The sequence below is a fragment of the Bidens hawaiensis genome, unplaced genomic scaffold (genome assembly GCF_021521415.1).
Source record: "Bidens hawaiensis isolate Kalapana, Puna unplaced genomic scaffold, B.hawaiensis_p1.1 tig00006607_1, whole genome shotgun sequence".
In the NCBI taxonomy this organism is placed as follows: domain Eukaryota; kingdom Viridiplantae; phylum Streptophyta; class Magnoliopsida; order Asterales; family Asteraceae; genus Bidens; species Bidens hawaiensis.
In genome coordinates, this window is record NW_027491446.1 from 139,573 (window position 1) to 283,751 (window position 144,179).

Genomic DNA, 144,179 nt, shown 5'->3' on the forward strand with positions numbered 1-144,179 from the left:
ACTCGATTTTATGTGGAAACTCCTTAAGAGTTGTGCATGTCTTCATACATATCTTTCCAAATGATAGGCAGAAAAGCGATTACCCAGTCATACACGAGCCCGTGAGTGTTCTGAGTCCCGTGAAGATAGCGTGTCAAGACACTGCAGTGATCCAGATTCGGGACTTGCAGTTATTTTCTACTTGAAGTTGTGTATATATATGTTAGATTAAAAAAAATGTGTGTATTCTAGAGTTCATAAGGTTAATGATTCTCAATCAAGACGCAAGAAGGTGAACGGGAAACAGAGTCTAAGATCGAAGTGTAATCACTACTTAATCAGACACTACGGGTCAAGGTCAATTCGGGGTGACTTGGGGAAAGCCAAATACGCTTTGAGAATAGATAGGAGGCATCATAATCTCTGAGTTGTTGCCCACTTAAGTTTTGAGCTTAATTGAACCTAACTCGTATCACAGAAACGATGAAAACCATTCTAAGAAGATTACCTGCTTACAACCTGTTTCTTTATGTCATAATACAGCTGAACACGGATCTGTGTGACAGTCACGAAATTAGTATGATTCCTGTTCGGATCTTTTCTAAAACATGGTAGTCCCTGTCGAGACTGAAATTTGATCCCGTGTACCTTTATTTTAAAAGTTTTTTTATTTTTGGAGTTGTATGATTTTATACCTGGTTACTTGGTCTTGATCGTTTCATTTAACGCTTTAAAGGATGTTTTCTAACTTAGTTGCAAATTGTTCAAATTATGGGGTTTATTTTGAAAAATTTTTAATTTCAGCGAAGTTCTGCATAACTTCGCCTGATAGGCGAAGTTATCCACAACTTCGCCGATACATCTGTGACCCTATATAAAGGACTTTAAAGGTCAAACTGTTCATTTATTTCAAAACCCAGCGAACTTATACTCACAGAAACCTCGGCGAACTTATCGATTCTATTATCATCAATCATTCTGTGTTTCTTTCTCGATTTCATTGTCGATTAAAGGTGTGTAGGGTTCCATATTCGTATAATCATTGTCGTTAATGATTATCACAGGTCGATACGACCCGTTTCGTGACCTCGATTATTTGAAACCTAAAAACCCGATTTTCAAACTTGTTTTTACGTGATAGTAAACCACTTGAACGTATAAAACTTCATAAAATCATGTATTTCGGAGTCCTTGATCTCCGAAATCATCATCTACACGTCGTTCAAAATCCTAACTGTTGCCGATTCAAATTCGGCGAAGTTACAGTTTAGGCGAAGTTATCCGTAACTTCGCCTGAGGTTTAACTTCGCCTGATTATTGATTTTGAAACAGTTTATGAGGCGATGTTGTGATTAGGCGAAGTTATCCGTAACTTCGCCTGGACCATTTTACTTAACTATTTTCAGACGAAGTTTAAGTTGAAGCGAAGTTGTTTTCCAACTTCGCCTCACCTTTAACTTCGCCTATACAGAATTGATCACAACTTCGCTCATGGTAACAGGCGAACTTGTGATTCGCTTTGACGTTTATCTAACTTAACATGTTTGTTGCAGATATGGCTGCTATTGCTGGAGCAGGTGGTGCAGGCGGTGATGACGGAGGTGATCAACAAAGACAGCTCTTCCCGGGTCACAACATGTATATCACCTTAGACCCGGAAGCGAGCGGAGTTGATGATTTCCGCGAAATCATCACATTCCTTTTACGCTCGAGGATATTCCACGCCATTACAACAACTCTGCCGATATCCTTACCCAACATTGAGGATTTCTGGCAGACCGTGGAATTACTACTGTAGAGTCGAACCCCCGGTGATGCGCGCAACAGTCAACGGTCAGATGGTTCAGTTCTCTTTTGAACATATCCGGGCGGCTCTGCGGTTTGGAAACGAGACAAGGGATGACCCGACAGAGTTTGTAGCTCCTTTTCGCGATGGAGCATTTTTGAGGATGGGTTATTCAGGTCCCTTGGGGGATTCGCATAGAAGGAAGGGTTTTCTACTTGACCAGTGGCGCTTTCTCATGCATGTTATGATAGTATGCATGTCAGGGAGAAAGGCGGGCACTGATGGCATGGGCGCGACCATGCAGTCAGCGATGACTGCTCTGACATACAACAAGCGATTCAGCTTTAGTCAGATGGTCTTTTATGAGATTGATCGTCAACGAAGAGCGATGGCGCGTGAGCGATTCATCATGTATCCAAGATTCCTACAAATGATCTTGAATCATGTTGCTCCAACACTTCCTCAGCGCCGTCCGATCCGATATGTTGAGAGTGTGAATAGACGGATCTTCGCCCAGTGTCGATCCTCCAGTGCGAGGAGCAAACCTGAGCTTCGTCCTCGCCATACTCCACTCTTTGGGTACTTAATCAACCCGGAGTATGTGCCTGCTCGTGGGGATGAGTTTAGGGACCCGGCACCACAACAGGCAGGAGCACCTCAAGCTATACCTGCTGCTCCTGTTGTGTCACCGGAGGAGGAAGTGGACCTTGATGCAGAATTTGGTGGTCAATGCTTCTTTGATATGGATCGGGTGGATCCAGAGGAGAACATTCAGGTCCAGGTTGAACGTGCTTCGACTGTGCATGTTACTAGGGCAGCTACAACGGTGGCTGGCTCAGATTCTGATGATGAAGTGGCAAAGGCCAGAAGGATTATGGTGACTCGAGAAAGACTACATGGGAAAAGAAAGAGAACAGATGATGATGACGAGTCTGATTATGAGGAAGAGGTACAACAACTGATAAGAAGGTCAAGAAGGGAACGGATAGGTGCAGGATCAGGAGCCGGTGAGAGCTCTAGGGTGATACGTTTCACTCCACCAGCACTATCCGGTATGACAATGGTTCCCTCGTCACTACAGGTTACAAGGCCAAGCGCTACGGGTGTTCCCGTGGTGGCTACCTCGTCTACATTTGGCCTCCCATCCAGTATTTTCCAACTTTCGACTCCCGTGATCGTTTCGTTGCCGCCTCCGACCGTTACTCCATCGGAGGTCGTGGCACAATTTATCGAGTCGACTGTTGTGGCCACTGCAGGGTTATCGGTGACGATACCACCTGCGGTTACGTCTATTTCTACTTCTGAGGTCCCGGTGACATCGGAAATCCCTCCTCAGTATACTCAAGATTCATCACATATGAGGTTCGATTTCGATGCAACCCTATCAGACTCAGAACGAATAGCAGCACTGGAACGGGTCGTGGCAGAGCAGTCAAAGGTGAATCTTATCCAGACCCAGGCTATTCAACGCCTAGTTGCAGAGAATCAGATGCAGTCGTCCCTGCTGGTAGAACATGGAAAAATCATAGATGCTTTCAAGGAGTTCTTGGCATCTCAGGGGGAGACGAGCTGTAAAGGCGACGAGTTGAGGACGAAGAGAAGAAATGATAGAGACGATGATCCCAATACGTCGAAAGATGCAGGTGGTGAGCTACCAAGAACTACTCAAGCTCTTGGAACTTCCACAACTCAGGGGGAGTCGACATCTGCAGCTGGTGATAATGTGGTGGTGGTGGACGTAGAGAAGATGGATGATGTTTTGGTTGGTGATGATGATGTAGTACCAAGTGATGTGATAGAGAAGATTGGAGAAGATATTATGATTGATACAGAGATAGAAGAGGGAGAGATAGTAGAAGAGAATGTGGAGCATGAGATACCAGATGTTGAGAAAGCAGGTTTGAGTGAACAGATTGGAAGCGATGAGTCTGACTGGGAAGAGCAGCCTAGATGGAAGGAAGGCTATGCTCAGTGGTTCGTCAAAACGAAGAAACCGGCGGTCCCTACAATGTTTAAGAAGAGTTACAACATTAAAGGCTATGCTGAAGCGAAGAAAGGGATTATTTGCTGGATCTATGATGAGCAGTTGAGGCTCTTCGTGATTAAAAGGTATGACGGTGTTCAGTATTTTAAAAAGACTGTTAAGATCGTTTAATACACTGCCGGAATGTGAAGTGAAAGACTTAGCCAGATTGGGGTTAATCAATCGAAGTGATGATAATATGGCTAGAGTTATTGGGAAAATTGTATGGAAAGAAAGTATAAAAGAGAAGAAATTTGAGCTGTTAAAACCATAGAAGGGAAAACTTGTTGAAGACAAGGATAGAGGTTTGAGAGCTGAGGGAAAGCCTTGGATGGTCATGAAGTATAAACCGATCCGGTGTTTGAAAGAAGTACCGATGAAGCTTATGCCCAAGGATGTGCTTAAAGACCTAAAGTGGTGGTTTGTAGATTGTGAGATAGCTGAGGCGGTGATGGAAGACGAGGATGAGCAAGAGGTACTAAGAGTTTACGATCCTATGCATTTGGTAAACTTATCGCAAGCTGATCTGCAGGTGCTCAATGAGAAGAAAATCTTTTATATTCCTGCTTGGAAAGACGAAGCGAGGAAATATCAAAGAGTTGTGTCGGTTTGTGTTCGAGAAGGAGTGCATGCGTGAAGATAAAAGGTTGAAGATTACAAGACACGTGATTGAAGCTAAAGAGATGAAGCTACTGCCAAGGGGGAGTCTGTTGGTGCATAATGTCAGTAGTTCAGTGTCTAGTGTCTGTAATTGCGTTTGTAATATTTTATGTTTTGTATAAGCGAAGTTGCTAACAAGTTCGCTGATATGGGCGAACTTGTTAGACAAGCGAAGTTAGTGACAACTTCGCCTGAACATGCCAGGCGAAGTTGTCGTGATTATATAAGCCATCTGTTACGGCTTATTAATCAATTAATTCAGTTTTACAGTTTTCGTGTATTTGAGTCAGAGAGAGTCTGTAATCAAGTGATCTTCGTATCACGTGTTTAAGGTTGGTATACAACGTGTTTGATTATCGTGTGTTAATCATATTGTTTTCTATACTTGTAACGTCTTACGTAGGGATTCCGCACCTGCGTAGTACGTGATATCTCGTGTAGATCCGGCTGGGAACCTACACAAAGAATGGGGCTAGAAACTCACCTGAACGCGATTACGTTCACCGTTTATGGTTATCCCCTTCTTGAGTTGTGCACGACTAACTGTATAATCACTACATATATTAAATAAGGCTCTAGCTCTTCTTGTCGTTTACTTAATTAATCTTAAGTGTTTAGGCCGGTTTTACTTCATTGAACCTTTACCGGTTAGTTAATCGTTACTCGTTAACCTTTAAAGGTATCTTTCATAAATCATCGAAGCCCAAGGGTTATTACGTAACTACATCATTCTTTTTCTAAGTCCAGGGAGTGTTCTGCCATTTATCAAACTTCTAGTTCGTTACTTGGTTCTTAACGAATTGGGTTCATAACGAATGACCCATTCATTACTTTATAACGAGCTGGTCCTTGTAACGAACTGGACCTTGTAACAAAATGGCCCTTTGACAAATGACCCTCCTGTAATGAATTGAACCTTCTAATTCGTTATCTCTTGTTAATGAATGGTAATAACGAATTGGGGTTAATTCGTTATATTTTCCTTAACGAACTTGGACACGAACTAAGGCTAGTTCGTTAAGTTTCCTTTAACGAATCATCTGACGAATTGCCTCTAGTTCGTTAACTCTCCATTAACGAATTAGGGTTAGGTCAGAGAATGTCAGAAACATTCTCTGACATATCAACCTCGTACCCGCCGCCTTTCCAGCGCCGTCGTCGCCTGAAAACCGCGGCTTCATCGGAAAAACGAGATCTGACTAGTTTTCCACCGTTTTTCGTCCCGTTTGATCCAGATCTGAGCTAGGGTGACCCCTAGGCTCATCTTATGCTCGGTTCATACCCGATTCCCCCCCGGATCTCGCGACTTTAACGGTTTAAAGGTGTCGGCTCGTCGTTTCATGACTAAATCTAACGGGTTTGAGTTCAAACAACATCATACTATCATTACCTTGGATCGGGATCGATTTTCTATCTTGGTTCAGCTAGAGAAAGGAGAGAAATTAGAGAGATAGCTTAAGTGTGTGTTTTGGTGGTGTATGGAATATGTGTAAATGAATGAATTAAATGGGTGATTAAGGTTTATATAATTATGGATCATGGGCTTAAGCCCATGGTCTTTCCTTCTTTCCTTCTTAATCCAACTCCATAACCCATATCTATTTAACCTAACACTAACCCGACTCATAATAACTCCACTTTATTTTATTATTTATCCACTAACCTGAGTAAACTTTCCCACCAATATTAAATAATATAATTAATATTATTTTTTAGAAATTTAGGGATGTTACATTTTGCAAAAACACAATTGGTTAATTAAAAAATTTTATTTAATATATTTGGTATTAGGTTGGTGGTTTATAATCTATTATAATAAAGCAAGCAACCACAATAGCAAACAAGAATATGTAAATATTAAATGACCAATAAAGGTGATTGGTCTTGCTAGAGCCTATTAGCAAGACCAATCGGATCAATGGGTCACAACACAAAACAACCACAAGGATGGACTCTTGGTGCATCCCGTCATCTTTGTAAACTCCCACTGACTTCAAGAACTCCGTGAGCTAGTCCTTGGTTTTCCTTCGGGTCTTCTTCATTACAATATTTAAAAATACATATAATGAAAAACCAAACCCTATCTATTACAATTTTGAACCATCAAAGTAGCCAAAAACCATAAAATCAATCAATCAATCATACCCAGTGAAGTCCCACCAACAGCAAAGATATAAATAGGATCTGGGGAGGGTGAGATGTAGGCACACTGTACCTCTATCCAAAGGGATAAATATGTGGCTTCCAGAGAGACCCTCAGCTCTAATCTAAAAAAAAAAACCAATCACACAAGGTCGGGCAAGATTTACATATTCAATAAAAAATAAAATTGAACAGTATTTTGGTCAAATAAAATAAATAAAAATTTACCAAACCAAGATTGCTCAAAAAAATTATCTAGATCAAAAACTTTAACTAACTTGAAGTTTATGATGCAGATCCGATGAAAAGACCGGATTCGACTCGTATGTTGTAATCAAGCTCATATACCACTGTGGGGTTCCAGTGGTGATCAGTCAACGGTTTAACTTTTAAACCCGGTTTAGTAAAATTGGTTTCATATTTATTAATCACATTAATAATAGAATACGCAGCGGAATACAAAAACTAGTAATCACCAATTTTAGGAACCATACAGGATCCGGTTACAAACAATACGATTACGAGTCTAAACAACCAAAGTAAATAATAATATTCACGACATTATTTAATTTTACCTCGGTTAATGAATAACCGGTTAAGACACCGAGAGTTAATGAGCGAAGCTAAGTGATGATATGAAATAACCCGGTTGCGGCGGTGGTATTCAAAAATAGCAGCGGCTGATCGGGATGACGACGACTAGTGGCCGGCTTTGGTTCCTTTGGCGGCTGAGTTCATAAGCCGTAAACAATAATAATAATTATGTTTACAGCAGTCATGAGATAATATATATATGCTGACTTTTGGGGAGGCTCCAATTAAGTTGGAGTGTGCTCCAAGTTTTCTTTGGATTAATATTATTATTTAGGTTAATATATAATAAGATTGTATAACAATCTTATAATTATATTTACTAAACATTAACCAGGCCCAAAGTCCAACTCGTTTCAACTCATGTTTAAAGCCTGAACCAGTTTATTTATCTAATAAATAAACTTAAAGATATTATTTATATATAGTATAATAATAATCAGTTTAGTCATTCGTCAATACCGGTTAACTAATTAAGCGGATTTTATGCTCGTTACACAAGGTGTAACTCTCATGGGTCATAACCCGGTCGGCCACGTTGACTTCCCCGAACCGGTCCATAATTCCAACAAACACATCTTGAGAAGATTGAGTGAGGAAAGCATTTATTGGAGTTGTAATGATGCTCAAAGGTAAAGATCCTCCATATAATGTCGGATCTTGAGTTTCTTTTGAAGACTTTTGACACTTCATGTCACTCCCTATCTTCTATATTTTGCATAAACTCCATAGCAGTAAGAACTTCATTTTTGAAGAAATTGATTTCTTTCAGGACCATCAGAAACGTTGAATAAGAATTCGATAGAGCATTCTTGACAGTATTAATCTTATCTGATTCATTTGGTTCCATTTTCAGTTTATTCATCTCAGCAATCAGATGATTAAACCTAGTCAGCATTTCCTCGACAGTCTCACCCTTCAATAAATTAAAATTTATGAATTGGAACTTCAACATAACTTTCTTGCTCTATTCTGTATTTCCCATACTTCTCATCTTAATATGTTGAAACAAAGATGCACATATCTTAATACTTCCCACTTGATGAAAAATATTGTAGGGTAATGCCATAGTTAAAGTGGAATATGCTTTTGTTTCAATTTCTAATGCATTCTTCTCTTCTTGAGTATAAGAGATAAAAGCCTTTGGTTCAAAACCAGAAGTTGCATCACCAATCATAGGAGTTGTATACACATCATCAAGACATCTCGAACAATCAGGGTGTTCGGACCCTAGATGTGCTCGAAATCTTGGTTCCCACTTTGCAAAGTCGATGAACTTCATCAATTTGGGACATTTGGCATGTGACCCAATTTCAGCATCTAAATGAAGCATATGTTGCATCAACATATTTTGAGATGCCAGAGCGTAAAAGCAAGCCATTTCAAAAATATGAATTAAATGATCAACAAATTCAAATTTTAGGTTAAAATTGTCCAAACTTAAAACTTAAGGGTGCAAATTGTAACTATTGGTAACGAAAGAGTAAAACTATGTAACGAATGAATGGGAAATGGTAACGGATGATGAACAGTAACAAGAGTGGGTTATAATAACAATGATATCACAAATCAAGTAAGGAATGATATCACAGTCTTTACGAATGACTATAACGAATGAATATCACGAATGAATATTAAATGATAACGAATTAACACACGAATGATCAAACGAATAGGGTAACGGATAGGGTAACAGAAAGGTTAACGAATGGGATAATATTTCTGTAGCGAATGAGATTATCACGAATGTGTTTTTGTAACGAATGAGTGATCACGAATCAGGAACTAGATAACGAATGGATGAGCACGATTGTGTTTCTGTAGCGAATGATTGACCACGAAGAGACTGTAGTGACGAATGAACGGTTATTCTATTGCAACAACCTGGCCACGTGTTAAAATACAGTTACAAATTGATAGCGAATGACCAGCTACGGTATAACGAATGGCTCGTTATACCGTAATGAATGGGTCCTTTGAATCTTTAAATCTTCAAAGACCAATTTCCAGATCTACAAACTCAATTCCAAAAACCAATCCAAACGAACACTAAAAACTAAATTGCTCGTTCGAAACTTAACCAAAACCAACAACCTATTGTAAGGCCCCGTTACCAGTAGCCCTACTTTCGTGTTGGATTTACTCATAAACGCAATTCTAAATATCAGAGTTAATTAAAGCATTCGCGGAACATTAAAAACTTTCATAAAACATTTCGTAACAATCCAAAACCTGTCTTAAACAAACAACTTGTCTTTCAAAAACAAAGTAATTAAAACATATCACGTCTTGAGCCTTCTGATGCCAGCCTCTTATTCAATGCCACGTGTCTCCTCAAGCGAGCTGCATCATCCTACTCACCTGCGTGCATACTAAAAGTCAGCTACGCTGAGTGAGTTCTAGTTAATCATGCATTATACAATACACACAAACTTATATTCTTTCATTCATACTTTCATACTAACTTACTTTCATATCTTACGTTATTAAGATCATTACGCCCTACATTCCTCGAGTATTATTAGGGCTCGGTACCCTCCTTCCTCGAGTATTATTAGGGCTCGGTACCCTCATTCCTCGAGTATTATTAGGGCTCGGTACCCTCTTTCCTCGAATATTAGTAGGGTTCGGTTCCCTAGTTCTCGAATATTAGTAGGGTTCGATTCCCTCTTCGTTACCATACAACCATACATCATACCTCGATTATTCTTCGGGCTCGGTACCCTTTTCGTAACCATACAACCATCCTTTCCTTCTTTTATTAACTTTATCACGTTCATACACATAAGCATACATATCATACTTACCTTATACATAGCGTTACAACCTGACAGTACGTGCAATATCCGAAGATCGTTCACGTATCATCAAGCAATCATTCATACATTTCACATTATTCACATAAGGCATACACTTATCTCTTAGGATAAGCGTATTAACAAACATATTGAGTATGCACACAGCCCCGAAAACATAACACATAAATGGGGCTAGAAACTCACCTGAACACGGTTACGTTCACCGTTAATTGTTATTCCCTTCTTGAGCTGTGCACGGCTAACTGTATAACAATACACGTATCAATCATCTATCGCTATCTATATTGTGTTTCTAGTTCAATTATAACCCACAACGAACGGGGGTCCGGGGGCAGCGCCCCTGGCAGCGGGGTTCTAGGGGCGGCAGCCCCTAGCAGGGTCCAAGGGGCAGAGCCCCTGGCTGGGGTCGAGCGAACTTGACTTTAGGCGAAGTTAACTTGGCGAAGTTAAACCTTAAGCGAACTTAGCTTTGGGCAAAGTTATATAGCAGCGTACTTATATAACCAGCGAACTTATGTATCCAGCGAAGTTAACTAGGAAGCGAACATATAGGGCGAACTTAGCTGATGGCGAACTTTAAGCCAGGCGAAGTTAGGCTTGGCGAACTTGGCCTTAGGCGAAGTTAACCTTGACAGCGAACTTGGCCTTAGGCGAAGTTATCCAGCTGCGGCCTACTGTTCGTCCCCAAACCCCATAATCATCATCGTTTCATCATGAAAGCCTTGAATGCGAGTTTAACCATACCAGTAAACATTCTTATGTTCATTTTCAGATAAAACTTAACACATAACAGCATAAAGCATGAATCTTTAAGGCTTAAACGTTTACTACTAGATCTAGGGTTCATTTTACACGAGCCGCACATGTTTGCAGGTCTAACGAGTTCGTTTTAGCATCAAGTTCGCAACTTTACGTTTCATTTGTATCCGATCTATACCCGTTCTAAGTTTCAAGGTTAAACATTACTAAAAACATAAACTTTAAAGTAAAATGGCTTACCCTTTCGGTCTCGGTTAGCTTGCTTATGGACTCTAGATCTTCGTGTATGGCTCGTATAGCAAAGATCTACCACAAACGGATGTTCGCTCGATCTCGTTTTCCCTCTTCCCTCTCGGTCGTAAGGTTTATGGTGGTGTAGGGGGTGTGTGTGTTTTGAGTGTGTAGAGAATAAGATGGAAATGAAGGAGGGTTTAGGGTTTTAGGTTGGTTTAGGGGATATTTATATCCCTTAAAGCCCATGGACCTAAGGCCCATTCCCATTTGACCCACCTTAATTAATCTAAGTCCATGATCCGTTCTTTACTCGATATTAATTAATTAATAACGCGAAATCACTAAACGTAACTTTCTTTATTTAACATTATAATATTTAGGATGTTACACCTATAGCTCAAAACACACATCTAATTCCCGCGAACAATCCCAAACCCGTCCAAACCTACAATTCCAATCTAAACCACGTCCGAAATCCAAATTACTTTTAAACAGAAACCTCTGCTTCTAGCAACCTCAAATCCAACTCAATCCATTCCATAACCAAACATTAACACAATTAACTCAACACAAATTACACAAATCTGATTACGAACCAATTATCGATCAATCGGCTTCAAGTAGACATCTCAACATGTCAATTGAACCAAAATCGAATTAATCAGTTTCAAATTCAAACTAAAAAAATTAACTAACGAATTCTCAATCAATTCACCATTATAATGCCTTAAATCACGTACACAATCGAACGCTTAGCTCTGACGCCACTTGAGAGAGCTTGATTGAGCTTACACTTAATCAATTCATATCGATATTGATCTAGGATCTAGTTACTGATATGTGTAGGTGATCAATAGGTTAGATTGAACGAAGTGTTTAGTGTGAGAGGATAATTTGGCAGTGTAACGGCTCACAGATTGATAATTAGAACACTTGTTAAATTATGAAGACTTAACAGCCTATATAAAGAAGATGAAGTCCATTCGTTACACATCCCATAGCGAATGGATTCATTCGTCTTCGTACTTTACATAAGTTAATGAGTATAGCGAATGACTCATCCACCATACCTCATTCGTCAACATTCCATGACGAATGGATATAAAATAATAACGATTAGGTCCATTCTTTAAACATCCTTAACGAATGGACAGTAATAATAACGTATAGCATCATTCGTTAAACATCCTTAACGAATGAGCTGATAAACATAACGAATGGGACTAGGTAATTACCAAAATGCCTTTTACATTAATATACATAAAACATAATTATTACAAAGACTGAGACGACCAAAACGGTGTACTAACATTAATGGTGAGCAAATCATATTTCATGTGAGTCTCGCATCCACCTTCTGTTGCTTGACCAAGACTTATGATATTTCATTGTAAGCTCATGATGCAATAGACATCGGTCAATAGACGATACTCCCCTGTCTTTCCTTCAATTAATACCGACCCTTTTCCTCAAATATCAATACAAGATCCGTCTTTAAACGTCACCTTTTATGTGACTTGTTTTATGATATGACAATGTAAGATCGGGAAGTAGTATACATTGTTTAACAGGCGCTGCAATCGTGTCTTTCCTCCAAGACAATTTTCCCCGAATATCAATAAAAGATTCGCCTCCGAACTTCACCTTTCCCTTGACCTGTTCATTTATTTCATAAAAATGTGTTTTATTACTCGTAATGTGATTCGATGCTCCATTGTCAAGATACCAAACATCTTTCTCCGTCGGCTGGGTTTCAAATTGTTTTGGAATCACCCCATCTTCATTTAGAAAAATCGTTTTTATCACCTTTTATCATAAACAAAGCTGAATGCAAATTCTCGGTTATGTTCAAATTTGCCTCTTCCTTTTTTCCTTCTTTCTTAATACGTTCCGGGCACATAGACGCAAAGTGACCGAATTCATCACAACCGTAACATTGAACCAGTGATATATCCTTTCTACCCTTTTGACGATCATTCGTTCTTCTTTGACCTGTCTGCCTTGACCCACGATGTTGACCGTCTAGGTTGTCACAACCATCTTGATCCTCATCCCCCCCCCCCCAATTAGCCTATGGTATCACGAACTCTTCTACGTACCTGTGAACTCGACCAACCTCTACTCGGCTACCGAATTAATCATACGATTTGCCTTTATAATTACTTTCTGATCAATTGTAATCTAACTGACTTTGGGAATCTGAACTATGTTCTCTCCCTCGTAGACGTTCTTTAAACACCTTAAGTCTTCCAACAACATCTACAAACATCATACTGTCGAGATTAACACTTTGCTCGATTGAGGCAACGTGTTAAAAGTATTTATTTGGAACCACATCCAGTAACTTCTTCACCAAGACATCTTGCTCGAAAACATAATCCAGACTCGTTGCCTTTGAAACCATATGATGTGGTATAAATTATACATATTATAATATAACTAATTCCGATACTTTTAAGCAATTTGAGCTATGTTTTTATTGGATATTACTCTTATTTGGCTCATATTTGGAGTTTAAGGGTTTCAAGTGACGACGAGCTAAAATGACATATTTTATCATACTTAAGACCAACGAGTGAAGAGGCTAACGTATTTTATACATTACAAGACGTTATATATTATATCTTATATATTGTATATTATTAGTATTAGAATTAGCATTTTTTATCTGGTTGTAATAGAATAATGATCTAATTTATACGTTATCTAAATTGAAAAGATTCCTACTCTAAGTTGAAAGTCAATTTAATTTTTAAGACTAAAACGTTTAATTATTATTGTTTGGCAGTGAGATTTTATTATTCATTAGCTTTGTGAACTGGGCCGTGATTGAAAAGAACATATATGTACAAGACTGAGAGAGCCACAACTAAAGTCAAGAACCCAAGCGAGTTAACCGACCTGTATAAAATATAAAAACATAGTTTAACCTACTTCAGGGGGGGACTACGGTGGATGGGAGGCTGCCATAAATTATTACCTAAGGTCACAAAGATAAGGAGTACACAGCCGCCACTTCTGAGAGGAGACAAGGAGAATAATTTCAATTGTGTTGGCAGCTTTGTTACTAATAGTTTTTGGGAACCATTGGTTGTTTTGGAACAAAGACGCAAGTGGAAGAAACAGAGAAGGACAAGCACTAGGGTATTATTATTCTTTGTGTTTTTGTTATTTCAAAGCTTATGAACATGTTGAATACTCTTAATTTTGCTTTGTTTTTATTTATTATTATGAGTAGCTAAATATTTGAACTACCTAGGTTGAGATGATTATTGACATTGTTTGACGGTTTAATTGGTTTTGATTGATCACATGACATATTATTATTGAAAAGCTTTATTTAATTTAATCTTTGATGTGTTAAAATATCGTTTTTATATAATTACTGCTTTTGATTCTATGTATTACTTTGATTGAGTGATTGTGTGTCGTTCGGTTAGGGTTCTACGTTTAGGTCTTAGACGTGGTGTTTTTGATCTATTTGTGGTTAGTGCGGCCATATGAATCTCGAGTACAATTAATTATTAAAATTCAATAGGTTCACCTTCCTTGCGACCGAGAGGTAATAGGGAGTCGGTTTGTCTCGCGTCTTTATTTGGCTAGGTTAGAATTGCGCGAGAGCGAGCTTTGGTCTCGTCTGGTTTAGTTTTGCATGCAAATAAGTGTCTTAGATCGGGTTAGATATTGTTTTCCCTTTATCCCTAGAATTGCTAGTACCAATTTTAAGCGGGTTTTGTGTCGTTGAGTCCGAGAGGAGATGCGTCATTAGGGTACCTTAGTAATCTTTTTCCCAGTGCATTTATTCAATCTTCTTAGATTTGTGAGGGTTAGTTGGTGAGACCGAGATGTGATCTAGCGAACTTTAATGAGCCTTAGTTGATTATTTTAAGATCCCGGTGTCGTGTGATTAGTTAGTTCCATTAATCGTTGAACTGTCAATAGGATTCTAGCCTAGGTAGTCGTTTCACCATATTCGTTAAAACCTCGTTAAGTCCCGTTAAGTTTTCTCGTTGGTTTCGTTAAGTTAAGCAAGTTAGTTAAACTAATAAAATAAAATAAAAATAATAATAATAATAAAATTCATTAGAAATATTTCAAGGTAGGACTTGGATTAGGGTTTATAATCTGAGCCGTTCTCACGTGTCTTCGAGTTCGATATCCTGACTTTCCTTTTCTTTACTATACGCAACCGGTACACTTACCGTTTGTGTGAGCTAGGATAGGTTGTTTGGTTTTTTTAAAGCTTAGTTTTGATTTGTGTTTTATATATATATATATATATATATTCGCACATCACAATACATGTTATTTTTCCCACAATCTAGTCAATAGTCTTGTCTTCCTTTATCTTGAGTTTGTCAATTTCATTTTTCAACGTTAGCAGTCGAGACTTTTGAACTCGCTCGACCCGAACATACCGTACCTTCAAAGTCGTCCATATTTCTCCGGTGTTCTTGTATTGAGAAATCCAAAGAAGAATATCACCTTCCACAACTTGAAACAAAAACGATCTTGTCGTTTTATTCCTTTTCGCATCAATAATCACACCCCGCATCTGGTTGAGCAACTTCCCACGACCTTTGATAATCTAAGATCGCTTCCACCATAATCGCCCAAGTGATGTAATTAGTTCCAGTCAACTTTGGAACCTGCATCGATATCCCCCCGGTCGCTTTAGGCTGGATTATCGGATCTTCTTTGTCACCTTCTATTGACGGTGTCAAACCCCTTGCTCCACTTCGCCTGAACAACTTTTCAAAACCGAACCTGTTTGTTCACGAAACCCGGTTACAAATACCTCTTGGAAAACAAATTTTTATTGCAATAAAAATTGCTCAACTAAAATATTTTTAGCTTTTTTTTCTTTTCGAACCAGGGCAAAGTGGTAAACCCCACCTTTTACTTGTGAACTTTTGATTTTGTTTTTTTAATTATTAAAGCACAAAATAATTCACCACAAAGTCTGAAAGACAATCTACTCATTTTGTCGTCTTCTACCAAAGAGAAAACAGATACCTAAACTAACCTTGTTCTTGTTCCAATAGTATTACAAGGTACAGATCTGATTCCAAACACCTAAAGAACGGAACTATGTTGCCATTGCCAGAACTTATGATGTAAGGATGAAATAACGTGCTTTAAGTGTTTTATATTGTGTGTTTTACTTGTTTATATGTATCGAACACAAGTACTTTGATTGGTTTTATGTTTACAGGTGATCGGAGCTTAAAAGTGCTTAAAGGAGCGAATTTGTAGCATTAATGATGGATTGGAAATGAAAGTAATGATATATAATATGATAGAGAATTGAAATACGAAGACGTGGCAGCAAACGGGGAGCAAAACGGAGTTGAAATGAAGATTTTATGAAGAAAACAGTGTTTTGGTGCTGTAGCGACCGTAAGGTAGTGACCAGAGGCCGTAGGCTACGCCCAGACCGTAGGCTACGCTGGCCGGGCCGTAGGCTACGGCCGGGTCTGACAAGAACTCGTTTTTTCTTGTTTTTGTTCCATATTAAAGCCCAATTAAACGCTAGCTCGAGAAGGCTTCATACCTTAACATCTTTGGGCGATTTTGGGGCCATTCTCCACCATCTTAACACCTACCACTCACCAAAATCATCCATGTTCTCATCATCTCAACCAAGAATCAAGATTTCCAAGATGCTTATGCTAGGCTAAAGCTTCTGTGACCATCTCAAGGTGCAGGGTTATGATTGTGGTTAGAGTTTTTGGTATTTTGAACATAATATTGGATTTGGATTTGGTTAATCATTCGGTTAGTCGAATCTTTACGTTTGTTTGTGTGCTTAAACAGTTTTTCGTAATTGAATGCTTAAGATTGTGTCAGTTAATTGGTTTTAGGTCATAAACATTTAGGATTGAGTTCTTATCGTCATTGACCTGTTTATCATTAACCATAGCATTGATTTCATTCATCAATACTTAAAACCGGTAATCAGTTAGATTATTATTCAGCTATGCCAAATGTTCGAATTAAGTTTTGATAATTAACAGAGCCAAATATTTAGTCTTTTGCTAATTAATTCAAACAAAGAGATTTCCAAATAGGTTTAATTACTTGTCCAACTTGTTTCACAACCTGAAACCTAGAGATTGGTTATTTTCTCATAATTGTTTACAAATCAAAGTAACGTTGTTTTCGCTTAACAAATCTTTCAAACCGCTTGACATCTTCTGTCCCCGTAGTTTAATATTTTATAAATTATGAATTTGATTAGCACTTTCCACTGATTCCCTATAGTGATGACATTACTTACCCGTACTAGTTATAGGTATTTAAGCTTATAAATACTTGTTTTTTATTAGAGCACGACATCTACATCAACTTACAAAGTAACATGTTAGTGTTGTTGTCTCATATAACCGAACTACTGCTAATTCGCCGCTAGTTCTTCCAATTCCCGCCTCTGAACAACAACAAACCGCCACCACAGGTCTAATTTGGAAACCTAACTTGGTTTCGATATGCGCCGGTGATAGCTATTCCTCAAGCTACTGCTCATTGCTGACCGATTATTGATTTCTTGAACTTGGCTCTGATACCAATTCAAGTCCTAATCGATAATCAAACACGAATTAAATGACTAACTTTTGTTTATATTAATCAGAAAATATAACTCAAAAACTTATTACAACTTTTAAACCGTAACTTGGTTTGACTTTTGATGAACTCTAACTTGGTTGCATCTCATCTTGCCAATCTCTTGCTTGATTGCCCCTATTTATAATGTTAACTCTAATTTAATTAACAAGAAAACCTAATAAGCCTAACTTGGTCATTAAACAACCCATTAATAACCTCTTTTAATTTTTGGGTTGAACCAATTTTCGGGCCAAACAACAGTTGAGCCAACATAAACCTGATATGCTTCACGGACCTGAATAGATTGTTTTCTTTAAACAACTACACAGGGACGGAACACGGGAGGGTCAAGGGGGTCCGTTGACCCCCCGGTGGCCAATATTTGGTTAACCTATATATTCAGCGTAGAAACACTTTTATAGTTTGACCATTCGAAATGCATCACGATTTGCAGATAGTGTGAGGAAAAAGGAGTAAAAATGGCATTTACGGAAAACTCTAGTGACCGGCGGTGTGGCTTTGCGAGCGGGAGATAAAAATGAAGAAGAGAGAGGATTGGCTTTTGTTTAATAAATAAATATAAACTAATATTTAATATATGTCACCGTGTGACTGTTAACCTATCTCTATCCATTTTTTATTTTTGACAGCTCCATTTTTATTTTATTTGTTTTGCCTTTATTTTTTTTCCTTTTGACATATTTCATTTTTCTTCTTTAATTGTTTATTAAAACAGGATAGGAAGTTGAGCTCTTCTTCAATTTGTGAGTTTACATTAGTTTGTTTTAGGATTTCCATTTTATATATTTTTTTTATCATAACTTAACCGTTTTTATTGTTTTAAATATACTAGATAATATATGATATCCTTTTTAGGTAAACAACTAGATAAAAAAAACTCAAACCAAAAACAAGCTAGAGGTAGTTAGATCGGTTTAATAACAACAGTAGTAATAACAAAAATAATTTGAAAATAAGTTGAAATATTAACACTAACTAGTGTAGAAAAAGTTTATTACGACCCTCAAATTAAAATATTCTGGTTCTGTCACTGCAAGTGCACGCACCTATCAATCTTTGGGCTACTCCAAAATTACTCCTAAGAAATAAGACTGTATTTTCACTCCCAAAGACAAAAGGGTTACAGAAGGTGAGTCGATTTATTGATGAGTGTGGAATATATGATCACATGTCCTGGACCGGAATGTCTAGGGACCTGAATAGTCATAGTTAAATTTTAGGACGTAAGTAACACTGGTTGAAATTGAATAGCTTACTATTTGGAGTTATCCTCTGTTCCACGCGTTTATTCAATTCCCTTTGAATCGGTCTAACATCTGCCACGTCATTCTACATTATTATTGGAGTATAATTTATAATCTAGCAAACATAACTGCCCACTTGATTACAATATTAACTGGTTCTTTACTTCCTCTCATACACTTTGACAATTAGATTAAACTGTTGTTGCAGTTGAATTGGTCAAGTCTAAAAGTCTACAATCTAATTACACATCATTTCTTTTTCTTCCGTAATATTATCTAAATTATATAACCTCATTATGATCAATTCAGAGTTACTCAATTTCATTTGTTAGTTACTTCATTCATTTCGAAATTAGACTTCAACTGAGAGAGAGCATGATTTTCAAAACTATATTACCCATCCGTCCTTCGAAAAAGGATGACTACAATGTCGAGTGCTCCTTCGCCACCGAGTACTCCGGTTACTTACGATATCCCCAAGGCACTTCCACTTGATGTTGCCTGCATTCCAACAGCTTCTGTTGTGTCCACACCTGCTAATTCCGGTAATCTGTCATTACCGGTTGTGTATCCGGTCATTAAGAGGCGATCGCTCTTAGTTTCGTCCAATGTTAAGGAAGATAGTTTCCGCTCGAATGGTTCAATAGAGTTTTCGGATAGTCAAGAGAATAATAATTCACATGAGTTTTCGATGAGTTCGGATGGTTTGGATAATGATTGTCATGAAATCGAAGAGCTTAGTGTTAGCGAAGATTGTCAAATGACACACCAAGAGATTTCGGATTATGATAAGAGAACTCAAATGGTGACGTTTGTTGAACCCGAGTCTAGTGAGATGGATCAAGACGAAAGCAGTTATGGCGAGTCGGAAATGATGAGTCAAGAAAGACCGCGTGCTAATCCTAATATCCCAAAAGGGGTGTGTCACCGTTGCCTTAAGGGAAACCGGTTCACCATGAAGGAGTCTTGCATTGTATGTGACGCGAAATACTGCACTAATTGTGTGTTGAGAGTGATGGGGGCAATGCCGGAAGGTAGAAAGTGCGTTACTTGTATCGGTTATCAGATCGACGAGTCGAAGCGTGCGCAGTTAGGGAAATGTTCGAAAGTTCTTAAGCAAGTGCTCACAGATTTTCAAGTTAAACAAGTAATGCTTGATGAAAAAATATGTCAAGTAAACCAAGTGCCACATCGGCTCGTTTTTGTTAATGGCAAAGCTCTTTCATTAGAAGACGTGTTACTGTTGCAAAATTGTTCGCACCCGCCAAAAGGACTTGTTCCAGGAAGCTATTGGTATGATAAATTGTCTGGTTTTTGGGGAAAGGTAATAATAATAATAATCATACATAGATTTGATTGTTTTTTTGCATAATCAAGATTGATAAGTAGTGATAACAATGTGAAATTTTGAGCAGGACGGGCGAAAGCCTAGCCAGATTATTACTCCCAGGCTGCCTATTGGTGGGTCGATACCGGAAAATGCTAGCAATGGAAAAACAAATGTGAAGTTCAACAATCGAGTCATCACTAAACGAGAGCTCTTAATGTTGAAGGTTCGGTGTCTTTTTTTATTTATATATGTGACTATTGATTATAAGATTCATTGGCCAATGTTTGACTTTTATGCAAATTACGCAGCTTGCGCGAATCAATCACAAAGGTAGCCCTCATTATTGGGTAAGCCACAACGGATCGTATCAAGAAGAGGGACAGAAACAAAAGAAAGGCAAAATATGGGAGACGGTATGTGGTTGATTCATATTTTTGACTTAATTCCCGAACGCTGACTAGGACAACATAACTTAGCTTGTCTTGACACCTTTGGTTTCAGCCTGGAATAAAGGCGGCTTGTATTATCTTGCGCTTGCCAATGCCGCCAAAATCTTTTATCACGTCTGAGGAAGAAATTGCTAACAATGGCAGTCAACTGGAGCAGAAAAAGACTGATATTAAGCCGTTAACTAAAATACTTCTAGTTGGTCAAGATCAATCTGGTATAAGTACCATTTATAAACAGGTAGATCATTGTAGAAACAACTCGGTTATTATGCAAAACAATAATGGTACCATATTCCTGATGATCTGTTTTGTTTCAGGCCAAGATTCTTTACAAAGTTCCTTTTACAGAAGACGAACGCCAAAAAGTCAAATCATTGATCCAAAGAAATTTATATTTTTATATCAGTATTCTGCTCGAGGGTCTTAAACGATTCGAAGAAGAATATAATTCAATTCAGATTAGAAGAAAACCAGTTGATCAACCCGGTACTTCTAGTTTTTATACAATTTCAAGAATTTGATATCCACTATAAGTTATTGTAATATGAAACTTTTCTATTCAACTGCAGGGAGTTCGGTTGAAAGCCTCGAGACAAATATCTATTCTTTAACAGAAAAATTAAATAAGTTCTCTGAATGGCTTATTGAACTTGTGGAGTCAGGCAAACTGGAAGCCTATTTTCCAGCCGCAACTCGTGAGTATTCACCACTAGTCGAGGAATTGTGGAAGGATAAAGCTTTTCAAGAAACTTATGCTAAACGAGATGAACTTCCTGCACTTCCGATAGTTGCTGATTATTTCTTACCTCGGGTATGTGCTGCCATATCATGTTATTGCAGTTAAAGTTGGAAGTTAACCGCTACTACTATATATTACAAAGTATTGAAATTGGTTATGTGGATGTTGTGTAGGCTGTTGAAATATCGAGTGAGACTTATGAGCCATCTAATGAGGACATTCTGTATGCTGATGGTATTGCATCTTCAAATGGGCTTACTTCAATGGAGTTCTCTGTTTCCTCTACAACACCACAAATTAGCTACATGGACGCCACTGAGCAGAGTGACACTCCATTGCAAAGGTTAGTGTTATATCACAAAGGAAATGAGTGGTCTTTCAGGCACACACAGTCACACACACACACACAACACATACACATAGGAGGGTGCAATAAGGAACCATATGTAGTATGAGAACCAATGTGAAACGATCATTTATGTATATGTGTATATATCTAAGATCATCCACAATAAAGAGGTACAAAAACATCAAAAAACACACCTAGTCAGCTGCCACGTATAAAAATACCAAAAAACATGGTCACATCATCACCACCTTTTACACCCAAACCCCCCACCCGGCCCCACTACCTGCAAAAAGGCCCACCTCCATATCATTTTTTCTAGTTCTTACCCAAAAACAACTTCTAAAAATGAGTCCCAAAAGTCATGTCCACAATAAGTAAAAACACCCAAAAACAACCCTCAAACACACCTTATTGTGAATGCTCTAAGATTCTAATACAACTATAAAAACATTATGGTTACATGATGTACTTGAATTTACATATGCATATGTGGAGATAACTTCATGTGTATTCGTATATTATAAACGTCTACTCACATGTAAATTGACTATATTTTTCTTATGTGGAAACTTGTTAAAGGGAAGAGAAATGAAAGAAAATAGGAATATTAGCTAATTAGAGATGCAAATAATTTAATCTTTTACAATTATACCATTTTCATATAATCTTAAATGTGAACCATATATTTGCAGGTACGAACTGATTCGAGTGAATTCAAGCAACCTAGGATACAATTGTAAATGGCTAGGCATGTTTGAAGACGTTGACCTCGTCCTCTACTGCGTCGACTTAACTTCTTACAATGAGTTTTTCACCGACAACAGCTTAAACCTCAAGAACAAGATGTTGGAAAGCAAGAACATCTTTGAAAACATAGTCACGCATCCAAGGTTCAAAAACAAAGCATTCCTTTTAATCCTCAACAAGTTTGATCTTCTTGAAAAGAAGATCAAAACAAGCCCTCTTACGCAATGTGAATGGTTTCATGATTTCAATCCGTTCATAACCAACCACACGTATGATGATCGAAGCTCAAACAGTAACAGCAATGCATCTGTAGCACAATATGGTTTTCAGTACATTGCTGCTAAGTTTAAGAAACTGTTTAGTGAGCTGACAGGGAGGAAACTTTATGTTTCACCGGTGACAGGGTTGGAAGCGGGCAGTGTTGATGCGGCTCTTAAGTATGGGAAAGAGGTATTGATGTGGGTAAATGAAGAAAATAAACCTATTGCTAGTACCATCGAGTGGTCTTCGCAAAGCACAGAGACTACTATACAAGGTGGTTAAAAAAAAATTTATCCAACACTGGTATTTTTTTCATTGTTGTCTTGTTTCTAATTAACCCATGTAATATGTACTAGGAGTAAATATATGCATATACCAAGTAAAAGGCATAAAATATTACGTTGTTTGACCAATACGAGTTATGCTCATGGCATGACGTGTTAGCTTTTAAGAATGAATTTTGGTTCGATCACAAGCGACTCGGGTGAACAGACCAATTTTGAGGCCTCAAACGAAATTTTAGTTTCAGATTAAAGCAAAATTCAGATGAAATTGATTATTATAGCATTATGTGATACACTTTGTAATAACAATAACAATAACAATAACAATAACAATAATAATAATAATAATAATAATAATAAAACCCTTAGGTTTTTCAAGTGTAGTGTACCTAAATCATTGTTTAACTTGATTGCACTTCATATGTGTATCAAGTCCTAATTCTAAACCATTGTGCACTTGATAAGTTCACTTATGGAGTTTGGGATTACAATGAGTCATATAGGAGGCAATTTTAGTAATATCAATCTCATAACCGATTATAATAGTATTCCATATTTATTAGGTACCCGTAACTCGTTACCGTTAGGTTTATACATAGACGGATAACGGGTTACTTTCTCCAGAGTTTTTGAGTGGGGTTAAAGCCCGCTAATTTAAAAGTCCCCGGAAGAACAAGAGGATGATATGAACTTTTGGCAGGTGATGTTTGATGATCTTGGTCTTCTTGTTTTTTTTTTTTTTTCTTTTGAGTAGTGCACCTAGCTAAATCATCGTTTGATGATCTTTGTCTTCATATATAACTTTGTTTGTTCTTTAGAAATCCATAGGCGTGAACCAGAGATTTTGGGTGCTCCAAACGAATATTAAGTGGTTGCCGAGGCCTGCCATGTGAATTTGCCACCTGTTGTGTCCCACTTTAATCACAATATCATGAGAAATCAATCTGAACCTTTAATTTGTTAATCGGTGTGTCCTTTTTAAGCCCCCCCCCCCTATGGGGCGCGAAGGGGTACTGAAACTTTTGGGCGCCGTGGGGCGCGGTCCAACCCCGGGCGCGGCTGCTTCGGGCGTTCCAACGGCCGGCGCGGTGGGTGAAAATAGGGCCCCCCTCCCCTTCAAACGGCTCTTTTGACCGTATACATATATATATATATATATATATATATATATATATATCACCCAAACTAAACCATTTTCAATCTTTACAAATTTTTTACAAATTCTCTCAAAAAAATGTCTTCCGATTCATCTTCGACACCCGACTTCTACCACGATCCCGACGTTATTTCAGACTCGGATTCAGGGGATGAGGTAATATGTAGTGCTATTCTAGATGCTGCCCGAGTCTTAGTCGAGCATAGCGAAAGCTCACAACCGCAAACAAGACGTCCTCATCGACAACGGGATCGTGTCGGTGCTCATGAACGGTTAATGCAAGATTTTTTTTCGCCGGACGCGACTTTTGATTCGGAACAATTCCGGCGGCGTTTTCGGATGAGTCGCCAACTTTTGTTACGAATTGTTGGTGATTTAGAACGCGATTATGCTTTTTTCCAACAACGTGGTGACGCGAGAGGTAAGTCGGGTTATTCTCCATTGCAAAAATGCACGGCGGCGATTCGTCAACTCGCGTATGAGACCGCGAGCAACGCCATGGAAGAGTATTTACAAATGTCGGAGACGTGGCTCATGAAGCCCTTCACACGTTCTGCGAATGTAAGTATTATCATTTTTAATATGTATTTATAAATCCTCTCATTTTAAATGCAAAATTAATAAACTGACCTTAAAAAATTAATATTGGGTATTCCTCAACTATATCATAAAAAATATTTGAGGAAGCCGACTCAAACCGACATACAAAAAATATACGTAGGTGCATGAGCAGAGGCACGGTTTTCCTAGGATGCATGGTAGTCTTGATTGCACACATTGGGCTTGGGAAGCCTGCCCAGTTGCTTGGCAAGGTCAATATCATCGGGGTGATCATGATGGACCAACAATTATCCTTGAGGCTGTTGCATCATTTGATCTTTGGATATGGCATGCGTTCTTTGGGATGCCCGACGCAAACAATGATATAGTTGTGATAAATGCGTCTCCTCTTTTTGACCGTCTCGTGAACAGGACCCGACACCTCATTTTCCACGAATGGTGTCAACTACGAATACGGATATTATTTAGTCGACGGCATTTATCCGGATTGGGCCACGTTGGTTCATAGCTTTACGTGCCCGACTGATGATAAACGAAAATATTACAAGAAAAAACACGAGTCGGCCAGAAAGGACATCGAAAGGGCATTCGGGGTATTAAAGAGACGTTGGTCTATAGTTATACATTCGGCTCGTATTCAGCACATGGATAAGTTAAGAAATGTAATGTACACTTTTATTATCTTGCATAATATGATACTGGAGGATTCGGGTAGAGCAATATGTCAAGGCGAGTACGACGATGCGCCGGATCCGATGACAACACTAAACGAAGATGAGAGATTTGCTATTTTATTAAGAACACAAAAAAAGGAAACGAATTTCAATCTTCGAGCGGATTTGGTTGAACATATTTGGAGAAACAAACAAGAAAACAGCGGCGGCGGCGACGACGACTAAAATTAGTTGATTTTTTTGTGTATATGTTTTTACTTTTAATTTAGTTTGTATTTGATATTATTGTATTTAAAATTTGTTGGTTTATTAAATAAAATAAATAAATTAAGGGGCTTCGAAGCCCCCGCACCATAGAGGGGCATCTTTGTGGTGGGGCTTTGAAGCCCACAATGCCCACGTGGCGCTGACGTGACGTTGGGGAGGGGCTTCAAAGACCCTCACCATAAAGGATGGCCTAATCAACTAAATTTCACCGACCAGTTTTAACTTTTAACTAACTCATTTTTTGTCCCATTGACAGAAGAATCCCGGATCCACCACATTGGTATATTCCTAAGTATAGATGTTTGTGCTCTTATATTGTCTAAAACTTTACTTGTTGACCCATGACCCAAACCTAGATTTTAAACAATCTTATAAATCAACTTCAAATGTAAAATATTCAACTATACTTATAACTAGCAATTTACCCGTGCGTTGCGCGGCTTCTGGACGTTGAGGCGGTAACTCGATAACTCGGTGGGAATTCAGTCAATTGAGGCGAAAACATTTTCCCCGCTTTGGTAAACCTATACATTGTCGGTCCCGCGCATTGAGGCGATGAGACTATGTAAATTTGGTCGGTTTCCGTCATGTTCATTACGCTTTTGGTTACATTCGTTACGATGCCGGGACAAAAACAAACACAAAAACACAAACAATATAAATATTGAGGCGGGCCAATAAGGCGGTGTCAGTCGGTAAAATCGGGTGTTGGTAAATCCCGAGCAATGTTGGTCCCGGGTGTTGAGGCGGGCCAGTAAACGTGAATTTGGTCAATTTCCATAATGTTCATTACCGTAACATAACTAAAACAAAGAAATTTGTTCGGTTATGTTCGTTACAATACCAGAAAAAAACAAAAAAATTAAAAAATTTATAAATTGAGATAAACCAATGCGGTGCCATAGGTCGGTAAACCCAGACGTTGGTCAAACTCGAGTCTTAAGGCGATGAGTCTACGCAAATTCGGTCGGTTTCGTCACATTAGTTACGATACCGAAAGTAAAACAAAATAATAAAATTGTCGTTCGGCCCGTTAATTCGGTTGGTCGGAAATATGTTTCAAAACTGCTTGACAAAACCGTTTGATAGTGAATTAATGACACAAGCAAAAAAAACTGAAGAAAAATTTTGAATGCTTTTGGGGGGAATCAAACCTGGGACAAAGCAATGGAGAGACCCTTTAACAATATAACCAAAGCCGACCAACCAGAACCACTTATTGTAATAGCTTTACAAAAATCTGGAATATATATATAACTTCTAGAACCCATGTTGTGACACCAAAAGTATCTTTTACTCTATATAGATAATGATTGCATAATTCAACGAACTATTTATTATTTTCATGAATATAATTAGGGTCATGCTATGCATACACCAGCCCCCTGGTGTGGGAATAACGCTACATGGCTCGTATAGTGCCTATACGAGTCGTATAACACTAACCTATTGACTCGCGTACGAACGTGTCAGTGTGGCAGCTTTTTGCAGTCTATACGAGCCGTATAGACCCTATACGAGCCGTATAGATTTTCCAGCTCGTATAGCCTACGTAACTCGTCTAACCTATACGAGCCGTATAGGGTCTATACGAATCGTATATACAACATGTCAGCATGTACTTTGACCAGAGATTTTTAATTACTTTTCTGGTCTATACGACTCGTATATGTGGTATACGACCCATATAGACCAGGTATCAGATTTTCAAAATGCTTATGAAGGCTATATTTCAAAAGTTGAGTTAACACGAGCCAAAACATCTACACCAACAAATGAAACATTTTTATTGCAATTATATTTCAAAAGCTTAGATAACTCATATATGTGTCAACCAAAATGGATTGCATTACCACATCTAAAAAGTCGTTACCCCGAAACGCTCATGTTGTACGTAGGTTGTTATGTATTTTATTTTGTAACCAAATCGGGTGTTGTTTTTAATATTTTGTAGTTTTAAAATTGAAAAAAAAAAACTATACGAGTCAAATAGACCCTATACTAGTCATATAGCCCTATACGAGCCGTATAGGGGCTATACAATACAAAAGAATAAAACCTGACACTTCTGCTTGAAAATGACTTGACCATGCAACTATACGAGCCGTATAGAGTCTATACGACTTGTATAGGCTACCCTAGTGTATGAATAACCAACATGGCGTATGTATAACCCAAGCCATATAATTATTTATTAAAAAAAGAATTGAGTTATTACCAAACTCTAATCATATTTTTAAATCTACACAAATACACAATTGTTCATCACATGATTTAAACCATCACCCATATGAAAAAAATAACTGCTACACAACTTGGTACCGTTAGTTTACATGTTAGGGGTGTACACGAAACCAAAAAAACCAAACTAAAATCGAAATAACCGACATAACCAAACCGAATTAGAAACTGATGGTTCGGTTTTTGTAACGATTCCGGCAAATTCAGGTATACCCTAGCCGGAATATACTATTTACGTGTTATTCAATACTGAATATACGAATTATAATGTGTTTATACGAGTATATAAGATTCACAGTACGAATTATACTCGAATGAACAACTAGTCGTATCGGGATTACGATTAATCGATGAACGATTATTGAAACCCGAACGAATCAAGAATTACATTATAGACAAAATATATAATGTTTAGTGATGTTTACGAAGTATTAAAGCTTCGGGATAAGTGAATTATAGCACAGAAAAAGAATGGTAAGTTTAATGGTACGTCAGTACGCTAAACGAAACCTTTAACGCCAAACCAAGCAAGAGATAATCAATCAAGCCGAAAAAGATGCGTAATCATTAATAAAATGATGTTTTAAGTCAATAAATGTCATGGTTTAAGTTTTTAAAGTTTTTAAGTCGGTTTTATGTAATTTTTATTTTAACCCGAAAAACGACCATTTTAGGCTCGTTTTAAGCCGAATTACGAGTTTAAACGAGAAACGAACTGAGCCAGATTATCCAAAACATTATCCGGATTACGAAAATCCGAATGTGTGGCCTAGAATGGATGTGTGGGCCCCACCCCACACATGACCTTGGACCGATCGGTCCTTGTGCACACACATACACACTTCATTTCTTTTTTCTAACACTCCAAACTCTCAAAACTCTCTCGAACCTTCAACATTCATCCAAGTTCTTGATTTCCAACCAAGATTTACAAGGTATAACGCATGTTTTAATGCTTGAATCTTGTTTCCAACTTCATGATCTTGAGAAAAGGAGGTTTCAAATGTAAAAATGGGTGAAAACCCGAGTTGAAACCGATTCTCGCATGATCAAGTGATGTATACAAGTTATACAAAGGATCTTGATCCAAGTAATGAGTTAAAAGAGTTTAGAACGAAATTTTACGGTTGAAATCTTGTAAAATGAGTTTCCATGTGAAAGACGGGTGAAAACCCGAGATGAAACCGACTCTTGCATGATCAAGAGATGTATACAAGTTATACAAGGGATCTTGGTCCAAGAAATGAGTAAAAAGAGTCGAGAACGGATTTTTACGGTTAAAACCTTTGTTTTTATATCAAAACCGACACTATGAAAGAAATGGTTTGATTGTTGGTGTAACTTGCTTGGTATGGTGTTATTGTGCTTGTAGGTGTTGTATCTAGTTGCTAGTAAAGGCTAGAAATCAAGATCTTTGCGATCTAAGGCTAGAAACACAAGGTAGTTCGGTTTTCGTGTGGTTCTATGATTTTGGACAGATTGTAGTGTGCTTAGAGTCGGGTCATGAAATTTCACAGAGATGATCTACACATGAAAATATGAGATCTGTGAATTTTTGGTAATTTTTGGATAAAGGATGAATATTTGGTGAATTTAATGCTCGGTTTTGGGTAAAAATGGTGAAAAATAGCTAAACATGATGAAAAATTCTGGAAAATTTAAGATAAGCTCTTTATATCGTATAAAAGTCACACACAAAATTTGAGCTCAGTTGGAGAAGTCTAAGTGGGCTTTTCGGTAAAACGAGTTCTAGGGCTTTCTAGCTCGGTTTTTGTGAAAATGGCTTGAAAAATGAGTTTTGGGTTCTGGAAAAATTCCAGGGAGTTATGAGGATGGCAGGGATCATCCCGGAAAAATTTGGGATTTTTCTAAAGTCTTTTGGTATTTTTGACATATTTAGTGTTTTAATGATGATTAAAAATAGATAAATAAATGTAAATATAAAAATTAAATCTGGAAAATTTTTGTAAAATTTCTTACTGTCAAAATAAGTGTTGTGTAAAATTTCAAGACCCGAGACTAAACGGGTAATTATTTGTACTAAAAAGAACATAAAAACAAATTGCTAAAGCTTAAAACGTGTAAACCGGCAAAGTTCGCATAAGCGAGCTGACTGGTATATAAATAAAAAACCTAAAAACGGACCGTTTTCATAAAACTAAGTAAATTAAGTAAAAGTAAATCATCCGAAAATAATTCGGATGATTTGGGTGATTTTACCCGATTTTACTGTTTCCGGCACCTAAATGACGGAAACGGGCCCCGCGGCCAAACGGGGTGTCCAAACCGAGCTCTAATTTCATCACTTTAACTAAAATAACAGTCAAACACCATTTTTGGGTCGGGTGTAAACAAACTCATTTTTGAAACTAAAAACGGATAACCGTGCTACACGCAAATCAAGGAAAACATAAAAATGATAATTTTGACCGTCAGACTCTAAGTAATGTCACAATCTGAGTCCTTAGAAGTGTCACGGGGTTAACATTGTCCCCGGATCGAGTACAGTACTGGGTGAACAATGTCCCCAGATGTACCGATTGACACGGATTTAATTTATGTTAATTATATATTAACGACTAGATATCATATTACAGATCCAGGCTTATAGCAGTTCATTGTATCACGTCCCGACTCAGAGAAAGGTGAGTTTTCACGAGCCCCTTTTAATGAACCGTTTTAAATATTTTCCCGGGACGGAAAGCATGTCTTTATTAAAGTATTTAAGTACATACCCATCGTATGGAAACACTTGTATATTTATATATATATGGTTTGATGCACAGAATATATAAATTGTTTATCGTGTGGAATTGTTCTGGGGTAACATAGTTCCCAGAGGTTATTATTGTTCTGGGGAAACATAGTTCCCAGAGGTTATTATTGTTCTGGGTAACATAGTTCCCGGAGGTTATTATTGTTCTGGGGTAACATAGTTCCCAGAGGTTATTATTGTTCTGGGGAAACATAGTTCCCAGAGGTTATTATTGTTCTGGGGTAACATAGTTCCCAGAGGTTATTATTGTTCTGGGGAAACATAGTTCCCAGAGGTTATTATTGTTCTGGGGTAACATAGTTCCCAGAAGATTAATGAAAATGTTCTGGGGAAACATAGTTCCCAGCATAATTACATTGCTAATAAATGATTATTAAAATGATCTGTCAGTGTTTATTTAAATTAGTGAAACTCACCAACTATTCGTAGTTGACCCGTTTTCTTTACATGTTTTCTAGGTATGCCCAAGTTGGAGTGATTGATATGTGCTTAATGATCTGTGCTACTTGTTGGAAGCTTGCTGATCTATATTTTGTAATGAATATATTAATGTCTTATCGGTAAAACATGTGTGTAACACCTAGACAGTAACGAAACTCGCAACAATGTAATATGATATAAATTAATGTAGTGGTATTTTCTTTATAAGCAATGCTGTTGATATCAGATGTGTCTGTTGCATCCCGTTTACGTTTCCGCTGCGGTTACGGGGTGTTACAGAACTTGGTATCAGAGCCATTGGTTATAAAGAATTAGGATGTCTTTAAAAGATACCTAAAATATAACCAGTAGCTCAAGTATTATAGGATCTGAATATCAACTAAATATATATTGTGACGAGATCGGGATGAACTTGGATGGACAAGTGGGTTATTATGGTCCGGAACATAATAACAGACTTGTCAGCACGAGGGAATTCAGGGAAAGTCACGAGGGATTTTAATAGGTAAAATTGGCAACATACGTGCAAATATGTGATAATATTGTTATGTGGTCAAGTTGTATAAGTAAGTGCATATTAATTTGATTATGATTTACACTATGGAAAGAACTATATGTTTGTTAACTTGTGTGCAGGTAAAATGTCAAGAACCCCCGGTGTGTCGATTGAGGAGGACCCGGAGGATGTCAGCTCCGGGGACTCCGGGAGCCCACTTGTAGCATCTAGCACCGAGCCTTCCGAGGCTAGCTTTAGGAGTTCCGGCCAGTCCTCCCCAGCTAGGATTGCCAGATCCCCGACCCCACCCGCACCACAGGTCGCTCCTGCACCCCCTGGATTCGGACCCCGCCTCACGGCGCGGATCAGTATCCCACCTGTCCGACCTATCTCGCCCCCACCCAGACCTGCTACACGCAGGGGCGAGTCCTCCAGCTCTCGGCCCGAGCCTGCGACTCTACCTGTGTTGGGTCTCCCGAGACAGGAACGGGACGCGGCGGCCTGGCTCCGAACGCTCACCGAACAGGTGAACGAGCACTCCGCCGCCCTGACGGTGGGAGTCCAGAGGAGGATGTACTTGGGTGATTGCATACTGGACCATCAGTATGCGATTGCCCAGCTGAAGAGGGAGTGCTCATACTCCCAATCGATGCTTGGCCGGATGGAGATGCGGGTTCGGGTTATGATGGCCGTGTTGGTGGTGTTGGTGGCGATGTTGGTGGGGTTGGTTTACCACCGTGTTTAGTTATTTTGGGTTGGGGATAGACAGGGACCATTTTTTTTTTGATACTCTGTGTAAGCAGTTAGTGGTGATGCTAACATGGAGTGAATCTTGTTTAGTTATAATACAACCACTGGCCCTTAGGGTGGGTCTCTTTTGGGGCATATCAGTATAGATACTTTTGGATATCATTCAAGCACTGACCCGTTGCGGGTTATGTCGAGATGATGCCGACATAGGCCCTATGTAGGAAAACTTATCTAATGTAATAGTGACATGAAAGTAATGTGAACGGATGTTTGTGTAATATGTACTAACGTTTATTAATGAATGGAATGTTTGTTGTGTTTTATGATTGGAATTTGTATTGATTATATATATTTTCTTGATGTTGTGTAGAATGGCACCAAAACGTTCAGCCCAATTGTCGGAAGTGGACGTGAGCCGTCTGATTGCTCGCCAGTTGGAGGCGGCGATACCAGATATAGTATCGCGCATCGCCGCCAGTATTAACAACTCGACCAATCCAACCCCTCCAAGCAATCAAACGACCACCAATAATGACGGGGAACGAAATACTAATCCTCCGCAGAATGAAAACACAATTCCGAGTAATGACGCACCGCCTAGGGTGGTCGTTACTGATAGTAATGGCCCTATACCTACGGTAGAGACAAACCGTACTGAACCGATTCGTGCATCCAGGGGATGTTCGATCAAGGACTTTATGTTGTGCAAACCTCTAAAGTTTAGCGGGTCTGAAGGACCAAATGGATTAGTTAAATGGATCGAGAAAATAGAATCCGTGGTGAATATCAGCAACTGCCCCGAGGATTGTGTTGTTAAGTATGCTGCCTGCACATTCACGGACCATGCCTTGACATGGTGGAACACGATAGTGCAGACTCGCGGTCAGGCGACGACAAACCGCATGACCTGGACAGAGCTCAAGGCTCTTGTATTGGAACATTTCTGCCCGAGAAACGAATTGCAGAAATTAGAAAATGAATTGTGGAATCTGGAGATGCAGGGGGGCGGACCACTTGGGTTATACGAACCGGTTTAATGAGTTGGCGCGATTGTTACCATGGTTGGTCACCCCAGAGCCGAAGAGGGTGGAGCGTTATATTTGGGGACTAAATCCAGTAGTAAGGAGTATAGTCAATTCTGGGGGACACCAGACGTATGAGGGTGCGGTGACGCAAGCTGGTATCGTCACGTATGATTTCGTAAGAAGCGGGTCACTAAAGGTGGCAGGAGAGTCCGCTGGGGGGAAGCGGAGTTCACATGACCATAGGACCCAGGAAAAGCAGCAAGGTAAACGTGCTAGACCCACTGCCCAGAACTACGCCATGACTAGTTCGGGCGGAAGGCAAGAACCGCAGAAGGGAACGTTTCCTAAGTGTGGGAAATGTGGTTACCACCATGGTGGCGTGTGCAAAGAGGTGGTGTGCCACCGGTGTGGCAGGATTGGACACTACGCACCAAATTGTAAGACAAATCTGAACAACCTGAACCGACAACCGCAACCTATCCGTGCGCAGCCATTTAAGACCCAACCAGCCCGACAGCAGAACCCGCAAGGAAACCAAATGGTGACCACCAGCCGCGCTTGCTATGAATGCGGCAGCACGGATCACTTTAAAAGACACTGTTCGAAACTGAACCATGGAGGAAATGGGCGGCAAACCGCGGGTCAAGCATCGTCGTCCAATCCGGCGCGAGGCCGAGCATTCGTGATGGGGGCGAACGAGGCACGTCAGGACCCCAGCGTAGTGACAGGTACATTCCTCGTCTCTGATCATTACGCTTCTGTATTATTTGATACAGGTGCCGATAGAAGTTTTGTCTCCGTTAGATTCCTTTCGATAGCAAACCTTCCTATTGGTGAAACCATAGAACCTTACACCGTAGAAGTCGCTAACGGTAAAACCATGATAGTTAATCAGATAGTTCGGAATTGCCCTTTTATTCTGAACGAACGATCCTTTCTGATTGACTTGTTACCGGTAGAATTGGGTAGTTTTGACGTGATAGTGGGAATGGATTGGTTAGCACGTAACAGGGTAGAAATAAACTGTGAAAAGAAAATCGTCAAGATCCGGGTGTCGGATGACGAGGAGGTATTAGTGCAAGGAGAAAAATCCGGCACCATGATACCATTTATATCCCACCTCAAGGTGTTAAAATATATACGTCAGGGATGTGTGGCGTATCTAGCGAGCCTGACGGCCACTGATTCTGAGGAAAAACGGGTGGACGATATTCCCGTGGTACGCGAATTTCCACAAGTTTTCCCAGAGGAACTTCCTGGATTACCGCCAACCCGACAAGTCGAATTCAGAATCGACTTATTACCTCAAGCTGGCCCTGTTGCTAAGGCGCCCTACCGACTTGCACCGTCTGAGATGCAAGAATTATCCAACCAGCTGCAAGAATTGTTGGATAAAGGATTTATTCGTCCTAGTTATTCCCCGTGGGGTGCACCGGTACTATTCGTGAAAAAGAAGGACGGGAGCCTTAGAATGTGCATTGATTACAGGGAGTTGAACAAGTTGACAATCAAAAATAGGTATCCTCTCCCCCGAATCGATGATCTGTTCGACCAACTACAAGGTGCGAGCTACTTCTCAAAAATAGATCTTAGATCGGGATACCATCAGGTTAGAATCCAGGAGGAGGATATCCCAAAAACCGCATTCCGAACTCGCTACGGCATTACGAGTTCTTAGTTATGCCCTTCGGGCTAACAAATGCGCCAGCAGTATTCATGGATCTCATGAATCGAGTCTGTAAACCTTACCTCGATAAATTCGTCATCGTGTTTATTGACGATATTTTGATTTACTCAAAGAGTAAAGTAGAGCATGAGCAACACTTGAGATTAATTTTAGAGCTTCTAAATCAGGAGAAGTTGTTTGCAAAATTCTCCAAATGTAACTTCTGGTTACAAGAAGTGCAATTCCTTGGTCACGTTATAAACCATCAAGGAATACACGTTGATCCAAGTAAGGTTGAAGCAGTTAAGAATTGGCAAGCGCCTAAATCGCCAAAGGAAATCCGCCAATTCTTAGGCTTAGCTGGATACTATCGTCGATTTATAGAGAACTTTTCTAGCATCGCCCAACCTTTAACCCTCCTGACTCAAAAGGATCGAGAGTATGATTGGGGAGAAGAACAGGAAGCGGCGTTTCAAACGCTAAAACAAAGATTGTGCCAAGCGCCGATCTTAAGCCTCCCCGACGGAGACGATGATTTTGTCGTGTATTGTGACGCATCCCGTAGAGGATTGGGATGTGTGTTGATGCAGAATAATAAAGTCATAGCCTATGCTTCCCGACAGTTAAAAATACACGAGAAAAATTACACCACTCATGACTTAGAACTGGGAGCAGTTATATTCGCACTTAAAATCTGGAGACATTATCTCTACGGTACAAAGTGCACCATCTTCACCGATCATAAAAGTTTGCAACACATATTCGATCAGAAAGAACTGAATATGAGACAACGAAGATGGGTCGAATTATTAAGCGACTATGACTGTGACATCCGTTATCACCCCGGCAAGGCTAACGTCGTAGCCGATGCCTTGAGTAGGAAGGATCGGATTAAGCCATTGCGAGTGCGAGCGCTGGGGATGATAGTCCAGTCGAACCTTTCGGATTTGATTCGAGTCGCTCAACGCGAGGCATTGGAAGAGGAACAATTGGAAAAAGAGGGACTTTTCGGTAACGAGAAGAATTTCGAACAGCGCAAGGACGAAATTCTCTACTTCAAAAATCGGATTTGGATCCCGACCCTCCATGATTTTCGTGAATTAATTATGAACGAAGCGCATAAATCAAAATATTCCATACATCCGGGTTCGGATAAGATGTACAAGGATGTGAAGGAGTTTTACTGGTGGCCAGGTATGAAAAAGGATATAGCCACATACGTCGGCAAGTGTACGACGTGTGCGAGGGTTAAAGCGGAGCACCAGAAACCTTCGGGAATGTTACAACAACCCAAAATTCCCGAATGGAAGTGGGAGCAGATCACGATGGATTTTGTGACACACCTCCCCAAGACGTCCCGAGGACATGATGCAATTTGGGTAGTCGTGGATCGATTAACCACATCGGCACATTTTATCCCGATTAGAAATAATTATAACACTGAGAGACTTGCGCAGATTTATATAAATGAAATTGTGTCCCGTCATGGGATACCCATCTCAATCATCTCTGATCGGGATAGCCATTTCACCTCCAAGCTTTGGCAAGCTGTGCAAGAAGCGCTGGGAACGCGTATTAATTTAAGCACAGCCTACCACCCTCAGACCGACGGTCAGTCTGAGAGGACCATTCAAACCCTGGAGGATTTGCTTCGTGCATGCGTACTGGATTTCAAGGGAAATTGGGATCAACATCTCCCACTCGTTGAATTTTCCTATAATAATAGTTACCATAGCATTATAAAGGCAGCGCCTTACGAAGCATTGTATGGACGGAAATGCCGATCGCCACTCTGCTGGACTGAAGTGGGCGACGCACAGGTTATTAGATCAGATCTGGTCCAGGAAACGACCAGCAAAATTCTTGAAATTAAAAACAATCTGAAGGCCGCGCGGGATCGGCAGAAGAGTTATGCAGATAACCGTAGAAAACCGTTATCATTTGAGGAAGGTGATAAAGTGTATTTGAAAGTATCACCGTGGAAGGGTGTGGTTAGATTTGGCAAGGCGGGGAAGTTAGCCCCTAGATATATTGGACCATTCGACATTATTGCAAAAATCGGTCCTGTAGCATACCGATTAGAACTGCCTGATGAACTGAGTGCAGTTCACAACGTGTTCCACGTGTCGAACTTGAAAAGGTGTCTGTCGGATGAGACGTCGGTGTTATCTTTAGAGGGTGTTCAAATAAATGATAAGCTCAACATTGTAGAGGAGCCCATAGAAATAGTAGATGGGAAAATCAAGCAACTTAGACACAATAAGATCTCGTTGGTCAAAGTTAGATGGAATTCGCAACGAGGCCCAGAATATACATGGGAACGAAAGGACGAATTTCGGAAGAAATACCCCCACCTATTTCCTCAAAAGGAAGTAGTTGACGCGTAAAATTTCGAGGACGAAATTTTTATAACGGGGGGAGAATGTAACGATTACGGCAAATTCAGGTATACCCTAGCCGGAATATACTATTTACGTGTTATTCAATACTGAATATACGAATTATAATGTGTTTATACGAGTATATAAGATTCACAGTACGAATTATACTCGAATGAACAACTAGTCGTATCGGGATTACGATTAATCGATGAACGATTATTGAAACCCGAACGAATCAAGAATTACATTATAGACAAAATATATAATGTTTAGTGATGTTTACGAAGTATTAAAGCTTCGGGATAAGTGAATTATAGCACAGAAAAAGAATGGTAAGTTTAATGGTACGTCAGTACGCTAAACGAAACCTTTAACGCCAAACCAAGCAAGAGATAATCAATCAAGCCGAAAAAGATGCGTAATCATTAATAAAATGATGTTTTAAGTCAATAAATGTCATGGTTTAAGTTTTTAAAGTTTTTAAGTCGGTTTTATGTAATTTTTATTTTAACCCGAAAAACGACCATTTTAGGCTCGTTTTAAGCCGAATTACGAGTTTAAACGAGAAACGAACTGAGCCAGATTATCCAAAACATTATCCGGATTACGAAAATCCGAATGTGTGGCCTAGAATGGATGTGTGGGCCCCACCCCACACATGACCTTGGACCGATCGGTCCTTGTGCACACACATACACACTTCATTTCTTTTTTCTAACACTCCAAACTCTCAAAACTCTCTCAAACCTTCAACATTCATCCAAGTTCTTGATTTCCAACCAAGATTTACAAGGTATGACGCATGTTTTAATGCTTGAATCTTGTTTCCAACTTCATGATCTTGAGAAAAGGAGGTTTCAAATGTAAAAATGGGTGAAAACCCGAGTTGAAACCGATTCTCGCATGATCAAGTGATGTATACAAGTTATACAAAGGATCTTGATCCAAGTAATGAGTTAAAAGAGTTTAGAACGAAATTTTACGGTTGAAATCTTGTAAAATGAGTTTCCATGTGAAAGACGGGTGAAAACCCGAGATGAAACCGACTCTTGCATGATCAACAGATGTATACAAGTTATACAAGGGATCTTGGTCCAAGAAATGAGTAAAAAGAGTCGAGAACGGATTTTTACGGTTAAAACCTTTGTTTTTATATCAAAACCGACACTATGAAAGAAATGGTTTGATTGTTGGTGTAACTTGCTTGGTATGGTGTTATTGTGCTTGTAGGTGTTGTATCTAGTTGCTAGTAAAGGCTAGAAATCAAGATCTTTGCGATCTAAGGCTAGAAACACAAGGTAGTTCGGTTTTCGTGTGGTTCTATGATTTTGGACAGATTGTAGTATGCTTAGAGTCGGGTCATGAAATTTCACAGAGATGATCTACACATGAAAATATGAGATCTGTGAATTTTTGGTAATTTTTGGATAAAGGATGAATATTTGGTGAATTTAATGCTCGGTTTTGGCTAAAAATGGTGAAAAATAGCTAAACATGATGAAAAATTCTGGAAAATTTAAGATAAGCTCTTTATAACATATAAAAGTCACAAACAAAATTTGAGCTCAGTTGGAGAAGTCTAAGTGGGCTTTTCGGTAAAACGAGTTCTAGGGCTTTCTAGCTCGGTTTTTGTGAAAATGGCTTGAAAAATGAGTTTTGGGTTCTGGAAAAATTCCAGGGAGTTATGAGGATGGCAGGGATCATCCCGGAAAAATTTGGGATTTTTCTAAAGTCTTTTGGTATTTTTGACATATTTAGTGTTTTAATGATGATTAAAAATAGATAAATAAATGTAAATATAAAAATTAAATCTGGAAAATTTTTGTAAAATTTCTTACTGTCAAAATAAGTGTTGTGTAAAATTTCAAGACCCGAGACTAAACGGGTAATTATTTGTGCTAAAAAGAACATAAAAACAAATTTCTAAAGCTTAAAACGTGTAAACCGGCAAAGTTCGCATAAGCGAGCTGACTGGTATATAAAAAAAAAACCTAAAAACGGACCGTTTTCATAAAACTAAGTAAATTAAGTAAAAGTAAATCATCCAAAAATAATTCGGATGATTTGGGTAATTTTACCCGATTTTACTGTTTCCGGCACCTAAATGACGGAAACGGGCCCCGCGACCAAACGGGGTGTCCAAACCGAGCTCTAATTTCATCACTTTAACTAAAATAACAGTCAAACACCATTTTTCGGTCGGGTGTGAACAAACTCATTTTTGAAACTAAAAACGGATAACCGTGCTAGGCACGCAAATCAAGGAAAACATAAAAATGATAATTTTGACCGTCAGACTCTAAGTAATGTCACAATCTGAGTCCTTAGAAGTGTCACGGGGTTAACATTGTCCCCGGATCGAGTACAGTACTGGGTTAACAATGTCCCCAGATGTACCGATTGACACGGATTTAATTTATGGGAATTATATAGTAACGACTAGATATCATATTACAGATCCAGGCTTATAGCAGTTCATTGTATCACGTCCCGACTCACAGAAAGGTGAGTTTTCACGAGCCCCTTTTAATGAACCGTTTTAAATATTTTCCCGGGGCGGAAAGCATGTCTTTATTAAAGTATTTAAGTACATACCCATCGTATGGAAACACTTGTATATTTATATATATATGGTTTGATGCACAGAATATATAAATTGTTTATCGTGTGGAATTGTTCTGGGGTAACATAGTTCCCAGAGGTTATTATTGTTCTGGGGAAACATAGTTCCCAGAGGTTATTATTGTTCTGGGGTAACATAGTTCCCGGAGGTTATTATTGTTCTGGGGAAACATAGTTCCCAGAGGTTATTATTGTTCTGGGGTAACATAGTTCCCAGAAGATTAATGAAAATGTTCTGGAGAAACATAGTTCCCAGCATAATTACATTGCTAATAAATGATTATTAAAATGATCTGTCAGTGTTTATTTAAATTAGTGAAACTCACCAACTATTCGTAGTTGACCCGTTTTCTTTACATGTTTTCTAGGTATGCCCAAGTTGGAATGATTGATATGTGCTTAATGATCTGTGCTACTTGTTGGAAGCTTGCTGATCTATATTTTGTAATGAGTATATTAATGTCTTATCGGTAAAACATGTGTGTAACACCTAGACAGTAACGAAACTCGCAACAATGTAATATGATATAAATTAATGTAGTGGTATTTTCTTTATAAGCAATGCTGTTGATATCAGATGTGTCTGTTGCATCCCGTTTACGTTTCCGCTGCGGTTACGGGGTGTTACAGTTTTGAACTTTAGTAAAAACCGAAATATTGGTTCTTGTTTGGTTTTAAGTTTTGTGGAAATCCGAAAACAACCGGACTGAACCAAACCGAAATAACAAAAAGAAAGTGAAACCATAATAACCGAACCTTAACCATTAAAACCGAACCTACCGATGACTAAATGTTATTGAATTTATGACTTTTTATATTTAATTTTGAATGTAAGTATCTTTTATTAGCGTTTAATATTTTAGGCCCAAACGTTCAATATTGTATTAACCAAAACTTATTTTTCCCAAATATTACGCCCAATATAAATATCTTCGGTCAATTTTTTTGGCCCGATTAGAATAACCGATAAAACTCAATCTAAAACTGAATCGAACCCAAAAACCAAAAGAAATGAAACCAAACAATTTTGAAAAATTTAAAAACCACAAATTTAGTTTTCGATTCGATTTTAGCCCAAAACCATACCAAACAAAACCCCACACACACCATAATACTTGCCCCATGGTATATACATATTAACACAATAAATTATATCCTAGATTAAAATCATATCCTCAAAGCAAATAAGATTTCATGTGAAAAACTTTTACATGAAGAAAGAAATATATACATATATAATATATATATCACATATTGCAAGGTAGATTACAAATATACATGAGCAAGCTAGATGTAGAGATATAGTTAATAATATATATGTATATAGTCTAACAAGGTGCAAAACGATCCATGAGCCAAAATTCCGTTTCTTCCGGCCACTCCTCCGTCGGCGGAGATGCTATGACCACCGTAGCAGGCTTTACAGTCTGATCATCATCGGTTTGAGATTTAAGGAACAAATTAGCCGGCAGCTGCTGTTGACTTGTTTTCTTCAACTGGATCTTGTCAGTAAGCTTTGTCAGTTCTTGAACCCATAGATTCACCATCATCGACATATTTTTTTTTGTTTGATTGATGTTTATGATTTGAAAAATAGAAAAGTGGAATGTATTTATAGGGAATTAAAAAAAGGAAAAAAGATATTTTATTGGATTAAAAAAGATATTTAATAATAGAAATAGACGTGGGGCCCACAATGGGTTGAAAAAAAGCGTGTTAGATTTATTATTTCTTTGGGAGAGGGGTTTTTTGGCAGACGCCAATCAAGGGGGCAACCCTCTACTGGTGTGTTTTGGAACAACAAGAAGCAAGCATCCAAGCACGCTGGTCAAATAAGTCACGCCAAAAAGAGAATTAAAGAAACACACACGCAGGCACGTCAATTAAAGTCCACGGCTGGAAAGAAGAAGGGAATTATTCAAGCACGCAACCAGGCAGGTGAATTAATTTAAGCTATCAGACACACGGCTCAATAATGTAAGCTCACAGGCTAGTAGCTCAATTAATTTATTTCTTTCTACGATGAACTGCAATATATATTTTATCTTTGTTTCATTCGTAATTATGATAGGCTAAACTTTTATACTGTCTGGGTTTGGATGAATACTTTTTAGACTCGTTTTATTTTCGGTTTGGATTATTTATTGATTGGTTCATGCTTTGGTAAAGTTTTTATTTTATTTGGTTGTGATGCATATGCGTATTTGGTATTAATTTATTATCAGTTTTTGTTTCATATGCGTCTTTGTGAATGTCTTTCATGTATGGATGTGTATTAGGTTGTTTATTGTGTGTTTACAACTAGTTTATGGTTTATAGTTAACGTATTCCATAGAAACGGTAATTGAGAGTTTATAGATATCTTATATTCTGTCGCTTGAGAGACCGGGAGGTAATTAAGTGTCGTCTGTTTTGGTCTTTTGTGGGTTTGGGTAGTGATTGCACGAGAGTGAGTTACCCTAGATTCCTTTAGATTCTTACAGATCCGAATTATAACCGAATTACATAAGAATACCCCTCTACGCCTTAGGGTGTTTTGTGATTAGAGAGACCGAGAGGTAATTTAGACTTTGGGTACCTTAGCATAATTAGGTAAGGTGAGACCGGGAGGTGATCCGAACCATTAAACCGTTGAGCTTTACATGATATTTAGGGTTCTTAGGTATTGTCGGTGAGACCGGGAGGTGATCTAGCATACTTCAGTTATTCCTTAAATTTCATATTTTTAGAATACGGTATCAATCATAAATCCAATTCTGAGAGTTTACGAGTTGACTAGTAGGATTCTTTGCCTAGGTAGTTGTTTCCCCTATTTGAGTTCTAAACCGATTTGCTCGTGTCTAGTTTCCGTGTCCATTTTAGTTTAAGTATTCTTTAGTATATATTTAATAATTAAAAAACACAAAAAGTCAATTAAATCCATTTATTTAAGTTATTAATTAGATTCTAGTTTAGGTGTCGCTAGTGTCCTTTGGGTTCGACATCCGGACTTCATTAGGCTTTACTACAGTCAATAGGTACACTTGTCTGTCTAATGGTCTAGCATTAGGAGAGTCTAGATTTATAAATTTAAAACTAGAGCGTCTAAGTTAGGTTAATATTTGTATAGACCGTTTCGCACATCAATAAGTCTATTTGCATTCTCAAAATTTTAAAAATACTCAGATTTTCCATTTTTTACCAGTAACAAATTTTGACCTAAATGTAGTTAACTTGTACCATATAATCTATTTACCAACTTTTGACCCATACAAATCAAATTTAAGTTCCACAAAAACCCGAAACAATCATTGATAAAAAACTAAGAAATTAAATATGATAAACTTTTTTATGTTTGCAAGTGTTTGGTATATACTATCATTACATTTTAATATATAATTTACAATAATAATAATAATAGATAAATTGATTGATTAAAAAAATGGATCGACTTTTAAGCATATATTTATAATATAATTAATAAAAAAATTACTTTATAAAATGAAAACATATTCGAGTTTTGTTTTTCTTTACAATCTTTTACGATATACATAGTAAAATGTTAATAATAACATCTGAATTTATATATTTTTCAATCTTTGACATACATGGTTCGAGGTTAATTTTTTGGTTCACCAAGTATTTTGGAATATTAGTAAAATCTATAATATATATAAACGAAACCATAAAAATCCTACGTGTCGCGATGTGGTCGTTCTCCAAGATTTGCTTGATTTTTAAATTGAGACTTCTCATGCATTTGACCTGAATTCACGGGTATGGGTCTTATCAAACCCAAATATTTCTTAAACGGGTTATAACATCTCATTAAATTAAAAACTAATCTCACCAAATATTTGATATAAAAATCCTATAAAGTATGGATATACACAAAATCCCCCGTGCTTGGGGATGCCCTCAGCGTCGAGAAACATGTACTAGGGTGTTGTGCGACTCGTTCAGATCATGAACTAGAACAAAGGAAAGAGAACAATGTTCGAATATCAATGATCAAATAGGATATAACGGAAAACCAAACTATATTTCCTATCTCAAAATGGATTATATCCTTTTTATTGTGTATGAAATTTATGGTTTCTGTTGGTGTAATTCCACTCACCTCAATTCAAAATGAGAAGCAATTCTCTATTGGTAGCAAATGGTTATCCATTAAGCGGAGGACATCTTAGTTAACATAGACCCCTCTTGCAAGAACGGACTAACAGGGTCAGCTAACCTGCCAACCTTCATAATTAAATACCGTTACTGTATAGGTAGAGTTTGTTGTGAAAGACCTATTACTGGATAATTCATGGGTAGAGCCAAAGAATGTGAACTATACAAGTTAGCAATAACATTGATTAAATGAAGTAAAGGCTCCGGTGTATAGAGAAGACCTCACCGTTTAAGAAGTAACCATAGAAACGATGGAATCCACTATTTCTTTATCATTACTTTGATTTTTTAATTCCTAGTATAGTGCAATTTCGTATTTCAAGGTGAAATGCCCAGAAAAATAAAAAATTGTGGTTAGGAAGGTTATAGTAGCCAAAGTCATTGGAATTCTTAGTTTATACATTGAAAAAAATCAGTTTTGTTATTAATATGCTAGGAAAGGGGCAAAAGAATAACTGAAAGAAAGGAAGTCTAGGAAATCTATGAGTTATTCGTTAAAGTTTCATTTATTCAATGACCAGAATTAGATAAAAATTAATATCTGATTTATTTAAAAAAGTATTATCTATAATTAAAAAATCAATTTTATAATAAAAAAATAAACGGGTCTTAGTTTCACCAAACTCAAATAGCTTTTAAACCGGGCTATAACATCTCACTTATTTGTGAAACAATTTATTATCAAACTATGATTATATTATTAACTTTCATACAATAAAAGAATTAAAAATTCAAAAAATAAATAAATATCATAAACAAATAATATAAAACAACCTCTATAATACGGGGGATAAAAACTAGTAATCTATAATCTTAAATACATATAAACGAAACATTTAAATGCTCTTTGGTTGGTCCCTATTTTTTCTCAAGCCACCACATTGTTTTATTTGTAAATGAAGGCTTCTTATGCATTTGACCCGAATTCACGGGTATGGATTTCACCAAACCCAGATAGCCCTTAAACGGGTTATAAAATCTCACTAAATTAAAAATTAATCTCACCAAATATTTGATATGAAAATTCCTATAAAATAGGGATATACAAAAATTAATATCCTATTTTAAAAAAAAAGATTATTTATAATTAAGATTCAATTTTATAGTAAAAAAAATAAGCGAGTCATGGGTTTCACCAAACCTAGATAGTTTTTAAAACGGTTTATAACAATCCATTTATTTGTGAAACTCTTTCATTATCAAATCATAATTACATTATTAACTTCCTTACAATAAATAAAATTAAAATCCAAAAAAATATATAAATATTAGAAGCGAATAATCTAAAACAGCCCCGTAATACGGGGGATAAAAACTAGTAATAAAATATATAAACAAAACATTTAAAAGTTCTCTAGTTGTTCCTTATATTCTCTCAAGCCACCATATTGCATTATTTGTAAATAGACGTTTCTCATGCATTTGACCCGAATTCATGGGGACGGGTCTCACTAAACCCAGATAGTCCATAAACGAGTTATATCATCTTATTAAATTAAAAATTAATCTCACCAAATATTTGATATGAAAATCATATAATTTAGGAATATACTAAAAATTAATATATATATATATATATATATATATATATATTTAAAAAATATATATTATTTATAATTAAGAATTAATTTTATAGTAAAAAAATAAGTGGGTCATGAGTCTCACCAAACCTATATATCTTTTAAACCGGGTTATAACATATCATTATGTATGAAACCCTTTCATTATCAAATCCTAAGTATATTATTAACTTACTTACAATATATAAAACTAAAATTCAAAAAATATATATAAATATTGGAAACGAATAATATAAAACAATAACCGTAATACGGGGGATAAAATATAGTATGTTAATATTTATTTTTATAAAAATGTATAAATATAATATAAATTGTGTGTAAAAGAAAAATGAATAATTATTGATCAGTTATGTATATTATGGTTAATTAATATTTTAGGTTTAGAATAAAATACGGGAATTAATCAAATGATGATAAATATCCATAATTATTTTACTTTATTAAAATAGACTAATGCTCATCTCGATCCCGGTTATGATGTGAACCCACGTTGATAAAGTTGAAGGACAATTCTTTGCAAATGTTAATTACATGTTACGATTTTCTGTTTTAATTTATAATCCTTATATATATATGATGAGTATCATTACCGAACCCTTAAATTATTTAAGAACTTGAAAGAACCATTGAAAACTAACGTTTTTTATAAAAAAATTTTGTATGTTAATGTTAGTTGAGTGTAGCTTTATCATTTTTTTATATCTATATTTACGATTACAATTTTGAAAATTAAATGTTTTGTTTTACACCCATGTAAATTTGTTAGTACATAAATTTTACACATATGTAAACTTGTTATTTATATATGTAATCAAAATTGTTTATATAAAATATGATAAAACTACTCTTAAATAATGTTAGTATATAAAAAAATTTTAAAAAATGTTTGGTTGTTTAGAGTTCCTAACAGTTCTTAATTTTTTTGGAGTTCTTAAATGATACCAACCCTATATATATATATATATATATCTTACTATACTAATAACAAAATGTTGAAGCTTAGGTATTAAGCCCATATTTTTCCTAATTTCTAATCTCTCATCTCATTCATTCAAGCTATCCATGGGTCATGAGTCAAAACTATTTTATCAAGTGGTTTATAACATAGTGTAGATTTTATTCATTACTGAATTAAGTATTATTTTCATACCTGAGGTTTGACCAACTACGCAACTTTAGTACCTTTTTTTTAACTTCTTGCGCATCAACACCTGACGTTTCCATTAAAATGACGTTATTTTAGTACTTTTCGTTAACCCCGTTTGTTTTTTCCATTAAATATACATTTAATTAATTTATAACTATTTTGAGAATTGCAATTGAAATAACGAAACTTATTATTTTTATCATTTGACAAATCTCGTGTAATACACGGGTTCAAAAGCTAGTATATATATATATAGATAGATAAAGGATAGAATACGAAAATCCTTTATCGTACAGTAGGTACGCGACATTCTGGAACGTCCATTTTCAATAACCATCCTAATCCTAAAATCACAATTACGCGAGCCGGCCTCCGTCAACCTCTTCTCCCGTCGATTCCGTCCACCTTCACCATCGCCGTTCAACGATTCCGTCCACCATCCACCTTCGCGTTTAATTGATCAATTAAACTTTGAAATTGGTCCAATTAATCATAAATTTTTGAAGTTTCAATTAATTGGAATAGGTCCAATTAATCATAAACTTTAATTGGACCAATTTCAAAGTTTAATTGATCAATTAGTTCAACAATTTCAATTTCAGTTGGGCAATTTTATCAACTGACATGTGACCACCATCTTCTTCCGACACAACCATCAATCGTTGCTCACATGTCAGTTGATAAAATTGCCCAACTGAAATTGAAATTGTTGAACTAATTGATCAATTAAACTTTGAAATTGGTCCAATTAATCATAAATTTTTGAAGTTTCAATTAATCAATTTTGAGTTTTGCAGAAACCCAGTTGCAGACGCTCCATATTTTGTTCATATGATCGAATCAATGATCAAATTAATGGTCGATTGACGATTTTTTGATGATTATGAGATTATATGAAGTGATTTCAGTGTTCAATTTCATGTTTACATGTGTTTAATTTTTATTTTTATTTTTTTGTTAGTTTTAGAAGTTCTGAACACCCAGAACTTCTAAACTTTATCAGAACTTCTAAATTTTTTTGAACACCCAGAACTTCTAAACTTTATTAGAACTTCTAAACTTTTTTAAACAACCTGAACTTCTTAGAACGTATTAGAATGTTTAAATATGTTCATTTTTTTTTAACACCCGGATCTTCTTTGAATGTATTAGAACGTTTAAAGATGTTCTTTTTTGGTCAGGGCGTTTAAAGGTACTTAGTTTTGTTTCAGAACGTTTAAACATAATATTTTGAACCCTAATCAGAGCTCGATTGAGTGCGTTATTTTTGCAATCCCATAATCGATTGATGATTCTAAAGCCTCTTACACATCAATTCGATTGATTAAATCATCAATTTTTGATCAATTTGAAGATTTTTAATGTTCAGTGACGTTCTATTTCAATTTTGGTTTTTGACATTTTAGATTTCATACTGTAAGTTGTGATTAGAGTTTAGAAATTGGATGAGATAGATTAAGGAGTCCTGAATTTGGATCGGAATCGATTTTAAATCGATGAATTTGATCGCGAACTACTGTTTGGGTTGTTTACCAAACTTCCACCGCGTGAAATTGAAATCGATGATCAGGAGTGTCGCGTACGTAATGTACAATAAGTCATTATTGTACAATAACTCACCCCTATATATATATGGAAGGGTTAAAATAAAAACCTACTCCAGGTGCGAAAACCCTGGAAACTCTATACTAGCCATTGATCTTGATTAATGAATGGCTGAGATTGAATGATTAAAATAAAAACAATTATCATATTAAATAAAAGATTAAAAAGGTACAAAATGACAACATGGTAATTTAGTATTTATGCTTTATGTCAAGTCAAAACACCCTCTTTCTCAAATCTAGGGAACTCTCTCTTTCTCTTTCCATTTTTCAAACCAAAAAACTCACTTTCTTTCTCCATATTTGATTCACCAAACAAGCAAGAATCTAAATATGGTGATGATGGTAATCAAAACCACGATCCAAAGAATAACGAAGCCAAGATCCAAAACCATATCCAAATCCACAAAACAGATTCACGGCCACCGTCGTTGCCGGAAGTCGCAAGCCAATCGTTTACCACTTGATCCGGTGATTTTCTTTTACAAAAGGTTCAGATCTGGACATTTTATGTTGACAAAGTTCTTAACAAGAATTTGTGGATGAAAACTGCTAGAATCTCGTCATTTTTAGTTTTTTTTTCTTTTTTAAGGTACTATGTTGACAAAGTTCAGATTTGGTCATTTTAGTATTTTAGTTTTTTTAAGATATTCCTGAAATTTTTGTTTAGATCTGGATATTATTTTACATCTTTTGAAATTTGTTATTTTAGAGTAGAAAAAGAGCTTCATTTTTCTTTTTATTGTTGGCCCTTAAAAAGATTAATTTTTTTTTGTTTTTGTTGCGATTCTTAAATAAATCTTGAATTTTGTACTATATCTTCAACTTATTTGTACTAGAAATATTATTATCCAGTTTTTTAAAAATATATACGTACATATTTAAAACATATGTTATGTTTGTATATAAACGTATGTTTTAATATGCAAAACATATGTTACGCTTGTCTATAAACGTATGTTTTAATATGCAAAAAACATATGTTTTTTTGTATCGGAATATTAATATTTAATTGGACAAATTTTAATATTTGCATAACTCATACATGCGCAAAAGAGAGTGAGAGACGGGTTATACAAAGTTTATGAACATTTAATACAAAAGAGAGTGTGGGAGACAAGTATTGTACCTTTGAGAAATCAATCAAATTAAAACCATCATTTTAACTATTACTTTTTTCGATATAACCATTATAAGGTAAAGGGTTTTAAATTTTTGAATAACCCTATGAGGAGTTGATTATAGTGTAATAAAATTAATTCAAAAGATAGTGTGGGAGACATGAATTTTACTTTTCAAAAATCAATTAAATTAAAGTTATCACTTTTACTCTTACTTTTCATTATTTTTTGTCACAATTGCACACTCTCTCTTACACATATCCACACATTTTTATCACACAATTTATATCACCATCACTCTCTCTCTCCTAAACAAAAGTCACCATATTTTAAAAATATACATTTCTCTTTCATCATAACTCATTCCAGTCCAACCATCTTCCTCTTTTTCTTTATGATATCGACGGTGGTTTTCCGGCACTCTTTGGAAATCCGTCAGGTTTTAAATGAATCTGCGTTTTCCCGGCACTTTTTGGAAATACGTCACACCAAAAGCCGATCTCTTATCGGGCTTCCGATCTGGAAGTAATATAAAATATATGTTAATTGTATAACTGACGAGGTGAACATATAACCGACGATGTCTTCTATGTGTTGTCGTCGGATCAAATCTTACCAGATCTAATGGTGTTGAACATAGATCCTCCAACCATACCGTGGATGTTTTCTATGTGTTGCATCAACTTTGCTAGCAGTGGAGGTGGTGGGTTGGAGATAGTGAGGCGGTGGTGAATCGATGGTGGTAGTGGGTTAGGATATTTATGTTTGAATATGATAATAAAATTGGATATTTGTAGTGAATGAAAGAGACAAAATGGGGATTTTATTCACACGAGGAGTTGGTAATAATAATGAGATATGGATTTGTGGGTTTGTTTTGATTTGGGTTTTGGGAGAGAAATAAAGGTAGGCTATTACAAAATGACAAATATGCCCTTTATAATATATTTGAAATACAAAATGAAAACATATATGTGGCACAACCATCAACACATATTCGAGTTTTCAGGGTTTTCTTAACTGGAGGGAATTTTCTTCTTATACTTTTCTTTTATATATATTAATTAGACAATTAGTGAGTACTGAGTAATGATGTGACTTTTAATTTAAAGAAATTAATTAAAAGAAAATATGGAAGATAAGTATGGCTTATAATGGAAAGAAAGCTATTAATTGGTTCTATAACTATTTTCAGATGATAAGTCGTTTTCGTCTTTGAATTATTATTCACGAAGGAGGTTTTCCAGTACATGCCCTCCTTTACACCTGTTAGCTGGCTTGTACTAATCTTTATAAATTGAATTATTATTATTATTATTATTATTATTATTATTATTAGATTGAGGGCTCGGGGTTCCAATAATTGGGGAACAAATAGATTGAACCGGTTTGTATTTTTTTTATTTATTTACTTTTTTCTTTTTAAGTTTTTAAAACGAGAATAATATGTAAACACATCTGACTTAAAATATAATAAAACAAAAAATAACGATGACAAAAAGTAATAATTACATTGAAACAGAAGTTATTTGTTTATTTTAAATAAAAGCCATATTTTATTAACTGATTGTCGTTTAATGGTCCATATTTTTATTATTTTTGTAATTGATTCATGTTAACCTATAATCGTACAAGAATTGATCAACAAGTGACCTTCAAAGAGACAAGCTTGAATAATTTTGATAAGAGTATATAAAAAACAAGGGAGGCACAGAGGGTGTGCGAGCCGCACCATAGGCCGGAGCACATAAGTTTTGAGGGCACAAACTTTTTTAAACATATTACATGTATGTGTTTTTTTGGTGTTAAAAATAAGGTCATTTGCAATGGTTTGTGAGATAATTACATGCTCAGTATGATTTATGCTTATAATAAATCGGTCGATAAAAGTTTTATCCATGTATATTAGCGAATAAATTTTTTTTGTTAAGGCCTACGAGCTTTTTATTTTGACTCAGCCGAGGTATTTAAATTCTCGGAGACGATCCTGATAAAAAACTTCTATGATTACTATTTTATGAAGTCTTTCTATAAAAATCGTTATAATTAGATACTTGGGCATTTGATACATGATACTTGATGATATGTTTGAAGGTGACTCACAGTGATGTGGTTATCTATCAACTTAAGTTTTATAAACAAAATAATCATTTACATAATCACATCCTACCAAACTTTTTGACAACTTAAATATAGTTTATCATATAGGACACGATGCAGCAAACATGCATTAGATCCTGGTAAGAGGCATGAAGAGGACCAGAAGACAATTTCATTGATTGTTTTATCCTACGTTGCATTTTAACGCACAACTTTGAAAAGAAACTTGTAATTTTGTTAAAATTATGTTGTTACATTTTGAATCAATGATTTTGTAACGTGAAACTTATATCAAGTTTCTTAAAATACATTTCTTGTGAAGTCTTTTGTATGTTTTGATTGATAATTTCAAAGCCAACAAGTTGACTTTCATATATGAAACATGAACATGGTGATAAAACTCATCATAAAAGACTAGGCTGGTGGATGAGTAAGGTGGACGATTCTTCGGGGCCATTCTTTTTAAGCCCAAAATGTTTTAAATTATTATGTATATTATATAACTTTTTTAAAACAAAACATATAATTAAATATAAAGGTAAAACTCAATCATACAATCGATGTGAGACAATTCCAATACAGTGCAATGGTTTCGGTCTGTAACATTCGACCCAACTTAAGAGCCAATGTTCTCGATGATCACAGGTGGTTCTCGCTAGGGCATTACACTAAGTTTGGCTCTAATATCTCTTTTATAGTCCAAATAGCATAATTCATCCCAAAAGATACTTTGGTGGATGAGGGAGTCCATTTGGCCTATAAACCTCACAATTTTTGCTCATACAAACAGTGTAGGACAAATTCCAATGCCTTGCAAATGTTCCCACTCCGTACGGACCAATGTCCTCGATGGTCTCGGTTGGTTCCCACCAGGCAACCACCCCAAGTTTAGCTCTAATACCTCTTTTACAGCCTTTATATATTTTTTTTGTTCATAAAACAAATGTGAGACAAAGTCTTATTATATCTCATATTTTTGCAATAGTTTTAGTTGGCAACAATTTATGTTTAACAGTTATTGACAATGGTTTGAGAGTACCTAGGAGCAGACTTGAATAATAAATTTTAAGATACCCAAGAGATACAATTAAATGTTTTGTTTCAATTTTACTCTTATTCTTGGATAGAAGATATAATCAAACCATAATAAAAGAAAATTGAATTCCATTTCGGTAGGAAGAAAAACGCAGACTCGAAGGTGTGCGTGGAGCAAAAATTAAAATAAGAAAACCGTAAGGTTTACAAATAGTAAAGGACAAGGTACAAGTAGTAAAGCCCAAAGGCTTGTTGATAATGAAGCCGGTCTTTTCTGGTGATATAAAACGAGTCTAGAAGCCAGCTGGTCCATAACCATGGTTCTTGTCATTGCCCTTTGTTCATAATTCTTAATTGACCCACCTCCTCTTTCTTTTTCACGAAAATTTATATATAAAAAAATGGGTGCTTTTAATCTTTCTAACAAAAACATTATTATGACTTTAGACACGTCAATAATAACTTTTGTCTTTTCAATCAAGTTGCGTGCCAGAGAAGATGGATATGACTTGTCTGTTTGAATACTATTATTTGTTATGTTTAATGTTTATCCTTCCTTCTATGGATAAGTATAATTCTTTTTATCACACACACGACGTTGCCATTTCTTTTTTATAATATAAACATAGAGGAGCACTTCTACTTTCTATGTTATGTGAAAGGTAAATAGAGAAGCAAGTCAAAAAACTTTGCCTGACATATTTAAAATGTTAATATTGTTTTAACAGATTTTTACTATTTTTCACTTTTTAAAAAATATGAAACTGATTGCATTCTATCTTGAATCCATTGTGAGCAGTGTTAATACTTCAAGAAAAGAAAAATAAAAGACGTAGCGACAAACAGAAATAGAGACTATTACAGAGCAGAGTCATATGTATCGCATTCAAAGCAGTGAAAAATGTGGATTTCAGCATATTATTGGTTATGTAACTGTAACACATAGAAAATTTAAAATAATTAAAGCAATTGATATTTAGGACTTTTAGTTATATACGTATTTGGGTTATAAGTAATTTGAAAACAAAATTTATTAATAATAATAATATATATGTATTTGAAATTGGCACTAGATATTTTGTTATAATAAGATTTGCTATCATCTTATAGTTAGGTGAAGCTTGAGCTTAAAAATATAAATCATAACTGAATTAATATGAATTATTTTGTAAGTTTGGTGTATGTAATCTAGCTAGCTATAAATAAATTCAAAATTTAGAATAGTTAATTTATGCAATTATATAAATTGGAATTGATTAATCGAGTAAGGGAAAGCTTTCATTCTATGTCATACGTTTTAAAACTCTTCATGGAATAAGAGGGATTTTGTAAATACTAAATTGGTGAATATAGGTTGTTTTGAGGTCTAACCTGCACACCCACACCTCATGCATCCTTATTTTTATGTATATATAAATTAAATGGTAAGATGAATAAGAAAGATAAAAGAGGAAAACAAATGTTTTGAAAGTAGTTGTCATGCAAACTCTTAATGTGCAAGTTTGATCAATGCTAGCATCAGTAGGTGTTAACAAGAATATATATATATATATACATATATATATATATTTATATATATATAATAGTTATGTGTGGTATAAGTTTCATAAATGAACTTCCCGCCGAATTGTTCATGAACAGTTCACCGAACGTTCGTTTCGTTTACATGCCTACACTTTATATATCTGATCATAGTCTGTATATATACATATACAGGGGCCATACATATATGAGTGTTTATTCTGCAATTTGGTTCTGGATACTTTAGAACCAATAACATTATATGTTGTTTTAACTATTATAACTAGAATGCACAGCGTCTGTGTAATATACTAAAATTTATAACTCTAAAATATTAAAATGATGAATTAATATGTTGAATATTAACGAGTTGATATTAAAGTATACTAACCGAATGTGATAAATAATGAAATGTTAATGCCGACTAACCGAACTTTATAATAATAATAATAATAAGATGTACATGATGGTTAAAAATAAGGGTTAAAACGTAAATTACTTAAATTTGTAAAAAAAAAAAAAAAGAAAGTTCAAGGGTCAGTTTTGCGAATTCCTAAAACACAATTTGAATCATGAGCAGCTACGTCTTCTATCTTCTTTCAGGTGAAAACGTGAACAACAAACCATACGGCTATATCGGGATTTGATTTAGTTTCAAACTCGTTTAATATATATATATATACACACACACGATAACATTCCAACGATTTTCATTGATCCAAAAACCTTAAATCTTAACCTTTTCTCTACCGCCAACACCCACCGCAGCCGCCCCGTGAATTTGCCGGAAACTGTACCACCGCCTCCACTGCCGAGTACGTGTCAGTTGTCATCATCGTCTAGTTGCCGGAGCTAGCCATCACCACTGCTTGTCGGAGAACTACCGCAAGTTTTTCCGAGTTACACCACCTACACCGGAATCACGAGTGTCGCCGCAGCCACCGCTACACGAGCTTTCGCCGACGCCGCTGGTAGCCACGCACCACCGCTCGCCTCCACTTTTCTATATTAAGTCGCTGTCACCGGGAACTCGTTGAGTGTCACCGCCATGAATCCACGTCGTTGTAGCCACCATCGAAGGATCGCGTGTCGGTTAAGAAGTACTTATTCACTGTGTTTGTACTCATCGTATAAGGTACGGATTCCGTGTTTCTCTTCTTTTAGCTTTATATTGTTTTCACCGTTCTCGTAGTGTACGGTTTCTGTTTTTGTTACTCTTAGTATTAATTATATTCCGTTACTTGGTAGTACGGTTTCTGTTTTTGTTACTCTTAGTATTAATTATATTCTGTTACTTGGTAGTACGGATTCTGGTTTCTGTCACTCATAGTATAAATTTTATTTTGTTACTTTGTAGTACGGTTTCTGTTTTTGTTCACTTTTAGTATTGACTCTATTCCGTTACTTTGTAGTACGGATTTTCGTTACGCGTCGGTTATATTTTGAGTTCAGTTATTTTATATAATATATTTTAGTTATACGACTTTAGTTCAGTACTCTGTTACCCGAGCATTTCTGACTTGTCGTTGGGGCGTCAACGACATGGCACTTATCGTGACAGTGCGTAATCAAAGTTCACGGCGTCTCTGAAAGTACTCATGTAGTACCTTGGCCACTTAGAGGCGTATAGATCGATCTTAGCTCCGACTCCTGACTCCTGACTCCTGACATGGCACTTATCGTGACAGTGCGTAATCAAAGTTCACGGCGTCTCTGAAAGTACTCATGTAGTACCTTGGCCACTTAGAGGCGTATAGATCGATCTTAGCTCCGACTCCTGACTCCTGACTCCTGACTTCTGTTTGAGATGGAACAATGTGTGCACGCCACCCACACCGTCTCCTTGGTGCATGGACTAGCTAGCTGTGTACCCCTCTGTTTAGGCTCTGGGTGCTTCCGTATTACACGACCTATTTATTTTAACATCATCGTCGTGTATTTTAGTAATTATATTTTGTTTCGCTATATTTCTGGTCCGTTTTGATATGTGTATATGTATTTGATTAAATTTGAGTATATTCAGATTACGTCCCGATCGTGTATCGGATTATGTTTCGCATTTAATTATAGTTCAGTTAAATGTTATACGTTATATGTTACACGTCACACAATATATGTTACAAGTTATATGTTTCTGGCTCTGGGTGTTTTTGTTATAGTTCTGATATATTTCCGCATGCGTTTGACCATGTTCTGGCCAAGTGTCGGATCATACATCCGAATTTTATTAAGTATATGTTTCAGTAAAAAGGTTGGTTTCGAGTTTGAATTGAAGTTCGTATATTTATTCTCTTACGTCTGTCCTTACCTATACTATTGTTCTTTCCGTTACTGGGCAATTTTTGGCTCAGCCGTGTTTTCTTGTTTTGTTTTTCTTATTTTGTTTTCAGGTAATCCGGGATTCTGGGTATTTTAGTGATGAGAGATAAAAAAATGAAGTTCAAGCTTCTAAAAGTTAATTCTTTTCGTTTAATAATATGACGTAGGTTGCATTAATTTTTGTTGTATTTTGGATTGTGGCGTTGATTTGATATCTGTAATAGTAACACGTTAGCCTGTTCCGGGTTGGGGTGTTACAGTTATGGTATCAGAGCAAAGGCTCTTTCCTGTAGAAAACTTAAACCTAAAAGTAAAACCTGTGAGGAAATGGGTAGACGTTGGGTTAGGGTTTCATGTTTCCTGTCATTATTCATCATTTTGTGATTTTCCCAATGTCAGTAAGAAACCCGTCGTTGTTAGAAATAGGCGTCTTTTTAACCTTATAAATTAGTCAAGTACAATGAGTTAAGTTATTCTGTCTTCTCCACCGCTTGCGCTCTATGACTTAAGAAGTGACTTCCGAAGACATTGTTTGAAGCCACCAAAGAGATCATGACTTTGACTAACCCTCTTTACACTCGATTTAGACCTTGCTACCTCGTATGCCTCGAGACATTTTCCGCAGGACCTATAATCTAAATAAATATGAGACTTGGTGTTAGTAAACACCTTTAAGTAACCGACATCTTTCATAATTTGTTTGTCATCGCAACGTTATTTCTTTGTAATCATAGCTAGGACTTTGAGATGCATTATGGGTGGACAATTAGGACACTACTGTAAAGTAAATTGACGATTACACTTGATGTAATGGTGAATTTACAGTTACATATGTGTGCTATTGAATCCCTATGATGTAGATTAATGTTTTTCTGAATCCGTAAAGACACTGTAAAGTAAATTAACGATTGCACGTCGCAAATGTAACCGTGAATTTATACGTACGCATGTGGGCTACCAAAATTCTGTTGTGCAGATTTTGTTCCTCTAATACTCCGTCCGATATGACCTCGTCATAATATTTTCACTTTATTGTGCTAGTGTTATGTGTTTATTAATTTATCTATTTGTTTATTTGTATAGAGTTAAAAAAAAATATATGTAAACTTATAAAATGTGATTTTTGAATTTGATATGTTTTGAGTTTTTTTAAATTTTTGAAGGATCAAATTAGTTACCGTTTTTAAGTTCTACTTATAGTATCCCGTTGCAGTTATCTGTTTTGTCTCGATTACTAGTTATAGGATTCATTTAGATGTCTCCGTTTGACATTATTTTTTTTGTGATCCACCCAGTTATATGCAATTAAAAAAAAAAAAAAATTCTATTTCATTTTAGTAATATGATTAAGTATTCTCATTTAAATGTTTTAGTTTACCCATAAGTTTACTCGGTATCATTATGGCAATGAGTCAGCCATTCCAGCTGTTACGATTTGTCGACGTGTATTTTAAATGTGTAAAATTCGTTTATCTGAGTCCGTGAAATTTTGAAATTTTGTTTCGTATTTGTTTAGTTATATGCTCCATATCTTACCAGTTGTAACCAACAATTTCGAGGACGAAATTTTTTTAACGGAGGTAGAATTGTAACACATAGAAAATTTAAAATAATTAAAGCAATTGATATTTAGGACTTTTAGTTATATACGTATTTGGGTTATAAGTAATTTGAAAACAAAATTTATTAATAATAATAATATATATGTATTTGAAATTGGCACTAGATATTTTGTTATAATAAGATTTGCTATCATCTTATAGTTAGGTGAAGCTTGAGCTTAAAAATATAAATCATAACTGAATTAATATGAATTATTTTGTAAGTTTGGTGTATGTAATCTAGCTAGCTATAAATAAATTCAAAATTTAGAATAGTTAATTTATGCAATTATATAAATTGGAATTGATTAATCGAGTAAGGGAAAGCTTTCATTCTATGTCATACGTTTTAAAACTCTTCATGGAATAAGAGGGATTTTGTAAATACTAAATTGGTGAATATAGGTTGTTTTGAGGTCTAACCTGCACACCCACACCTCATGCATCCTTATTTTTATGTATATATAAATTAAATGGTAAGATGAATAAGAAAGATAAAAGAGGAAAACAAATGTTTTGAAAGTAGTTGTCATGCAAACTCTTAATGTGCAAGTTTGATCAATGCTAGCATCAGTAGGTGTTAACAAGAATATATATATATATATACATATATATATATATTTATATATATATAATAGTTATGTGTGGTATAAGTTTCATAAATGAACTTCCCGCCGAATTGTTCATGAACAGTTCACCGAACGTTCGTTTCGTTTACATGCCTACACTTTATATATCTGATCATAGTCTGTATATATACATATACAGGGGCCATACATATATGAGTGTTTATTCTGCAATTTGGTTCTGGATACTTTAGAACCAATAACATTATATGTTGTTTTAACTATTATAACTAGAATGCACAGCGTCTGTGTAATATACTAAAATTTATAACTCTAAAATATTAAAATGATGAATTAATATGTTGAATATTAACGAGTTGATATTAAAGTATACTAACCGAATGTGATAAATAATGAAATGTTAATGCCGACTAACCGAACTTTATAATAATAATAATAATAAGATGTACATGATGGTTAAAAATAAGGGTTAAAACGTAAATTACTTAAATTTGTAAAAAAAAAAAAAAAAGAAAGTTCAAGGGTCAGTTTTGCGAATTCCTAAAACAAAATTTGAATCATGAGCAGCTACGTCTTCTATCTTCTTTCAGGTGAAAACGTGAACAACAAACCATACGGCTATATCGGGATTTGATTTAGTTTCAAACTCGTTTAATATATATATATATACACACACACACGATAACATTCCAACGATTTTCATTGATCCAAAAACCTTAAATCTTAACCTTTTCTCTACCGCCAACACCCACCGCAGCCGCCCCGTGAATTTGCCGGAAACTGTACCACCGCCTCCACTGCCGAGTACGTGTCAGTTGTCATCATCGTCTAGTTGCCGGAGCTAGCCATCACCACTGCTTGTCGGAGAACTACCGCAAGTTTTTCCGAGTTACACCACCTACACCGGAATCACGAGTGTCGCCGCAGCCACCGCTACACGAGCTTTCGCCGACGCCGCTGGTAGCCACGCACCACCGCTCGCCTCCACTTTTCTATATTAAGTCGCTGTCACCGGGAACTCGTTGAGTGTCACCGCCATGAATCCACGTCGTTGTAGCCACCATCGAAGGATCGCGTGTCGGTTAAGAAGTACTTATTCACTGTGTTTGTACTCATCGTATAAGGTACGGATTCCGTGTTTCTCTTCTTTTAGCTTTATATTGTTTTCACCGTTCTCGTAGTGTACGGTTTCTGTTTTTGTTACTCTTAGTATTAATTATATTCCGTTACTTGGTAGTACGGTTTCTGTTTTTGTTACTCTTAGTATTAATTATATTCTGTTACTTGGTAGTACGGATTCTGGTTTCTGTCACTCATAGTATAAATTTTATTTTGTTACTTTGTAGTACGGTTTCTGTTTTTGTTCACTTTTAGTATTGACTCTATTCCGTTACTTTGTAGTACGGATTTTCGTTACGCGTCGGTTATATTTTGAGTTCAGTTATTTTATATAATATATTTTAGTTATACGACTTTAGTTCAGTACTCTGTTACCCGAGCATTTCTGACTTGTCGTTGGGGCGTCAACGACATGGCACTTATCGTGACAGTGCGTAATCAAAGTTCACGGCGTCTCTGAAAGTACTCATGTAGTACCTTGGCCACTTAGAGGCGTATAGATCGATCTTAGCTCCGACTCCTGACTCCTGACTCCTGACATGGCACTTATCGTGACAGTGCGTAATCAAAGTTCACGGCGTCTCTGAAAGTACTCATGTAGTACCTTGGCCACTTAGAGGCGTATAGATCGATCTTAGCTCCGACTCCTGACTCCTGACTCCTGACTTCTGTTTGAGATGGAACAATGTGTGCACGCCACCCACACCGTCTCCTTGGTGCATGGACTAGCTAGCTGTGTACCCCTCTGTTTAGGCTCTGGGTGCTTCCGTATTACACGACCTATTTATTTTAACATCATCGTCGTGTATTTTAGTAATTATATTTTGTTTCGCTATATTTCTGGTCCGTTTTGATATGTGTATATGTATTTGATTAAATTTGAGTATATTCAGATTACGTCCCGATCGTGTATCGGATTATGTTTCGCATTTAATTATAGTTCAGTTAAATGTTATACGTTATATGTTACACGTCACACAATATATGTTACAAGTTATATGTTTCTGGCTCTGGGTGTTTTTGTTATAGTTCTGATATATTTCCGCATGCGTTTGACCATGTTCTGGCCAAGTGTCGGATCATACATCCGAATTTTATTAAGTATATGTTTCAGTAAAAAGGTTGGTTTCGAGTTTGAATTGAAGTTCGTATATTTATTCTCTTACGTCTGTCCTTACCTATACTATTGTTCTTTCCGTTACTGGGCAATTTTTGGCTCAGCCGTGTTTTCTTGTTTTGTTTTTCTTATTTTGTTTTCAGGTAATCCGGGATTCTGGGTATTTTAGTGATGAGAGATAAAAAAATGAAGTTCAAGCTTCTAAAAGTTAATTCTTTTCGTTTAATAATATGACGTAGGTTGCATTAATTTTTGTTGTATTTTGGATTGTGGCGTTGATTTGATATCTGTAATAGTAACACGTTAGCCTGTTCCGGGTTGGGGTGTTACAGTAACGAGCGCCACTATATGTAACATACATAGCCGCAGGTTAACATGACGCCCAAAGGTATCCATATCATTCTCACTAAGCATAGTTTGCGAGTTATTTGTCATATATATATAAAAAAAAAGAAGCAGAAACATGTATTATGGGCCCAATATCCTCATGACAAACCATCTCTTGCTTTTTAAAAACCAGGGATATCAGCATCTTCCATTAGACCGATTGTAGTCTCAAAACTGCAAAACCACAAGGCACCAACAATGAGCGCGCAAGTACATTGGGGCAAAATAGTCAAAAAGATACCATGCAACACCTTTTGAAACTATACCTTGTAACAGCTTTTGAATTTTCCCAATGGTTTTGAGATCGAGTTGCATGCAAAATAAGATCAGCCCATAAAGGAAAAACCTCGTGGACGAATATGCCCTTCTTTGAATTGGCATATTGCATCCATGATTCCTAGTTCCCCAAAATTTAGAGTAGCTTTAGGGCACATGTACCATCAACAAGAAATGTGTGCAAGATGGGTCAAATAGCTTGTAGCACAAGTAACCACTTTGAAGGAGCTCAAATCCAAGGTGTCCAACCTTCATACATATTGCAGAGGTTATCCACACTCGTTGCTTGCCTAAGTAGATAATCAACTTGCTCTGCAATACTTATGTCTCTGAAAAAAATAAAAGATATACTTTTAATTAAACATGCGCTATAATCCTATGATCAATTAAAAAAGGTGAAGTTTATGGAAGAACACATGCCTTTTATCAGTGATATCTCTACCTTCTATTTTCATTTCAACTCGCCTTAGAACCGACACGGCATATGCATTTTTACCTAATGGAGCCAACATACAAAAACATTAAGTAATAAAAAATATACGGAATAAAATTAATTTAATAAAACTTACTTTTCACTCTGCTCACTTGGACTGCAACATCTGTATTTTGTGTAGGCGAATTATGGCCTTCCTCTTGACGTTGGGAACCTAGTTTAATATTTGCGACACCTACATTTGTTTCAGATGAACTTAAGCGTGATGCTACGACATCAACAGGATCACCATCCACCGGGCTAACATCCTTATCTCTAGATTCCGATTCACATGGTGAAGAACTAGATACATCTGTATTTTCTTTCGAATCGTTTTCATTTGGATGTGGTTCGGTTACTTCTGAGCCAGTGAAACTATTGAAAGCTGATGTGGCACCAGAGTCTGAGCTGTCATCATAGATACTGTCTGGAGGAGATATCCATCCTTTATCTTGCAAACTGACACCTGTCACCTGAGGTGATTCTTCATCATCCTCGCCATCGGATCTTGTAAAGATGTCGTTCTCTTTGTTATCATATCCAGTGTCGTCCCCAACAAGATCCTGTGACCTTATTTCCTGGCTTTCACCCAGCCCTTCAAGAGCCTAGTAAAGACCACAAATGTCAGATATTTAAAGTCGGGAGATTGGGTCACTAGACAACAATCAGTTAACTAATAATTAACAAAATAATTAACAAAAAGATTTAGGTCCAAACCTTCAGCCCAAACTTACTATTTTGGCCCAAAATTTCAAGACGAAAGGATATTACCTAAAAAACCTAACTCAAAGCCAAAACCAACCTTTTTTAAAAACTCAAAAACTGAATTTTCGGCTTGAGCTCAAAACTGACCCAAATCAACCCATGCATACCCCTAGTTTAGGGCAGGCTGATCCAAACACTATTATCTTCCTTTTTCTTTATTTATAAACTTTTAATGTGTAATATGAATATATGATTACAAAATAAATTACTACAATCAATGCATACCTTATGAAGATTTCCTGCATGGATATTTGCGGTTCGTGCCAACCTTGTAAGGATGGAATGGAGTCCCTTAACAGAAAATGTAAGTGATGGAACCAAAGGTCTGATGACATGACAAGCCTCCTTGATTTTTGCATGGTAAGAATGATATATTGCTTGTCCATGAATAGGAGAAATTTCCATTTTTGTCTCTTTTTCCTTGTTCATAGCTTCAGTCATTGCCTCAACATCCTTAGATAACACAGATTCCAGTGGAAGCATAATACTATTTGCCTGTTCAATACAAACTCATTATAGTTACAGATTTTAGAAGGTTTCTGTTATATATCCTCAGAGAAAAGTTAAAACCTTTGAAAGATCTCCCATAAGAGAAGAGTGTAATGCAGAAGCCTCTTTTCCTAGAGTGTGAACATCATGTAGACCTTTTGTTATTGCCAAAACCTATGAAGTAAATAGGGTTTAGTAAGATCAAATGTGTGATACGATATTTACAATATTTTCTTTCAGTTTGCAAGTAGCATACCTCTTCAAGCATGGAACCACACTCAGAAGTCAAAGCAGTGTGACCCCGGGTAATAGAACCAAAAGCAGACAATGCCAGGCTAGCATCATACGCACAATCTCTCATAGCAACAAATGTATCTTGTAAATCACCTGAAACAATACCCGAACAAAAACCTAACGTCATACAGAATCATAATATTAAAACAAAAGGCAGATAAAAAAAACTCCATACTTGATGCAGATTTTGCTTTAGCAGAAGCAACACGAAGTTCATTGCTTGCTGCAAGTAAAGCGTTTGAAGCAGCTTCCATGTTACTCTGTGCTAACTCCCACTCATGCTCGGCACCTGATAGAAGCCATTCTTAGCACAATATTTCAGAAATTTGGCTGATAAACAAAACTAGTGCTTACGCGTAAAAGAATGATAAGTGGCATCCAAACTTGTTAATGCGTTAAAGTAAGCTTGTTGCCACGCTCTGCCATCTGTCCCAAGTACTCCATCTCTAGATGTTTCAAAATCCAATATTGACATGCAGATTTTGATTATATCAGATGCCTTCTCACGTGCATTCCATAACAGCTGTCGTCTTTTTGCTAAATGATCATGAAATTCAGGCGGGATTCCAGAGCTCCTTGCTGAGGTAGACCCGGTCAAACTTGTGTTTTGCCCTCCACAAGCCCAACCCATGGCTCTCTCCAGCTGGCCTTCTGCTGTGATTGAAGTTTGTTCACACGCTTGCAAGCCCTCAATTGAGCGAACCACTTTGGTTACTGAAGATTGTATGGTTTCCAATAATCGAGGCCTGCTGAGGTTTAGAATAAGTGGAAGTGTGTTGTCATCATTTGAAAGGAATTTGTGACATATCAGCCTGCAGTTATGTAACGGGCTTAATGTAATATCATGCATCCATTCCAGCTGTATAATATCCAAACATGTCTTGTGTAGGCCCTCTTTAAGTTCTTTAACTTGTCTTTTCATGAGCAATGCAGCCGACATTCCCGCTCTCACCGTTTCATGTGCATTGCAGTATTCTTCAAGCATTAACTTCACTCTTTCAACAGCACCTGTATCTCTTGTTATCTCTTCAAAATTAGGATCATTTGGATCTCCAGTCATTTGTTTTAAATGTTCAGTTTCTGTATCCAGCATAGTCAACAGAAGAGGGGCAACTTTGTCTCTTAGATATTGACCAACATGTTCTTGGAGTTGACTAGATAGCTTTTTCTTAACAGCATTTACAACCTGGTCAAAACCTATGTTTTGATCCCTTGATGAAGCTGCTACACGTATGCAGGAATCAAGAAAAGAATCCATAACCGCTACTTTCCACATAAAAAACAAATGGGTTTCCAGTAAACCAGATAATTTCCAAATATATGTTGGTATTGCACTACCATAACTAATCAAATCTGAAATATGGGAAACAACTGTATTTGTAGTATCTGATGATCCACCATATGATGATAATGTTGTATCAACTGATTCCAATTCAAAGAAGGGCTGGATTATTGCCAAGAGAAGCGCTTTGGTTCCTTTAACTTGTTCTTGACCAATTAAAGACTGCAAATGATTTTCAGCAGACATTAATGCATTTCTTATACTTGCTTCCCTTTTTATCAAAGAATTAGTTCGAATATCCCTCTGATTCCATGTTTTATGAAGCTCATCCAGTTGGGCCCTGCAAGCTTCTTCTTGAGATGTCAACTCATCAGCTTCTTCCCATGAAAGATGATCCCGACCCTTAACAGCAGCCTCTTCAAGAGCCAACTGTTTTTCAGTTATAAACCCTACTTTCACAAAATAACTCTGCTCCAGCTCTGCTAAAGATGCTCTCTCTAACTGAATCTCAATTAACTGCTCAAGTGCTGTATCGATTGAACCCCTGATTTGTGAAAGAGATCCAAATGTATCCATAATTTCTGAATCATATGAAATAACAGATCTTACAACATTCGGTACAACATTTTCAACCATTTGTGCAACCAACGTTTTGCATGAGAGTAAACTGGTTTTAAAAATGGAAGCCCAGTTTGTTTTAAAAGAATCATCTGGTATATCCATGGAAATTGATTGCTTTACTTCATTCAACCAATCTGCTACAAGAACACATTTCTCTATTTTCTCCTCAAGTTCGCTTAGAAGAAAGCTATTCATAGTTCTTGTCCCGCTTGAATGATTCAATAACTCAACAAGTCTATGTTTAACCTCATTATAAAGAGAACTTACAGCTATGCCTACTACACTTTGCAATCGGGAATCTTTGACCGGTTGGCTGGCTGAATGCAAGAAATTTGTAAAAGTAGCCATGAGACGATCCTTGGGTCGGGACTCGGTCTCTGCACCAATCGAATTCACCAATTCTTGATACTCTTTTTCAACCCTTTCAATCTCATCCCCATACTTCTCAACTTGAAGACACAAATCATTATGAATGAGTGTAACCGTCTCAAAACCATCTTCATGCACTTTTGCTACCAGTTCAGCACCTTGTCTTCTGGTGAGAGATAATATATCAGATGAAACTGAGCTTACTGAAAGTTTCAGAATCTGGGCCCAACCATGGACCGGGCTGGTTGTAAGGTAATTTAGTGGCAAAATCCTTTGCAAAGCCAATGAATATGTTTGGAGCGATGTAACAGCAGAAGTGAGCCCGTGATCCAAATCAGAAACCAGCTGAGAAACTTCCCTATCAATATCATGGCATTGTACTTGTGTAGGTTCTGGAACAACTGTAAATGGAACCCCTGCTACCAAAACAGCAGATGTAAGAGAAAGAGATTTTTCTTTACCACTTAACTGTATGTGAGATTTTATCTCTGGGATAGAACTGTTTCTTAGAGCATCAATTATTCGGCCATGTTGTTCAATCCAGGTTGCAGCCTCTAAGGCTTTCTCGGCTACAGCAGCCTTTGTTTGAGCAAATTCCCGAGCTTGTAACTCGAAAGCAATACGGGTTTTCTCTGAATTGTTAGCTGCTTCAGCAACAATTGCTTTAGCTGATGTCTCGCGAAGAACAAGGTTAGATCTCTCTTGATCTGTGCGATTGTAGACAGCTGACACAATCTCGTATTGACCTAAAACATCTGCAAACCTCTGGTAACAATGTAACATTCTCATAGTTAGAGAAACATTCCAGATAAGAACAGTTATAAGCTGCAAAACATATTGTAATTGTAACTACTAACTACTTCAACCTACCTGAAGAGCAGATTCAACAGCTGGTAATGTAGTCAATAAGAGATCATGATGTTCCTGGACAGTTTGAAAAAAAAAATCAGTGCTTCAGCATAAGAAGATGAAATTGCACCTGAAAATCTAACAAACTTTACAAAAAAACGAAAACGTGAAAAATGTAAAAACACCTGTAAAGGTACACGGATTTCTTGCACACGAGATGCAAATAAACTTAAGCTAACTGCCAGCTCCATGCCTTTCCTTTCTTCACCAACAATTGCTGCATCATCATGGAAATCGCCACGTGTCCACTCCACAAGGGGATCCCAGACAAAAACCTCTAATAACATCAAAAGTACATCTTTATTTTTCTTCAAGATACCAAGAACTGCTTCACAGTTATTCCTGAAGGAGCCTTCAGTGCCCATTAATCCTAAAGCAGCTTCAAGTGTTTGTGTAAGTCGAAAGGGCACAATTTCAGGAACCTTTAACCGCTGCCCTTTGTCAAAGCACACATTATAATCAATGTGGACAATATCCCCACTATGGAAGTCCAAAAGAATATTATCCAAATGTCTGTCCCCAAGACCTAATATGTGCCCTACCATGCTCATGGCAGCTACACTTCCAGAATACCTGAAAGCAAATAAAAACAAATAAGAGACATCATAATCCAAATCTCAGTAGTTAATTTCTTACAATTAATAACTGCTCAAAGATGATTTGAAAATATGAACCTTTTCAATTTAGAGCGGAAGGCTTTGAAACCTTCACTTGCACACCAGATTTCTTGCTGAAGAAGTTGTTTAGGAGTCTCGTGCATAAGATCCAAAAGAACTTTCCGTTTGACTTCATGAGGCCAATCTTTTCTAGAAATCACTCTTCTGATGCCTTTTTCCTTGAGTGCTGGTATAATTTTACCATAAAACATATCAGTAGGCCGAGGTATATGTGATTGAACCGAGTTCTTTGTATTTCCAGAAGCAACCCCTGAAAGTTGTGCAGCCTGTACACGGCTCTGCCAAGACTTATACACACTATAAATACTCGTTACATTTTCCACCCACTGAATCAAACCGGCTCGACCACTAATAGGTGTTACTGAATAATGACGGATGGATATAGGAGACGAGTGTAGAAAACCATTTATAGCTTGCAACAGTTGCATTACTCTAGCATCAAGACGTAGGTCTTCCCGGCCTTTTAATAAAAAGGGGTAGGTTTGACCATCTGAGCCCACTATAACAAGTTTCTTAGGTTTTGTTTTTGTTGGCAAGATAACTATTTGTTGAGAGAAAGATGCAATTGTGATAATTCCCTGAAGATTAGTTGTCAGACCCTGTTGACCAGGCATTGGGACATCAGATGACGATAACAGAGCTATTTGAGGAGCAACTTCTCCCAAGGATATTGAGGATTTTCTTCTATAAGATGCTAAAGATGCAACAATGGTATCAAATGGTTTCCAAATGTCTCCTAATGCAGCAGCAGATGCTGGAGTCTTGAAGTTTGAAATGGCTGCTTTGATCTGTGGCATATATTCATTATGGAACCAAATCTCGTGAGGTGTTTCGGGTTTCCGAGAGGTGGAAGCTAAACGACGGTCCAGGGTTACAACAGTGGGTGCCATCATAGCAGAGTATTTTGCAGCGTTTATCTTATTCTTTTCAGTGTGACTAAGAGTGACATTCTCTGCGATACGTGATGCTTCCTCCTTCAGCAAATTTATTCGTCCCATTACATCTAAAAAGTAAGAAAAGATGATGTTCAAAGATGCAGATACACAATTATATTTAGAAACAATCTCGCATTGAATGCATGGTAATAATTAGCAAAAAGACCTACTGAGATGTTAAACAATAAAAAATCAACTTTGATGAAATTTTGGTTAAATTTCTTTATTTTGGAAGAGCAGAAATAAGTTGCAGGCATGTGACACTGTTTGACATCAGAAACCTAAATCATGTGCTTTGTTGTTTCATACTCATTGGCCATTGCAATTTGCTTATATAATTGCTTGTGAAGAACCTACTGTCTACATTAAACTTGGTAAGAAAATGCTACCTGAGTGAAGATCTTGCAATGTGCTGAGCCACAATTCATCCCAAAGAACAGTTACATTTTCTAGCTCTTTAATCATGAGCTGAACGTCCTGGACTAACCTTGGATATTGCTTGTTCTGCATATACATTATGAATGCTTAGGTTTTTAGTGATCCTAAGTACTTTCACATATAAGTGAAACAAAACATCATAAAACACATTTCAAACAAACTATTACTCATCACAAATATATCCCAAGCACTTACCAAACATCCCAATATGCATTGAAGCTCCTCTGAAGGATCCTCTTCACTTGTGTTAATATCAACAAGGGTTGGATAAATTATGGACCATGGCGATTGCTTTGCCAGCATTACCAGAATGCTCTCAAGCTGCTTCCGAACATCTTCTTCAGGATGAGAGCTTAAACGAGCAAATATTTGTGGAGTCACTTCCTTCAAATAGAGATAATAATCAGAACATAATTGGTAAACAGAAAACTTTGAATAGCAAAAAAGGGTCTTCACCTGCCAAGGCAGCAAAGGAACTGTTGAAAGTGCAGGTTCCAAGATAGCTTTTAACTCTTTTCCATAATTAAGAAGGATATGCAAAACATATAGTGTAGCTTTCAAGGTAACACTAGCATTCTTTTGACCTTTATCCCCAGTAGCATCAGCCACTTTACCACCCCAGAGCTTGGAAGATGAATGTGACAGGAAATTTATATAAGCTTCAGCCGCATGCCCAAACAGAGACACCCTTCTTTTTCTCAAAGACCACCAAACACCAACCAAATCATTAAACAGTGATGAGTTAGTTCCATCAACACTAATGTTTGCAAACAGAAAGAACTTTTGCAACTGAGAGGTAACAACAGCAGAAAGGCTTTCACAACTAAAACTTTCGGCTCCAGGTTCTCCAGCTGCAGCTTCTAATATTTTCACTACTTGCTCAACCACCGCGTGGTCATAGTTTTCATCTTGAGGGACACTGTTTGAATCTCTAACATCTCTTGCTTTATTAAGAAGCTCTAAAATAGCATATTTGATTCTGGAGAGCTCTTCTTCAGTAAATTGGAATCTGTTTGGCAATATTTCTGAACCAAGAATCGGAGAAAAGGAGCAAGACTGAAGGGCGGATTCATTTGGAGTAGGTAGAGTTGCCTTTGCTTGAGCATAACACCAAGAAGCATAAGAAATCCACGACTTCCCCATCGTGGGACATAGACGTGAAGAGAGTTTAGTAGTTGTACCTACAACTTCTTCAACAATAAGATCCATCCTCAATTGAGAGTTCATATTATCATCACTTGCACTAAGTTCTGATCTTATCTTGAAAACAATATTCTCCAAATTGACATCCATGCGGTCCCTTTTTAACCAATTTGAAAGTTTTAAACATGCTTTTGCCTTTAAAGTGTCATTAGAATCAGCAGAAACAACAGATGAGGAGGGGCCCATGGAAGGACTAATAAACGACCATAGACCTGTATAAGCCTCTTCAAGCTTGTTTTCAGCACGCTTCAAGAGAATGCTCTCATATTGCATACGTGCCAAGACTGATTTATGAAAACTTTCATCAGAAGACCCTAAATGACACTTGCTCAAATAGTCATTGAGATGATTTGCCAACATCAAGTTTTTTTGTTTTCGAGCTAAATTTAGTAAACTCAGACTGAGATATATAGTCACTGGAGAGGTAGGATGAATGGTTCGATAAACACGCAGAACTTTCATCCATGGCTTACAATCTTGATGAACATGACTGCTTGGGAACTTTAATTCTTGAATATACGAGCTTAATAACAATGGAAGTTTTACATCCTGGGTACCTGAAACCTTGCAACTTTCTTCAAATGCAGATATGCAATGCAACTGATTAACATGTTCTGCTGCTTCTGTCAACCCATCAAGTGGCAAAATAGTAAATGTTTCATTCAGCATTAACTTCGCCTTTTGTAGTTCATGTTGCACCTTTTCCACCTTCCCTTCAATATTAAAAAGCATTGCTTGTAGAAGCATCTGCTCACTTCTTTGTAAAGCTACTTTTGGATCTAACGCAAGTTCATTGCTACTTTTAGGCGTCAAGTCAAGGCAAGACCATGCTGACGTGTAATCACCGTCGTCAAAATGAGCTAAAGCATGAATTACATTTAGTTCATTTCCTGCCATTGTTAGAGCACCAGAGTAACTTTTACCAGCATGCTTAGCACGAAGCAGTTGCAACTCTGAGAGCCAAGATTCAAGTGATTTCCAATCTGAAACTGCACTGTAACTTTCAATTATACGATCTATAGCAAATTGTATACCTTCGGATCCCATAGAACCAAGTGATTCTTCAGTTTGTAATAAATGCGTGAAATGAGCAGCAGCCTTTTCATACTGACCTTGTGCTTGATAAACAAGCCCTTTAATCCAAGACAAAGGTCCAAGTCTATTATCATCACTCATACTTTGGTTTTCTTCCACAAATAAAGGATAAAATGCACCCAATACCCATTTTTGCAACCCAACTAAAACCTCAGGCTCATGATTCTTACATAGAGACAAAGTCATATGCCGAAGGACCCGCAAGATATCTCCAGAAAACCTAGATTTCATGTTATGAAGGTTTTCCATGACTTGGCCCCTTGATTTTTCCATCATAGATGAAGCCACTAAGCTTTTCAGTTCTTGCAAACGCAAACCACAATAATGAATCGTAGCATCATGACATTGTAGGGCCATCCCTGCATTCATCATTGGCTCACATATTCGAGAAAACCATTCTTCACAAACTTTTTTATTTGCTCTGAAAAACACTAAACTCTGACGAGATGGAGATGGTAAAACAGTTGATCCATCATAAGCGTTGTACACATTTTTCTTCAGTGACTCAACAAAATCAAGTAACAGTCTCAATGGTAACAAATGTGTGTAAGAAGAATTACCTAAAAGATTTAAGTTTGGATCACTTTGGTCAGAATTAACCTGTAGTACATGTGCAACATCCAAAAGCATTCGTTCCAAAGCAGCAAAAGTCTGTGAGGGCCCACCAAGATTGGTCCGAAGACGTGTAGTAATACAGTATCTAGCTGCTTCATGTATGGCCCACCATGCTCCAGCAAGGAGATTTACTGAACATATTCTATCAAGAAGATTTTCTTCTACATTCAAGTCCAGCCATAAACTTGTTGCATGCAAGTTTATTGTGTCTTCTTGTTGGACCAAAGCAAAATCCTTTACATTTCTACCAGTATGAACAAGCCGTTGAATCCAAGAAGAAAGTGGCACCTTCCATCTTTGTGAAATGTAACTTAAAATTGAAACCAACTGCTTTGAGTGAAGCTGTTGTGGCAGTTGCTTTAGAGCAAAAATTTTCTTCCACTGCTTGGTTAACCGATACTTGGTAACTGATCCATCATAATGCATGCCACACGCAAGTACTGTGACAGGTAATGCATGAGAAAGCAATTTTAGATATAATTCTTTGATATCTTCATCTGGATCTCCAAGCCTTTCAAGAATAATTTCAATTAAAAAATACAACTGCATCGGGTGTATGAGTTTTGAGTGCAGGAACATTTCCAATACCGATGCAACCTGGCACCTCACCTTTGATTCCCTATCAGATGCAGCATCAAGAACAGAGAAAACTAACTCACTAAAAAACTCAAGATAGTCATAATCTTTATACTTTGAACTATCATACGTATGCTTAACTGTCTCACAATATGTACGTATCCACTGTAATGCTTCTAGTTTAACTGCCAAAGGAGATGAAATATGAAGAGCTCTTGTGAGCAGCACAGTGTACTTTCTGAGATCACCAACTGAAATGTTTTCATTTATGTATTTCCTTATTGAGAACTTGCTAAGAAATTCAACTGCACTAAGCCTATTTAGCATCTTAAAAATACTTACTTGCAACTCCACATATGCTTGTATAGGTGGTTCAAAAGGATTCAAGTTTTGAATAAGATGACACTTCATTTTCTCTGATCTATTAACATATAATGAATCTATTTCTGCTTTGCCTATCAAAGCGTTACCGCCACCCAAAGAAACACAACTCAAGAGAACTTTCAAATCAAACTTAAAGAGTGCAAACAGCTCGGTTTTGGAAATTATGCTAGGGGCAAACTGATTTGCATTAACAAGCATTCTCTTTAACATGCTTAGTTCTTCAAGTAATGAAGTTATTGCAGATTCGACAACATCATTATTTCCATGCTGAAGTAAGAAAACATAAGTAGCAGCAGAACTTGAGGTCACCAAGCGATTTGGATGCAAACGAAGCTGAGATACAGGTGAATCAAACTGCAATAATTTATGTACAGATGAAGATAGAAGACCAAGCTTCTGAAGTGATAATAACTGAAGATTGGTTTTCAGAACTCCATGAACCTGAAAAGAAGTAAGTTTCTCGGTGTTTAAAGCTTTAGTGGCTTTCTTCATATCCAAGCTTTGAAACAGGATATCAACAGCAAAACTGTAGAAAGGTGAAAACCTTTCACTCAAAATTTCTGCCAAAAGAGTCAAGCATTTCCAGGAATCAACAATCCATTTTGACCAACCGTATTTCTTTCCAACCATTGACAAACATCCCAATAATTGTGGAAGCATTTTGCTAAGGGGGTCTTTAATTTCTTCAAGTAAATTTATCTCTAGCAACCCAGATGCTGTAGACTGCAAAACTGTAGAAAAACAAGACAACAACACAAGCAATCTTTGACGCTGTTGTGGGGTCCCCAAACTTCCATCCTGAAGCAGTACATCCATGTCACCCAAAAACTTTGAAAGTAATCCCAATGAGAACTGTAAATTATTGACCCAATGTTTCTGAAATTGCAAAAAACTATTCATAATAACACTCCTATCAGTTTCAGCAAGATCGGGTATCATTGCCCACCCAAGAAACAAGTCAACTATGTCAACAAAATGGGCCTGAAAACAGGCAAAGAACTTAAGAGAAATCAAAGTCAAAATGGTCAAAATCCGGTGTAGCAAGCTTAACGAGGTTCTCTCATCTTCTAGAAGCTCTTGGCATGCTTTAAGAATGGGTAGCGCATATCTCTCAGTAGCTGCAATATCTCCAACATTAAGGAACTCATGGAGAGCTTCTGCTGCAAACTCCACAGTCCCGTTACCAGCATTCACATTACTAAACAGTGGCAATGCCCAACTAATAAATCTATCAACCAAGTTTCCAAGAATAACATGGTTCTGCCTTCCACTCGGGAGTGAACATAAGACAGCACATAAGGCACCGTAGGCTGTAGCAGCAGCTTGGCGTACTGTATATGATCTGTATAAAGCAAGCAAAATAACCATAATATATATAAAAAAATAAGAAACATATTTTAAACCTTGCACATAGAGTTCCAATGTGAAAAGTAAGATCTGCAGCATCTACTGTGTATCTTTAGTAAATCAAACATTATGCATAATTGTTCACTGCAAAATAAACATATATGCAGTACTAAATGATGGAATTGATAGAGAAAAATCATGATACAATTCATAAGCTTGCAAATGATCTTCCACATACAATCCACGTGAGTTGGAAAACACAGTCAATTCAGGATTAAAAAGGTAAGGGGCAGGTCGTTCTCCCTTTAATAGAGTTGCCTACTAACTTCACTGTACCCATAGTTGTCAATAGCGAATAGCGGTAAATAGCAACACACTACCTATATGCTACATAGCGAATAGCGGTAAATAGCGACCGCTATTTCGTGTTTAGCGGTAAAGTAGTAAAAAAATTATAAATATAAAAAATAGCTATTTATAATCTTTATATATATATAATGTCAATTTTAAACTTAATTATGTATAGATTTATAAGTTCAAAGACTAAATGTAAAGTAGTAATAATAGAAGGATTAAATATTGAAATACACAAACTAATTCAAACTTTTTATGTTAAAATTGATAAGTTTTAGGGACCAAATACAAACAATTGAAAGATAAAAGGGGTTAAATGTTAAATATGTAAAGTTATTTAAACCTAAAAAACCTAAAACAAAGATACAGCCGCTTACGCAGCCAGGTATTTTTCTTCTTCCTTGTTTCCGGCAAAACTGCAGCTCCGGCACCGGAATCCGCCGCCGGAAGTCGCTATTTGGCCGCCAAGTAACATGTAGCGGCATATGGCCGTTATTGTCGCTATTGACAACTATGATTGTACCACTATAACAAAGTAAAAAATAGTTGATTACATGGCAAAAAGTATCACAACTAAAGTATTTGATTATAAGCAAATACGCAATGACACATTTTAACAAACTTATATTTAGCTTTGGCCGGAATTTGATTTAAGTATAATCGTTACAGTCAAGTTAAGGTAAAGAAAGATTCTTCTCTAAAAGGAATGATAAGATAGATCGAGAGTCTCAACTAGTTAAAGAAGTATCTGTGAAATATATGATATATTACTCTAGTGTAAACCCCAGATCTTACAAGCAGGACTAAACCGGATCTAACCCCTATCAAAGACCCAAAAGCTGACTTCATTGGTAGCATATCGTGCATGATCATGCTCCATCTTGAGAAAGGCTGTCGGAAGGCACGCTCATGACTTAGGATTGTATTTAGGAATGATTTTACACTGTTGCCTATTCTTCCCTGATGTATATCGTATAATCAGGATTTCCCCTTCTGTGAGTTATAAGATTACAACCGCAATTATTAACCTTCACGTAAAATTAAGTCTTCTTTGTTCTCCTATATATTCTTGAACGTATATGATCTCATTTTCCCCAAAATAAAAAAGAATCTACTTACTTTAGAGGGTATTTTACCCTTAAAACAAAAAGGTGGCGCTAACGAGTTCTCATGGTTAGAACAAGTGTAGATAAGCATGGGTGAACAATTTACACATGCTATCTTGTGGTGAATGCACATAACTAAAAAAAGAAAAGAACAACGTAAAACTGAAAGATATTGCGAGGGATAAGTGCAATCTGCTGATGCCAGCCTGTTAAATGAAAGATCCTAACGTGTTGCATATTTGCAACTTAATTACATGCATGTAAATCTATTGCACATACTTATGTTTGTATTATGGACACATTCTACTTTGTATGTTCGCGTGTTAGTGGTTGCACAGTTAGGCCTCACGGTTTAGCATAAGTAATCTATAAATGTGCAAACCGCCTAGCATATGTTTATACAACTTAACACGAGCATACTTTCCAGATTGCACTCTAACACAACCATCACTAAATGAAATTCAAAGGTTTACGTTTACAGCAAAACCAGTCTCTAGTTCACTGGAATTGGAGCAAAGAAAAAAACAAGAAAAGAAACATTCATGCCAACAACTAACTGGTTTCAGAAAGATGCAGAGAACATGATGTTCCGTTAGAGTAAGCTATCCATGGTTTTGTTGGAACATTAATTTCGTCAAATTCCAATAGCCAACATTATGGTAATGCTCTAATCTCTATAACAAGATAACATTAACAATCCTGATTTTCTTCTAACATTATGCCTTTCACTGAAACTAACTTACACATATCACAATCACACCTTGAACCTTATAGCTATGACTGTAAATTTGGAGATATCTCACACGAAGCAATTAGGTTTAGCATAATACATCACCTACTTTTTCCCACCATAAATAACAGCCATTTAACCTCTATTGATGAAAACCTAAATCATTCAGTGCATACAAATCCAATTAGCAATCATAAACAAGTCCAACGCTATATTAATCCATCGATCCAGCTACGAAATTAAACAGATGCGCGTGTACCACTATTACTATTATCCGTAAACCTCATAGATATGACACTAGGGCTAGCAGAGACAGTAAACTTTGTACATATCTCACACCAAGCAATTAGGTTAAGCATAACACATGATCTAACTTTACACACAAATAATAGCATTAACAATTATTCAGCCTCTAATAATGAAAACCTAAAACATGTAATCAAATTCAACGCATACAGTTCAACACTATATTAATCCATGGATCCACCTACAAAATTAAGCAAAGGCTCGCGTCACAATTACACTAGGTTTAGCATAACACATCAATAATAACATTAACAACAACAGCAATTGAACCTCTAATAAGAATGAAAACCTAAAACATGTAATGAAAATTCAAAACAAACACTTACTTATCCGCAATGAGTTGCGAGAAGCCCTGGGCGAGAAAGGAGGCGGAGTGAGTGACGAGAAGGGAGTTGTGAGGGTAAACAATGGCGCGGTGAAGTGAATTAATGGCGGCCAATCGAGAAGTATTATCGTCGTCTACATTCCCTTCAGACGGAGGAATATTATTAGGTTTTGATGATGAAGAGGAGTCCTTGTTGTCTTTGGGAAGAGCTACGGAGAGTAGAGAAGCTAATTGTTGTTGTTGATGATGAAGACCTTGCATATTCATCACTGCTGCTGCATATCCTCCGTTCTCTATGCTTAATTAATAATATTTGTGTGTTTGAGTTTAGAGTTTGGAGATAATGAACTCAGCGCTGAAGAGAAGCAGGGTGAAGAGGTTTTGGGAGTTGTTGTAAACTAACAATTGCTCGGACAAAAATCAGCGTATGCCTGCCATCAACTGCTCACGACTCGGGCTAGGGTAGGTTCGAGCTCGAGGTTGATCTTGAAGTTAAACGAGCGTATACTCGAGCCATGATCTGAACCGAGCTTAGGTCAAGCTCGGCTCGATTACAAAAATAAGCTAGCTCGGCTCTGGTCGTTTCGAATCAACTTTTTTTATATTAGATAGTTTTATCAAGCTTTTATCAAACGAGCTACGAGCCCGAGGTTCAAGCCGTGAGCCTTTTGAACCAGCCATCGGCAAATATGAACTATACACAGGTGTTAATTCTAACCTCCATAATGAATACTCATAACAAAGTAATCCCAGAAACCATGCATGATAATTTCGCAATGGTTTCACCACTCATCAAGATCACATAAGAGGTGCCAATAACGTTGGGCCTAATGAAACTTCATCCGCAAAACTTTTAATATAACGAATTGAACCGATACCGATCGACTTCCCGCGTTGTACCTATCACACTGCTCAACGAATTTTGAGTTTCGAACAAATAATGCATTTAACTCATCCCGTTACAAAATTCCAATTTGCCTCCCTGGAAAATATCGTTGCGAGATGGAATAACCACTGAAAAAGAATTTGCGCATGTTGTGCACCTGTGTTTCTCCGACGGGGTTTTTTTGGCTCCTTTCCGTCAGTTGACCGTCGTTGACTGACGGATGCCAAGGGCATTTTGGTAATCATCTCTTAATAATAATAATAGTAATAGTAATAATAATAATAATAATCTTATCATCATCACTCATATCATCCTCATGTCCTCATATCCATATCCATAATAATAATAATAATCATAATCTAAATTTCATTCATACTAACAGCAACATAAAATTGCATATCCATCCATAACAATTCCTTTTTCATCAGAATCTCATTATCATCCTCATATCCATAACATAAACCACTTTGAAACTATCAAACTTTCAACCCTTTCCAACTAGTGAGTTTAAGGTTTCAAGATTCTGAAATCAAGATTGTAAATTGAAGAAATTAGGAAGACGATGGTGGTGGCGGCCAGAAAGAGAGAGATGTGTGGCGGCGATGGCACCATGGTGGTGTAGGAGACCGGTTCGTGTTTCCGGCAACAGGAAAACGGCGGTGGTGGTGCCGGCTAGGGTTACCGCCAGCATGAACTGTTACCGGATGAAGATGGTAGTGGTGGAAGCGACTAGGGTTCCGGCAACAGGAAGACGGTGGTGGTGGCGGCGACTAGGGTTTTCAGGTCACCTCCATCCAAATTCAAACCCGGACATCTTTCTTGAACTTCTGGCAATTTATTCTTGATTTTCCGGCGATCACCTCCGTCGGAAAAATGTTTTAGGGTTTAGGGTTTAGGGGTTTAGGGTTTCTAGGTTTGGTGAAGGGGGTACGTTGGTGGTGGTGTGGGTATGATGATGAAGATCTAGGTTTGGTGTTGTATGATGATGATGAAGATCTGGGTTTGAGTGAGTATGATGATGGTGAAGATCTGGGTAGATGATGAAGATTTGTTGTTACATTTGATATTATTATTATAAAAGGGCATAATGGTAACTTCACTAAGTCAACAGAAAGTCAACTAACGGAAGGAGCCAAAAAAACCCGCGGGAGAAACACAGGTGCACAACATGCGCAAATTCTTTTTCAGTGGTTAATCCATCTCGCGACGATATTTTCCATCGAGGCAAATTGGAATTTTCTCTTAAAAACATGTTTAAACTCGAAACCCAAATCTCAAACATTTAAATAAAACTTTGGAAACATTTAACAAAATTACAAAAGCCTAGGCCTCAAGGCCGATGCTGATGTTAAATGAGTCTAAAATCGAGCCAGCGAGCCGAGCAATGTTCTGAACCGAGCTTGGGTCGAGCTCGGCTCGGTTACAAAAATGTGTCAGCTCAGCCCAGGTCGTTTCGAATCAACTTTTTTTTATATTAGATAGTTTTATTCGAGTTTTTTATCAAGCGAGCTACGAGCACGAGGTTCAAGCCTCGAGCTTATTGAACAACCCATCGGCAAATCTAACCTACATACAGGTCTTCAAGAACTCATTAATGTTATAAGACAGTTATTCTAATCTCCATCATTAATATTCATAATAGAATTGTCCCATAAACCATGGATGATAATTCCGCAATGGTCTTAGCACTCGTCAAGATCACATAAGAGGTGGCAACCACGTTGGGCCTAGTGAAACTTCACCCGCAAAACTTTAATACAACGAACTGAACCGATACTGATCGATTTCCTTCGTCATACCCGTCGCACTTCTCGATAGCTTTTGACTTTCGAACGTATAATGCATTTAACTCATTCCGTTGCAAAACACTTGTTCTTATACAAAGACCAGAAACTAAAAGCCCTATTTAAAAACACGTTTAAGCTCGAAACCCGAAACATTTAGAAATAATATTAAAAACAGTTAAAAAAATCTCAAAACTCTAGGTTTTAATATACATTTAAAATCAAATTCTCCAGCCTCCATAAGCAAACCCTAGCCTCACAACAGCCTTCAATCTCCGGCGAGACAAGAAACAAGCTCCGACGATGTCGTACGACGACGTGGAGATCGAAGACATGGAGTGGAACGATGAGCTGAAGGCGTACACGTACCCCTGCCCTTGCGGCGACCTGTTTCAGATCACAAAAGACGAGTTGAAGATCGGCGAAGAGATCGCTCGGTGCCCTAGCTGCTCGCTTTACATCACGGTTATTTATAACATGGAGGATTTTATTGAGCAGAAGTCGAAGACGAAGATTGAGCCGACGAAGCAACAGCCGGTAGCTGTAGCTTGAATTAAATTCAGGTTATTGAGTTTTGTATTGGTGATTTGAGGTGTCATATAGAGTTTGATTTACGATTAATTGGCTTGTGAGAATTTGATTTTGAGTAAACCCTAAATTTCAGTGGATTATATTGTTAGCAGACTATTTTGATGAAATCAAGCTTATTACACTGTGATTAACTTATGGTATTTTTTTCAATGTATTGTTGTTCTGATTTTGTTGATGTTTGAATGCTTCAACTATAATTTGGGGCAAATTGAGATCTTTGTGTTTAATCGACTGATTTATTTTTTCAGGTAGAGGTTTTTTAAGGAAAAATCTGATTTTCGATGATGTTTCAAATCAATGTGAATAACCAAAACTTACGGGACGGGTGTTTGTGTGTACGACTAGATTTAGATTATTTTGCAAGTTTGGACTGGTATGAGCCTATGGTGTTAGACTATCATAACCAGTTTATCTGCATCAAACCAGATATTAATTGGTTATATAAAGTTGCAGTTGTCTATAAGAACTATTAAGTGTGTGTAGTATGTTTAATATACGGAGCTGGTTTTTTAGGTGAGTTTAAAATAGCATTGATTCCAGTGAGTAATTCTTAAAAGAAGACCATAAATGGGCATACTCTATGCCAACGGACTGATAGGTAGTGATGGGTATTGTACTATTGTTGGGGTTGTTCGTAATCGGGCTTGACACTAAGATTAACAATCAGTCGTATTCTAGGCCCGTTGTTGACTCCACCAAGTGAATGAGTGATAGGATATTTTGTATCTTAGCAAGTCACATGATTTCTTGTTAAGAGGCTGAAGTTATTATTTTGTAATGCTGGTTGGAGCATGTATCAGTGACATTGGCACTCAGAGGCCCAGAGCTGCCCTGTTTGCAGCAGTTCAAACCAAAGCTTTCGCATCCTTTTACATTGATCTGAGGCTATAACGTACAAACATGGTGCATTACCTTTGAGGAGCGGGTACTGACTTGATTTTAAAAAGCGTGAGACTCACCGAGGCCATGGGGTCTTTAGGTGAGCCGCCCACATTCGTGGGCGTACATTTGTTGGTAAAAAAATTTTAAATTGTTTATTAACTAGGTTTTTACACAAAACACACCAATATGCACAAGTGTATGATATTAATACAAATATTCAGCATATAAGTCTAATAGGCACTGCTATACATACTGTGATCTCTCTTCCTCTATCCCTTTATATGATTGCAAATATTATAAGGTTTAAGAATTATATTAAAGCTGTTAAAAACTGGAGTCAGCTTTGAAATATCTCTCTTCCTCTATCCCTTCATTGATGTTTTTCATAATCAGGCTTGACACTAGATTAACAATATCTCTCTCATACTAGGCCCGTTGTCGACTCCACCCAGTGATTAAGGGATAGGATAGCAAGCCACATGATTTATTGTTAAGAGGTTGAAGTTACCCTTTTTAATGCTGGTTAGAGCCTTAATCAATGACTTTGGCAGTTTGGCACTATTGCAGCAGTTCTTGTATTGCCTTGCATGCTCCATGGTTACACAGGTTTAGCTCAATTTCATAAGAAAGTGTTGCATTTGGTCAAAAAGTAATTAAGTTCGCGTCAAAGCATTTGACTTTGCATCCTTTTACGTTGACTCAAGGCTATACTTCGAGACATGGTGCATTTGCCTTTGAGGAACCATGCATGATTTTAAAAAGTGTGAGGCACACTGAGGCAGTAGGGTCTTAGGCAAGCCGTCGACATCTGTAGGACTACTTCTTTGGTAATGTTTTCTAAACACACTAATATGCACAATGATATAATGTTAATACAAACAGAAAACATACAGGTCTATACATCTTTCTATCCCTTTATATTCTTGCAAACAGTGTACATGCTCAAGAGTTGGATTAAATAATTAATTATAAGGATGATTCTTGTGGTGTACCTATATTGCAAATTTGGTCCTTGATTTTTTAAAATAACAGAGATGGTCCAAATAGTTTTGTTTTGTGTAACATTAGTGCTCCCTAGTGTGGATGACCCGTTAGTGGGTGTGAAATGACTTTTTTTACTCTTATTATTTTAAAAAATAACAAATATAAGCATGATGGACCTCGTTGATTTTACAAAATTCTAATATATATAAATAGTATTAAAGAAATATGAATAAAATTCAATGTATTTGTTTTTGCATTAAGTTTTAGAAGTTTTTATAAATAGTTTGATTTGGTTATAAAACTAAGTGTAAAACGTAGTGATATTTAAGGATTTGTAAGGATGTTTGCTGAGATGAAGTGAAGACGAGTGTTTTGAAAGATTGGTGAAAATCTAATGTGATAGTAATTGGACACGTTTGTGGGTGTTAATGATGTTGGGATGTAACTGGACACGTTTGTAGGCTTCAGCCCGTTGTGAGTTAAGTTGATTAGGATGAGGACGCAGACAGGTTTGGCCAGATCGGACCTAGCAAGCCTCAGCCTAGTTGGTTATCTAATATATTAACCCCAATTATGTTTCCCATATATTTCGATCATTGTACTTTTAAAGATCCTCACTCAACAAAATGTAAATATAAACTCTACTTAACGTTAGTTGATGTAGGTCCCTCCGGATCCGAACAATGTTAAATCTCTCAGGGATTTTTTTTTGTTTTTCATTTATTGTTTTTGATTGTTCGATTGATCTAATCCTAACAAATGATGTGGATATTGGCCTTACTATTGTTATCATACTTTTACATGTCACAATTTTAGGTTTCAATGAGTTTTTCAAACAAAGTGAATGACTAGATTTGTATCTAGAAACCAGAACACATTGGATTCATGATATGCCAATTAATTCAAAAGCAAAAACAAAGAGATAAATAACATCAAACAAACCGGAAACTAAAAACTTGATCAATATTATTAGAAATGCGGGTCATGCACGTCGATCCACTAAAATATCTTGTTTGCACAAACTTGTATGTGAATCGATTGCAACTTTCATCATCTTTCTTCTTCTTCTTCACACCCTACACAAGAAAAAACAAATAATTAGATATGATTCCTGCGAGTGGCCAATAATAATGCAAATTCAGTAATTTAAGAACAAGTAATAATTCATGTACTCTTGGTAAGAGATTTTGATTCCTCCGGCTCTTGGATCGGCAATGGTGGAAAAGGATTCGTGTGACAAGTCAAGGTCGCCCTTGCAACCAGGTGGCGGGCAGAAATCGGTGATCATTACGGTCACCGTGGGGGTGCCTGTACAGGGGTGTGGTACACCTTGGTTGAGTGCACCTGTACAAGTCACCTGGAAATATTTGCCACAAGCAGCTCCACCTTGCCATAAATCTTGGTTCGCAGCTGCTATCATGACTCCTTGATCTTGGAACCCGTAACAAGCTGATGCTGTAATAACCGTATATATATATAAACATGTTAACACTTGATAAATTAAGTAAACGGATGAGTTTTTCTATAACATTAAGATACATAGTGTAGATGGATTACGCAAGTATGGAGGTCATTAATGGTTCCAATCCCACTGTCGGACGAACCGAGACATAAAAGGCTCATAAGCGCAAGAATGGTAGAGGAAACTCTTATGGATGCCATTGAAGTTAAAAGGTTGTATCTGTATTGAAAGTATGGAAATATATAGCTTTAGAGACTAATTAAACTTGTGATATTTTGTGTGAAAGAGAGAGTTATTTATACTCTTACCTTTTGTTATTCACAAAGTGAATTATTGGAATAAAATAATAAACGGCCACTGCTTGCATTGTGATTGGCGGAGATATATATATATATATATCCTTTGAAGAGCCAAAGATAATTGAAGGAACATTCTTCTAATAATTTGTCTCTGTCTTTGTACGATATATAATCTGTTGACATTAAAAGTCCAGCCAGCTGGAAAGTAATGAATTTGTAATAAAAGTCCAACCTGAAAAGCCAATGGTCCAATAATACGTTGCCTCAACTGATTTTATTGTTTACATGATCTTTTTCTGGCAAAAGACAACAATACTTATTAGTATATAAATGTTGCTTAATTTTCTTTGGCTCTTCAAAGAATATCTTTGCGAGTCACAATGCATGCAAGCAGTTGCCGAATGTGTGTGTTTTTTTACTTATTCCAGCAGTTAACTTAATTGATATGCAGCCTTAGATAATTATTAATAGCAAAGTAGAGTATAATTAACCGTTTCTTTCAATTCATATTTCAAAATATCACAAGCTTAATTAGTCTCTATAGACCTCAATATGGGTTTAAAAATTTGTAGGTAACTCGATAACACCACTAAATTAATCCTCCGATTCCACATACTAACTGTTGGAAGTTTTTGGACTAATAATATATATTAGTATGTGTTACTAGTAAACGAGTTATTAGCGGGTCCAAAGAGTAGATATGAATGCGAATTGATACTCTAAAAAGTGTGGTAATTGAGTAACTTCATATCTGCTTATAAGTGGCCGCTATCTTTTCTGTCAATCATTTGGACTGTTTTAATTGCATGAGAAAGTTTGGTTTTGTTCGCAGTTAAGATACGAAAAGGCAGCAGCTGATGAGAAATATCTTGAACATCTAGAAAATGGAACTCATGTACATGTTAGATGGCGATTTTTTTATTTAGTGGTTATGTGAAAAAGGTATCAGGAGAACTTAATTAATTTGGCTTGTTTATTTAAATTTCGTTAATTTATTTTGCAATCCAAATTATACATGAAACATTATGATACCCGAGAAAAGTAATCACTAAAACCATCTGTAATGGGCATCATAAAGACGTTATCGGGGCATGGGCTTTGCTACAATAACGTCATATAAGGCTTAAAGTGACAATAATTTAAGGGCATTAATGTGACGAAAGGGAATAACTCTTTTGCAGTTTTTGATCAGCCTAATAGAAGTTCAATCAAAATTATTGGTTTCTTGTTTACACCATTTTGATTGGCCTGCATATTAAAATTTTCTTTTTTCATTACTGCAAAAGACGAATTATAATTTTTAACGAATATCTTTGTGAGGCACACTGTAACCGACGGCCGTATAACTGATCCGTAGCTTACTGTATAAATAACCATCTCTTTCACTCAAACTATCACAAGCTTAATTAGTCTCTAAAGCTCGATCTTCCTCGTCTTCCATTTCAAAACAAATACAACCTTTCAACTTCAATGGCGTCGTCGATTAGAACATACTCTAGCATTCTCATTATTATGAGCCTTCTAAGTCTTGGATCGTCTGGATAATGGGATTGGAACCATCAATGATCCTCCATACTTACGTAAGCAACCAATATGCACCATAACGCATGCACACACATATTAGACATAAATCTCCTACCAAGAGTACGCGACTATATTCTTTAATTCCTTTTTCTTATAATAAAGGGTTAGTTTAATGTTATCTGATAATTGCCTTTTCTTTTTCTTGTGCATAAGGGTTTGAAGAAGATCTTTAATTAATGACTCTACTGGGATCAAGAAGCAGAATATCAACTTTAGTTAACTTTATCATGCATCTTCCTTGTTTTTTTTGGCTTTACGTTGGTTGGTATTTCATGAATCCAAAAGGTTCATTAATTATCATAGTTAAAATAAATCTTGTTTCACAAACTGATCATGAAAACATTATATTTCTAAGTTTTTTTTTTCTACGGCCTCTAAATTAATTAATTTTTCTTTGAAATTTATCATATATATCAATAAACTATGGATATATAGCTAGTTAGATCGCCCTCTCGTTCCAAGTCGTTTTTGTTTCTGATACTCGACGAGAGAATTCCATTTCATTTTTACCGATTGACTTCTAGATTTTTGACGTGCATCCATCAAGAAAGAAACGGAGACGAGAGGACCAGATAAATTATGAATTCATAATATTCTTCATTAAAATAAAAGATTATACGCTTACAACCAATTAAAAATAAATATACGAGCATTAATAACCCACTCTTATAAAACTAACAATAAAAAAAATACCATAACAATGGAAATTGAGTAAATATTATTTGAGACGTGGGAAACCGGTATGCATGTATCAAATTTGCCTATCAATTATTTGTGTTGGTTCTTCAATGAAACACAATCTTTTGCGCGTCCAAGTAACTCTTTTGACGGTCTTGAGAAGCTTTTAATCATTCTTTGATTTGTGATCTTGTTTCTCGAATAATTGCAAGTACGAATAACTTTCAACCACCTCAGCACATTGGTGTTCTACATTTCTTGCCATAAGTTCAAATGGTGCCGCTTCATCCCCTAAATATTAACAACTAGTTAACCATAATGCAATTCATGTGTTACAATCCTCATGACTAGGAGTTAAGTTGTTCAAACAAAATAACAAAAAAAAAGTATGTGCTGAAGTTTCATAATTATGGGCTTAATCAAGGTCCTTGAGTTCATTTCAAAATAAGTAAGTTGACATTCCTCTTGATGTGATTGTTTTCATACGAGGATGTGAACGTCGTTTTGACGTCATTGGTCTATGCTTCTTCTGGCTCATCTACTATTAAAATAAACAAAAATATTGTTGTGCCACATGACATCTAATTATCTAAATTTTTGCCAAGTGGCATAATGATTGTTCAATTTTGAAAGTCATAATTATATACTTAAAACAATTAATAAATATATTAAATATTCCATATTAATGATTTATTTATAACTTTATAGAAAGAAAGAAATAAATAAAAAGTCATGACTATCTAATTAAAAGAATTAACAAATATTTTAAACATTACATACTAATGATTTATCTATAATTTTATAGTAGTAAATAAAGTAAAAACAAATTAGAAATAAAAGAACGTATGTAGAACTTTTGAGACTCATTTTAGAGTGTGTAAATTTACGTTGTGTGTGTTTGAGTTTATCAGTGATTGATTAAAAAGGTGTCACGATTCGTCTTTACTTTAAGCAATGCGAAAATGGTGCTGATCATTTGATTATTTTTTACTATTAATTCTATATAATAAAATTTTTTTATACGTATTGACAACTTTTGCTAAACGTGGCATAATTCAGCACTAAAAGAGAACAGTAGATTGATGACAGTGCATACAAGTACTGTTTCTTTCAGATCTAACAATTATTTGCATTATTTTTGTCATATGTTAACTGATAGTGAAATTCATTGTGGTTATTCATTGTCACAAACTTGCATCAACTAGAGTATCGGGTCAAACTAATATAGAAAATGAGTTGTTTTGATCCCTAAAATACATTGTTGTCAATTTGTCATTGTGAGTTTTATTTCCTTGATGATATCCATTTATATTCATGAAGTAAAATTCATATCTTCTCGGGAGAGTATCATGGTAGTGATGACAATATTGTGTTGTTTGTTAAAGGCACAACACTTTTTTTTAAAATCTTACAAGTTAAGGCCATAAAGTATACTTGACTAATATAAATGATAGGAAAATGGTTATTAGAGTCAGAACTGGTTATTTTTAAGAAAATTATTACTTTTGTTCCGAACATGTTTTCTTTACACTTTTTTTTACATTTACACGCAAATATAAATTCACTATAATTGTTTAGTTTCTTGTATGTTGTTGAAATTAAGTAACATGTGTTAATAACAAGGCATATATAAAATTAAAAAAATTGTGATAAAATGTCTATAACATTATTAGTATTACAATTTCTTTGCCAATATTACCAAATATGTTGCTTTTGCTTCTAATTTTATAACCTAAGACATGGATTAGAAAAAAAGACATGAAATCAGCCACACACGTTTATTTTTTGTTGGTTATAGATAGTTAATAATTTAATATCATTAAACCTCAATTTGAATCATTTGGTAATTAAAACTCTTGCAACCGTTAGTTAAGTAGCAATATATGTTTAAATTAACACAACAATACAATTGAAAATGGTTTTTTTTTTTTTTTTTTTTTTTCATTTTTCATTTTTTGTGACTTTTGTTAATGATTATTGCAACTTGAAGATACATAATCATATAATAAAATAATAAATGATATTTAATTTTTCAAACCCGTGTAACACACGGGTTTATAACCTAGTTAACTATAATGAAAATATTGACATGCTATGGATAATTTGTATTTGGACAATTCTATAATTTTGCCAATTTATACAAATTTTGGTTTGATTTGTGGGAAACTGGTATTTTGGCTCAAAATACAAATTTTGCCTATCAATTAATTTTGGCTTAAAATACTGGCCTATTGTGCGAAAGCCGGTTTAATCGGTTCAACCGGCCGTGTGAACCGGTTTTTAAAACACCGGATTTGTGCATCATTACTACATAAAAATGCCATTTTAAAACAGTTTTTTGAGGTTTTTTGAAACGGTCTGGAATCCGTTATATATGTTACGTTGCAAAAGATGAAATCTGACATTTTAAAACGGTTCAACAGCCAGTGTGTTATATCTAAACGACAGTTAACACTTAACGGTGGTGCTAAAATTTTACAACTGACCTCTAACCGGTGTATATATTTGTAAACTTCAACGTTAAAAAACCTAATATAACCAAGTGTAAGAAAACCAAGTGTTTACAACCTAATGCAACGGGCTAAAACCCGCGTTTATAATTTTTTACACAACAGGCCGTGAACCATTTTGTTTTCGATGAAGTAAACACAACGAGCTTATAATTATATACAACGGGTACGTATAACCACAATATATACAATAAAAATATTTATTCATCCACAAGAATATACATTTCAATATACATATTTTATTTACGTACAAAGCTAACACAATCACATTGATATACACCAAATATAAAGCAAATTTTCATAATCTTGAATTGATGAAAAGAATGAATGGACTTTAAGTTCTATCACCTATAATAGATAATTAGGTAAAGCTATAGAAAATTAATAATCTATAAATTAATCAAAAAAATTTAATACTAATATGTCTTAGACACTGAGCCACCAACCACATTGGTATTGTATGATCTGTTATAAAGACCCATTATTGTTCCTTACGACCCATTATGACAGGTTTACAACTAAATATATATTGCACATTAGAGATCATCATGTTATACATATTAAATGTTGGTCAGTGTCAATGAAGGTAAAATCATGGTCAACAATGATCATAAAGCTTAGTCATTCTAGATTAAATAATGGTCCATAATCTTGATAAATCATTGATTAATTAAATGAGGTGGATAATAATAACAATGACATATATGACCCACAAGAAAAAGAGAAATCAAATTTAGTTAACAACCAGTTAAAGCCGCTATAATTAGTTTTTAATATATTTTGAGTGAAAGAGACGGTTAGTTAACTTATGCTCTTCGTTGCTATTGATCAAGGCTGCATATATATCAAGTTAACTGTAGGAATAAAATCAGAAAACACACATTCGGCAACTCCTTGCATTGTGACTCACAAAGATATTCCTATGAAGAGCCAACGAAAAAAGCAACATTTTTAATCATATGCAATTTTGTCTTTTGCCAGAAAAAGATACATGTAAACAATAAAATCAGTTGATACAATGTATTGGACTCCTTCATATTCTTCTGGCTTTTCAGGTTTGGACTTTTATTACTGCATCCGTCCTCAAACTGGAAGTAATTCGTTTTTTTGTACGTGTTCATCGTTTTGGCCATTTTCCGGGTGTTATATGCACTGTATATATAAATTAAAAGTTGGTATGTAACTTGTTATGTAATGGTATTAATTAATGTCAATAACGATTTTTAGCAGTGACCTTATTCTTTACTCAATTGTTGATTCAGCAACAAGATATTAAAAATCAATATTTATTTTTATTTCTATCGATAAAAATAATTAACAGATACTAGAAGGAAACTTTCTTTGTTTGGTCGTTCAAAAAAAAAAAAAAAACTAGAAGGAAACCATAGGTCAAGAAACAGATGAAAATTATGACTGTCATTTATGTGAGGACTATCCAAGGAATTGAAAATCCTAAATTATATTTGGAAACAAGTGACTATGGAAATCCCTTAAAGGTGAAACCAATAGACTTGAGGGAGTAATGAAAGTCCAACTGATTTTATTGTTTACATCTTTTCTGCAAAAGACAATGACAAAGACAAAGACAAATTATTAGAATGTTCCTTAATTTAATTCTCTTTGGCTCTTCAAAGGATAACTCCGCCAAGCAAAAAACATAAAACAGTTGCCGTATGTGATTTTATTCCTATAGTTAACTTTAACAAAAAGAAAGTAGAGTATAAATAACTCTCTCTTTCACTCAAATATCATATCACAACCTAATTAATCTCTCAAGTTCTCTCTCGATAAGCAGTACGTTACCTATATATTTTCATACTTAGATGGCATCCATAAGGGTTTACTCTAGTATTCTCGTAGTTATGAGCCATTTAAGTCTCGGGTCGTCCAATGATGGGATTGGAACCATCAATGACCCTCCATACTTACGTACGGAATCCAAATAGAATGTTATAGAAACAAACATCATTTTATTTAATTTATTATGTTATAACATGTGTGTGTATATATATTGTGGAGCTGCTTGCGGCAAATATTTCCAGGTGACTTGTACAGGTGCACTCAACCAAGGTGTACCACACCCTTGTACGGACACCCCCACCGTGACCGTCATGATCAAGGGCGACCTTGACTTGTCACACGAATCCTTCTCTACCATTGCCGATCCAAGCGCTGGAGGAATCAAAATCTCTTACCAACAGTATGTGATCACCCATTTCTTTATATTCAATTTTTAAATTTTTATATTCTAAATATTGCCTACTCGCTTGAAGGATGTTAGTTTCACATATATATGTTTGTTTTTCTTGTGTAGGATGTGAAGAAGAAGAGGAGTTTTGATGGAAGTGGCATTTGATTCACAGTGCATGTCTCCGTAAAAACAAGACATAACTCTAATGGATCGAGATGCAGGCACCGTTTTTCTAATAATATCATGTTTTTACTTTCCAGTTTGTTTGTAGAAGTAAATCTTGCCTCCATTGGTATGGCAAACTCATGGAGACATAAACGCGTGACATGTAATGGATAACATATAACCAGTGTTCCTTATACATTGAAACTACCCACGATTAACATAAGCTTGATATTTAAAAACCTGCAAAGATGACCTCACCAAACTCTAAAATTGGTATTTTCTAAACGTGGTATATACGGTATAAAAGATCTAAAAAATGTTTCAAATCTCTCTCCTCGTATCTATTTAAAGAAGTATTCCTTCGGCAACTGGACAATCTCTTGAAATTCCAAAAACACAACTTGAGTTATTATAGACTATCAAATCTGCAACTGTATCTAGCAATAGAATATCATGTGAAAACTAAACTTTGCTGGCAGTATTTCACTTGATAAAACATTTGTAACATATTGTGAGAACTAGAGTGATGTTTGACTTATGTCGACTCAAATTAAATCTTCTTTTAATAGATTAAAAATTTCCTTTATATTTTTCTATGGGTAATATTAGTACCTTGTTTATTTGTTTTGTTTCATTTTTATGTGAGACTCTTGCATCATGTACCTTGTACATGTTTGAATATATATATGTTGATGATTAACCTTAATTATTTTATCAGTCTCGAGGTTGTCGACACAAATGATTCGTCGTTTCTTAGTCAATCCAAGTACGTGTATAACATTCAAATATGGGCTAAATTGCTTGACTCGATCTAAACCAATTCATACACCGCTTGTTCCTCACGAAACTTTTTTCTCCAATTGTACTCGTTTTGAAGATCCCGCTTTGTATCGATCTCTTGTTGAAGCTCTGCAATACTTAACAATCACCATACCAAATTTCTCTTATTCCGTTAATCACGCCAGTTTATTCCTTCAAGCACCCATGTTGGATCACTTTCAGTGTGTCAGCGGATACTTCGTTAAGTCAAAGGCACCATTTCCTTTGGCCTAATATTTTAAAAAACGTACTTTACTTCTCTTTTGGATTCTACTGATAGTGCTCGTTTTGTTGAGACACGACGATCCACTTATTGCTACTTCGTTTTTATTGGTGGGAATCTAGTTTCTTGAAGTACCAAGAAAGAACTCACGGTTTCACACGCCAGTTATGAATCCAAGTACTATGTCATGCTAAGACCATGTGTAGTCATAATGTCATACATCCAGGCATTTTAATCCATGTGGCACCCAACCAGCATTTCAACATTTTGCAAAAAAATGTGTAGTCATAACTCTACTCATAACTCTGCAGCAATCATTACCCAATCGTTTTTTTTCTTTTTTGCATTTCTAATTTTTGTAATTAAAACTAAGCAGATTATATTTCATTAATTAAATAAACATTACATGGAAATATTAAAAAACTACTCAGCTACCTCATTCTCGTCCTCGTCTTCACTAGCACCATCGTTGGTGTTGTCCTCGTCTTCGTCTTCATTAGCACCGTCTCCGTCGTCTTCGTCTTCATCATCGAACTCGTCTTCGTCTTCATCATTCCCTCGTCCTCGACTTCATTTTCACCAGGAAGGCGGCGAAACAACTAAGCATGTTGGACCAAATCCGCCATAAGAGCGTTATGTACTTATTTTGAACGCAAAAGAAAAGTTTTTTCTAGTCTCTAATCCAAAGTTGCCGGTGTTGGTAGTGGATCATCGTCCAGTATATAAGTTGGAAATCTTGCTCGATCGTCGTCTTCGATGATCATGTTATGCAATTTGATACACGTATACACGTTGGCGAAACTTGAACATGTAAACTGCGGGGGCCGAAATAAATTTCAATAGGTCCGATAATTAATATTCTCTTCCTCAAAAATGAAATGTATGTGGTCGGTAAGGCAAACAAAATAGTAATGAAAGAAAATAATATATTTTAATGTAATTTTATAGGAAATAAAAATAAACAATTACATTATAAACCAATTAAAATATGAACTCCAAAATAAAACAAATAAGTAAATAACAATTAATACAAATGAATATATAAATGAAGGAATAATTTACATGCAAGCTCACATGGCTATTCTCTGTCAAAAGTATACACTCAACATAGTTATAATATTATTCTATTTTTCTTCATCTTCTTCATTTCTCTTCAAATCAAAGCTCATGAAAAATGGATCTCCATCTTTATATTTTCACTCTCCTCACCTCACTTGGTGCTCATGCTACACATCCAGTTAAAAGATTAACATAAAATAGCTTCCTCCCTTCAATCGACCGTTAAGCAACTCTATCTAGTATGCTACTTATCCGAAAAACAGTGTAACATCCCGAAATTTCTAATATAATATTAATTATATTATTTAATATTGGTGGGAAAGTTTACTCGGGTTAGTGGTGAAATAATAAAATAAAGTAATAAAGTAGGAGTTATCATGAGTCGGGCTTGTGTTGGGTTAAGTAATATGGGTAATGGACTTTGATTAGAAAGGGAGGAAGATGGACCATGGGCTCAAGCCCATGACCCATAATATATAAACCATAATTACGCCTTAATCCATTCATTTCCATTCCATTCCATACATCACCCAAAACACACACTTAGCTCTCTCTCATCCTACTTTCTCTCTCTAGCTGAAACCAAGAAGAATCGATTTCCGACCCGAGGTAATGATAGTATGATATTGTAGAGATTCAAACCCGTTAGATTTAGTCGCAAAACGACGAGCCGACACCTTAAACCATTAAAGTTATGAGATCCGGATGGAATCGGGTATAAAGCGACCAAAAGATGAGCTTAGGGATACCCTAGCTCAGATCTGGATCGAACAGGACGAAAAACGGTGAAAACGGTGGTGAAACAAGCGAGATCTCGCTTTTCCAGTGAGATCCCGGTTTTCCGGCGACGGCGCCGGAAAGGCGGCGCCGGAGAATGTGGTGCGAGGTTAAGGTGGTGTCAGGGAATGTTCTGACTTAACCCTAGTTCATTAGCGGGAGCTTAACGAACTAACCCTGATTCGTTAACAGAGACATAACGAATTAACAAGTAATTCGTTATGCCCTTTCGTTAAGCTGAGATGACGAACTAACCTCAATTCGTTATGTTAATTCGTTAAGGGAGAACTGACGAATGAACCTCTAGTTCGTTAAGGGTTCAGTTCGTTAAAGGTTCAGTTCGCGTTATAAAGGTTCAGTTCGCTATGGATTTTAATGCGTTAACCCAACCACACGAATGAGGTCCAATTCGTTAAAGGACCAGTTCGTTATGATGGGTCAATTCGTTAAGAACCAAGTAATGAACTAGAAGTTTAATAAAATGACAGAATGGTCATTGGACTTAGAAAAGAATGATTTAATTACACAGAAGACCTTGAACTTTTAAGTTAGCAAATTAATTAACTATTTAAAAATCTAATGGAAAATGTGTTAAGACAGTTAATAGAAATAAAAATTTTCCAAGCTCTGCCCCTTGGACCCTGCTAGGGGTTGCTGCCCCTAGAACCCCGCTGCCAGGGGCGCTGCCTCCGGACCCCCGTTCGTTAAGGGTTATAATTAGAGCAGGAGCGTGTTATGGGTAGTGATAGGTAATTGATACGTATAATTGTTATACAGTTAGTCGCGCACAGCTAAAGAGAAGGACAACCATTAACGGTGAACGTAACCGAAATCAGGTGAGTTTCTAGTCCCATTACCTTATTATGTTTTCGGGACTATGTGCATACTCGATGTGAAGTGTGAATACACTTACCTTAAGTGGTAAGTGTATGCTATAATGATTGATGTGATAGTAAGTAATATGTTATGAACGAATGTTTGTCGGTGCGTGAACGATCTTCGGATATTGCACGTACGGCCAATGGGAATGATCTCTAAGTGGTTATTAGTGTGTGTAAATGTTATTATGTAACTTGGTTATTATGTAAATGATGTAATGGTAGAAAGTGTGTTGTAGACAAGTAGAGGTAGAGTGTTATAGAAGTGGCAAGGGTCTAGTAAGGGTGTTAGTGGCATGACGATAGTACGTGGTAGGGTAAGCCTATACGTGCCTTCGTTATTAAAGGGGCATGACGTGAGTGCGTGGTAGGGTAAGCCTATACTTGCCTTCGTTATTAAGTGGCATAACATGAGTGCGTGGGAGGGCAAACCTCTATGTGCTTCCGTAAAACAAGTGGCTAAGACGTAGGGGACAGTTAAGTGGTTAAGTGGTAAGGTGAATAGGTCAGACAGTGGACTATGTGTCTTCGGATACGTATGTGATTGCATGTAATGGTTGTATGGTAAGTTGCTTGATTAACTAGAACTCACTCAGCGTAGCTGACTTTTAGTATGCACGCAGGTAAACAGGTCTAAAGAGCTAGCACGAGGATGGCACGTGGCATGGATTGAATGGCTGACATCTAATGATAAAAAGGAATGATGTTATAACACGATGTTTTATGTTATCATCTAAAGACAAGTTGTAATGTTTTGTAAAGAATGAACGAAGTTTTATTTATTCAGCGAAAGTTTTAATTAACTCTGATTGTAAGAACTGTGTTTATGAGTAAATCCGACGCTAAAGTAGGGCACCGGGATCGGGGCCTTACAAACAGGGGGGCACGACCCCTCCCCTCCCCACATAAGATCCGCCCTTGCGTATACATAACGCTTTTCATTATTTCTAACGACCATAGATGAAATGCTAACGTTGTTGAAGAACCCCAAAACATCTCTCGATGTCCTTTCACGAATAGTCCTGCACTTTCTTAAAATAATCTTTTTTTCATTGATCGGGTGTCTAAACGTTTTCACGACAATCGCATACTTCGGATATATCCCATCACCCAATTCGTAACCGTGTCGGTAGTGGTTATCGTTAGCCCAAAGTGAAGTGATGAGCATGGTATTAGAGATATAACCCTTCATCACAGGTGCTGTTCCAAGACGTTTATATAATTGTTGTAATCGATGACACCAAAGAACGCCGAACAAATCAAAAGGTCGTATGAAGCAATCACCTGAAGACTGACTTGTTGGTCCTTTTCGGTTACATCGTGTGTATTGACATTTCCATGCGGTTGGACAGTTTCCCAATTCCCAGTGCATACAATCTATACTCCCGAGCATGCCTGGTAAACCATGCACCCTTGCATGCACCTCTTAAATCCGTTCTAGATCGTTATAATTTGACGTTCTTAGATAATGTGGAGCGTACATCTTTTATTATTCCTATATAAAACAATTAATTATTATCAATTTAAACAAAAACTACAAGCGATATATGTATATATATAATATATATATTTAAAATTACAATATACTATAGCATAAATACTCCAAGGTGTCTCGAGTTGTTTTATCGTCCATCTTTAACAACTCGTCATTGATGTCGGTCGTGTTTCCGTAGGTGAGCACTCGTATAGCCGAAGTAACCTTTTGGATTGCGGTTAATCCTAGCGTCCCTCAATCGTCCGGTTTTTGCTTAAAATAATCAAACTTGTGCTCTAAATCTTTGGCAATACGCCAAATTAAACGTTTAGACGTCCGAAATCGACGCCTAAAAAACTTCGGGTTCTTGTATATTGCCGACTCATCGAAGTAATCTGGCATCAAAGGAGCGTTCGTGGCCAAACGGTCTCGTTCAATATATATGCTCTTTCCGTAAGCCGGGGGGGAGGAGAACGAAGAGAACTCATCTAATTTGTCGCGAGAAAAACCGCACTCGTAATCGCCTCTTCCTCTGCGTTGTCATCGGCTTGTTGGTCGGTCCCAAAAAATGGTTGTATTGGTAGTGGGAGAATCCATAGGTTTGATTTTATAGAGTTTGTTGTGTTTAGAGGTTGAGAAGATAATTTAATAAAAAAAAACGAGTTTTGATTGGAAAGGGGATGAATTATATAGAAAAAAAATTATTTTTTAATATAGCCATTGGTATAATGGTAATGTTTCAAAATTCGTGCCAAACCAACGTTATGCAGGAAATGCTTGATCAACAAAACCAACCCAAAACGCCAGGGGGTGGCGGTATGCCCCCGTCATTTTAGGCTCCATACGCTTGCAAAAAAAGGTCACTATGGATGGTCTAATACAACAATAAAATTTGTATGGATCACTCATCTGTTATGTGAACTTCAGACATTGACTCCAGATCCGACCCGTTTTTTCTTATGACAATCCCATTGCTTTGTTCCGCAGTCAAAATTCCGTCTCACACAAATGAGCAAAATGTATAGATCTCAATTATCATTATTTGGGAACTCGTTTCTCTTGGGAAATTATGTAAACTAAATTTGTTCCAACCAAATTTCAAGTGGCCGACATTTTACTAAATTCCATCCGTGCACTCACCTTGAATTTTTTTGGTGCAATACTACGTCTGATTCTCAGTCCACCATCTTTTTACTTCAATCAATCAATCAATCATGTCCAGTAAAATCCCGCCGACAACAAAGCTATAAGTAGGGTCTGGGGAGGGTGGGATGTAGGCACACCGTACCTCTATCCAAAGGAATAAAGAGGTGGCTTCCAGAGAGACCCTCGGCTCTAAGTACATGTGTATGAAGCAAAATAAAAGAAATCAAAGTTTAACAGTTATATAAAAACTACTACTAATTATAATAATATTAATAATATTAGTAATAAGATCACAGTTTAACAGCTATATAAAAGCTAATAATAATCTTTTTACTTGAGGGAGATAAATTAAACGTATTGTATTAGAGATGATTTAGTAAAGTTAATATGCATTGTAAATCCTGTATTATATTAAACGTATTGTACCATTATATATAGTATAGCTCCGTAGCTAATTGGTAAGGTAAGTTTTACTTTTATTCACATTTTTAAAAACTGTGGGTTAAAAGTAAAATGGATAATCATTTACAATTATCAAAAGTAGGGGTACGAACGAGTCGAGCCGCTAGCGAGCGACTTGAGATTGGTTAGTAAAAAAATCTTGACCGAGCCGAGTTTAAACAAACTCGAGCTTAAAAGTAAGATTGGTTAATAAACGAGCCCACAAGGAAAAAGGAAAAAAAGGAGAAAAAAAATCTCATAATATATAATTCAAATCTATAAAATATAGAATTCTTTTATCTTTCTATATCATACGATAAGTCTATAGAATTTTTTTTATCTTTCTATAACATACGATAACAAACCCTTTAATATGATTTAATATAAATAGAATCTAAATAAGCTTTTTATTTAATAAATGAAATTCAAAAACACGAAAAAAAATAAAGAAAATAATATCACAACCATATCATTTCAACTCCTTCATGTAGACAGGTAAAAAAACAACATTATATACTCACTTAGATAGATACTTATGTCTATATAATATTTATTAAATTATACTTCATATGTCCCATTAAAAGTGTCTATATTTCTTTCCTTTTTTGTTTGTCTCATTACAAATGTCCACTTTCAAAACTAATTAGCTAATTTCCAAGTCCACCCTTAAACACACACAACTAACATTTATAAACAATATTGATGGACCCAATTTTCAAGGACATTATTGTCATTTGGTAAATAAAAAAAGTAATCATTCATTCTATCTTGAACTCTGTGGTTTTCAAAACATGACACTTTTAATAGGACAGAGAGAGTAATACATAAGATATTCTTATACATAGTATGAGATATCCGTATATTATTAAATTATATTATAAATAATAAATATGAAATCTAAATAATAATAACGAGTAAAAATAGTCAATCGAGATACCCGTTCTATGACAAGTCTTAACTTTCCCTCTATTTTGGTCCGTTTAGCAGGCCTAGTATTTACGACTATTGCAATGACTTCTCTATTTGTTCATGTTAAATAAAGAAAACAAGATTGTTTAGAGCCGCTGGCAAAAAATATCATCTGACTTTTTTTTACGTTTGTATCATGACACAAATATCCATTTCGCAAAATATGGTATAAGCGGCTTCTGTCAAAAAAATTCTTCTCTCTCTAGAAAATGCTATATTCTAGCTATTTTCAAATTGACCCGAATCGACGGATGGTTGAGTTGTGCCGGAATATCTTTATGTATATGGCTATCTTTAGTGAGTCGTACAAAAGGTATGTTATTAATTTAGATATAATCGATTAAACGAATTACTCCTAAAGGTTCACATCAAACTAGTTCAAACTAGTGCCAGTTGATGTAAGTTACTTCGAAAACAAACAGACTAAAGTCATTCATTTTCTCTATTCTTTCAATTCCGAAAAAGCAACAGGATCAAGTATGGGTTGTCAATCCAAACATATATGGATAGAACCTACAAATGGGACTTGAAAAAATAAGTAATTTATGTTGGGCTATTATCCTTTTTTAGGTTCCTAAGGATTCTTATCGGTTGGAACCTAGAGTTATCTTGGTAGCAATTTGATATCTTTCCGCCTGTCTCATCAAATTGTTTTTTTAATTATTTCACAAGGAATTGTGATGTACTTCTATGAGATTGCATGTCTTTTTATTAGCTCCTATTTGTGGTGCACAATTTTGTAGAATGTAGTTAGCGGTTATGATCAATTTGATATAAAAGACGGAATAGTGTGTATCTTTCGTTGGGGATTTCCTGAAAAAAAATCGGCGAGTCTTTCGCCGATTTCTTATAAAAGATATTCAATCCGTCAAAATAGAAGTTAAAAGGGTATATATGCTAGGCGTGTCCTTCTATGTATATAAGAGCCTAAGAAGTCATTCCATTGACTCGTACTGATGAGAATTTAACTCCATCGGAAATAGAACAAAAAGAGCGGAATGGCTGATTTCATGCGTGTGACCATTGAAGTATCTTAATTTGAACAGGAGGGAAAAGATGCCAGAATCCTTTTTTTTTTTCTAGAACACAACTTAATTGATTTTTCTTCAGAACATTCATTCGAGTTAAGACAAACTATATGGAACAAGTAAAAAGAAAAAATCTTGGGGTATCTTTTATATATATCGAAATATACATAACTTAATTAAATAAATAAATCAAAATATCTTATAATCAGTCATTTTGAAATAAGAATTTGCACTTGGGTGGAACTTGGATGGATGAATTCAAGTAAGATCTTACGAGCATATCCTAATTATTATTGGAATTTGTCCTATATTTTCCCTAAAATAAGTATTTATTGACTAAAACCCTCAAACCCCAATAGCGTACCCTAAGAGTCACCATCCCCCAGAAAACACGTTAGCTCTCAATTCCCTATTAGAATGGCCCTTCATCCGAGTGGCATTGTATTCTAAGGGCAAGGTATTCGAATTAAGATTGTATGCGAATAGGATTTGTGCTAGGATATAACATATATTTTAAGGGACATGTATTCGAATAGGACATGAGTTCGAATGGACTTGTATTCGAATACAACATATATTCGAATAGATATGTATTCGAATACAACATGTATTCGAACAAGCTTGCTTACATTTGGACAGACTTGTATTCAATTAGCTCTCCTTTCTTGAACTCTCTTGTATTCGAATATCTTGTATATTCAAATATTCCTTGTATTCGAATAGGGGATACTTGTATAATCTTTCTTTCTTTCTTTCATGTATTCGAATAGGATCTTGTAAGCGAATGCACTTGTATTAGGAAGTAACTTGTATTCGTATGTAACATGTATTCGAATGGGCTTTTGGAAGGGCATTGTATTCTAATGGAACACTTGATTGGTCTTGTATTCGAATAGAATACGCGTGTTCAAATAGAACACTTGTGTTCTTTCTTTTCTGCCCCTATTCCTTTCTTTATTCTTTTCTTTCTTTCATTCGAATTCACCCCATTCAAATACACCCCTCAATCGAATACACCCCTTTATTCGAGTACAACCACTATTGGGCCGTAATGATTATAATATCACTATTATTACATGTTTAACGTGCATTCTCATATTCTAGTGCTATTCTACCTTTTAAACGTTTTCATTTCCATTTTTGACTAAAACCTAGTCCGTTTATCCATAAATCTTGAACCTTTATTGGTTCCACACCAGTTTTAGGCTAGATCTAGGGTTTTCACATGAACCATATATACTAACGAATTCGTTAAGTCCATTTTTAACATCAAGTTTGTATTTTTATGGTATATCTACACCTGATTTGCCTTAGTGCTAAGCTTTAGGGCAAACCTTTCTTAAAAACATAACCTTTATACGTAAAACGTACCTTTTTGGCGCTTGTTAGGTTACGGTTAGCTTGATACGCAACTTTAGACTCGTATCTGGCTTGTATGGTCAAGATCTATCAAAATCCAAGCTCGGTTCTTGGTTTTGGATCTTGGCCGAAGTACTAGTGTGTGCTTGTGTGTGTTTTTGAGTGTGTAGGAGGCTAGGAGATAAGAATGAGAGTTTTAGGGTTTTATGGGGGGGGGGGGGGTTAAGGAGTATTTATACTCTCTTAAGCCTATGGACCTAAGGCCCATAACAATCCCTTATTCCATCTTTCACTAACCAAGACCATACTCTTTATTTTATTTAACTTAATTAAATATTTACACACTTTTAAACAAACATGATTCTTTTATTTATTATTATCAAAAGTAGGATGTTACAAGTCTTCCTTTCTTAAAGAGGTTTCGTCCCCGAAACCGAACTATTACTTAAACAAATCTTGATAGAACTTGCGCATCTCTTCTTCAACTTCCCAAGTGGCGTCAGATCCTTTGCGATCCTTCCATATCACTTTCACCAATATGATAACTTTATGACGAAGTTGCTTTCCCTTGCGGTCAACTATCTCTATAGGTTGCTCAATGTAGTTTAGTTGTCATCAACCTCAATGTCTATTAATGGCACATGAGACGTGTCATCAACTAGACATTTTCTCAAATGAGAAACATGAAAGGTTGAATGAATTTCTTCTAAATCTTCGGGCAAATATAGTTTGTAGGCCACTTCGCCCACACGATCCACGATCTTAAACGGTCCAATGTACCTCGGACTCAAACTTCCCCTCTTTCTAAAATGAATAATTGCTTTCCAAGGCGAGACCTTGAGCATCACATTGTCACCAACGTTAAACTCGATTGGTCGTCACCGCTTATCAGCATACGACTTCTGACGGTCTTGAGCAGCTTTCATTCTTGCCTTGATCAGATCAAATTTTGAAGAGGTTTCTTGCACAACTTCTAGACTTCCAATATCTTTCTGGCCAATCTCTCCCCAACATACAGGAGTTCTACATCGTCTTCCATACAACATCTCAAACGGCGACATACCAATACTTAAATGGTAGATGTTGTTATAAGAGAATTTTGCAAGATGTAGATGATTATCCCAACTTCCTCCAGAGTCTAGCACACAAGCACGTAGCATATCCTGAAAGGTTTGGATAGTCCTCTCAGACTTTCCATCGGTTTGAGGATGATACGTTGTACTGATGTTCAGTCTTGTCCCCATAGCTTCATGGAACTTCTTCCAGAATCTGGAAGTAAAGCAAGTATCTCTATCAGACACAATCGACAATGGCACTCCATGCTTATTAACAACTTCTTTTATGAACACATTCGCTAACGTTTCCGACGAGATAGCCTCTCGTATCGGTAGAAAGTGAGCACTTTTAGTTAGACGTCCACTATCACCCAAATTGTATCATGATGTTTAGCTGTACTTGGTAGCTTAGTTATGAAATCCATGGTGATGTGTTCCCATTTCCATTCAGGTATTTCTAGTGGCTGTATCTTCCCATAAGGTTTCTGGTGTTCAGCTTTGACTTGCAAACAAGTTAAGCACTTGCTGACATAATCTACTACATCATTCTTCATACCCAGCCACCAGTAGTCTCTCTTCAAATCTTGATACATCTTGGTGGATCCTGGATGAATCGAGTATCTTGACTTGTGAGCTTCATCTAAGATTCGACCTCTAAGATTTCCATGGCGTGGAATCCACATACAGTCAAACCTAGTCTTTACACCATGAGTGTTATCTATCAGCTCGTCTTGTTGTCCAAAATTTCCTCTTTCTTCATTAATCCTTCATCTGCAAGCACTTCAGACTGCGCCTTGATGATTTCTTCGAAGAGATCTGAGTTAATAATTAACTTATACGACTTCACGGTTGCAATGACTTCTTCATTCTTACGGCTTAGCGTGTCGGCGACCACATTAGGCTTACCAGGGTAGTATTTAATATCACAGTCATAGTCCTTTATCAACTCCAACCATCTTCTCTGTCCCATGTTCAACTCTTTTTGCTCGAAGAAGTATTTTAAACTTTTATGATATGTGTAAATAGTACACTTAGTACCATACAAATAATGTCTCCATATCTTGAGAGCATGCACTACTGTTGTTAGCTCTATATCACGCGTTGGGTAAGTACTTTTATGAACTTTCAATTGTCTGGACGCATAAGCTATAACATTTCCTCGTTGCATTAACACGCAACCTAACCCACGATACGAGGCATCCGTACAAACAACCAAATCCTCGTCACCATCGAGTAAAGCAAGGATTGGAGCTTGCGTGAGTCTTTTCTTTAATTCCTCGAAAGCCTCCTCCTGAAACTTACCCCAACTAAACACTACGGACTTTCGGGTCATACCGGTCAACGGTGCAGCTATCTTGGAGAAGCCTTCGATGAATTTGCTATAATAGCCAGCCAACCCTAAGAAGTTGCGTATATTAGTCGGATTTGGAGAGTCTTCCAATTCGTTATAGCCTCAATCTTAGCTGGGTCCACGGCAATCACTTCAGGATTGATTACGTGACCTAAAAACTACATTTCCCGCAACCAAAATGCGCACATCGAAAACTTAGCATACAACTTCTCTTCCTTCATCTTCTCTAATACTTCTTTTAGATGCTCGGCATGATCAGACTCGCTCTTAGAATAAATCAATATATCGTCAATGAAGACGATAACTGACTTATCTAACATCGGCCGACATACCTTATTCATCATATCCATAAATGTTGCATGGGCGTTCGTTAGACCGAACGACATCACGAGGAACTCGTAGTGTCCATACCGCATCCAAAACACTGTATTAGGGATGTCTGCCTCTTTCACTTTCAGCTGATGATAGCCTGATCTAAGGTCTATTCGTGAAAACCAACTCGAACATTGTAGTTGATCAAACAAATCATCAATCCATGGCAACGGATATCTATTCTTCACCATAAGCTTATTCAACTCACGATAGTCTATGCACATTCTCATACTTCCATCATTCTTCTTAACAAACAACACTGGTGCACCCCACGGGGAAACACTTGGTCTGATAAAGCCTTTATCGAGGAGTTCTTGCAGTTGGGACATCAATTCTTTCATCTCAGATGGCGCCAGGCGGTAAGGTGCTTTCGTGACGGGCTATGCTCCTGGTACTAAGTCTATCTGAAATTCTATCTCACGCTCCGGTGGCAACCCCAGAAGATCCTCAGGGAACACTTCTGGGTAGTCGCACACAATAGTAGTCGTGATTGGAAGACTAAGAGATTTTAATAAAGTAAAGACAAAGAGCACGAGACGAGGGGGTGTTTGTTAGTGCACGGTTTTGGTCATCGCGAGTCTTTGTAATCGTTTGTAATTTATTATTATTTTAATGTAAGGGCAGTTTAGTAATTTATAAGTCCCATTTGTTAAGGTTATGGCTCATTCGTTAAGGATGTTTAACGAATGAGACCAATCGTATTTATCACTGTCCATTCGTTAAGGATGTTTAACGAATGGACATTAATCGTTATGTAATGTATCTATTCGTCATGGAATGTTGACGAATGGGGTATAGCGAATGAGTCATTCGCTATACCATTTGGTTACTTATGTAATGAAGGCGAATGAGGGTCATTCGTTACAGAATGCGTAACGATTAAGGATGTTTAACGAATGAGACCAATCATATTTATCACTGTCCATTTGTTAAGGATGTTTAACGAATGGACATTAATCGTTATGTAATGTATCCATTCGTCATGGAATGTTGACGAATGGGGTATAGCAAATGAGTCATTCGCTATACCATTTGGTTACTTATGTAATGAAGACGAATGAGGGTCATTCGTTACAGAATGCGTAACGAATGACATTCGTCTTCTATATATAGGTTGTTTAACCTTAGATTAATTTAAGTGTTTTTAACACTATTTATCCCTTGTCGTTACTCTGTCCAATTATTCACTCAACACTTCATTAACATATCAAGCCTATTATACATATGCATATATCATATAACTAGATCATGTGATTGATCAATATGATCGGATCCATCGATTGAAGCTCTTAGTGAAACTGAAGTTATTCTTTGTATAATAACGTGAACGTCTTTATAGGAAATTATGATTCCTATCATTTGTTACCGTGTAAGTTTTTAATGAAATTAGTTGTATAAAAGCCACTTTACAAGAAAGAGTAAATGATTTTACTAAATATATATTTGTGATAATGTAAACATGTGAGCTCACCATCTATTTTTAGCTGGCGTTTTCAAGCATGTTTTTCAGGATACTCGAATAGAAGGTTGCTTGCTACGATTACATGAAGAAGATTTAGAAATAATACTAGCCTCTTGCTTATGCATATTGTAATAATACTATACTTTTAAGTACTTGTAAGTTTAGAATGCACGATTGGCATTCTATTGTAAGCAATGTGTTCTTGATGAATCAATATATTGTATGTTCCGTGTTTCCGCCTTGGTGGGGCGCTACACATAGACAACTTTTAACGAGGACTGAAGATCGAGAACGGATCAGGAGCTTAAAGATTGCATATCAGAACCAGGAATTCGTTACCACCGTACATCGAGATTCTCTCTGTGCTGATTTTATCGTCTTTTCTTATCTAAACATGATTTCTTTGATTGAGTTTTTAGTTTTGTTCATCATTCTGGATAAAAGCCTTAGTAATTATTTGGATGTGATGATTCTAGGACGTTGTTTATATTTTTGATGTTTTATTTGTTGTATGATTTAGTGGTTTTGTTATGATGATCTTATGATGTGTATGATTGCATGTTAGTACTGATTGTTTGTGTTGACTAGTGTGGTTCAAATTAGTCATTGGCAGAAGTTACAATAAGCTAGATATGGTGAGTTCTATTTCTAGGTTATATTAATGTTCGTTAACTTGGGGCTTAAATTCCTAGCGGGCAATACACAACTTGGTTAAAAATTACTTATAACCTATCAAAACTTATTTTTACTTCGTGAGGTTAAAATTCGAATTCGACATTATCCTATTTAAATTTTAAATTTAACCTTTTCATTTGACTAAACATAGAGTGGAATGAATATGATTATTGAAAAGTACAATCCAGTCTTTCTTTTGTTCTTTAAAGAAAAGACACCCCCCACCGCGACATTTTACTCGCTCTAGGCCACCTAAGAGGAATGTCTAATCTTTGGCTACTGATTGATTTCAGTGATGAATTTCATCTAGAAATCGAATTGGAGTATATCAAATTAGGATCATTTATGTAAATGAAATTCAACATGTAAAATTGTTGTGTTTCACTTTCACTCAGCATTCATTAGGCTTTTAATAATGTTTTTACTAAAAGGTTCTATTAATCACTTTGCAATAGGTACTGTGCTAAAGCCTCCCATTAAACATATGATGGAGCATCTAATTTGTGGTGTTACGAATGGAAGTAGATGGCATCTGATCCTAGCACAACAAAAGTGGTAGACACTACCATTCTAGCTAAAACACCAGTCATAAAGCCAAAGAGAACATAAAATGTCAGCAAATAACTTTTTAACATACATAATATTCATAATCATCTAAAATTAAACTTAACACCAAACAAATATTGGCTCCCAGATGATTAAACAAGGGTCAAAAAGCAAAAGGAATAGAGTAATCTATGAAAGTTTTTGAAGAAAACGGGCGTAGCAGCAAGCGAAGCAAGACGGTCTTTTGTAATCAAATATATAACCATGCTTACTTCTCTATTTAGTCATTAAAAAAAGCCCATTAGCATAAAGTTGGGTGCGCACCGAACATTAACATAAAGTTGGGTCCTCTAAGAAATCAATGCAGCATAAAAAGGCCCATTAACATAAAGCTAGGTCTAATTTGCCTGTTCTGCGAGTACGCCGAACCATCCTTCTTCCTTGCAGTATCGATGCATAACATAATATACCTCCAGCAACAGGTAAGGAAACTTTCTGCGAAAGTAGCAGTCAACATCTTCCAGCTTAGGTCCCAGCAGCTCCTGTGTTTCAAGCAGTTAAAAACAAGGAGTCAGAATGGGTAACATTTAAACATGCTCGCAGATGAGTTAAATCCCTCTATACTCTTTTTAGAATTATTAATAATTAATGTACTGGATTGGCTTAAACATATTGTAAAACAATGATTTTTAGTTAAATTTTATCTTTTGTTGATCGTTTAATGTTAACAGCCTTAACTTACATAACCTGAATGTCGTTAAAAGCGAACCTCAAAGTTCACAGGAGGACTATTGTAATAATAGTATGTTTCTGTTATTTGAATAATACGGAGAAAGTCTAGAACACTGTCTTTGTCGAACGGTTTCATCTCGTTGATAAATTCAGAATCGAATGAACAATCTTGGAAAGCCTTAGGACTGCAGACTTTTAATGCTTCAGCAACTACACTAGCTTTCTCGCCTTTACCATGTGCCCTCAGACTCGCAACCCACAGAAACTGCATTCGCTCCTTGGCATTCCAAAAAAGAGGATGGAGTGGTACCTCTGATGCCTTTGGCCTAACAAATACATAACTTAAATATAAATATGAAAGATATAACACAAAGTACTTCCTCCTGCCTTTAGTTCCTGAAACTGATATGAAAAAAAGTGTAAATCGGGAAACATAAATATCTAAACGATCGAATATGTTACCATTAGTAGCTGCCTCATCAATACGTCTGCAAAAACCTAAACCGGAAAGTTGGGCAGTATTTCTCGATACCAAGACGTGGGAAGGGTTGAGATCCCCGTGAATAAGCTTTTGAGAATGCAAATATTCAAGGCCTTCAACAATGCCCCTATATACGCATGATATCAACAAACAAAGAACAACATTCAAACATACATATAATTAATAATTAGCATGCGGCACTGACCTCATCAACTGCAACGAGGCATCAGACGGGTATCCATTTGGAGTGAGCAACTGCGCAGGTGGTTGTGAACTAAGCCGTAATCACAAGAACGTACATATATCCCTCATGTTCCATGATTCCTAAATACTTAAAAACAAAATTCGAATTAGCAGTCCCTGCGTTTCAGAGCTACGGGTATCTCGGAGAGAGGTATATCCCTTCCATACCCGATTATATTATTTTATCTGGAACTTACGCACTGTTAAAATCAACTACACATTCAAACCCTAGAAACAAACTAATAATAATAATTATCATTATCAAGGGGTGTTTCTTTTGCCCTTTTTATTAACTTATTATTATTCAACCCACCATATTAGTGTAATTGGTTTTGACCCGACTTCTATGCTACAACGTCTCACTAAATTAAAATTGAATTTTACCAAATATTTTATATGAAAATCCTATAAAATAATAATATACTAAAAATTAATATTCAGTTTTTTTTTTAAAAATATATTATTTATAATAAAGAAACATTTTTATAGTAAAACAAAATAAGCGGGGCAGGGTCTCCCCAGACCCAGATTGCCTTTAAACCGGTTATAATATCTCGTTTATTTGGGAAACCCTTTTATTATTAAATCATATGTATATTATTAACTTTCTTACAATAAATAAAATTAAAATCCAAAACATATATATAAATATAAAAAAAATGCAAAATAACCCGTAGTACAAGAGATAAAGTTTAATGGGGTAACTATAGAGGTAGGGTAGTAAAAATGTCCAACGATCCACATAATAACACTCGGGGGTCACTCAGGACACCCATAAGAGCCACCCGCTGGTCATTTGCAATTCCCGTGGAAACTACCTCATAGTCCAACCCCTTTCACATCCACGTGTCCAGCGAATTTGATAAAGACTTTTCATGAGGAAGGAAGCACTTTAAATCAGGAACTAACATTGTTAATATCGGAGACTACAAGTAAAAAGAGTTTGTAATCGTGTTATTGAAGCTGAAGTCGAATCTAGAACCAATATAAGAGATCACACTTTAATTTCAAGAACTAATCTTATACCATGAGATAAAAGAATTTCAGGCAAATTTTAAAGGAGTCAGTTTCTGTTTGTTGTTTGTTTCGCAACGACGGTTAATAAAAATCAACGCCAATCACTTTCAAGGGTTAGTTTATTTTCAAAACAGCCAGTTTCAGTCATGGTTAGTTGTATGCTATGTTATCCATATAGTTAAAACCAACAATAGACTAAAAGTAATATTTTTTATGAAGATGGTAAACTTTCATACAAGACTACAGATGTCGTATATACATAAAGTTTAGAGATATATGATAACTTCATTGTATAATTCTTTTTGTCTTCTGTAATTCTTAATTTATTCGATTTTATAAATACATCTTTATATTTATTCGTTTAAATGAAAATATTATATTTCAACTCGTATATTACATTGGTTACTAACCTAGTTTGTAATAAGTTTGTTGATTATTGTAATGTGATGAATGATCTTAACAATATAAAAAGTATTGTCGTTTTAATGAGTGTCCCCGAGCTTTTGAACAATCAATGTATCGCCCCGACATGTTCCGCCTTAGGTTAGGATGTTACACAACTATCCGGGCTCACACCGTAAAAGTCTTATAACTATATTTCATTGTTTCCCTTCTTCAACATTGGTTGATTTAGGTGTGTATGTCATCCTAAGGCATGCCTTTGCACATTAAAGGCTAGTTTGGTCCATTTTGGATTTGTGCCCGATAGAATAGGGCCTCATTACACTCTCCTTGTAATATGGTTGCTAACTGTAAGAAAGGAGCCTCAATTATTTACATTACATTTACAATGGTTGTTACGATGTTCTATTTTACACATATGAATTGTGACTTTGTCTCATTATATACAAAACTAGTTTATTGATCACCAACATTCGTGTTGATCAAAGTTATTGCTTTATGCATACTACAAGAATTATTATAGGTTGATCATGAAGACTTATAGACATGTTTAATTATACCGATAGGGTATTTTTATGGATTAACATTGTGTTGTTGTTTACATTATTGTATCTCATCTTTTTAATCAATTCATACATGATGTTGGATAAATGAAATGAGTTGATTAATTATTGTCACTTATTAGTGTTATTGAGTTCATGTCCAATTAAACGTCTCGCCGACATGTTCCGCCGCCTTTTTGTCGGGGTGTGACAGATTATGATGTTGGAGATGAAGTTAATTTAATATATGAAACATGCATACAAGAAGCTTGCCCATTGTAATCCTTCGACTTAAGTCTCAAATTCACTACCTAGGTTTTCAATATGCATATATTATTGACATAAACATGATATTTTTTCACTGAATTGCTACAAGATTTTTATTGGAGGTTTAACAAAAGATACTACCATTAAAAAGCAATTTATTTATTTTAATAAGCAGTTTCATTTGTAATATGATCTAACTATATGTGATATAACTAATACGCCAAAATAAACATGAACCAGATATGGGACATCGAGAGAGGCGTCGTTACTTTTACGAGCAGAACATGAGCAACTACAAAACGCTTGGAAGCAAGCCAGTGGATCCAGTGAAGTTCAGTTTCCACAGATTTCTCATTCTTCATTTCATCCTCCCAAACCCGGTTTTCAATATTATGACCCAGACCAAGGCAATGAAATCCCGAAGGAGTTTCAGGATCTCTTCCATGACATATATGGCACAAGGAGTTAGTGGTCTTATGTCATGATCCTCATCCTGGTAGACTGTTTTGTTATGAACTTAAAAATTATATATGTTTGTCTAATCACATACTAATATGTTTTGGGTTTTGTTTGTTAACTGCATGATGATTTTCTATTTGTTTCCTTGGACTGTTTAAACTTTATGTTAAGTCATTTAAATGGGATTGGAACGTCTAGAGTAAAGTGTGTTGGGTATGTGTTCAGGTTTTAGATTTTGTTGAAAGTTCTGATGATAATTCTAAATTAAGATACATAAAACCAAGTGGCATAACAAAGGTGAAACTTGTATAGCTCAAAAGTTTTGCAAGCAAAATTATTAGACATGCAATGTTAGCAAACAAACCTCCAAATTTGAAGACAAATGACAACAATAAAGAATCATCTTCCAAAGTTAAATTGCAAAGCGCAAAGAACTTTGAAAAGGAAGTTGCAGTGAAATGAAAGTTTGTTTCTGAAGGAAAATGGTGAATGTGTTTTAACATCAGAAACCAATCACAACAAGATGGTCTACTCAAATTAGGCGGCCTGACGGTTTTTTAAAATAAATTATGCGGCCCGGCGATTTTCACAACCAATGAAAAAGTCCCACCTGTTCCAAATCATGTCTCGGCACAACGATATTTAAAGACAAATTGTGCATGGACAACTAAACCTTTGTAAGATAGGTTATTTGTTGTTTTCAAAATCATTGGATTGCTAACGGTACCTTTCGAAACTAATATACTATCCACAGTTTTCAGTCTTGAAACTCAAAATTGCAGCAGTAGCATAAGCACAGTACTGATTGTGACCACTTCAAGTACCCAAAAAACCGAATTGATTCAGTAAAACATTTATCATTTATCTATTCGTTGTCATCTTCATGAGGTTTCGTGATCTCTGTGTTCTTGCTTTCGGTGTGCGAGAGATAATGAGCCACTGACTGGTACCCAAGGCGTAATGCCTGAAACAATGCAAACATAGATATTACTAATATTCATCATTCTTGGTCATAACTTTTAACTAATAAGTGGTATTTTGGATATGTAAGGTTGATCAGGCTAACCTTGTTGTAAATATCTCGGGTGAGTTCCCACCCTTTTAATCTGCGGCAGATACAGCAGTTGCATATATCTCTACAGACAGGACAAATCCAACCTGGATTTGCATTTGCTTCTAGAATATTCTCCCCATATCTACAGAGGACAAACATGTATGCTTGTAGTTGATAAATATTGACAAAATAATAAACTGAACTAGGAAGAAAGGGTCTTGTACTTAACCTCCTGAACAAACAATCACCACAGAACTGTCCTTGACCACTTGTACACTTGCAGCATCTAGTACGAAGACCTGTCGTTTTCTGCCTGAAAGATATCAATTAATAAAACATATTGTAGCATATAAATAACAAAAAAAAGGAAGTGAAGAATCCAAAACCTGCATTGATGGCACATCCTTATTGCAATTTCGACAGTCACAACTTTTGCTTTTGCAAGGTGCGTCTCTGAATAACTAACAGTGGGCAAGACCTTTATCCTATACAATGTTACAAATGTTCAAGAACAAATAAGATCATGTCCCTTTAAAACAAATCACGACCTTTAATCCCCAATTTTCGATGTCTGGTTGTAATAGGTGTAAACTAATTAATGAATGGTTCAAATGGATTGATTACTTAAGACGAAACGACTATCAACATATTAAACAAATTAAAACAGCCTAATAGCCCTAAACACCTTAAATCCATAATAAATCCCCTAGCCAAACAAGCATTAAAGTGAAGAAATCAGATCCTTAGCAGCGACTGAGCATTTTAGTTGCATAAACAAGATCTAATCATAACATAACGAGATATATATTGCAAATAGGGTTGTGCATGAAACCAAACGAGCGGATCCGAAACCGACCAAACCAATAATGTTTGGTTTTATGTTTTTGCATGTAATAAAAACCAAACCGGATTTATATTTATAGATTTTTCAAACTTTTATTATTTATGTCAAAGTAATTTATAAGAAATGAATATGTATGCGACATAAAATTTTAGCCCAATTGTATAATAATCAATTAGCTATTAATTAACAAATTGATTTCCAAGCTCAAACAAACGCAGAATAAAGCAATACCAAACTGTTTTCGAAATTTAAAAACCGAAGTTTTGGTTTTTGGTTTCGTTTAAGTCCAAAACGGACCCAAATTTGAAATGTATACCTAGAAGATCGTCTCGGGAAACCATGGTTGTCATTAATGTCTGGTAGTGACAAATGTAAAAGACAAATTATGAAATGCATCAAATAGATTAATGAGTTATAAGAAGAAATGATTATTAAGAGGTCAAAATAACCTAGTAACTCTAATTAACACCTTAAATCTATGACAAAATCCCCAACCAAACAAGCATTAATAATATGAAGTAATCTAATCACTAACATAACTAAATGGATATTGTAATTATTGCTATAATTATTATTATAAAAGTAAAGTACAATGTATGAAAACCTAATATACCTAGAGGATCGTCTCGTGGAACCGGACAACGAAACCGAGGGTTTCTGCGGACGAAGAGATTTCGGTTTCGGAGGCGGTTTGAGATTGCGAGAGAGCTCAACAATGCCGAGAGTCTGCAGGCGTTGAAGGTTCTGTTTGATTCGTTCCTCTCGTAGTCGTCACTCTTTTGGGGTTGGTGCTTGCAGCATTCACTCGCTAATGTGTAGCTGATCAGTGGAAGAAGCCTAGGGTTTGGAGTGGAGACCAGGTGTCGGAATGTGGTTTTGATTTTTGGCGGGAAACTACTACTTGTTCTTGGTGTTTCATGGGTCGGGTCGGGTCGGGAACTGAATGTGGTTTTCTGATTTGAAAGTATAAATATGCATCAAGTAAAATAACTAATGTGTGGGAAATCGTACCACCTTGAGAAAGTACTTCTTACAAATTAATTACCTTAGGAAGAGATAAACAAGCCTAGCCCCAAAAGGTGCAAAGCAACTTTAACTCCCACACTAGGCCAGAGACAATGTGGCGCTTTAAAGAGCGTGCAAGCCTGCGCAACGCAAGATTGTTTAGTGGTGCGTTCTCCTTGATGTTGCAGTCAGTTTCCACTTAAGCGTACAGTCAAGTCAATTTCAGTCAAAACTCATAAAACCAAATAAAATGCAATAAAGACGTTTAATGCGAATATATTTTTGTCTTTAGTTTTGTGGACCATTGAGACATCTCTTTTCACTACAGTACTGGGTGGTTCCTAGTTGCAAACACACCTTGAGGCGCACGATACTCAAATTTTCTTCGACAGTTTCTTTATAATTTTTGCTTCGTTGTCTTCAAGGTACACCTTTTGGGGGTCAAGTCTTCTTTTGTCGTTTACTAAGAAACAAAATAGTTCTCTTAGAAGATTCAAAATTTGTTTTAAAGTGCCCGTGTCTAACACGAATATCCTTTCTACTTCATCGCCTTGTTTATTTGTTCATTCAAGTGGTAAAAGCAGTAATTTACTGTTTTGTTTGATTTTGTATTGTAATTTAATTAATTTTATATGGTGTTTTAATTTTTTTTAAATACAAACGAATTCCTACAAATTAAACAAAGTGCAAAAGTAACAAAGACTCCAACTATGCACTGCTTCATAAGTCATAAGTTCCATGTTCTTACTAATGCCGTGGAAACTAGAGGTGCACAAATCGGGTATTAGAAACGTCCGGGTTCGGGTATGATCGGGTATTAGCAATACCCGAGTCGGGTTCGGGTCCGGGTATTGCCTCTAAAAACCATACCCTATGTATCGGGTTCGGGTTGGGTATAGAAACCGGATATTCTAAAACCAAGTATTTGAATACCCTATTTCCCGGTATTGAAAAAACCATATTTTCGGGGGGGTTTTCCGAGTATAAATTAAAATTTTTTAGGGGTTGCACTTTTTAGGGGTATTTTTCAGGTATTTTCCAGTTATTTTCAGGTATAGATCGGATATTGGAAAAACCCGGTTTCGGGTATGGAACCTGTTCGGGTTTTCATGTATTACCGGGTACAAATCAGGTTCAGTTTGGGTACGGGTTTTGGTACTAAAATGCATACCCTATCCGTACCCTACAGGTAGGGTCAAATTCAAGTATTAAAAACTAGGGTATAAAAAAAACTGGTTTCAGGTTTTTTTTCGAGTCCGGTTCCTGGTTCAGGTTTTTTTTCACGTAAACTATCAACTCGCTTAACTTAACTCCTCAAAAAAAGAAATAAAATAAGTAGTAAAATATTTTATTACAGTTAGAATTGTATTAATTGAAAAACTAAGCTTTGCCCTCCCCTCCTTTCCTCTAGAACTTGTCGCTATTCTAATTGAACCGTATCAAGCAAACAAACAAAAACTGAGACTTCTACTAGAGATAAAAGCATAAAACTAGATAAGTTGGATTCAAACATCAAACTTCTACATGTTAATGGTACCTTTTGAAACCTAACATATTAACCAAATTTCAGTCTTGTAACAAAAAAAAAATGCAGCACTACTATAGAAACAAGACTGATTATGACCACTTCAGGTACCCAAAAACAAAGACTGATTCCAAAAAACAGTTATCATTTATCAACCACTGTAATGCATCTAATCATCCTCACTAGAATCATCTTCTTCATCACCATCATCATCATCATCATCACCATGAGGATCAGACTTATAATCTGAATCAGCATCATCGTCATCACCTTTACCATGTTTGGTGATTTTTTTAGATGAAACAAGTTTGACATCTTCATCCATGTTATCATCAACTTTTTCATCCAACAGCTTATCTGTTGGTGAGCACTCAGTTTCATCATCAATGTCTTCTTGCTTTCCATGAGGCCCGCAGGTGTGAATGAGATAATGAGCCACTGACTTGTACCCAAGGTGTAATGCCTGAATTTTTAACACAAATATTACTAATACTCGCTACTCTTGGTCATAATTATGTTATTGTTAAGTGGTATTTTGGATATTATAGGTTGATGAAATTAACCTTCCTGTAAAGATTTCCAGTGGGTTCCCACCCTTTGTTTCTGCGACAGCGACTGCAGTTGCATATATCTCTACAGACAGGACAAACCCACTCGGGATTTGCATTTGCTTCTATAACATTCTCTCCATATCTGCACAGTTGACCGGCATGCATGCTTATAATTGAGAAATACAATTCAAGTGACAAAATGTTCTGTTTTTCAATAAAAAAAACATAATCTTTTACTTAACCTCATGAACAAGCAATCACCACAGAACTGTCCTTGAACACTTGTACACTTGCAGCATCTAGTACGAAGACCTGTCGTTTTCTGCCTGCAAAATACCAATTAGCGGCTGAGTAAATATGTGGATTTCATTAAATGGACTCATACGTCATAAGCACCATCATGAGTATATCTATATAGAATGAAAACCCTTAGTTTTGAGAAAACCAAAACCCTATATATATGGCAATGGTATATACTGAAGACATGCTTGCTTAAACAGTCTATAGATATGCAGTTTTCGTCAAATAGACTCATAAACTTCATTGACATCTTCGTTTGTTTTAACAGCATTCATGCATAGTTAAACATGTTTAACTAAGCGGGTTGTTGGATCAACATGTTTACTTAAACAATCTAAACAAGTCAGCCTGAACACAAGTCGTTTAATTAAACAAATTAAACAAGTCAAACCGAACAGACTGATTAGTAAACAGGTCAGACACAACAACCAAAAACCTGATTATTTTCATGTTGTGTCAAGAATTGCAACCACTAGCATTAGTAAACTATCAATAACGGAGTAAAGACTTTAAGGGCTAACAAAATAAGGTTGCTAAAGCATATTATATGAAAAAAAAACTCTTTTAACTATATCTAAATTGGCACCACTTTTAGACTTTTTGGTACCAGGTTGTTATCATGTTCCAACATAGAAAGATGTTTAAGTTATTGTTCGAGTAAGCCAGAAAGTCTTATTTATTAGTTATTTACTATATAGTATGTGTCTAACTTGTCAAGTCTATACTCTAAAATCAAGATATACACCATAAGAGGTAAAATATCTTTTCTAAAAACTCATACTTTACTATACATTATGCAGTTGGGCAGCATATAAATAAGAAAAAAAAAGAAACTAAAGAGCTCAAAACCTGCATTGATGGCAGCTCTTTCCTGCAAATCTATCATAAATGCGGTTCCCCTCATCATCATACCCATCCACCGCAAGTTTCCAGGTTTCTTTGTGATCGCCCAACATCTTCTCATGGTCTTCGGTATAGACCTCAGATTTTGAACCTTCCTTTATTACAATTACAACATTCTTGACAACCTTTTCTTTTGGTGTGCGCCTCTCTTTATAACTAACAGTGGGCAAGATCTTTATCCTATAACATGTCACAAAAGTTGAAGAAACATCATACCCCTTTAAAACATAAACACCCCATCAATAACAGGTGTAAACAAATTATTAACAGATGGTTTCAGTTTTGTCATTTGGGCTTGAAAAAAATAATGAATTTGGACTTGAACATTTTTGTTAGTTAATAATTAACTAATCAGTATCCATTTACAAACTAGTTATAAACTAAAGAAAATGTAAACCTAGCGGTTCAATTTGGCTTTTTTCGGGTTTAGTTGCACACAAAACCGAACCGAAGTTCCATTTCTAAGAAAAAAAACAATAAAATCCCCAAACCAAACAAACAAACAAACATTAAAGTGAAGAAATCGGATATTAAATATTAAAAATGTTAATTGTATAATCAAGATCTAATCACTAACATAAAGAGGCAATATTATATTGTAACTTATGATTATTATTATTATTCTCAGAAAGTAAAATGTATGAAAATGAAAGCCTAAAATACCTAGAGGATCGTCTGGGTGAACCGAACAACGAAACCGAGGGTTTCTGTGGACCGGCGGCTTTGGGTTTGGGTTTGGGCTTGGGCTTCAGGTTACGAGAGAGGTCGACAATGCCGAGACTCTGCATCCGCTGAAGGTTCTGCTTGATCCGTTCCTCTCGAGACTGCTCATACTCGTCACTCTTTTCTTGTATCCTCTTATTACTCACCATTTCCACTGGAGGAATGAGAATGAGTAGGATGTCTAGGGTTTTCAGTCCATGTTATGTGATTGATTGGGTGGAGGAGGAGTTGATGGCGGGAAAATGTTTATTGGGTCGGCGGGATCCGAATCATGTTGAAAACCACTGCCCGTTTTGAATCTAACATTTTTCTAATTTCAAGCCAAGTGTCCTAATTACTCCTTTTTTTTAATTCTTAATCACTCTTAATTACTTCATCCGTCCCATTTGATTTTTCTAGTCTTTCTTGTTTAATTTTTACCTACAATATTTTTGTTTGTGTTATATAATACTTGATGTAAAATATATGAATGGATTGAGTTTTAAACGTATTTTACATTGATATAATTTTTGAACAAAAATATTTACGGTCAAGTTGCAAAAGAAAGACTTGAAAATTCAAACTAGGACACTTATAATGGGACGGAGGGAGTACAAATTACAAGTTACAACCTACAAATACTGATATGTAACATGGAAAAAAATTTATAGTTGTTGAAAGAGGATCGATGTTAGAATTTCATAAGGGTCGGCCGAGATTTTAATATGCACGGGTTGTCCAACCTCAACACTGATAGGTAAGTCCACCCCTTGATTATTCACTTAGAGATGAATTTTCACAACTCCTACGAAGCAAAGATTAATATACATGGTTGGTATCACAATATTATTATGCATATTTGTTTATTTTTTTTTTTAAATATGTTTTTGTTTTTCTTTTAATATTACTTTAACAATATTACTTTTTGGGTTTAGATCCAGAACTGTAATAAGCCTATGCATTAAATGATAAATATATTAATTTGACAAAAATTATTGTTTAATTTTTATTTACTTACACTGTAAAAATGATAATTTGTTAGTTTTGATATAAACTGTCATTTCTACCACAAGAGCCAAACGTTTACCATTGAGCCACCCCTAGAACTAGACGTGCACAAATCAGGTACAGTTGAAATACCCGAACCGGTTCGGAACCGATTTTTTTCACATCGGGTAGGAAATGGCACCGGTTCCAGTCAAGAACCGGTTCGGTTCCCGACCTGAACCGATGCCCCAAAATGCCAACTTTTAGGAACCGGGACCGGTTATTACGTAAAAACCAGTTCCGCCGGTTTTTTTTTAATTTCAAATAAAGTAGCCGTAAAACTATAAAACACCATCCAAAACACAATTAGACTTAAACCGACAACAAATGGCAACTAATGACGACGTTGTTATGGTGATCAAAACAACACGATGCCCCGATGTTTGGGTTCATTACGATTTGTGTCTCATGAACGACTCACAAGAGATGGCTCGTTGCAAATATTGCTCGAAGTTTCTTAAAGCAGGGTCCAACTCGACATTACGAAAACATACGAATAAGTATTGTCGAGAGAAAAGAAGTTTGGATGCTAAAAAATTGGAAGTGGGAGAGTTGTCCGGCTCTACAACCCGAGCATCTACCGCCGGTGACAACGCTTAATCGTTGTAGAACGCCGGATTAAAACGACGGACTTTGTTTTTTATTTTTAGTTGTTATGTTTAGTATCGTTTATGTTTTAATAATGTTTGTAATAGTTATTGTTTAAATAAATAAAATGTTCGTCGTTATTAAAAAAGTAACAAAAAAATAATCATGACTAACAAAAGTAGTTATAATTAAACAAATCAAAACTAAATATTAGTTGAACTTGTTACAAATAATTTTACTAAAACAAATAAAAAACACAAATTACAACGCTTCTTCGTCTTCACCATCGTCTTCATTCTCGTCTTCACCCTCGTCTTCGTTATCGGAAGAAACCCTGTCCTCCGCCTCCTCATCATGAATAGGACGCTCTATTGGTATTTCGTCTTCAAAGTTCGCCTTGTGTTGTACACGATCCACCGCATCCAAATGGTCCTTTAGGCAAATGCAAACCTCTAGAGACTCGGGAGTTAATTTTGTTCTTCGCATAGATAACACCCTCCCACTAAGAGAAAAAACCGATTCGGAAGCAACCGTTGAGGCTTGTACGACAAGCAAATCACGAGCCATGGCGGATAGAATGGGAAATTCGTTTTGTTTTCCTTTCCACCAAGCCAACAAATCAATATTGCGAATTTCGTCGACCGTTGCGCCCTCAACATAGTTTGCTCCACTATATCGACCAAGTTCGCTAGTTTGTGTGTTTCCTCTTTGCCTCTTAGATACCGATTCACGAACCGCATTCATCAAGTTTATAAGTGGGTCCTTGCACGGCCTACTAGTTGTTGTTTTTTCACAAAAGACGATCTCGTGCTTGGACCATACATTTGAAAAAAATGGTCATAAAGGTCTTGAAGGCTTTTGTTGAACTTTTCCTTCGCTTCCGTCGACAACTTCGGGTCGATCTCGTGCATACCCAAGTTGTCGAATATTTCCTCAATCGTTGTCTTAACCCCATGAACATTCCAATAGGGGTTTAATGCGGCTGCACAAGTAAAGACCGGCGATATGTTTTCAAAATATTTTAAGAACTTTTCCTTCATCACCGCAACAATATTCTTGAAGAGTTTGTTCTTCTCCGCAAAGTTTTTAAAAGTGCAAGACATGTAGTACAATTCTTGCAAAACCCAACAACTAGTAGGATAATAGACTCCCGATAACTTTGTTGTTGAGTTTTTGAACACGTCAAGATACCCCAACAAAAAACCGACATTCACCCAAACACTTTCCGGAAGCATATCGGCCTCGCGTTCATCAACAAGATTGTTATGAAAAGATTGTAAAGTTTGGCGTTGGGCAAAAGCACACTTTAGCATATGACAAGTTGAGTTCCAACGGGTTGGAACGTCCCAATTTGGCCCCAAATACTTTCTTTCAACCGACTTGCAATAGTTCTTATATTCAAGATGTCTTCTTTTACCACTTTTGAAGACATCTTGTAACATAAGTCTAAAGAATTTTAAATCTTCACAAATGTTTTCATTGTCGATACCTTTTTGAACAACCAAGTTGATGATATGTGCAACACATCGAACATGAAAAAAATCCCTGAAACAAGGTGGTGAATATTTAATGATAAATTTTTCGGCCGCCTTAGTATTGTTTGAAGCGTTGTCAAACGAAATCGAAAATATTTTATTTCTCAAGTTGTAAGTCGTTATAACTTCATCAAGTAATTCAAACAATTTTTCGGCGGTATGTGGGAACGGGAAGTTTTCAAAAGCGATGGTGCGTTTCATCAATTGCCATGTCACCGGATCAACCCAATGAGCGATGAAACATATGTATGATTCGGGCAACCCGTGTGGTGCCGACCAAACATCGGTAGTTAAACTAACCAACGCTTGTAAAGAATGAAAAAACTCGATTAACTCTTTTTTAGCACACTCCCACAACTTGATACAATGACGTCTTAAGGTAGTACGACTTACATGTGTGTATCGCGGTTGTAGAGTTTCTCGAATCAACGACGTCAAATCCGGGTCATCAAAGTGGTTAAACGGAAAACCTCGTTGAATAACGAACTTTGCCATTCTATCTTGAACTTGAGTTGTGTTGTAACGAAATAGTGTACCATCTTTACCCAAGTCAATTTGATCGGTCACGCCAATCCCTTTCAACGCCTTGCAATATGGCTTCTCGATGTGCTTTCTCAACGTAGAGTTGGAATCGTGCTTTAATTGTGTTCCACATAGTTTGCAACGAGCCTTTTGATAACCTTCGGCATTCACAACCAAATCTCAATTATTCCATGTGTCTTGGTTGCGGGTATGGTTGACTACCATAACAACATTTGGGTCCTCCATAGGAGGAACGGGTTCAATAAAAACACTCTTCTTAGCCTTCTTGTTAGTTTTTTTGATGGGTGCCATAATAATATTTAGTTGGATGGTCGGGTTTGCTAAAGGAGAAGTATTTTAGTTTGTTTTTAAGTTTGGTGGTGAAACAAGTAATGGAAAACAACTTATATATAGGTTTTGGGCTACAAGAACCGGTTGTAAAATATATTACCGTTGGAACCGGTTCCAACGGCTCTTTTGTTTCTCAAAAACCGGTTCCAACGGCTATATCGGTTCCAACGGCTAGTTTGACATGTGTTTGACTTTTTAAAAAAAAACCAGCCAGAACCGGTTTTTTCAGGTAGGAACCGAACCGGGTACAATTAGGAACCGATGGGGAAATACAAATAGGGGAACCGGGTATGATTTTCGGGTACAAAAAATACCCAAACCAGGTATTGGGTCCATCGGGTAGGAACTGGAACCGGTTCCGGATCGGTTTCACCGATTAGGTTCCGAAACCGGTTTTTTTGTGCACGTCTACCTAGATCAGCTTAAAGGTGGGTCAAGCCTTAGATCGAGCCACCCCTGGAACAGCTTAAAGGTGGGTCAAGCCTTAGTTGCTGCTGATGACATGTTATCCAGAGGGCCCCAAGCTTTTAATAAAAATAAATAAATCATACAAAACCAAATTTTTGGGTAAATTCTGTTTGTTACTGCCCGAATTTGTTTAATTTTTTATTTTTATAAATTAGCCAATCAATTGTTTTGTTTAATAGTTAGGGCCTAAAATAATAAATTACTCAAGCTAGAAACCCAGTTAATTAATTCATAATTAGCCCAATATGCTTAACTCTTTACTCTTAAGAACTTTGTTTTTATTTCTTGTAATCATAACTGTAATTATCGTCTATATTTGTAAAATAGATTATATCTAAATGTCGTTTTTTAGTGTTCATCTGCAACACCCGAAATCTTGGACCGTATCAAAATTACTTATCTTGACTCGAGCCCTTATAATCTATTATCTAAACCCACTAAAATGTACACCCACACCTCTCCGAGTCACCACTTGAGGCATTATAAGGTTGATGAAGCTAACCGTCCTCTGGCTAATTCCCACCCTTTTTAACTTATTATCAAATTAACCAACCCAGTGACCCACTCACAAAATGTTGCATTTACCAACATGCACACACATGTCCATTAATAAGCAGAGTCATCTAACGTACTTAACATGTTACATAACCATTGGATTGTACCTTTCAAAACCAATATACTGTCCATAGTTTTCGGCCTTGAAACTCAAAATTGCAGCAATATCATAGAAACAGTACTGATTGTCACCACTTCAAGTACCCAAAAAACAAAAGATTGATTCCAAAAAACAACTATCATTTTATCTATTTGTGGCCATCTTCATCACGTTTCATCATCTACGTCTTCTTGCTTTCTGCGTGAATGAGATAATGAGCTACCGACTGGTACCCAAGGCGTACCGCCTGAAACAATGTAAACATAAATATTACTAATACTCGCCATTTTTGGTCATAACTTTTAACTAATAAGTGGTATTTTGGATATGTAAGGTTGAGCAAGTTAACCTTTTTGTAAATATCTCCAGTGGGTTCCTGCCCTTTCAATCTGCGATAGATAATGCAGTTGCATATGCCTCTACATACAGGACATATCCAACCCGGATTTGCGTTTGCTTCTTGAACATTCTCACCATATCTGCACAGAGGACCAACATGTATGCCTATAGTTGATAAATATAGTTCTAGTGACAAACATACCAAACTAAACTAGGAAAAAAGGGTCTGGTACTTAACCTCCTGAACAAGCAATCACCGCATAGCTGTCCTTGATCACTTGAACACTTGCAGCATTGAGTACAAAGACCTGTAGTTTTCTCCCTGCAAAATATGAATTAGTGACCGAGTAATTTGCATTTCATTAACACCATCAGGACTATACTGTATACATACGGCAAGCAGTGGTATATAATGAAGACATGTTTACTTAAAACAGCCTAAATATGCAGTGTGCATTAAATCGACTCATAAACTTTACTGGCATCTTTGTTTGTTTTAACAAATAACAACAATTACGCATTGCATTAACTGTGGCGGGTTGTTTGGGTTCCTTTGTTGAACCCAAACACGGGCAGTTTACCCTATTTATCTAAAAAAGTTGTGAATATGTCGGCAGATTGTAATCAAGTTGTAAAGCGGTTGGCAGGTTGTAATGAACAGGTCAAACTTGTTGGCTAGTCCACATGTTTAATTAAGCGGCTTAAGTTATAAACTATACAAGCATCACACTTTACTAAACATATTCCGGTTGGGCAACATTTAAATAACAAAAAGAGAACGAGAGAACACAAAGCCTGCATTGATGACACCTCGTTCCTTCTTTACTAGGAGGCCTCGCTGAATCAGTATAACTAACAGTGGGCAAGACCTTTATCCTATACAATGTTACAAAAGTTCAACAACAAATAAGATAATGTCCCTTTAAAACAAAAACATGCCATAAAATCCATAGTTTTCAATGTCAACAAATTAACAGATGGTTCAAATGAATTGATGACTTAAAAAGAAATGATTATTAAGAGGTCAAACAAGTAATAACCCTAAACACCGCAAGTCCATGACAAAATCCCCAAACCAAACAAGCATTAGAGTGAAGAAGTCTGATTCATTCCACCAACCGAGCATGTTAGTTGCATAATCAAGATCTAATCGTAACATAACAAGATATGTATTGTAAGCAGGGTTGTACATGAAACCAAAAAACCCAACATAAACAAAAACTAACGGTTTGGTTTTATGTTTTTTGAACACCGAACTTACGATTCGGTTTTGGTTTTGCATGTAACAGAAACCAAATATAACAACCCGAATTTATAGATTCTCATTCTTTATTTTTTTTATTTTATGTAATTTAAAATAATTTAATACTCCGTAAATATGTAGCTCAAATACTTTAACCCAAATATGTTAAAATTAATCAATTAACTATTAAATAACCGACTGATTCAGGCCCAAATTTATTATTTTCGACAAAAAAATAACTTTCAGCCCAAAACTTGCAAACTCAAATGGCAAAACATATAAAACTGAACGGTTTTCAAAATTTCAAAAACCGAAGTTTTGGTTCAGCCTAAAACCGACCCAAACAAACACCTAAAATCCACCGATAAAGAAATGTATATTGTAATTATCACTACTATAATAACAAAAGTAAAATAAAATGTATGAAAACCTAGAAGATCGTCTGGGCGAACCAACGGGGGTTTCTGCGGACGAACAGTTTTGGGTTTGGGTTTGAGGTTATGAGAGATGCCGAGAGTCTGCAGCCGTTGAAGGTTCTGTTTGATTCGTTCCTCTCGTAGTCGTCACTCTTTTGTACCCTCTTATTACTCACCATTTTCGATAGGTGCTTGCAGCAGCCACCACTGAGGATGTCTGGGGTTTTGAGTATTGTTGATGGCGGGAAATTGCTTGTTGAGTCAACAGGTAGTAATAGAAAACCGGACGTTACAGCGTTCTCAAAAATCATGTAAGAAGAATTTTGCAAATTAATATTATACCGTGGAGGAAAAAAAACAGTGATTTTTTATAAATTTATGGAAACTTTATTTGCCGCCCAACTGCTGACATGGCAAGCGGTGTAGTCGGTGCCGCTCAACGGCAAAATTATTGTTGATATTTCACCGCACGTTTCCCCTTCGGCAAAGTTATTGTTGTTGTTTTCTTCCTTTTTATTTTAGTAAACTAGAGCTTGAGTTGAGAGTTTGGTGAACGTTGAGCTGCAAGAGTTGTTTTATCTTTTGAGAAGAAGGAAGAAGATGAGAAAGAAAGGTTGCAGATAGAGAGAGGATGAGGAGTTTGGTGGTGTTATGTTATTTATTTTTTTATATTTTTAGTTGAATTGTATCTATTCATATTAATATAATATGTAATCTATTTAATATTTTAAATGTATATATTTTTAATATAATTTATTACATATAATGTTTTTTTAGTTTAACTTATTAATTAGGCTGAGGGGTGTGGCGCTTCAACGGGGGCGCTAGAGCCCCTCCGCTCGCCCCCCAGGCGCTAACACCACACCACCGGGGCGCGACCTGGGGCGCTAACGGGGCGCTAGCACGAAAAATGAGGCAGGCGTGATGGGGTTAGCGGCAGATATGAGCGTAAAGTGGCCTTGGATAGTGTGCAAAGAGACGTTGGAGGATATAAAAGAGCCGTTGGGCTCTTATTTAATTAAAAAAAAACGTTTTTTTTCCTATATAAAACCCATTTCACCTATATCAATCACCACAACTTCAAACATTAACCCAAAATAAACTCATCTTCCCAACATTTTTTTAAAAAAATGGCTGGAAATTGGTACCCCAACCTTGATTCAGATTATATTGACGACGATTTATGGTCGTCACCGCACCAACCGATGTTTTATTCGGAGCCGCAAGAATCATCCGGCTTTCAACCATCCAAAACACAACCGTCTCCTAACTTTGTTGTTCCGGAGACACAAGAATCACACGGTGAAGCTACGGGACCAAGAAGACGCGTCCACCGGAAAAAACAAGTTGCAACGGACGGGTCGGGACCGGCTTCGACTCCGAGGACGAAACGGAAAACCACTCCGTGGTCATCGGATGAGAAGGAAGCCTTGTGTCGGGCTTGGATAGTCATTTCTGAGGATCGGCGTTGCGGTAATTGTTTTAACGTTTTTAAAAATGATTTTTAATAAAAAAGTTAAATAAAAAAGTTAAATGGAAATCTAATTTATTTATTCATTTTGCAGCCGACTACCAAAAGAGCAAGATTTTTTGGACAAAGGTTAGGGAGACGTTCTATATGCTCGTTGGGAGTACAGAGCGGAATGCCGATATGATTTCGGGTCGGTGGTCCGAAATCAGAAAATTTGTCGGCTTGTTTACTAATCTTTTCAACAGGAACAACGGTCGTATGAGACCAAGTGGCAGTGATGATTTGGCGGTTTACAATTTCACGGTCGAAGAGTGGAAGCAGGAGTGTTTGCGGAGGTATGGGACGGTGAAGACGTGGGACGATTTAAAGTTGTGGGAGAGGTTGAAAAGGTGTTCCAAGTGGGTTGAGCTGGTGGCGCCGGACGTTGATTCGGAAGTACGGCCGAAACGGACTAAAACTAGTTCGTCTGGAGCGTATAGCATTTCAATCGGGTCGGATTGCCGCGTTGGATTCGACCTAAACATTGCGGAGGAGGAAACGTCTTCACCGCCGAGGAGGCGGCCATTGGGAAGGGACGCCAAGGGGAAAAAACAGGCTGAGGGGGAAGCCGTAAACATCGCCAATCTTGTTGAATCCCTCAATAAATTCAACAAAACCATGGAGGTGGTCTCTAATGACAAAAAGGAAAAAAGTTGAATGAGAGATTTGGACTTCCTTACTAGAGACTTCAGTAACCTAAATCCGGTCGATCAAATGCTAATGGAAAAGCAAAAGGAACGTATCCGAAAGAGGTTGATCGAAGAAGACCAAGCCGAAGAATAAGAATAATGTTTTTTTTAGTACTTTAATTTTTATTTTATTTTTAGATATTAATGTGTTTTTTTATTAATGTGTGTTTTTTTAATAATTTATGAGTTTTTTTAATAATACGTTGTTTGAATATATTTATAAAAAAATAAAAAAAAAATTCGCTGGAGCCCCTGCTGGAGCCCCTCCACACCAGGGCCAGGGGCTCCAACGGGGGCTCCAACACCCCCCTTATCCAGTTTCTCTCTCTGCCACACGTCATAATATTATTGGCTGGAGCCCCCCACTAAAGCCCCCATTAGAGCCCCCCACACCCCTCAGCCTTACAATGTTTTTAAATATATCAAAATATTTTATGTTTTTATTGTATTTATAGTATAACTTTAAAAGTAACATTAAATTATATTAAATTTCTCTTGGACTTAGTTTTATTATATATATTATTTAAAAAAGTAAGCAAGTGGTAAATTGGTAACCATTTCAATAATATTATGGAAGATAGTGGAATGAAGTGAATTGTGATGTGGCGCTGACGTGGCACTGTGAAGTGGGAGGTAAAATGACATGTATACCTTATACCCTAATTGTTTTTTAGTGTAAGTATAGAACAACTAGATTGCTCAGTAGGGACTACTAATGAACACCAAACATCTACCTATATTATTAAAGCAACATCATTTTTCACATGTCATTTGATGAGACCAGCCACATAAGCGGACCAAGTTTACAACTTTTACAATTTTCCTTCGTGAATGATAAAATTAAAAATATGTTGTTGATGGAAATTGAACTAACTACTTGCTTTTAAAATGTTAATATATATTTTTGGATTATTCGTTTTACATTATTCGTTTCTAATATATATATATACATAGGATTTGATGATAAAAGAGTTTCATAATTAATTGAGATGTTATAATAAGTGGCGAAGCTTGGCCACACACGTCGAGGGGCCGAACTCAATGCATAAAATAATTCATAGACTAGAGGGGAGCGGACTCAAAATTTCGTTTGGAAACGGATGATTTTTACCATGTATAAAAGTTTTCATCTGAAAAAAAAATAAATTTACACCGCCGAACGAAAAAAAGGAGGCCGGGCTCAAAATTTCGATCGGAAATGGGTAAATTTACACTATATATAAATTTTTTTGGCCAAAAAGTGGATAAATTTACACTACCGAGCAAAAAACCGAGGGGGGGCGGGCTCAAAATTTCGGTCGAAAACTGGTAAATTTACATTGTATTTACAAATTTTGGCCCCAACTAAAGCTACGCCCTGGTTATAACCCGGTTTAAAAACTTATTTGGTTGTTGAGATCGATGATTTGTTTTTTTTACTATAAATTGTTTCTTAGGGTTTGGATCAAATACAAATGAAATCAACGTGCTAAATGTGAGAATCAAATAGAGTAATTATATTTTCAATGTAGTTTTTTTTTAAATCGGATACTAATTTTTAGTATATCCATATTTTATAGGATTTTCATATCAAATATTTGATGAGATTAATTTATAATTTATTGAGATGTTATAACTCGTTTAATGCTATCTGGGTTTGGTGAGACCCATACCGTGAATTCCGATCAAATACATGAGAAACCTCTATTTACAAATAAAGCAATCTGATAGCTTGAGAGAATTTAAGAAGGTTTCGTTGATATATATTTAAGATACACACACGTAATATTATCCAAAAAAACATTTCAGGCAACAAATCCATATTACCCCCCCCCCCCCCCCCAACACACACACACACACACCACCACCACTTATAACCGGAAAGGGGGGGGGGGTGTTCTCGCCTCATGTCTCCCAATATGTCCGAGTTTAAGTCACTACACATGGCCTAATACATAAAGCTATTAGTAGACTAGCTGTTTCATCTGAAATGCATCAAATATGGTTGATTTTGAAAAAGGTTTAAACAATTTGATGGATAGCAAGTTGTATTTTTTTTAAAGATCAAGTTAAATTTCTTTTTACACTCTACGGGATTTAAAGTTTTGAATTCATAATCTTCTATGTTTTCACACCTCAATCACCTTACTATCTCATTAAAATGGGAATGGCTAGTAAGTTGTTGAGTGATCTAAAAACACAAAACAACTTTTGCACCTAAACTGAAGCATATACATTGTTAACGAAACAAGAAACTTGCTTTTAGCTTTAGAACGTAAATAATATCACATATAGTCAACTTCGGGTCATCAACATGATTTATACTATTTACAAGAACATTTATGCACCTCTAATAGAACCTCACTCTTCAAGGAAAAAAAAACCAAGGAAACATCAACTCGACTAAACGTAACACTCCGCTAGCTAGATTTCTTATTCATTCAAAAGCTCATGTGTCTCACACACCTGATTCAGACTTTTATCTATATGTGGATGACATTCATATAGAAAGTTATAATATAATGATACACAACAAAACTAGCAAATATATATAAAGGGTGCATTTTGAAATAAATCAAGAATAACGACCACCTCTTGTTTTTTAGTGTCCTCTTTTAACAAAATCTAGCGACAATGAAGGAATGTCTCAAAAAATAAACATGTATTGTTGTTTTCATGGCATGAAGAGGATTTGTTGGTAAATATGATGATATAGATTCCATAACCATATATAATTCCCTTCATAATTCTTCCTTGTATGATGGAGGTCCTTTAACCAAACTATGCCCAAAACCTTCCACCATGAAAGCCTTATGCTGCCTTCTTTTCCTCTCTCTTTTCTCCATTATCTCGTCCCGTTCGCTCTCTCTTTCGCTAAACACGCGACGTCACCTAGCCCAAACAAAAGAAACCGACCCTCTATTTACCGGTAGTTTTGAAATCAACATTGATGCCCGTTTGCATTTTCCTAATTTTAGGCTTAAAAAGGCATATTATGCTCTCCAAGAATGGAAAAGGTTCATATTTTCAGACCCCGAAGACATGACCAAAAACTGGGAAGGCGAAGATGTGTGCTCGTACAATGGCGTGTTTTGTGCAAAAGCACCCGATGATCCTAACACAATGACTGTCGCTGGGATCGATCTAAACCATGCTGATATCGCAGGCCATCTCGTGCCACATTTGGGGCTATTAACCGATCTTAGCATATTTCATGTAAATTCCAATAGATTTTGCGGGATTCTCCCCGAAAGCTTCTCAAAGCTTACGATCTTACACGAATTAGACGTAAGTAACAACCGGCTCGTGGGCCCTTTCCCTCACGTTGTTCTGGAAATGCGTAGATTAAGGTATCTTGACATAAGGTATAACCCCTCAACTATTTGACATGAACCTTGACGCTATTTTCTTAAACAACAATCGATTTTCCTCAGAAATACCTGAAAACATTGGGAGCTCAAATGCTTCGGTTATCGTGTTCGCAAACAACCATTTCAAAGGATGCATTCCTAAAAGCATCGGGCATATGAAATGCTTAGACGAGGTTATTTTCACCGATAACGAGTTGTCCGGTTGTGTACCGGATGAATTAGGGTTACTAGAGAACATCACAATATTGGATTTGAGTGAAAACAAATTTGTGGGGGCTATTCCTGAAGGTTTCCAAAACTTCAAGTGTGTTGAAGTAATTGATATCCGAAAAAATGAGTTGATTGGTTCGGTGGCTGAAAATATTTGCACGTTACCTAAGTTAACAAACTTCACATTTTCAAACAACTATTTTAACGGACTGGAACCAAAATGTGAAAAACCGGTTAGACCGGACCTTGTTTTGGACTACAAGGAGAATTGTTTACCCAAAAAAGAGGAACAAAGAACCGAGGAGAAGTGTGAACCGGTGGTGAACCGGGAGATTGATTGTGAAGCGACCGGGTGTAAACCGCCGGCTGAGAGCGACGAGGAGTCTAAAAAGCGAAAACCTCCAAAGAAGAAGCCTCCGCCCGTGCCAAAACCGCCACCAACACCCTCACCAGAACCACCTAAACCGCCACCGGTTCAACCACCTCCTCCACCGGTTCAACCACCACCGCCGCCAGTTCAACCACCACCACCGGTTCAACCGCCACCGCCACCGATACCAAGCCCACCACCTCCTGCACCTACGCCACCGCCGGTTCCGTCTCCGGTTCCCTTTGATGACGTGGTTCTTCCACCGGATATTGGTTCGCATTACCCGTCACCGCCGCCGCCTATGGTTCCCGGATACTGAATGTTTAGATTGTTAGAATTTTTGTACGTGTTACAGTATAAATTAAAGAATTCCATTTGTAAACTAACTTTGGTTAATTAAGTTAAGGTACTAACTATGTATGTTTCGATTCTGCTGATCCGTTGATGCATCTCTAGCAACACAAGAACAACATGGAGTGATGGAGATTCTTTATTAGCCACAACAAAATTTAAATAATTTCTTGTTTTTCTAGCTTATTTCGATCATTTGTTAGATTTTAATATTCTAGGAGTTATGTAATGGCATATTGTAAGAATTATTTAGTGGGCAATGAATTCAGCTTATTTAAAGTAAATATTTGTAATTTTTAATTTCACATATATATATATTCTATATAAAAAATACATTTATTTATGCATATTCAACAGCTAACATACGGGTCATTTACAACCACCTAGTTTAGTCTAATAACAACGGTTTATAATCTTAAACTAAAATGTTATAGCTTTTAATCTTACTTGAGACATGAAATAAAATGAGAGTATAAAAAAAAATATTAGATGTAAAAAAAACATGGTTAAGTTAAAAATATAGTGGTGGGCTAGCCGAGCCGGCCCATATCAAGTAAACCCATTAGGGTTTTGTGCCTTTACCTCTTTAAATAGATACATCATTCATTCATTTCAACTCATGATTCTATTTAGGCATTTACCATAAAAAGGACTTTCTATTGTCATATTGCCTTTCTTTCTCTTTTGAAATATTAATTTTTCTCTCCTATCTACCGTTTTAGGTGAGATCAATGGTAGAAACAGTAGTGTTTAAAGCAATGTTGTAAAACTCGCTAGGCGGTCCCTAAGTGGCCGACCCCCTTGTAGGGAGTACTCGGGGAGTATTCGAGGGGTACTCGGTTTGTACTCGGACATGATAAATATTACATAAATTAATTATTGGAAATTATATATATATATATATATATATATATATATATGTTAAGATAAGCATAATTCACGTCAAAATAAACATAATTCATATGAAAAAAAACATAATTCAAAAAATTCATGTTTTGTTGTTATTTTCAATTTTTTTACTAAAAAGAATAACAAAAAAAAAAACAAAAAAATAAAAAATAAATAAAAAAATTGTGGCCGAGTTGACCTTGGAGGCCGAGTAATCCTGAGTACTCCGACTTTTAACCGAGTTGGAACTCGGCGAGTAACGGTGGCCGAGATGGGAAAAGGCGGCAAGGTTGATGTCCGAGGACCTTGGAATCGCCGATTTCAAGGCCTTGGAATCCGACTTTTGCAACACTGGTTTAAAGTGAGATGATGAATGAAAAAAATTGTTGGAGCTTATTCGATCAATTTTGTAACTGATATTACTTAGAGGACACACTATATAAGTATGGTTTGCATATAGCTTATCATCTTGTAAACCCTAATCAAGACAATCGATACAATCTTACAATTTATACACGTAAAGGTGTTCTGATTTGGTATCATAGCTACTGTTGCTGTCGGAGCTCCGGTATTCCTTTTTGTTGCACAATTTGTTAACAATCAAGGCTACAATCGGTTCACGATTTGATTTGTAACCATCACAAACAACAAGCACAGCCAGCTGCCACAATCGTTTCTGCAAGCAACCAGACACTCTCGTCATCGAACAAAACCCTAGATTTACACCATCACATCTGCTTGAAACCCTAGTCGCCACTGTCACTAACAAACTTCCAGAAACGACACAATCCATTCCAGACCATCACAAACTCATGCATGGTCGTACGCTAATTCAAACGAAACTTAACCTTCAACGACATCAGAATGGCATTAAACACCTTTTCCGTTGACATTTTTTTTATATTTTTATGAAAGTCCATGGAACGAAAGTTCCAAATGTTCTAAAAAATACGATAATTAAAAGGAGACTTACATCTTTTACCCTTGAAGTTTTAGCTATTGACAAAGCTAGCCCTTCAAGCAAGATAAAAATAAAAAGGTAAGATATGAAATTTTGATACTTTTGGTTGAGCTTCTCAAATATGTTAATTTGTTTATTTAAAAAAAACATAATCAATTTTGAAAAGCATTATTTTGAAGCTTTTTAAGCTTTAAAATGAAGCTTACCCAACAATTTTTACTTTTCAAAAAGCAAATAAGCATTTTTTAAAAACTCATCCAAACACCCTCCATAACTTATCATCTTTAGACTTTAGACACTCATATATTATTTGATATTGGACACAGGATGCTGCACATTACCCTAAATAAATACCTTTTTGATCGGAGGTTGCATACTCTTTTCTTGATAAACTGTGTATATTATCATATGCTTAAAGTTAAATGCTCCATTTTCTATTTGATTTCAATTGGAAGGAGCCACGAAGAGATGGAGAAATGCGAGAACAACCTAAATTCCTACTTAGAGCAAAATGCGAAACTATGTAGGGAAATTGAGGATCCAACTACTTTACTTGAAAAACCGAATACAAAATCTGCAGTGCATGAGCATATGGTATAAGATTAGATGATCATATAGCATATTAATTGGGTTTTTATTTAATAGGAGGAGCTTTCTATCTTTAAAAGACATAATCTATCCAGATCTTTAACATTTTTTCCAAAACTTATTGAAGAGACCAGACAAGAACACAGAAATGACTTTGATAATATGATTGGGCACGAGGACAAAACTCTTAGGGTTCCCTCTAAACAAGTATATTAAGTAGTATTTATTTTGTTATTCAAACAATTATTGTAATTTTGACATATTCGGTATGTTTAGAAATAAGGACATAATAATATTAGTGATTTTATGACGGTATGAAAAAAGAAGTGAATTTGCTTACGAAATGTAGAGTGATTAAAAAGTCGCAAATGAAAGTTGTAATAAATTTTTGTATACTGGTGTAGTGGTTTTGATTTACTTAAATTCATTATGTTCCTCTACTAAAATCTTTAGAGACCTCTTGTGTGTGTAAATGTGTGTGGGTGTCTGAGTTTTCATCAAGATTCAATGAAAAAGGAAGAAAAGGAGTGTATGTGACTGCATAAGTTTTGAAATTAGGTGTTGGTTTGTTGTGTGCGCTGCACTGGTGATGCTTTTGGTGGGCGTTGGTGGCATGTGGGGGTAGAAGGTAGCTTTGAAGAGAGCGAGATAGGACGAGTGGTGGTAACCATCAACTTGAGATGGAGAAGGGAGGGGGGGGGGGGGGGGGTTGTTATATTAACTTTTTTTAACTTTTGTATTAAAAGGGTTAAAATACTAATTTGCCCTTAGGTGTAAGGCACATGGCTCCATTTAACAGTCAAAACTAACGATGTTAATGTCAAAGGACAAACCGTATAATATTTAGAAACATTAAGTACAAATCCCGTCAATTTTAAAGATTAATGGCATTCATTGAAATTTGGTATAAACATAAAGAACAAAATGTATAATTTACTCAAAACTAATTGTTCTTATTTTTCTTTTTTCTTTTCACATATTAGCATTTTTATATTCAAGATTTGTGTAAGGTCGTCGCTATACAAATACCATTGATGTGTCACCCATACCGTAACACCCTAGGCGAATCCTACTTCGACCGTGGACAAAAGAGATTCTTGGTTCATAAATAGATGCTCTGCCTCATAAATCACCAACGTGTTTTGGGCTTAGTGCTAGTGGACGAGAGAAGAGCTCCGCAATTATACATGCTCATGTGGAATTAGTTGCAGGATGTGTGATCTTCTGAGAAGTCTCTACACGGGCAACCAAAAACAAATTTGTGAGCTCTTCATGGGCAAAACGGACAGTACTGGTGGTGCGATGGGCCGGATGTTACACATACAACGTTGACATGTCATACAGTTCGCATGACCATATCGGCCTAATGATAGGACGAGAAGTGGTCAGGCATGTTGTTTTTTAGAATCACATGGGTTGTATTAGAGTTCGAAAAAGGCCATAAGAGTCGTATAAGGACCAAATCATACGATTCATCGATTGTTTTGGCTTATAAAGAAATGATTTACTTGAGTACTAGCAAATCCATGCATGATGTTTGACCTTTTTTCATCCCTAACATATGGGTTGTATGAGATCATATAAATATTATACGTTAAAAAGATCATATAACTCGTATGACGTGACAAAGAGACTGCAATGCCTGTGAGAGTGTATTGCCGACAGAAAGACCTTGTGTAACTGCTTGTTTTAAGAATAGTTGAGGTGCATTGGATTGGTATATTAGCAGAGATTATGTAAAAAGATGAATGAGGGTTTTCAAGTTAACTGAAAAACAAACTGTTGTCTATTTTAATGACTGATTGAAAGTTGAACCGATAGTTAAAACTACATATAGAATTTCTCAAATAGAAATCACTAAAATTTCATGCTGACTTACCAAATAAGTCGTCCTTTCAAAAATTAGCACTGTAATTTAGGATAACATTAAAATACAAAAGGTTATGAAAATAGGAGGTGTGAGAAGAAATATCGTCCAGATCTTATATTTGAATGGTTGTGATTAATTTAAGAGAAAAAAATAATAAAAATGACATAAAAGTAATAACCCATATTTGTTGACTTTCTCTCTCCACATGTTAGTCACGAGTTAATTCCTCTATCATTTTCAAAAGTTCATAACCTTTTCATACAAAAATTCACCAAAATAACAAGTGTTTTTTTATCTTTAATAGAAGGATCATATTGTTATATAAAATAAATAAATAATGGGTTTTTATGCATCGTGTTATTGGTTAATTATTGTGTTTTTTAATTGGTTTTTTTATGCATTATGTTATTTGGTCATTGTGTTTTTCAATTGGTACTAATATTAAGATAAAAATTAAAACAAAAATTACGTTATTGTGTATTTTTTTTTGTTATATTTCGTCTTTCTGACATTTTTTGTTCGTCATTGTGTCTATTTACTCATCATTGTGTAATACGTTCATTGTTTTTTGTTCGAGATTGACACGTGATATGTTCAGGTCATTATGTAATATATATTTTGCATTGTGTTTTACGTTTCAGATCATTGTGTAATATGTATTGCGTTTCAAATTATCGTGTAATATGTATTCATTATTGTGTTTTATGTATTTGATAATTTATTCTTATTTAATCATAATATTTACATATTAGGATTACACAACGGTGTTATTAGTATTAAAAAATTACACGATGATGAGTAGAAAGACACAATGACGAAAGTTTTGTTCTATTTTTTCTATAAAAAAGTCATACTCATATTAAAGATAAAAATACACTTGTTATTATGGTGGATTTTTTTAGAAAAATATCATATGAAAAAGTTATAGACGTTTTAAATTGATGAGATAATTAACATGTGTCTTGTATTTTATTAACATGTTATTACTTTTATGCCTCATCACTTTGGTCTCCAATTGACACATGTCAATGAACTATGGTGTATGTGAGCCTTTAGTGCAATTGTAGTTGGACGACAAAATGTATGGATTTGGGCGACAAGTGGGCTAAAACAACGCCCCCAGGCTACAAAAGGGCGATAAATTGGGCAAGGGCACATGTATTTGTTGCCGTGATGTGTTTTGGATTTAATATTATTATATTATATGTGTGTTAATATATATGATGTGACAGGGCTACTAAACCATTACACCACTAAAATAAAACTGACCTCTTCACTGACATGGCGTCACATGTCAAAAATCTTCCCCAACTTATAGACCATCCCTACACATAGCCTTATAAAATAACTCCACCACCATAATTTATGCACATTAATTATATACATATTTTTTTAGTAATTTTTTTAGAAACAAAGAGTGATAAAAAAAGTCAAACATGATTATTTTGCATTGGTTTATCCAGGGCGGATCTAGGAGTGCTTAAAAACCTATCAATTTTCACGACGAAATGTAAAATTAGTGCATTTTTTCTTCTTAATTTAATGTATTTGAATACCCTTTAGAAAATATTAGAATATTCGTAGGTCCAAATTTTGGATGCCCCTACATATTTCTTCTAGATCTGTCACAATCGGGTTTCACCCTAGTACTTAATAAATAAGTAATTATATGTTGTCACGTATCATAATTCTGAGAGCTATGTTCTATAACATGTAAATTTACAACTTGCAAAATAAAAAAAATTAATTTATTTAATTTATATATTTTATCTAACATGTGTTATGTGCACAAATTTCTAACCTTGTAATATAAATATGTTTTATTTAGAAATAAAAATAATAAAAAAATCCAACATGATGCATTATTTTGAATCCATCTTCACCAAATGATTTTAAAACGTATTTTAAAATGACTGCTATTAAAGTGTCTCTTACATGTATTTTTCATATATTATAATTTGATGGTTGAAATTAATCTTGTAAAAATAGGTGTTTATGGATGAGTATTTTCCGAGTATTTGTCACAAGGTACGACGTCGATAAGAGTTTCTTTAACTTCGTCTAGTTACTAAGAATCGATTAAATGTGGTCAATCTCAGCCATAATCGTATTTAGTTGTTCAATTTGGGCCGATTTTGACTTAAAAATAAAACATAATTCCTATTTTTATAATATTAAAAAAGAATATCACCTTTTTAGTTAATGATCTAACAATTTTTAGAATAACTTAGTATTTAAAACTGTATTTCTTTTATTTATATTGATATTTACTTATTTTGTTATAAATATTAGTATCCTTATTATATTTGACATATATGCAATATCCAAAAATTAATTTTCTTTATATTTACCATTTCCAAGTACTCCCTGTTGGTGCATTTTGTGACCGTCGCTATGCAATTCCGACTAGTTGGGTGAAGTTGTGGAGGGAGCCAACTTCACGTGTTGGTGAAGTTAGAACAAATTCACGTGTTGGTGAAGTTAATACAACTTCACGTGTTGGTGAAGTTAGGAATAACTTCACCTTGAGGCCCAAGCCCAAGCCCGCGAAAATATTTATCTATATATATATGTGTGTTATATTTAGGGTTAAGGTTGTTGATCCAGAAAAACTGAGAGTATTTGTGTAGCTGTCATTGTTTAGAGAGAAAAAGATAGAGAGTGTCGTGTGGGCAGACCCGAGGTAGAGCTCACCTCGGGTCGGCTGTGTCTCTGTTTTGTTCGGTATGTAACGTGTTTTGGTTATATTATAAAGGATCTGCAGATTCGTTTATCCCATTCGTGTATTTGTTTGTGTGTAATCGTGTTCTTCGTCTACAACACCATAAACGAGTCTAGGAGGATTCCGCACTCCTAGACATCGTGCGGATCTCGTATCGATCAGCGACGCCCCGAGGGGACTTACAAGTGGTATCAGTGCCTTAGACTCTTATGCTATGGTTCGAGATCTGCGTTTTGGTGTTTCTGGCCCGTTTCTGATATGTTTTTGGCCGAACAGCCGTTTTGGCGAAGTTATCGCTAAAATTTTAGGGTTTTGGCGAAGTTAAAGTTTGGCGAAGTTACAGGATGGTGAAGTTAATGAAGGGCGAAGTTATTTGATGGTGAAGTTATCAGGTGGTGAAGTTATCAGATGGTGAAGTTATCAGGTGAAGTCAACGTGCAAAGTTATTAGGTGAAGTTAACGATATTGTTTTCCTTTTCCTCCGACGTTCAAGATATGGTATTTCTAAAAAAAAAGTATTTTTGGGAAATTTTCTTGAACGAAAATTTTCATATGTCATTCATATGAAGAGATGATCATTTGGGAAAAATTTGGTGATAATATTTTTGTTTGGAGTTTTCGTCCAAATGGCCAGGTTTACACGATTATTGTGAGACCGAAAACGTTGTTCCGACAAAGAGTGAAAATTGGTATCTCTTGGTCTTACGTGTGAACAAATACGGGTCAACTATGGCTATGTAGTTGAAGTTGCGAATGGGATATTGATTGAAACTGGATATTGACACATATTTGGGTGTTTTTAGGCCAAGAAATAATTATTGTTCGAGGTTGACCAACTGAAGAAAGTCAAATTTTGTTCGGGTTTTCGTCATTATTGGATCGTGATCAAAGCTTATTATTTATGTTATTTTCAAGGCGTTTGAGACTTGGATCCTGAAAACGTGGGATATGAGCATCCGGGATGCTTATTTATTAAGGTGAAAATTTTTGAACAAGTTGGATTTAATCGGAAATTAAATTGTTTAAGCTCTAAACCTGAAAATGTGGGATACGAGTATCTGGGATACTTATTTATTAGGGGTGAGCTACTTAAATAATTTCATTCTCGGAAATAATAAGAAAGCCATTTGATCATTATCCCTGGTGATTGAAGATGCTTCGGATTTATTAATGGTCATGTGTGTTAGATTCTGTCAAGGTGGTTTTGTGATGAAACTGATCACTTGATGTTTAGTAGTTGAAGATTGAACCCTATCTTACTAGCCGAATGGTTGAGATGATCGATTAGGCACTGGGATGCAGGTCAAAGATCTCGATGGATATAGTTCGGAGGAGCTTACAGTGAAGGGGAGATCTGATATGGAAGACGCCGGGTGATTGGTAGATTTGTGAAGCTACAAGACAGTTTCAGACACGGCTGGTTGAAGACAGGATTGATGTTGCATGTATATGTGAAGTTCAACCTTGAAGATCACAGTGCAATGTCTGAAGATCGAGTCCTACAAGAAGAAGAAACAGAAGATCATTAGTTAAGGGGGTGTCTGTTGGTGCATGTTTTGTAACAGATGATCTTTAGTGTTTGTTAGAATTGAGAGCAACGGTCAAGGGGGAGTCTGTTGGTGCATTTTGTGACCGTCACTATGCAATTCCGACTAGTTGGGTGAAGTTGTGGAGGGAGCCAACTTCACGTGTTGGTGAAGTTACAACAACTTCACGTGTTGGTGAAGTTAGGAATAACTTCACCTGTTGGTGAAGTTAGGAATAACTTCACCTTGAGTCCCAAGCCTAAGCCCGCCAAGATATTTATCTATATATATGTGTGTTATGTTTAGGGTTAAGGTTGTTGATCCAGAAAAACTGAGAGTATTTGTGTAGCTGTCATTGTTTAGAGAGAAAAAGAGAGTGTCGTGTGGGCAGACCCGAGGTAGAGCTCACCTCGGGTCGGCCGTGTCTTTGTTTTGTTCGATATGTAACGTGTTTTGGTTATATTATAAAGGATCTGCAGATTCGTTTATCCCATTCATGTATTTGTTTGTGTGTAGTCGTGTTCTTCGTCTACAACACCATAAACGAGTCTAGGAGGATTCCGCACTCCTAGACATCGTGCGGATCTCGTATCGATCAGCAACGCCCCGGGGGGACTTACACTCCCCGAGTACAACCAACTTTCAGTCGGCCGCCCAGGATCCGCCTAACAACTTTTGCAACCTTGGTTTAAAATAATACACTTATAAACTTCGGTATTACTTTGTTGATTATAATCCTAGTTTTACTCAATATCCGACTATTAGCATGCTGATGAGCCCTTAGGCGCCCTTAACTGCCATATCATTTACCACATAATATCCTTACAATTATTTAAAAACCTCAATTTCATCTCCAACCCTACAAATATCATTCCCTCTTTAATTTCCACCTCATCACCTACCAATTACACACAATATTTATATAAAACTTTGTTTTTTTTTTACTTCGAGCCCACCTTTTCATATGTGCGCATGCCCTTGTGTAAGGAAATTTCTTCTAGAGTTTCACACTATGGGCGGGGTTGGGGCAGCTTTGGATTTGAACACCATTGAGGGGCGGTATTGTAGGGGCGTATAGGGGGGTCACTAAGACCGACGGTATGGGGGTGTATTTGTGGGCCCTCCTCCATGTTCAACGGTCTTATTACCATTTCAAATTAAAAAAGTCTTCAAAATTACACACACAAACACACACACACACACAGATATATATATATATCCCTCATTCACTCAATTTCAATAAACATGTCATTTACTTCTTTAAACCTATGAAATTTCTCCAAAATTATGTCTTCCGACTCGTCTTCGACACCCGACTATTACCCCGATCACAACGTTATTTTTGATTCGGATTCAGATGATGAAACGATATCTAGTGCGATTAGATAGGCTTCCCAACTCTTAGTTGAGAATTGCGAAAGGTCACAGCCACAAACAAGACGACTTCATCTTCAACGAGATCGTGTAGGTGCTCATAATCGGTTGATAAGATATTATTTATCGCTGACCGGATTTTTGATTCAAAACGATTTCGGCGTTTCGGATGAGTCACCGGCGACAATTCGTTAACTAGCATACGATCCTACGAGCGACGTCATAGAAGAGTATTTACAGACGTCATAGACAATGAGTCGTGAGGCCCTTTACCTGTTTTACAAATGTGAGTGTCATTATCATTTTAAGTATTTAATTCTAAACCTATTTATTTTTAGTGTAAATTAAATTTTGTTAAAATTATAAATAATTGTTATTAGTCAACTATATGGTAAAAGATATTTGAGGATGTCGACTCAAAATAACATACAAAAAATATACGAGGTTCATCAAAAAAGACAAAATTTTACAGGGATGCTTGGTAGCCATGATTGTACACACTGCATTGGAAAACCTGCCTAGTTGTTTGGCAAGGTCAATATCATCGGGGTGATTATGATGGCCCAAAAATTATGCTTGCGGTAGACGCATCATTTGATATTTGGATATGTCATGCGTTTTTTAGGATGCCCTGTAACATCCCCAAAATTTCAGTCCAAATTTGACAGTCTAATAAAGATAAAGGACCAAAAATATTTTCAAAATAAATAATAAGAAAATAAGATAAGGAAATAAAATCATTCCATGTTAAGAAAATAAGGAAAATAAAAATATTTCATAAGGAAAATAATCCCATATGAAGGAAATAAGAAAAGAGAATCCATCCCACATGGAATGATGAAACAAGATGGAAGCATTCCACCTAGGTATAAATAAGGAAGATATTTCCATCCCATATGGAAAGTGGGATAAATTTGAAAGCTCTTTAAAAGAAAGAAAGTTTCCATAGTAATATTCTTTTATGCCTATCATGCACCTAGTGGTCCTAGCGGATGGTGCAGAGCACCCGACGCGCACGCGCATGAGCTTGGATGAGGATGAGGCCGATGGCGATGGTGAAGGGTGCAATGTGGCACTTTGATGGCGCACTTCGCACGCTCGTATCGCCGTGAGCCGCTTGAGAGCCGCCTTATTGTTTTTGGAAAATGAAAGTTAGACCAGGACACAATAAGTTACTATAGAGGAAGGATAAAAAGTAAAATATGAATCCAGAAACCCATTGCGATACGCGATGAGCTCAAGACAAGGCCATCACGATACACGATGGTCTGTTATGACTCATTGACACGTGACGCATCCGGGTGACACGTGAAAAGCGATAGGGCTGAGTCAGCATGCCATCGTGATACGCGATACGCGACAGAGAAGGGCGTTGGGCGCAATGTGGCACTTTGATGGTGCACTTTGCACTTCGCACGCTCGCATCGTAGCGAGCCGCTTGAGAGCCGTCTTATTATTTTTGGAAGATGAAAGTTAGACCAAGACACAACAAGTTACTATAGATGAAGGACCAAAATAAAAATATGAATCTAGAAACCTATCGCGATACGCGATGAGCTCAGGACAAGGCCATGCGATACGCGATGGTCTGTTATGACTCATCGACCCGTGTCGCCTCCAGGTGACACATATCAGACGCAAGGGCTGAGTCAGCATGCCATCGAGATACGTGACGGCGAAGGGCGTTAGGCGCAATGTGGCGCTTTGGTGGCACACTTTTCACTTCGCATGCTCGCATTGCCGCGAGCCACTTGAGAGCCACCTTATTGTTTTTGGAAAATTAAAGTTAGACCAAGACACAACAAGTTACTATAGATTAAGGACCAAAAATAAAAATATGAATCCATAAACCCATCGCGATACGTGACGGCTAAGGAAGACGGTCCATCGCGTATCGCGATGGGACCCAATTTCAGCTATAAAAGGGAAGGACACGACACTCTTCACCCTCACACTAAATCTTTCTCTCTCTAAAATACTTTCTCTCTCTACATCGTTTTGCGTGTCAATCTCTTAGTACATGCCAAGCTCCGAAGTTCTGACGGTTTAAGACCCGATACGCTATATAAAGTAAAAATGTTGCTTGATATGTGATAAATATCTAACTTCGAATACTCGTGTGAGGTAAGAGTTCTGTCTAAGTTATTATTTTATTATTATAAATGGCTTAGACCATAGTCGAGGGTATAGCCCAAACCTTGATTACGATTAAGCATAATATAACTTTTCTTAAGCAAAGGTTATAGTCAAAATGTTGTTTCTTCTTGATTAAGAAACGTAAGCATGTACATACAAGGGGTATAGTCAAAATAATATTTCTTTATAATTAAGAAATATAATATTCATATAAAAGGATATTGTTAAAATAATGTTTCTTCTTGAAGAAGATACACAGTATAGATGTTTATTCCTGAAGAAGAAACGTAGCATTTAATTGTTAAATAAGGAAAGGAATTAAAGGTCCAAATATTTTATATATAACCAAATGATCTAGTTATTTATACAAATGTTATTCTCGTACTATAGGTTCGAGGTAACAAATCAAGAAGCAGAAATCAGAACACAGGAATCAGTATCAGAAAGTGATTATAAATAGAAAAGGTGAATACGCCATAAACTTCAAACTCTTTTAGAGTCAGAATGTTTGCATAGGATTTACGAATCCTTAAAACCTTCTGTTTCAATAATAAGAAACGGACACTCTGATTAAAAGTATACATGTGTCTGGATCCATTTATACATGGTGACTCGGAGTTCCCCGAGGCCACGCATATCATCAACATGCATCTGGAAGTCTACGAGGCTGTTCAAAGAAATGATATTGTGTATATGTTTTAATTATGCATGTACTTAGGGTAATTTTATCCCAATTGAGTTGGGTGCCTA

General features: G+C 36.2%; 3 protein-coding genes, 1 long non-coding RNA gene and 2 pseudogenes across 5 annotated transcripts; 3 read left to right on the forward strand and 3 right to left on the reverse strand.

Annotated features, from left to right (window-relative positions):
* The first annotated feature begins 19,239 nt into the window (after positions 1–19,239).
* Positions 19,240–23,172, forward strand: LOC143633043 (extra-large guanine nucleotide-binding protein 1-like; annotated as a pseudogene). Its single transcript, XR_013153616.1, has 8 exons — positions 19,240–20,188; positions 20,280–20,417; positions 20,503–20,607; positions 20,696–20,881; positions 20,961–21,129; positions 21,213–21,454; positions 21,556–21,725; positions 22,424–23,172. The product of XR_013153616.1 is annotated as an extra-large guanine nucleotide-binding protein 1-like (transcript).
* Positions 23,173–61,909: 38,737 nt separating this feature from the next.
* LOC143633064 (uncharacterized) lies at positions 61,910–77,328 on the reverse strand. Its single transcript, XM_077101427.1, has 15 exons — positions 77,045–77,328; positions 69,459–74,217; positions 69,198–69,386; positions 68,954–69,068; positions 67,627–68,632; positions 67,078–67,525; positions 66,914–66,967; positions 64,126–66,808; positions 63,947–64,060; positions 63,734–63,864; positions 63,559–63,651; positions 63,214–63,483; positions 62,321–62,828; positions 62,172–62,247; positions 61,910–62,080 (listed from the first exon to the last, which is right to left on the reverse strand). The coding sequence occupies exons 1-15, from the start codon at positions 77,308–77,310 to the stop codon at positions 61,981–61,983; spliced, it is 10,812 nt and encodes a 3,603-aa protein (XP_076957542.1). The 5' UTR covers positions 77,311–77,328; the 3' UTR covers positions 61,910–61,980.
* LOC143633050 (uncharacterized) lies at positions 74,285–75,566 on the reverse strand. The gene is made up of 3 exons (XR_013153619.1): positions 75,491–75,566; positions 75,089–75,415; positions 74,285–74,547 (listed from the first exon to the last, which is right to left on the reverse strand). It is a non-coding gene; the product is annotated as an uncharacterized LOC143633050 (long non-coding RNA).
* A 2,634-nt stretch (positions 77,329–79,962) lies between the features above and the next one.
* Positions 79,963–80,495, forward strand: LOC143633051 (diphthamide biosynthesis protein 3-like). The gene has a single exon (XM_077101421.1). The coding sequence runs from the start codon at positions 80,017–80,019 to the stop codon at positions 80,263–80,265; it is 249 nt and encodes an 82-aa protein (XP_076957536.1). The 5' UTR covers positions 79,963–80,016; the 3' UTR covers positions 80,266–80,495.
* Positions 80,496–115,155: 34,660 nt separating this feature from the next.
* On the reverse strand, positions 115,156–117,890 carry LOC143633074 (uncharacterized). The gene is made up of 5 exons (XM_077101432.1): positions 117,682–117,890; positions 116,965–117,198; positions 116,058–116,141; positions 115,828–115,957; positions 115,156–115,727 (listed from the first exon to the last, which is right to left on the reverse strand). The coding sequence occupies exons 1-5, from the start codon at positions 117,888–117,890 to the stop codon at positions 115,434–115,436; spliced, it is 951 nt and encodes a 316-aa protein (XP_076957547.1). The 3' UTR covers positions 115,156–115,433.
* An 11,706-nt stretch (positions 117,891–129,596) lies between these two features.
* LOC143633052 (leucine-rich repeat extensin-like protein 7 pseudogene) lies at positions 129,597–131,352 on the forward strand (annotated as a pseudogene).
* Positions 131,353–144,179: the final 12,827 nt, after the last annotated feature.

Excerpts from the sequence above, each read along its gene's own strand:
- LOC143633064 (XM_077101427.1), bottom strand. The coding sequence starts at position 77,310 with ATGAATATGCAAGGTCTTCATCATCAACAACAACAATTAGCTTCTCTA. Across the intron at positions 63,652-63,733 it reads GTGGTTCCATGCTTGAAGAG|GTTTTGGCAATAACAAAAGG; the intron begins GTATGCTACTTG and ends TTTACTTCATAG. Across the intron at positions 62,829-63,213 it reads ATGCAGGAAATCTTCATAAG|GCTCTTGAAGGGCTGGGTGA; the intron begins GTATGCATTGAT and ends GGTCTTTACTAG.
- LOC143633051 (XM_077101421.1), top strand. The coding sequence starts at position 80,017 with ATGTCGTACGACGACGTGGAGATCGAAGACATGGAGTGGAACGATGAG.
- LOC143633074 (XM_077101432.1), bottom strand. The coding sequence starts at position 117,890 with ATGGTGAGTAATAAGAGGATACAAGAAAAGAGTGACGAGTATGAGCAG. Across the intron at positions 117,199-117,681 it reads TCACCCAGACGATCCTCTAG|GATAAAGATCTTGCCCACTG; the intron begins GTATTTTAGGCT and ends GACATGTTATAG. Across the intron at positions 115,958-116,057 it reads GGTGATTGCTTGTTCATGAG|ATATGGAGAGAATGTTATAG; the intron begins GTTAAGTAAAAG and ends TCAACTGTGCAG.